This window comes from Erithacus rubecula, assembly GCF_903797595.1.
Source record: "Erithacus rubecula genome assembly, chromosome: 18".
NCBI lineage: Eukaryota > Metazoa > Chordata > Aves > Passeriformes > Muscicapidae > Erithacus > Erithacus rubecula.
Genome location: NC_136670.1, coordinates 7,906,543 through 8,045,786, shown reverse-complemented (window position 1 = coordinate 8,045,786; position 139,244 = coordinate 7,906,543). Strand labels below are relative to the sequence as shown.

At 48.2% G+C, this 139,244-nt stretch overlaps 6 protein-coding genes across 15 annotated transcripts; 3 read left to right on the top strand and 3 right to left on the bottom strand.

Annotated features, from left to right (window-relative positions):
* Positions 1-9,814: 9,814 nt before the first annotated feature.
* Positions 9,815-16,061, bottom strand: TNFRSF6B (TNF receptor superfamily member 6b). Its single transcript, XM_079321660.1, has 5 exons — positions 15,879-16,061; positions 15,333-15,409; positions 14,462-14,840; positions 12,198-12,392; positions 9,815-10,731 (listed from the first exon to the last, which is right to left on the bottom strand). Exons 1-5 carry the CDS (start codon positions 15,988-15,990, stop codon positions 10,457-10,459), a joined length of 1,038 nt encoding a protein of 345 aa, XP_079177786.1. The 5' UTR covers positions 15,991-16,061; the 3' UTR covers positions 9,815-10,456.
* Positions 16,062-21,389: 5,328 nt separating this feature from the next.
* On the bottom strand, positions 21,390-65,242 carry RTEL1 (regulator of telomere elongation helicase 1). The gene is made up of 36 exons (XM_079321659.1): positions 65,121-65,242; positions 63,503-63,623; positions 62,097-62,295; positions 61,638-61,731; positions 60,653-60,734; positions 60,006-60,066; positions 59,694-59,769; positions 59,438-59,522; positions 58,260-58,325; positions 56,638-56,791; positions 56,274-56,312; positions 55,556-55,634; positions 54,819-54,916; positions 53,737-53,792; positions 51,544-51,621; positions 50,660-50,741; positions 47,127-47,259; positions 46,708-46,821; positions 45,323-45,363; positions 44,484-44,569; positions 44,104-44,181; positions 43,317-43,394; positions 42,020-42,163; positions 41,178-41,293; positions 40,215-40,338; positions 38,899-39,052; positions 37,163-37,317; positions 35,485-35,586; positions 34,219-34,414; positions 32,862-32,999; positions 32,073-32,189; positions 30,078-30,320; positions 28,482-28,652; positions 27,452-27,637; positions 26,850-26,953; positions 21,390-21,504 (listed from the first exon to the last, which is right to left on the bottom strand). Exons 2-36 carry the CDS (start codon positions 63,602-63,604, stop codon positions 21,430-21,432), a joined length of 3,906 nt encoding a protein of 1,301 aa, XP_079177785.1. The 5' UTR covers positions 63,605-63,623; positions 65,121-65,242; the 3' UTR covers positions 21,390-21,429.
* Positions 65,198-85,338, top strand: STMN3 (stathmin 3). Of its 3 annotated transcripts, XM_079321658.1 has the most exons (7): positions 65,198-65,227; positions 65,856-65,965; positions 69,074-69,222; positions 79,169-79,264; positions 79,606-79,781; positions 80,254-80,445; positions 80,893-85,338. In XM_079321658.1, exons 3-7 carry the CDS (start codon positions 69,204-69,206, stop codon positions 80,950-80,952), a joined length of 543 nt encoding a protein of 180 aa, XP_079177784.1. In that variant the 5' UTR covers positions 65,198-65,227; positions 65,856-65,965; positions 69,074-69,203; the 3' UTR covers positions 80,953-85,338. The 3 variants fall into 3 exon arrangements, with proteins under 3 accessions (XP_079177784.1, XP_079177783.1, XP_079177782.1); XM_079321657.1 differs by lacking the exon at positions 65,198-65,227 and having other exon boundaries at positions 65,674-65,965; XM_079321656.1 differs by lacking the exons at positions 65,198-65,227; positions 65,856-65,965 and having other exon boundaries at positions 68,840-69,222.
* A 6,193-nt stretch (positions 85,339-91,531) lies between these two features.
* GMEB2 (glucocorticoid modulatory element binding protein 2) lies at positions 91,532-104,480 on the top strand. Of its 4 annotated transcripts, none has more exons than XM_079322052.1 (9): positions 91,532-91,696; positions 96,251-96,348; positions 97,046-97,173; positions 98,560-98,663; positions 99,782-99,939; positions 101,139-101,210; positions 101,749-101,886; positions 102,373-102,495; positions 102,669-104,480. In XM_079322052.1, the coding sequence occupies exons 1-9, from the start codon at positions 91,569-91,571 to the stop codon at positions 103,313-103,315; spliced, it is 1,596 nt and encodes a 531-aa protein (XP_079178178.1). In that variant the 5' UTR covers positions 91,532-91,568; the 3' UTR covers positions 103,316-104,480. The 4 variants fall into 4 exon arrangements, with proteins under 4 accessions (XP_079178178.1, XP_079178179.1, XP_079178181.1 ...); XM_079322053.1 differs by having other exon boundaries at positions 97,043-97,173; positions 102,397-102,495; XM_079322055.1 differs by having other exon boundaries at positions 91,533-91,696; positions 97,043-97,173.
* A 454-nt stretch (positions 104,481-104,934) lies between these two features.
* Positions 104,935-134,424, top strand: HELZ2 (helicase with zinc finger 2). 4 transcript variants are annotated; one of them, XM_079322050.1, is made up of 20 exons: positions 104,935-105,006; positions 114,019-115,152; positions 115,256-115,439; positions 115,826-115,933; positions 116,441-116,964; positions 117,293-117,925; positions 119,011-119,794; positions 120,185-120,260; positions 121,546-125,056; positions 125,883-125,968; positions 126,331-126,462; positions 126,655-126,822; positions 127,042-127,183; positions 127,659-127,775; positions 128,190-128,382; positions 129,173-129,307; positions 129,542-129,760; positions 130,010-130,166; positions 130,671-130,838; positions 131,299-134,424. In XM_079322050.1, the coding sequence occupies exons 2-20, from the start codon at positions 114,146-114,148 to the stop codon at positions 131,421-131,423; spliced, it is 8,469 nt and encodes a 2,822-aa protein (XP_079178176.1). In that variant the 5' UTR covers positions 104,935-105,006; positions 114,019-114,145; the 3' UTR covers positions 131,424-134,424. The 4 variants fall into 4 exon arrangements, 3 of the variants coding, with proteins under 3 accessions (XP_079178176.1, XP_079178175.1, XP_079178177.1); XM_079322049.1 differs by lacking the exon at positions 104,935-105,006 and adding an exon at positions 109,247-109,371; XR_013776357.1 differs by lacking the exons at positions 104,935-105,006; positions 127,042-127,183; positions 129,173-129,307; ... (2 more) ...; positions 130,671-130,838; positions 131,299-134,424 and having other exon boundaries at positions 128,190-128,221.
* A 617-nt stretch (positions 134,425-135,041) lies between these two features.
* Positions 135,042-138,667, bottom strand: FNDC11 (fibronectin type III domain containing 11). Of its 2 annotated transcripts, none has more exons than XM_079322057.1 (2): positions 138,455-138,667; positions 135,042-136,094 (listed from the first exon to the last, which is right to left on the bottom strand). In XM_079322057.1, the coding sequence occupies exon 2, from the start codon at positions 136,074-136,076 to the stop codon at positions 135,108-135,110; it is 969 nt and encodes a 322-aa protein (XP_079178183.1). In that variant the 5' UTR covers positions 136,077-136,094; positions 138,455-138,667; the 3' UTR covers positions 135,042-135,107. The 2 variants fall into 2 exon arrangements, with proteins under 2 accessions (XP_079178183.1, XP_079178182.1); XM_079322056.1 differs by lacking the exon at positions 138,455-138,667 and adding an exon at positions 137,015-137,560.
* Positions 138,668-139,244: the final 577 nt, after the last annotated feature.

Here is a 139,244-nt window from a genome sequence, read left to right as displayed (position 1 = left end):
CTGCTGAGGTCAGAGCTCAGCCCACTTCCCACAACATTCTGTCCCACAGAAGCCTGGAAAATGCCAGGACAAATCAGACCCAGATTCAGAGTAAGTCCAGCATCTTAGTCCAGTCTCTGGCTGCTAACATCTGTCTCAGAAAGTGGAGCAGAGACTCTAGAGTCTGTGTCCCCAGCCATGCTTCCTACTCTGCTGAACTGAAATCAAGCCATCATCATGGAGTGGACTTAGGATCCAGTGCTGTAGGATGGTTTTATTACCAACTGAGCTATTTTTAGTCTTTTCTTCCTTACTGTCCTGCTTGTGTACTGCTGACACATCCAGCAAATCAGCAGTTTGTTTAGGGAAAGAATCTGCTGTTATAACACAAATCACAATCTTGAATGAGTCTCTTCAGCAGTGATGTTTTAGCTGTGTATAAGATTGTGGAGTTAGTCATGATTTCCAGAAGTGTTCTTGATTAACTGACTCTGACCTACTAGTACAGATTTGGAAATGTAGGGCTCAGCTAGAAACCTGCCTTAAAGTTCTTCTGGAGGGTTCTGAATTGATCTAGGCATTTCACTGGATTTTTAACAGTATCCTGGGGTGTCTCTTCTGGTAAATGGTGTCAAGGAGAGAACTTCCAGAGAAAGACAGAGTGGTACTGTCACTGCACTTGACAAATATCTCTTTAAATAAAAAAAAAACTGATTAATGTGAATGGTAATTCCTGGCAGCCACAGCCAGCAGTGTCCACACATGGACAGCAGATTCTGCCTCCATGTCCAAATCTGCTTCAGCTCCTCAGCTTTTACCCAAAGCAGCACCACAGGTTCAGTTTGCCTTCAGCTTTGGGGCTGTTTTCAGACTCCTGAGTATTGGTCTATAGATTTCCCAAAACCAGTTTGAACAATTAAGGAAGACAGGCTGAATTGCCTGCCCTGCAGACAATTCTTAGCTGGGTGACCTCTCAAAATTCCCTCCTGGAACAGTTTTCTACTCAAATTTACCTGAAATTTCTCTCCTGAGAGATAAGGGGCAGTGGTAAGGTCCAAGAGCCTTTCCCCTCTGATGAGCTCTTACAATCAATGCTAGAAAAACTTGAGCAGGTGCTTTTTACAGTGGAATTTAATAGCATTTGGAAATCCCATGTGAAACATTCCTGGTGGATAACAGCAGTTACTGTTGACTTGACCTTGGGCATTTCCTGCAACTTTACCCTTGGGTTTTGTTCTTTGTGCTTCTGCAATCCCTAAGAGAGTTATTTCTCTGCTCCTCTGGTAAAACCAGCTTCCATGGCAACTCCTGGGGGCTTTCCATTCATTTCTTTACACACAGTCAAACTTATTTTATTCCCAGACTGCATTCATACGGGTCTAGTCCCAGCTCTCAGCAGTGTCTGCTCTCAAATAACTTCATCTCCACAACTTCCATCTGATCACAAGCCTTCACCCATTACATCAGAAGGGAGTGATGCTTAAAATTCCTGGTAAAGCAAGACTAGTACTAAAAAGAATCAGGCCTCATGGAAAATGACACAGATCTGGTGCAGAAAACATGGGCAGCACAGTATGCAATAGCACCAGGGGAAAAATTATCTAAAGGCTTTTCATAAATGAGCTGCTTGTCAGCTGGAAGCAAGGAGAGGAGGAGCATTGGCAGTTAACTACACAGGGCTGGAATTCTGCCTGACATTCTTTTAAACACAAAACTGGGAGGCAGGAATCTCCTCATTCCATCTTGGTTGCACTTCTTCCTTAAAGCTGCTGATGTCAAATGAGTTTCAAAATTTCCGTATTTTCGTGAGTGCCCTCTTGAATACCACAATCCTGACATCTTTCTTGAGGATGTCTGTGCAGTCCCACTTTTCCCATGTGTTACCCAAGGTAGCAGTGAAGGTGAGGCATGGATACATTCATTTGAACACACAGGGTCCTTTCCTTGAAACAAAACCCTTGCTGGACCAATATGTAGTGTTCTCACTAATACTGCTAATTCATGAGTAGTAACTTCTTTTTGTGCTTGGCCTGTCTTGTCTAGGCTATGCTTTTACCAAGGAAGGTTGGACTAGATGGTCCTTGAGGTCATTCCCAACCTGGAATTCTGGGATTCTATGATTCTCTATCATTTGAAGAGTATATCCTTCAACTGAATGCATTTCATGCTAAACATTTGGAGGAACTAACCCAAGCCTCTGACCCCATCTAACTTTAAGTCATCTGTATTCAGCACATACCAGAAGCACTTCTCTGAGGGCAAATTAAATCCATTGTAAAATTAAGTGTATTCTTAAGTGTTTTCCTGAAACAGAAACCTCTGGAATTGTTTCTGCAGTTCATAGCCAGGAACTCCTCTGCCAGTTCTCAGAAGTCAGAGAACCTAATACCATTTCATTGGAGATTTTAATTAGATTTCTTTTTTGAGTCAGGCTTCAACAAAGAATAAAATCATTCTTTAAGGCAGTCATAAGGAGGAATAAGTAATTTACTGTTCCCAGAAGCTGGTGTTAGGCACAGCACCTCCTCACTGCCTGTAAGAGTAACAGGAAAAGGAATGTATGGGCAGCTCAGAGATTTAATGATTCCAGAGAATCATTAAATATCCTGAGTTGGGCTCAGCCAACAAAGATCATCAAGTTCAACTCCATGCTGAGCTTTTGATGGGTTTTGTGACCAAGGGCTTTCAGATGGGCTCTTCTGCCTGGGGAACAAGAGGACCTGAGGGATACTGAGGTGTATCCTGCCCTGTTGAAAGATTTTATTCCACCAATACAAACAAGGCTTATTTCTAACTGAGATATTGGCAATGAAACCCCCAGTACTGACCACCAGCAGGGCTTTGCTCTGCAGGGACAGCACTGGGGGAAAAGGCAGCTCTGGCCTTCTGGGAAAGGACAACTGAACCAAAACCAACCAATCCCACGTGGCAAACATTAAACTCCCCCAGGGCTGTACCCACATCCTCAGCATGGTGGAAATTTTGACAGCTCATTTCCATGCCATGAGAAGAGGCAGGATCATGGGATAGCCCACACCACAAGCTGTGAAAGACTAGTAAGTACCCTGTGAGTACATGTGGTGTGTCAAAGGGCAGGGGATCTCTGCAGACAAAAGGTGCTGAATCACAGGCAAAGTTGTTCCTCCATGACATGACAGCACACAATGCATGAAACTGGGTGAAAGGAGAACTTGGGGTTGATATTTTCAGAGCTGATTTTTCCTTTCAGGTTCAGAGTCATGGAGAGGGAAATGTACACTCCTATTCTTATCTCCCAAGTTTCCCAGCTAAAGAGCTCTAATCTTAGCTTCTGGGAAGATCAAAAGAAGTCCAATAAATCACCTGCCAAGATGCAGTATCACAGAAGGAAGTAGAGAGAGACAGGAATAGAAACCAGCAGCAGGGAATCTGTGTGATCTGACCAAGGCTGGGCAAGCACACTGGATCAAGTCCCTGAAGCCAATCTGGACTGTTTATCTGGTGCCTTACACTTCCCACTCCAAACCACTCTGAAATCCACATGCCTGAGGCTCAGCAGAACTGACCACCTAACACACATCCTTGCTGAGCTCGTGTCCTCATAGTGATAGCTGGGAAGTTGTCATTCCTTCTGTTTCCATAGGAAAATGGTCAAGTCTCCCAGCTCCACTCCCATGTTACAGCTAAGTCACCACACTGCTGGAGCTCCCCAGTTGAGACCCTGGGTGGCCCAGGGTGATGCTTGTGTGAGCAGTGACAAAGGACACCACAAGAGAGACCTTGATTCTCCCACACCCACATGGCACTGTGAGGTCTGGGATCCCCAATACTGCTTAGTTACTTAGACACATCAGCTTTTCTGCACTCTTTCCCTAAACATTGAGTAATTATGATTGTTTTTCAAGGGTAAACAAAGAGTTGCTGAGGGAAGACTCCTGTTAACTCAGACAACACCACATCAAGGGCTCATGGCTCTAAGCAGGGGGAGTGTTGTGTATGGATATTGCAGTTGAGGCCATGGCTTTGTTACTGGGAAAACTCTTTTAAGTTAAAGGGCACTGGAAGGTTTACTAATGTATTCTAATTTTATTCAGCTAAGAGGAGGCAGTGCCCAAATCTGATGATTAGAACCCCAAGTACATTGTGAGCAAAGTGAGGGGAGCCAAACAATGTCTGACCAAACAGAATCACAGAATATCCTGAGTTGGAAGGGACCCACAAAGATCATTGAGTCCAACTCCCAGCCCCACACAGGACATACCAAAACCCCACCATGAGCCTGACAGCATTGTCCAAATGGTCTTTGAGCTCTGGTTCAGGCTTGGGGCAGTGACCACTGCCCTGGGGAGCCTGTTCTAATGCCCAGCCACCCTCTGGGAGAAAGATCTTTTCCTAACATCCAACCTAAACCTCCCTTCACACAGCTCCAGCTGTTCCCTCAGGTCCTGTCACTGGTCACCAGAGAGCAAAGGCCAGTGCTGCCCCTGAAAGTGACCCTTTAAACATCTCAGGGCAGGACCAAGCTATCCTGTGAAGGACAAGTGGTGTCCCAACACTTGCTTGGAAGCAAACTCTAGGAAGAAGTGAAAACTACAGCACTGCGCTCTGTAACTACCACAAGAAACCAAATCCAAGATTTTGTTAAAAAAGAGAATTTCATGTTAGTATTTCTTTAGCTGCCTTTTAAATGGTTGACTCAGCACTACAGTACTGTTTGAACAAGTCTGTTGAGCACTAAATATTCTTGAATAGTTGAATTTATTTCAGGAGATGGTGATAAAAGGTACTGTCATCTCTTTTCAACTTACTCAGCAGCAGGCAGCAATGATTTGCTTTTTTTTTGGAAGGAAATACATCCCAACACCTTTGGAATGTGGAACCTGGAAAGATCATCCAATTTCACTGAATCACAGAACAGTTTGAGCTGGAAGATAATTGAGTTCCAACTCTGTCATTTTACAAGGGGGACAGAAAGGCCCTTTGGGGGCCAACCCAGGCAGATGGACAGTGAGGTGAGGGCAGGGAGTGACCCCCCACCCAATCCCTCCTGCACCTCGAGGCCAGACACAGCTCCAGCAATGCTTATAGGGTCATCAGGCCACCAAAATGTATTTGAGCTTCTTTAATAAGACCAATAGGACTGTATTGACAAACCAAACTGTTTCCTTTTATTGATGTTTTTCATGGAGGTTTTTAAAGTTTCCTTGGAAGGATTTATCAGTCAGATTCTGGGTTTAGTCAGTGGGAGGCAAAAATTCTCTTTTCATCAAAAAATATATGGTGTGTGCTCAGGAGGCAGAGATTCACCCAGCTCTGGATGCAGATCCATGGTATGAGCCCCACTCAGCCCAAGAGCACCTGATCCTTCTCCTCACCTGGCCAAAGTGACACCAGCTCATCATGGGGCTCTCTGCTCCTCACTCCTCAGTTCCCCTGTGTCCTCCTGGCCCTATCTGGGACAGGTCACCTGCTGTGCCTTCTTTTGCTCACTTTTGGAGACTTCCCACTCCTAGGAAGAAGGGCAGGGAATCAGGTGAGACCTCCCAACATTCACATTCTCTGCCCCAAGGCTGGACTGCCCTGCACATCTCAGCCCTCTCTGCTCCTGCTCTAGCACAGGATTGACTTCCTCAGGCTCACTCATCTCTGCTTCTCCAACAGGGAGAACTGTCCCCCTCCAGCCCTGGCACCAGGAAATTTGGTCCCACTGTTGAGTGACTGCTGTGAGGGATGAATCCCAGCAGGGACAGCCTGGACATATTACACAGGATTACAGCCAGAAGGGAAGATTCTACTATCAGGAGAAAAATAGAAGTGTGCTTCAAATTAAGATAAAATTGCCACCTCTGGAATGGTGACGGGCAAATGCAAACAATTTTGGTGTGTGTTAGCACTCCCTGAGTCCTCTCCCACAGAGCATGGAGGACTCAACCCACTGTCAGCTGCTGAGCAACTGGGGAGGGTGGCAAAATCTGCAGGCAGGAGAGTGAATTTACCTGTCTTGTGTGTGACAAGGTGGCAGCCTCAGGGCCAAGAGGGCTGCAGGCTGTTTCGACAAGATGAATTATGTGTTTTAACTGGTTTCATCCCCTCTGCATCTCTCTGCACATCTCAAAAATTCCCCCTCTTGGTTTCCTCTATAATTCTTGGCTCTCCTTGGAGGTCAAGGCATGAGCCAGCTATGTGTGACCTCACTAGAAAAACTCCCTGTGACTCTTTCACTCACGTTAGTTATTCCCTGAGCCAATTCCAAGCTTTGCAGCTGGGCCAGCACTCACAGTGCTGTCCTTGGATGAAAAGGGACATGTCCCAACTGCTCCTGCAATGAGCAGGTTGGGAGCACGTCAGCTCCTGCTGCCAGTGCTCCAGGGTTTGAGGCACCACCACCAGCCTGAGTCACTGCCACACCTGGTTGTGGTAACAGGTGGCCAAGGAGCCCATGGCACCAACCTAACCCACCTCAGCACTTTAAGCCAACCAGTGGTTTTGTAGGATTTTGTCTGGATTTAAGCATTTAATAGCAGGGAGAAGCCTGACATGAACAGTGTGGGCTTGGCCTTTTACATAGTGCTTGTAGCATTTGGAAATTATCTTCTGTGTACTAAATATCTGAGTCATCCTGGAATAGCACTGCATCTACTTTTAGATGCTGCCATGTGCTCTGCCCTCTGCCACAGCTTATGAGGAAAGACTCTTCTAAATCATCAGGAAAAAGCTCAGGCTGCCAACTCTTCCTCTTCTCTCTCTCTCTGGGCTTTGGAAACTTCAGGGGAAACCAACAGGGGGTTTTATCCTCTTAATGTCAAATAGCTGAAAAGGTGAAACACCTCGTGATGGAGCCACAGGTGGTTTGAGAGTGTTTGTTGTGGTTCGGGTTCCAGGCAGTGGAAGCGGAGGTGGGGAATGCTGGGGCTGGCACCAGACACTGCTCATCCCAGCTTTTCCAGCAAAGCCCATTTCCTGGAAGCCCAGCAGGACTCATGTACCAGGCTGTTTGGCCACCCTTATAAAGGTTAATATTTACCAGAAAGGTCCTCCTCATTACCCTATGAGCCCACATAAGAAAATTCCCTGCGCAGCAATTCCAGCTAACTTGGCAATGAGGGTTCCAGGGTTGGGGAGACACCTGAGGAGAGGCTCCAAATCCCCAGAACAGAACATGATAACAACACGTGGGTGCTCAGGAGATTCCCTGGCAGAGCAAGTCAGGTTGGTGGCACTAAGCTGGGGAGCTGCTGGTGGCACAGGGCATCATCCCCTGCCAGCCCCTCGCTGCTGCAGTGGCCAGTGGCAGGGAAAGCCTGGCAGTGAGTGCAGAGCTCTGACACAGGCTGGCCTATCTCATTACTTAATCCTCCTCTCCAGCTTCATCAAGCTGAGCTGTGGTCCCCACTGCAACCTGCCAAAGCACAAGGGTTCCAGACATGGTTGGAAGGAGGGTTGGACATGGTGGACCCTCATTCAGTGCTGGCAGGGCCACAGGGATCAGCAAGGCATTCCTGACAGGATGGGGAGGAGCTGCTGGCTCTCCTCACTCTGCTACATCTGCACATGGCTAGTGACCCTCAGAGTCACAGCAGTGGGACATAAACACTGGCAAACCTCTGTGTAAGAGCAAGCCTGTCAAAATATCTGCTGCAACCACTCTGTCTGAAGGGACAAAGGATCTCTGCTGACTGGTGTCCAGGTGGGATGGAGCACTCAGGTTATTAAATAAAAACCCCCCAAATAATAAAAAGGACCCCAAACTTCCCTCCTCTGCATCAGCATTCAGCAGAAAGTCTGTTCCCTGAACTGTCCTACAGACCAGGGCAGCCCAGGGGGAGGCTGGTGCTGGGAGAAGCAGGATCACTGCACAGCCTGTGTTTATCAGCTGCTGGGCTCTGGCACTGCTCAGTGGGCACAGCACTGAGCACAGCTGGACTACAACTGCTCTGCTTCCACTTCTGCCAGCACCTGGTTGAACCTGCATCTTCACTGGGCCCCTGACCATGAGACATCACCAGAACACCCAGGGAACAGTGCTGACTCCTTGGGTCTCACTGCACAATGCTGGAGGCCTCCAGCAGACACCCCAGGTTTCTTCTCCCTGGTTAGAAGGGCAGGAAGCTCCAGGGAAAACATGAAGTGTCCCAAGGACCCTGAGCTCAGCCACCAGGCCCCACAGGGACTTCCACCTCAGCACTGAAGTCCTTTATCACCAGCAAGAAATACACAGAAAAAACACCTTTTTCTCTGGAAAAGTCACCCAACTAAACTACTAAATCAGCATCCAGCTTCTTGCCAATAATATTCCTGTTTTCCCTCCCTCTCAGCCTCTGTGGTAAATATATATTTAAAGAAGCCAGGATGGTGTGGGAGGCAGTTCCTGCACTAACAGCTCTCTATTCCTGTTCCCCTTCAAACCAAGGACTCCAAATCCTTTGTGCTGAGTCAGGATAACTGCAATGCAGCAGGATGGGAATCCCTCAAGGAGCTGCAGCCAACACCAGAGACTCCGGCTGCTCCAGCCTTCAACACATCAGCACTTGTGTCCTGCCTTGCACTCTGCCTTGGAGCAAAGTGCTGCAGCTGTGCTTCAGTTCACAGTGCTCTGATGGAAACCCTTCTCATCCCCTGCCCCAGCTGCTCTTGGACCTGCCAGCAGCGCTTGGCTCCTGCCAAGGGACTCGCAGTAAGTGATGCTCAGGGACTGAGCTGCATCCCACTGGGATAAAGTAGCTTGGGAGGGCAGAGATCAGGCATGGTAAAAACTGACCATTGGGAAAGGGAGTTCTGGACCCCTGTGAAGCTCCTTGGCAGGATTTCAAGGACAGGCTTGACAAAGCTTGAAGGAGATTGCCAGGACTGAGGATTCCCAGGATCACCCCAGGCTCAATGCAGAGGGGTGAGTGCTCCCCTTAGCTGTTTTTCAGCAACTTGCTTCTCTTCTTTCCTGGCTGAACTGACCCAGGACAATGCCAGGGTTGCTGAGCTGCTTCATCCTCAGAGCCCCAAACTGGGGTGAGGTGTTGCAAGCCTGGGATCCTCAGTTCAAGCCTGTGGTGCCAGGCAGGTGTGAGCAGGCATCCAGGGACTCCTGAGCTCTGGAGCAGTGAAGAGGCAAGCACTACCCCTTGGGATCATCCCTTGTCATCCAGACTGCCAAGGATTGCCACTGCAGCAGGAAGAGCCCAGGATGTGTCTGTGGGCAGTGAGGGGAGGGAAAATTTCCCTTCTCTCCCCACAAATTCCTTGCACAGGAGAAGTGGTGGAGCACTTTCACACAGCACTCGCTTCAGAGAGCTTGAACAGCTCTGAGCTGGGGGAAAACATTGTCTTCTGGACCACAAACTTTTCCTGGCATCTGTTCCACTATAAAAGAGCTATAAAAAGTCAAACTCATTCACAGCATAAAATGTAGCATTATCATTGCTACAGGGTGGAAAATGCTACGGGGGGTCATTCTTGTTGACTTTCCTAAGCAACATCTGTTTAAAATAAACCTCCTGCAGTCAGCACAGCTGCCCCAAGCCCAGCTCTTGGCTGACTGAGCACACAGTCAGGTTTGGGAACATGGTTGGGCTGACCCAGGAGATATGAGTGTGTTTGGCCATAAATCCCAGTGCAAACTGTCTGCATCCCGCTGGCACACAGCCCCGCCGTGGCTCACAGGGGCTGGCTGGGGTGTGTGATCACAGAATCCCTGAATGATCTTCCAGATCATCTTGTTCCAATGCCCTGCCATGGGCAGGGATGCCAACGTGTGGAAAAGCACATGGGAAAAACAGACAAGGGTGAGCAGGATCAGATATGAGTCTGGGACTCCCAACACCACCTCCGAGTGAGACTAGGAAAAGACTCTGGTGACAGAGAGTTGTAAGATAAAATAACTTCTTTGGTTTCTTTCTTTAGAAAATATCTTTCACACATGGTATAAAAACAGGTAGTTAAGAAATAAATTTCAAGCCAGCTGTACCAGTGAGTTTGGGGTATCCTCCCCCTTCCTGTGCCTCAGCAGCAAACTCTTCTCAAACAGAAGCATGACAAAGAAATGCAAGCAAATCCTCTGTGGGAAATACTGTTAAATGACTAAAACTCCCAACAAACCCAAATTTACACAGTTTAAAACAAAGTCAAACTGTTTTCTATAAAGGGGACCATGTTCTTCCCCAGAAATAATGACCCTGGATGCAGGTTTTTCTTCTGATAAAATATTGACCCTTGCTGAGAGCTGGAAAATCAGTGGCCAGCACCTGGCGAGCTCCCAGGAGCTGCCACGGCTGCTAGCAAGGGAATGCTGCTGCTCACACATTCCATCCCATCCCATCCCATCCCATCCCATCCCATCCCATCCCATCCCATCCCATCCCATCAGCAGTGACACAGCAGCCATGGCACAGTGCCACTCCATCTCTCATGCTGCTTTTCAAGTTATGTTTGGAAAGATGAATAAATTAAAGGAGCCTCAGAAGATAAAAACCAAAACAAAGAGCACCCAAAAAGTCCAGTTCATCTCTCAGGGCAGCTGGAAGCGCTTGCGGACCTTCTCCTCAATGGAGTGGAGCTTGACCAGGCGCAGAGCATCCAGCAGCTCCTTGGTGACCTCAGAGTCCTCCTCCTTCTTGTGGGTGAGGAAAGCCCGGAATTTCTCCTGGATGGCTGCCCTGGTCCATGGTGCCTGCTTCTTTGGTGAGTGCTCCAGGATCTGCTGCAGCCGCTTCAGCTTCTTGACGGGGATGTTCTGATACACCACAAAGTCTATCATGGCTTGTTCGCAGTCTTCATCTTCAGCTGGTGGGGAAAAGAGCCCGGAGGTTAAAGGGATGTGGGAGAGCAGGGCTCAGCCCTGCCAAGGCTCTCTGTGGGATATCTGCCCAGGGAGGTGGTGAATGCCCCAGGCCTGGAAGTGTTCAAGGCCAGGTTGGATGGGCCCTGGAACAACCTGATCTAGTGGAAGGCTGAACTTCCCATCAGTGACACACTCTACATGGGGCAGTTGGAAAACAAGGTGTGAAATTCAGAGGAAAGCCAATGCATCTATTCCATGCTACTCCCCATCAGGGAATACCGGAAAAGCCCAGACAAATCTGAAGTAATTGCAGTAAGTATTTACACATTCTTTTGCCTGAAAGTTTCTGTTTTCCCATGCAGATCTGTAAATCTTGTAACAGGACCAGCCCTAAGGCAGTCCCAAGGGCACTGGGATGGAACAGATCCGGTCCCAGCTGGTGGAAGCTGCTGGAGTGCATCCAGCATAAGGAATGAAAACAGAAAGAATTTTCAAGAGGCCAAGGCCAAAGGATTACTCAATCAGGGAGAAATTAGCCCAGTTTCATGTCATTGCAAACTGGGAACAGTTTCACTGGTTATAGTGGAGTGGGTTGAGCTCCACTGCTCAGGCTCTGCCTCTCCAGCAGGCTCGGGTTGACAATGAGCAGGTCCCTTGTGCCTCCTGAGAGGAATCATAATAAACTGGAGTTCAAAAAGCCCTTTAGCTCCCTTTTCTGGGGCCTCCTCTCTCTATAAATATCTGCAAAGGGCTGGTCTGGCTGCAGGGGCCGGTGCCTGACGCACGTGCTGCTGACGCTGCTATGACCTGGCCACCCCCCACCCCGGGACTGCATTCCACTGGTGACAGAGCTTTCCAGTCTGGGTGTCAGGATCACACTCCTGGCAGGGAACTCATGGTGTGAGTCAGGCTTTGTAAGGAGAAATTTGTGCTGGTGGTGCCAGGAGAGGATGGAAAGGAGAGAGCTGGTGGGGGAGAGCCTCTACATTCCTCATCACAAATGAAAAATCTTTTAGAGTCATATGGGATCAATATCCACCCCACTCTCAGCTCCAATGAACCTTGGGCTCTGCTCTGCTTAACCTGCACAAGACCAGGCTGTGGCTGCCATAAAAGCTTCCGGAAAACAGGTGAAGCCAGGAAAAGGGAGTGCAGGAGCCAAGCTGGGTGCCTCATCTGCCAAAAATATCCCATCCCAGCACTCCAGTTGGGATTTCACTGTCAGCTCTTCATTCTCACTGTGCAGTGGCTGCTGCTTAAGCCAGCACCCTGTCCCTGCTCTATGGGACTAACACTGGTAAAAGATGGAGGGAGACAGACTATTTTATCCATAATTATTATTAATTATGGATCAGTCCATGCTTTTACAAGCTATTTCACCACTTTGCATCTAAATAGGAGAAAGTCACAAGGAAGTTTGCCCTCACCCTGGCAGCATCAGTCCTGGCACACTGTGCCTGTGGCTCACCTGATCCCTGTGTGCTGTTGCCTCTCCCCAGCCTGCAGGATGTGCAGAGGGTGTCGTGGTACTTGTTGCCCTGCACGTTGGTCACCTTCCCCTGCTGCTCACAGTCCTGGTGTGGCTGGCATGGGTTGGTGCTGTAGTTGGAGGAGAAGAAGCCGTGGGGGCAGTCATGGCACTGGGTGTCCTCAAAGGGGGTACCTGTGCATGGGGAGACAACAGGAGCATCAGGTGACAAGTCTGCACAGCAGCTGGGGATGATGCCAGACACCATTTGAACATGAGGGTGGTGTTTGGGAAATGATCACTGCTGGTATCTCCCCTGGGAATTGTACATCCTCACGTAGGGCAAACAGCAGTGCTTCCCCCAGCCTTCTCCCAAGCCTGTGCTGATAAATTGTCAGAGCCCACAGACATGAGAGGACAACAAGAGGACATCTCATCTACTTTCAAAAGGTCACCTCCCAGACAGGAGCCAGCAGCCAGGCAGTGGCTGAGCTGCCACACCAGCCCTTCAGTTCTCAGAGCCAGAGGCTCCCGACCAAGTGAAAGTAAAAGTCTCTGTGGAGGTGAAAGCTCAGCTGTCCTTGGCTGCGCTGTCACTGCTCCCCCTGGCTCTGGGCCAGCACTTCTGTTGTCTCACAGAGATGATGCCACACAGGCAGGATTGCACCAGGCAACATTCCTGTTCCTTGGGAACAGAGGGAAGGGCTCTGGGGGCAGGAATTTCCCACCCCTTTCACCTCCTCTTCACAAATCAAATCCCAAGCGTTCCTACTCTGTGATTCTAAGGCTCAGCCATAACCCCCAGCATCTGAGTCACTATTTGCAAATGGGAAATCCCAAAGAAGTTTGTTTGCCCAGGGGGATTGTACAGGCATCAAAGCCCTCATCCAACCCAAACAACAGCAAATTCTGCCTATGGCCCCCAGCCCACACCTTCCCCATCCAGACACCAGCACTGACCAGGTCCAGGGCTCTGCCCACCACACTGGACACTCAGTCCTTGCTGTGGGGTTCAGGTGGTTTGGCTGGGGTGCAATCCTCCCCACAAAAAAAGCCTTAGCAAAAAATACATAATAATAACAACAAAAAACCAGCTTCTCCTCAAATACCCAGCTTGCTTGCATGACTCCTCAGTCCTAGAGCCAACTCTCCACACAAATTTCGTGTTTAATTTCAAAGTGCTTCACTGCAATGCTTGAAGATCTTCCCCCTTTCTGCATTTTGTTACTGGATTTTGTCATGTCCTATAGAAAATTCAATCCCAAATCTCAATCATAAACATCAGCTGAAGACAACAGGTATTTTCCCTCTGGCTGGTGAGCCTGGAGCTCTTCCATGCCACACATGAAAGGACTTCAAAAGACTCCATGCTTCAAAAGCCTTCATATTTCAAAATTCTCCCCACTTCAAAGTGTGAAGTAAGATGCTGCTGGGTTTGCTGGTGCTGCCCACACTGGTTTGCTGTCCCCTGCTGTGGTTTCCAGGCAGAGCCTGGTCCTCAGTGACTGATGAGTTTCCACACATTCAGAGCAACTAAAGGACCAGAGAAATCTGTACTAGGGAAACAACAGAAAAATAAATCCCCTTAAATATTTTGGGACTTGGATCACACAAGGAGGTGGAGTCTCAGACTCAGGAGTCAAAACAAAGCTGGTTTTGTGGTTTTGGAACTTGGCTGTGTGTCCATTGTGTGTTTTCAACACAGCCTATCCAAATTGCTCAGTGAAAAAACACAAAACCTGGCCCCGGAGTTACAGACATTCACCACCTCTGCCCTTACATTATCAGTTACCTTTTTCAGCCCAGATAGTCAGCATTCCCAGCTCCTGGGTTGCTTTATGTAAGGAGAAGGGAGCTGATGAAGGATCAGGAGCAGCTTGGACTTTCCCACCTGCCTGTGGAACAGGGCCAGTGGCTGCTCCAGGGATGGCCAAGTCACAGCCTGGCTCTGCCTGTTGTGGCAGGTGAGGCAGGTAACTGGGATTGACACATCCCATCAAAGTGTGCTGCTGGGGATTTCAAAAGCTTCCAAAGTGATAGCTGGGGAAAACCCAACCAAATTCCTCCTTGAAAAAGAAGCAGCAGCACGCTGGCAAGGGTGGCACTGTGCCAGTACCAGAGCTGAAAGGAAGTCAGCCAGGCTATGGGCAAGCATTGGCTGCTGTATTTGGCTGCTGTATTCATCCTTGATTTCTATCTCCAGCGGAGATTTTGGGGCGTGGCAAGAGCCTTGTGAGGGTGCCCAGTTCCCACCTGGTACTCACCCGGCTGCACGACCCCAGAGCCCGGCGGGCACTCGGAGTGCCTGATGCAGAACTCCATGCTGGAGTAGTAGCCCTGCTGGCACTGGCAGGCGCGGTTGTGCGTGGCATTGCACTGCTGCACCTCCACCTGCTTCTCCCCGCAGATGACGTTGCAGTAGCGGCACTTCTCCAGGTAGTTCCAGTACTGAGTGTAGTGCAAATCCGGGCAGGGCTTGCAGTCCGTGGATTTGTCCTTGGAGCAGTGCTGTGACACGTAGGTGCCGGGAGGGCACTGCTCGCATGTGATCCTCTCCTTCGTCTCAGGGTCCTTCCACTGGTACGTGGGGTGGGCAGCGCAGGCCAGCTCAACCAGCAAAAGGAGGAGAGGGGGAAACATCCACTAGGGCAAAGACAGCGCAAAGAGTCCTTAGCTCATCCTCAGGCAGAGGCGGGAGCAGCAAACGCGGCTGCTGCTGTTACAGAACTTGTTATTGTTGCAGATACAAGAAATTGCTCTCCCTCCCTTATGCTGTTCCCAGCCCAAGGACCAGCTGCTGCTCTCCTTTGCCATCCCAGGTGACAGAGCATCCTTCCCAAACCCATTTGTGATGCTTTCAGAACCCAGTTTCCCTCATCCAAAACTTGAAGCAGCTCCAGCACATTCCCCTCTTTCACCCGGGTCAGTTCCCCACCATTTGCAGTAAGAGACACCTTTGCAAACCAAGAAGCAGGAGGGAAGTTTTCCAAACTAGCAGATAAAAGCACACTCCCTAGGACCTTTAACAGTTTTTGGAAACTCAGATGTTCAGGATAGGACTGAATCCCAGACCTTGTTTATCGTCCCTTTGCTTTTCAAAGCCCACGTGCCCAGCCTGACAAGCAAAATCTTTACCTTGGAGGGATGCCTCACACTCGGCACGTGGCAGGATGGCATCGCACCGAGAGCTTCCGAGAGCCGGGACCGGGAACCTGGGGAGACACAGAGAGATCTTCAGAGGCGGCTGCTGCTGCCTGGGCCAGAGCTCCTCTCTGCGGCAGGAGGTTCGACCCAACCGGGCAGCGTTAAAACAGAGGGAGGTGGGGAAGGGCTGGTAGGTAAAGGCTGATAGGGAAGGGCTGCTGGGAAAGACTGGGTTTCCTCGCCTGCTTTCCTGAGTCAGCCCTTCCTCGGAGGGAGATGCCGGCTCTCCCCAGCGCAGGGGCGCAGCGGAGCCTTATAGCGGCTGCGGGTGGGAGGCTCTGAGCGCTCCCGAGCACGCGGCGCCAGACACGTGGAATCGCCGGGGGCGGGAAGCCACCCCCAGCCCACCGCAGCCGAGAAGGGAGCAGGAACTGGTGGGGAAGCAGCCAAGGTCTCCCTTTCCTCCCTTTCCTCCCTTTCCCTCTCACCCCCATCCATCCCCATCCCATCCTGCGGGACTGGCTCCGCTCACCGCACCTCCGCCTCGCACCTCCGCACCGCGCCGCTCCCCGCGGCCGGCAGCGCCTTTATAGACCGGCTCGTGGGGAAGACCCCCCTTGGGCAAGGGGAGGTGACATCGCTGCTCCATCCCGGCCCCTCGACCCCCCTCCCGGCCCCCGAGCCTTTCCCGGTCCCGGTGAGGCGGCAGCGGCTCCGCCTTCGGGTCCCGGCGCCCTCTCTCAGCCGAGCGCAGCTTTCGCTCTCGTTTCTGTTTGTCTCTCTAGAAGTGAAGTGTTCACAGTGAAAGTTTTCACAATGAAGTTCGTCTATCTGTGTTGAGGAAGGAAGAGAGTGGGGTTCGCACAGTTTTTCAAAGCTCTCTAAATTTTACAGGGGATTGGTGAAGAATTTTCTGGCGAGGGGAAAGGCAGGGAAATTCCCCTGAGAACGTTCTGCTCCCTGGCTGTAAACGCCGAAAAACTTCCCAGTAAGAGCAGCTGGCTGTGGCTGTGAGGGCACGGTTTTTGTCCAAGGCAGCCCCGAGGTGCCGATCCTGGCCGTGGCTGCGGGCAGTGCAGCCGGCGCTGTGGGGAGCATCCCTCCGGCTCTGCTCAGGGATGAGACCCCATCCCAGTGCCTGCCCCCTCCCCGAGGGCACTGACCCTGCCAAAACAGCCCCGATCGTCAGTGCTTGGGCACTGCATTCCTAAAGCCGGCTCTGAGCTTCAACCCTCTTCTTTCAGGAGCATTGAGAATGACACCAACTCCAACAGTAACACTAAACACCGGTACCTTTTGTGGCACAACAACATCCAGGAGCTAAGGAGGTCAGCACTTAAATCCCTTACAGGTGACAGTGCCATAAGTCTTGGACCCCAAGGATCCAAATGAAAACTGGATTTAGCCTTGCAGGTATAGCCTTGGCACAATGCACTGTTCCAGTGCCCGCTTCAAGACCCGGGACTGCTGCATTTTGCCTTGCTCTGTCTCACCAGATTCCCTCTGAACAGACATTGGTGAACAGGAAAAACCACAGCAAATGCAAATCTCTGCAAGGATGAGAGAACCACAGTGAGGACCTGAGAGAATGTGGAGGTTTTTCTCCTTGTGAGTCAAGCAGCCAGCTCCTCCTGCAGATCACTGCAGACAATTAACAATTCTGCATCTGCCTTCTGCCTCTCGCCTCCAGCTCTCAGCCACTGGGGCTGTGGATGGAGAATCTCATGGACTTTATTCTGAACTCTCAAAGATCAGACCTAAAAGAGCCAAACATGCCATTCACCAAGAAAATCAAACCCAGTTCTCCACTATCCATAAGGAGAAAGAAACCCCAATGGTCAGGAGGAATCCAAAGCTCCTTTCACTAAGATCAGTTTCTACCCACCTTGGTTAAAGGAAATCCTCTGACTCCAGCAGGAGCCAAGGGGGGTCAGTGCTATGGTCCAACAGCAGGGGCTGGGTTGTGTTTATTTGCACTTTACACGGAACCAGGTGAAGGGCTGATTTTCACAGGCAACTCTTAGAGTGTTTTTTGATTCTACTGTTTGTCCAAAGTCAACCTGATGATTTGTAATTCATTTCGACATAATTCCTGAGCAAGGACTTTGCTTCATCAATGTGCATCAGCTCAGTAATTGATCAGCTAATCTTCCAGCCCTGCCCTGGCAGTGAGGCACAGCTCCTTGATGATTTTTGGGTGAAACTCACCCCTAGAGCCCTGCTCTGGGCCCACCCAGCTAGAGAGTTTCAGTGGCATCCCTTTACCTGCAGCTTGACCACCCAGGAGCCACAGCATGTTTCCTTCTCCACAGGCAGAAACATAATTTCAGTTTTCTGTCCCTGGATTTCACATGGAGCCCACAAGGTGTGTTAAACTATAAGATGTGGTTCCATCCTGAATGGCACCTGCTGGCAGCCCCTGTGTCCCAGCCATGCCCCTGCTGGGATGGACACAATGTACGAGGAGACGCTGAGTCTGAAGCTCCTCGCTGCACTGCAATACCTCATCAACAATTTTTGTTGTGAACTTGATAACAACAAAAAAGTGTCAGATGGATGCTCCTAGAGAGCAAAACATCACATAAATAGGACAGCAGGGGCTTTTCCAGACAACTTGCCTAGACTCCAACAGTCTGGTGGAGCAGTGACCTTCGATTAAACTTTTTCTGTCTGTTCTTATATTGATCCAACAAACCTCCCAGAATGGGTTTATGGGTCACTGCCTGATTACCAGAAAGCAACAACACAACTCACTAATGACTGTGAAAGTGCAGTTAGCATAGAAAAGGAGCTCAGTATCATATTATCATGGCTCTGACTTCACTTCCCCAAACTGGAGTCTCACACTCCAGGGTGTCCAGCAGCACCACCTTCCGAAACTGCTCTTGCAAAATAAGGTTTCTTGTTATATTCATAGAAAATTCTGTAAGGCAAAGAAATCCCTTGCTTCCCATCAGTAACCACTTTGTCAGCCAAAGACAGAGCTTATCTCTTTCCAGACTAAACATTCTGCTTTGCTGGTTTTGGTCTCTTTTGTGAGTCTTTTCAGCTTTTTTGGGGAGAAAAAAAAACAGCAGGAAAGGTTTGTTCAATGACACACCACTAAAATTTCAGACAATGTTCCAGGTCTAGTCATAGCACTGCAAGGCAGTGGCAATCAAAAAATTAGTATCTACTTCCTTCATGATCAGTAAGCCATGTGTCATTTGCATGTGAAATTTTGCAAGGAGTGCCCAGGGTAGGTTTTTGTCCCCCACGAGCCTTAAGTAATTTGCATCAGTTCCTCTAAGCACCTAAAGTAATTCAGATTTTTTCACTTTCTGTTCTTTGTAAGTAATTAACTGTCTGTGTCTTTCCTTCTTGTAAATTCAACAAGTTTCCAGATGACAGAACAGTCCTGACTGCTGGGGACCCTCTTCTTCAAGGTCTCATGGAGTCACAGAATGGTTTGGGTTGAGAGGGACCCAAAACTCATCCAGTGTTCCCATCTCCAGTACCTGTTAGCATCCATGTCCTGCCCCAGCCACCAGCAGCAGGGATGAGTTCCAGATCCACTGCAGTGCCATTCCCACTGCACCAGAAACCAGCACCAAACCCAAACCCACCCCAAACAATCCCATCTGCACTGGCAGATCTGCTGGAGGGACACTGGGGTGTTTCAGAGCTTGTCTGGTGGGTTCAGCTAGCAAAGGGCAGGGACTGTAAACCTCTCCAGCAAGATGATCCCTCTGCTGAAGAGTCAGAGATGAGGAGAAGGAGCTGCCTGGACAAAGGGGTAGAATGTCCTGGATGAAGGGATTAAAGTACTCTCAGCAAGTTTTGCCCTCAGTATAAGAAAGACAAGGAGTTACTGGAGAGGATCCAGAGGAGGCCACAGAGAAGGGCCTGGAGCATCTCTGGGGAGGAGACACTGCAGGAGCTGAGCCTGACAGGGCTGGAGAAGGCTGAGGGGATCTCCTCAATGCACATAAATATCTCCAGGGGTGCCAGACTCTTTATGGTGCTCAGAAACAGGACAAGGAGCAGCAGCCATAAACTAAAACTCAGGAAATTTCACCTCAAGATGGGGAAGAGCTTTCCATGGAGGGTGGCAGAGCACTGGAACAGCTGCCCAGGGAGGTGTGGAGTCTCCTGCTCAGCACACTCCAAACCCCCCTGGGTGCATTTCCATGTCCCCTGCTCCAGCTGACCCTGCCTTGGCAGGAGGGGTGGACTGGGTGTTCTCCAGAGCTGCCTCCCAGCCCCAACCACTCTGTGAATCTCTTGAATCTGGAGATCTTAGCATTGCTTCTCTGCCCTGCTTCAGAACAGAGCATCCCCTGGTTGCAACAGTCTTCAGAATAAAACAACTCCAGGGAAAAGCACAGCTTTAAAACTACTTTAGCTGAGGGGAAAGAACAGCATCATGGTATCTGTGACCCTTTCCAAGCACATGGGGAGATTCTTCTCCCCACAATACTTCTCAAGTATTTCCTTCTGTCTTGCTGGATCTGGCAGCACTGTTGCAGCCCACAGCAGGTAATTTCCATCAGCACACCCCAGCAGAGCTGTGGTGTCACTGCTCATGGCTGTGCTGTGGTTTCCCTCCAGTGGCACAAGCACTCAGCTGCAGCTTTCCTGGGAGAGACCTTCCCAGCAGACCTGGCACTGAACTACCCACCAATAAATGACATTTCACTGCTACCAGCCTCACTCCAAACATTTTTCTGTTCATTTTTACAACACACCTATATTTACATAACATTTTTCTGTCATTTCTCCCACTTGTATCTGAAACATCCAGGGCTTTATCTGCATTATTTATTCTTGTTTTGCTGCACTGAATAGATACATGGGTAGAAGGTAATATTCATCCACAAACTTTAACATGATAGAATATATAATAGCCCAGAAATACATGAATTTCTGCCTAAGCCTTTGTTATTTTAATAGTTAATGAAGTACAAAAGTTCCCATTTCACTGCCAGCAACTCTGAGATTTGAAGCAACACTGAGTTTGAATCCTACAACCAGGGGAAACAGAAACCTTGCTAAAATGCAGCTCACTTTTCAATTTTATTAAGAATAACATTTTATTAACATAGAATTTTCTAAATTCCATTGATATGAAAATCACCTATAAGGTACAGGCTTTCCACTTGCTCCCACCAGGGCCATTAGGGACTCAATATCCAATGTTTTTAGACCTGGTTATTTTTTTAAGTTCCTTTTTTTAAACCTAACTAAACCAAATTTAAACAAAATGGTTTTATTTTGCAGTCTAATTTACAACAGCTGCAGAAGATTTAAAATTGATACAATTTTTTAGGTTAACCACTTATACCCACTACTCACAGAGAGTGGGAGTATTAAGGAATTATTTTTTTACCCATCTAACTTGATTAATTTAAAAGTTTTAAATCATTTAGTTCCTTCTTTTTCTTGGAAAGTAAATCAGGTAACACAGGCATAAGGAAATACCAGCACTGAGTGGTACAGAATAAGAATAAAAGCTTTAGAAGGATGCTCCAGAAAACCCCACCATGGTGGGTGATGGAATCAGGCTTGGGGTGCACAGCAGATGAGAGGGAGCTTCTGCTCATCTTCCACCAGTGGAATTTGTCTGTAAAAAAGATCCTTTCAGTATCTTCTGCTGTTGGAGACAGTGGTTGCAGCCAAACCCCAAACAGTGACTGCAAATCACCTCTTCCAGGAACACAGTGGGGTAGGGATGGGGAGTGTGGCCTCCTCAGCCAGCTCAGTTCCATTGTGGGAGCATTCCTGGGCTTTTTCCATAACCTGGTATTACCTGAAGGGCCAATAAATGGCAGCTGCCCCCAGGAAAGGAAATTTCAGCCTAAGAGTAGCCACAGGAAAATTCAAAGAATAAAATAAGTAAAAAATTGGCTTAGTTCTAACAGAGGACAATGTTCTGCTTTTTCCCCTTCACTGAGACCTTTCAGGCTTGATCACCTTTGTTGGAAAATAATCTGTGCTGGTGCTCAGCTTGTCCTCCAGAGCCAAGGATCAGAGGGATTTAAAGGAGCCTCCATCCTGCTCCTGCCCAGCCTTCTGCTGGCAAACAGGGCTCCCTGCCCCTTCTGTGGGATCAGGACCAGAAGAAAACTTGGATTAATCTCTTCCTCTTCACATCACTGTGGCACTTGGGGCACTTCTTCAGCACCTGTAGAAACCAATGAACAAAACACACAGAGAATGTATTTATTGTGGAGGAGTCATAAATGGAGGGAGCTTTCATGTAGGCAAAGAGTGACAGGGTAAGGGGCAATGGCTTTAAACTGAAATAGGCAAGCATTAGATTAAATTTTAGGAATAAATTCTTTACTCAGAGTGCTGAGAGGCTCTGGCACAGGTCTCCCAGAGAAGCTGTGGCTGTTCCAGCCCTGGAAGTGTTCAGGGCCAGGTGGGATGGAGCTTGGGGCAGCCTGGCCTAGTGGAAGGTGTCCCTGCTCATGGCAGGGGGTGGGACAAGATAAACTTTAATGTCCCTTCCAACCCAAACCAGTCTGTGAATCTCTGATATTAAATATCTCTACCACATTTTGTCTGACATGAAGTACAAGCCACAACAGGCAGCTGCCAGTCCCCAAGACTGTATCTGCTGTTTGCAACCTCTGTTACCATGCAGTCAAGTATTTATTTGGCAGTAACAAAAAGGAGAGGAGGCTTTGGGGCACCATGCAAAGTAACACCAGAATTTACAGCACTTGTCCCATGTGAAAGACTGAAATACAGGAACAAGGAAAGAGCAAGAGCTCTTGTGAAGTACAGCTGCACTTGTGAATAAAATCCTGCCAAATGCCTGATGAGTTCCCTGAATTCCTGCTTCCTCTTGCACAGATGACAAGGAAACATCTCCTGGGCACAGCCAGACATGGATGACACACGTAATCATTATCAAGAGTTTTTTAGGGAACCAAATGCATTTATTTCTTCATAGCATCCCACACCTTTCTCATTAGCAGCACGAGACACACAGGCACGTGAGCCATCATTTCTCCATTCAGGTTTCAGTTTGCTTCTTCACTAATCATCAGTTTTAAAGTCATTTGACTTGCAGATGCATCCCAACTGGTCTTCTCATAGCTTGCAAACTACTGGTAAAACTGAATTGGTCTGTTTATTTCAAAAGGGAGATGGTAAAGTGTTTGCTAAAATAAAATGGTGTTTGGGAAAAGACTGCCAGCTCAGGAGGCCTAAAAAGGTGGTCAGCTACATCAGTGGCACTGCACAGACCTCCCTGCAGTGTGGAAGTTCATCATTAGAATCACAGAGTGGTTTAGGGTGGAAGGCACAGTAAAGCTCATCTCATTCCAAACCCCTGCAATGAGCAGGGGCATTTTCACTGTCCCAGGTTGTTTCAAGTGCAATCCAGCCTGGCCTTGGACACTTCCAGGGATCCAGGGGCAGCCACAGCTTCTCTGGCACCCTGTGCCTCACCACCCTCACAGGGAAGAATTCCTTCCCAATATCCCATCTAACCTCTGGCAGTGGGGAGCCATTGCAAGAAAAGGTGCAGACAGCAAAGTAGGCTCAGATAGCAGGATTTTGGTTCTGGAGATATGAATTGAAATATCATAAATGGGAGAGGAAAAGTCACTTTATCTCCCAACAGCCAGTGCTTTGCTAAAGGCAATTTTAATTGTAACATTTAATTGAGAAATCATTGATTATTTGCCCATACTACAGATAGTCTAAATGAGAATAACTCAGTCTTCCTGGAAGAACTGCATGAATAAATGATACATTTAAACACTGGAAAGCAGCAAGAGAACTTCTGGAGAGAAAACCACACCCCAAAGCAGCACATCCTGGTCCAATCTCTGTGTGTCTTTCCCTAACACACTGAATCACCAGCTCCAGTGCTAATCCCCCTAATCTTCCCCTTGCTCCAGGGAATTACAGCTACTCTGCTCCTCCAAAAGCTTCTAAAATCTTCCAAAATTATTCACCATCTCTCCCAACCACTCTTTCGCTAAAGTAACAAATTGGATAAGATCAATTTTGCAAATCCCGTGCTGTGAATGTTGCTCTGAGTCACTTCCTTGGTGGGACAATATGCACCAAAGGGCTTTTGAGCTGAAAAACAGTGAGTAAGTTATTAGGAAAGAAAAACAGGAGTTTTAAATTCAACCCCATCAGAGGTGACAAAGCCAATCCCATCTGATGAGAGTTCAGAGCTTGGATTTGGTTGCTCATTTCCTGCTGGTAAAGGCGCCTCTATCCCAAACACACGGGTAGGGTTGACTCTCCAACCTCCCCAGCATGAGTGGGAATGGGGATGGATGTGGTAGGACATGGCTCCTCTGGGATTGGTTTCAGAGAAACTCAGGATAATCTTCCTGTTTGCAATCCTGTGCTTCCCTCTCTCAGCTGCATGACCAACACAGCTCTGCCTCGTCACTGGACAAGTATCTCTGCATCAGCCCAAGTCATATCCTAAACTGCAAGGGGAGAGGGGAGGTTTGGACAATAGGAAGAATTTCTCTATGGAGGGGGTAGTAAAGCACTGGAACAGGCTGCCCAGGGCAGTGGTGGAGTCACCATCCCTGGGAGTGCTCAAAAGCACGTGGCTATGGCACCTGGGGACGTGGAGAACATGGTGGGGGTGCTGGGCTGATGGCTGGACCTGATGGTCTTTGAGGTCTCTTCCAACATTAATAATTCTATTATATCTATGACTCTGTATTTGACTTTTCATTAACCAAACAACCCCTGAATCACATCATGAGCAGCTTAACATTCCCGTATACCGAGAACATTAATCACTACACAGTGATTGTGCTTGTCAGAAGTAAGATTATTCAGGTAGGCAGCAAATATGGAAATCATTCCTAGCAAATGACCCATGACTCATTTCCTCAAGCATGGCTTTGCACAGGATGCTGAAATAGAAGAGAAAGAGCATTTCCAGTTGGAAGGGACCTACAGTGATCCCCTAATCCACATGCTTGACCTCTTCAGGGCTGAATAGAAGTTATGGCATTGTAATATTAAAGAGCACTAGGAAGCCTCTTCCAGTGTTTGTCCACTCTCTTGGTATAGAAATGTCTCCTAATATCCAGTCTGAACCTCACTGATAGAAGCTTTGGACAGCTCCCATGAATTCTGACATCAAATTCCAGGGAGAAGAGCTCAGCACCTCCCTGTGTCCCCTCCTCAGGAAGCTGCAGAAATCCACTAGCTCAGCCCTCAGCCTCCTTTCTCTGAACCAGACAAGCTCAGAATCCTCAGCCACCCCTCCTAGGAGGTGCATCCAGCCCTTACCCTCCTCTGGACAGTTTCAAGTACCTGAATCTGAAACACAATCTAATCTGGAAGGCCAGACTGTTTTGATTTCTGGTATGAGAAAATGTGGTATGCACGATCAGATAAAGGAGCGATTAACAAGAATTAGGCTGACCAAGTTCATTATCTATGACTTATGAAAACACTTTACTTGAGGACTAAGAAGAAATCCAGACTGTAAAATGATCAATTTTAAGACAAAAAACAGAACATGGCAGTACAATTGCTCAATATACAACAGTTATAATTTTGTTGATTGTTAAACTGGTGAAACAAGTTCCATCTTACTGGTAAAAGGAGTAAATTTTTCCCCCTTTATAAGGTCAATATTTATTAGCTGACATAATACAACCATGCTGTGGGTTGCTGAAATGCTTTCCTAACCTAAAAAAATTCTCCAGGGACGTCATTCTGTCCTTAATGAACTCAAGTCTCAAATGGCAAAGATTATGAACACATGCTTGTAAAATTCCTGTCATGACTTTGTGGGAGCCCTTTCTGCAGTGGAGGATGCTGCCTGTTAGGTATTTATCCCCTTTACAATCCAGCACAAAGGGAAAAATGACATTTTTCACAGTAAATTTAACTGCCCCATCTGCAGCAAACATGAGATGCCTTTCTTTGACTTTCTTGTACTTTCTTACATATGTTCTTTATAATCCAATACTTTTGGATTTTAACATTTTAAAAGAAATATGACAGAACAGACTGAGAAGGGAATTTAGTTGAGCAGCTATTCTGAATTCCCTCTAGGAGATGTGCCTGAGACATCAGTCTGGACATTATGAATTAATCCAGAGGAGGTTATTGGGTTAATCATAGAGCTGGAGCAGCTCTGCTCTGGAGCCAGGCTGAAAGAGCTGGGGGTGTTCAGCCTGGAGAAGAGAAGACTGTGGGGAGACCTTAGAGCCCCTTCCAGTGCCTAAAGGGACTCAGAGAGATGAGAGGGTGTTTGGACAAAGGGGAACAGCCTTAAAGGAGGGCAGGATTAGATTGGATATTGGGAAACAGTTCTTCCCTATGAGGGTGGTGAGGCCCTGGCACAGAGTGCCCAGAGAAGCTGTGGCTGCTCCTGGATCCCTGGAAGTGTTCATGGGCCTGGAGCACCCTGGGACAGTAGAAGGTGTCCCTGTCCATGGCAGGGGTTTGGAACAAGATGAGCTTTAAGGTCCCTTCCATCCCAAACCATCCTGCTCCTATGATTATTGTATTTTCTCTCTGTCTTGGCTGTTATATTTTATTTGGATATCAGTCCAAATTTTTTTTTTTAATGTTTAGCTGACAATTCAATGTTTTCTTCCTGAGACAAAGACCTTTCCCTGGAACTTGGAATAACTGATTATTTTGTACTTGCCTAGATTGGCAAGCTGAAGATGTTTCTTTTCTTTCTGTATTGTTTTTGGATATTCCTGAGCTCCATTGACCAGCAGCCTTCTCATCACATATGAATGTTTAGAAACCCCTCAACTCTTGAATTATTCTGATTAAGACCTGGCTGCTGAATCAAATGTTGGCTTTCCCAACCCAGGCACCCTGGGACCAGCTGCATCCTCTTACCTAAAGAATTTCAACCACCAATTTACTCAGCTGGGAAAACCAACAAGCAGGATGACACAGGAGGTCTTTGAGCAGGAATTCAGAATCACAGAATCATTTGGTTGAGAAAGACCCTAAAGGCCACAGACTCCAATGGTTGACCCAGCACTGCCAAGTCCACCTCTCTACTATGTCCTTAAGTGCCACATCTACACATCAGAAATCCATCCAAAGGTGACTCAACCACTTCCCTGGGCAGCCTGTTCCTTGTTTGCCTCGTTCTCAGGACAGAGCTTTACAATAGGATTTTGATGGGGAAAATTACAAAACTGAGAAAGAAAAAAAAGTTAAAATAAAGATTAAAATATTAAAAAAAAAAACCCAGGAGTTTTTCATGTTGACTCCACAGCTTGTTGCCTTTGTGGTTTTAGATCAGAAAACACGTGGAGGCAGCTCAGAAAGATGCAAAGGTGTAAAAACCCCATCTCAGGGCAGAGATCTGCCTCCAACCATATTGCAAACCATGGGAAACAATGGATCAAGTGGTAAATCTTCCATCAGCATCTGAGTGTTCTTTCTGGAAACGGAGCAATTCCGATTCCAGGCTCGTTCACGTCATTCTCCTGAAAAGCACAAAAATTCCCCAGCAGTTTTGGGAACAACTAAACCAATAAACAGGAGAACCTTTAAGAACTGCTTCCAGCACGTTTTGCAGCAAGTGAAGTCACATAATGGGCATTTAAAAGGCACATCATCCTCGGATTTGCAGTTAGAGCAGTGGAATCTTCCTAGAACAGAAGGGAGGGTGAGGAGAGGGGAAGAGAGAAAGAGAGGGAGGAAATGACTAAATTCCTGTAATCACCTGCAAAATTTTCATGTATCCACACTTCCAGTGCAGTCCAGAAAACAATGATCATGAGTGTAATGAACTACCTCAACAGAGCCCTGCCACCTTATTTCTTTCAAGTGACCTCACAGTCTCTTGGTGCTTCAGATCCCAGTAGGAACTCGAGTTACATCCTTCCTTTACAAGGAAGTCGTCGAGAAAAAAATCCCTAAAGTTCTCAGGAAACTACTACAGCATTGTGACAAAGACAATAAAGCACTTTAAGAGCACATGCAAGGTACAGGAAAGCACAGATTCTACTCAGCAAACCACACCAATCACATCTGAATAAATACAGGAACCGGTGGCTTCGTACACCATCAGTCTCAGTCTCATTTCTGTGATTTATCTTTATTCCCAAGCATTAGAAAATGACATCCCAAACCTCCCCTGTACCTACCATACTCTGGTTCCATCTCTAGGGGACAGATGGGTACAACTCCAGACTCTGTGGGTGCTCTCACATTACTGGTTTCTTTGGACACTTCAGTCTTTGGCAACTCAAGTTCACTTTTCTGACTAAAGCAGAAGGAGGAAATCTTACTCTGAATTTTTTCTGGTGCCCCACTCTTAGAAGGGGCTGTGTCTGGGAAGAAAAGGAGAAAAAAGTGTATATACCTGTATCATGCAGAACAAACACTAACACTCTGCAAAACACAGTCAACAATAAATTCACCCAATTGTCATTGTATAAGAAGAATAAATTTGAAGAACTAGTTTTTATGCCATACTGGCACCAGATGTTGTTGATAGATACTAACACATTCAATATTGCTGAAAGAAACCTTTTATTTTTAATAGTTCTATGGAAATTCTTCCTACAGAATGGGCTTTGATCCACTTCTGCTCCCATCTCACTTAGATGTCAAAATTCTGCCTTCATCCTTAACACACTTCACAGTTTAAACATAGCAGAACTATAACAGATTTCTTTCTTATTTCCTTGCACTTCCCCATCTCGTGTTACCTTTTATCTCACTCCTGTTTGAGTGTGGTTTTCTTAACCCACTGTAGAGATAACCAGTGGCTTTGATTCTCCTTGACAGACCTCAGACAGGGGGGCCCCAACCCAGAGCAGTGGTGACTGATAGGACAAGGGCAAATGGCCTCAAACTAAAGGAGAGCAGGTTTAGATAAGAGATTAGGGAGAAATTCTTCCTTGTGAGTGTGGTGAGGTCCTGGCACAGCTTGTCCAGAGAAGCTGTGGCTGCCCCATCCATGGAAGTGTCCGAGGACAGGTTGAACAGGGCTTGGAGCAACTTGATCTGTGCAAGATGTTCCTGCCCATGGCAGGGGTGGAACTGGAGGAGCTTTAAAGGTCCCTTTCCAACTCAAGCCAGCCTGTGATTCTATGACTCTAAGGCTGTTGAGCCCTACCCATCATAATAATAAATAAGGTTCTAAACTTCTGACAACTGTTCATTCCCCACCTTGTATGTGGCTGATTCCTTTTGTGCAGCTCTCCAAGCTCTGGGGTTTCACTTCACTTTGCTCCAGTTGCTGCAGCTGCTTCTCTCCATCACCACAGACCATTCCAGTCAAATCCTTACACAGCTCTCTGAACTGCTCTTTGTGGTGAGGACGCACAAACATATAAAACCCTGCACAAAAGAAAACAGTGTCAAGTGCATAGGAAACTCATTACCTGGCCATGGAAGACTCCCCTCCTTTGGAGGGCAGAAATTCTTTGGAAGTTGAGCAATATCAGTCAGATTCCTCAGAGTATCTTCAGCTCGGTGGAACACTTAATGCTTTTGTGATTTTTGTAATTACAAAGTCTTCCTTGCCAGAAGGCAGATAAGTATTTAGTATTGAAAATAATCTCAATTTATCTTGAAATTCTTCTTCTCTCTACAGCTCAGAATGAACACCCACCCCAGTGCTTCACCTGACGAGTGATCAAAGAACATCAGGTATGCACAAAAAATCCAGAGAGGCTCCCAGGAAGGAAATTTCTTGTTACTGTTTGGTTGACAAGGATTCACAACACAATACAGAAATTCTAAAAAACCCCAATTCTGACTTACTGCCAAGCACAGACAATTCTGCCTCAAAGTCCTCTGAGGTCAAAACATCTGCTCAGTAGAGACAGTGACTGAAAGAGTGCTCAGGGGGAGGTTATGACTCACTGAGTCACAGCTCATCTTCCTCCCACTCTCCACTTTGCCAAGACTAATCTAACTAGTTAACACACCACAAAAGGGGGATTCTCTCATTAACAGCAGACTGTGGTAACCATTCAAGGACAGTGGAATACCTATTGTTATCTGCTAAAGATAACAAACAAAATTCCATCAGTGTTTCCCAGCAGACACAGAATGCATCATTTCCAGCAGAACAGTCAACCCAGAGACCATGGGAGAAGGTAGAACTGATGCATCACATCACACCACACAAGATATCACCATTGAGGCAGTCTGGATCAGCATATAATACCTCCTCTTACTTTTCTTCTTTTAAACAATTAAGTCCAATTTCAAATTTTAAAAATCTGTAGCTCCCTAAGCCCCTCCATCACTAAACCCATGAGAGGAAAATAAAACAAAACAAACCACTTTAGAGAGAATAAATTAGGACCCAGCTCCAGAAATCTTTTCAGCTGAAGCTATGTAGAAGAATAGTAAATCAAAAGCTTATCCTGAAACCTGGAAGTGATCTAAGAACTTAGCACCAGTATAGCAATCATTGGGCATAGGAATAAAATTGGGTCATTTCAATAGTCAGTGTTGTCCTTTCTAAAGAGCAATTGTAGTAATTGAGGAAAAAAAACCCAGTCATGGATGCATCTGATTGGTTAGCTGGGATGAAGGTTAGGACTGGAATTACTGAGATCTTGTGTTTTTAATGGACAATTTCCACCTGAACAGAGATAACATTTTATAACCTTGACAGGGCTTGCTCTCTGAGTGGCATTCATTGTTCCTGCTGCTCCACTGATCTGGGTAGCTAACCAGACCTCACAAGAGATCACAGCACCCACATTTCCCTTTCAAATAAATAAGAGCTATTTTAAAACAAAGCCTTACTCTGCAGGAGATGAAAGTCCTGTGGCCTCTCTGTGGTGAGGGCTGCTATCACTGACACCATGGCATCATAATTATCTGTCTTCTTGTAAGCCAGCAGAGCCTCATAGAACTGGCTGTAGCTGTTTTTGTCCAAAGCCCTCTGCACATCACTGAGATAGGCAGTCCTGAGGACCTGGTGATGCTCTCTCCTGGAGTCTGGAGCCTTTTCAGCCTCTTTCCTTGGAGCTGCACTGGCATTCTGCCCTGAGAGACAAAGAACACGTGAGCAGGGCTTGAGGAACAGAGACAAACAGGTCACTCCATCATATCCACTTCTCACTCCATTTGAAGGGAATTCCTGAACTAGTTTGAAGTGGTAAAGCCAACCCCACCTGCCCAGCCAAACACCTCCCTGTGGCATGGCCAGACTGGCTCCTGGAAATGGCAACAGAGCAAAAACATCCTGGGGATCACTTCTAGCATCTCCTGGAACTCCCTGATCATTTATAATGCAGAAATGTGTCAGAAGGTCACTAGGGAATGAGGAAAAGAGGCATGGAGGTCAGCAGTAAATCAGGTTTTGTGGTCCACTGAAGGAGCAAAAGCATCTTAAACAGATGGGTTAACCACTCTGCTGGCCTGAAATAGGCAATTTTAAAGTACAGATTTCTCACCCCTTAACAGTAAGAACAGACAAGGGGTGGGGGGTGTGTTTCCCAACAGGAAAACAATGTTCAAAAATACTATCTAACCTGAAACAACACAAGAGCAATGTAGGAAGTCTGCAATAGGTAGGAGCAGCTCAAAATATCCTGCTAAATGCCAGTGAACTTTATTGACAATATAATTCTCTGATTTCTGGTATGTTTTAGAGAAAAAAAGTTACAGTTTGCATTATCACAGGCATGCAAATACGAATGCAGAATGTGATAAGAAACTGATTTAAATTAACCTGCCATATCTCTTGATATCTGGGTCTTTAATAGTAATTTATTGGATGATAAGGATAATTAGGTTTCAAAACACAGGCTCCATTCAATTTGCTGGACGAGGAAAAAACTTGGGTGTGAATTTTATAATCAGAATTTATTGTATATCATAGAGCTTTCTTTTATTTCCACAGAAGCATTCTCTTCTTAAGGAGTCAGGCACAGAAATAACACATCCATTAACTCCTATTATTTTCTCAATTACTTTTATGGAAACAAGTTTCTGAGAAACCACTCTGATGGTTTCAGGACAAGACAATTACTAAAGACTCTGTTTTATTCAAACTTTCTCAAAATACAAAAGACAATGGGAAACAAATAAAAAGAAACAATATGGTTTCACGCATGAAAAAGCTTTAAAGCTTTCCAGGAAATTGGCTTGTTTTTTAAAATAACAGATTAGCATTTGACTATTCTTTGTCCTCTAAAGAAAGAATTTTAAGCTGTCCAATGATCCTACTCATTTCCTCATGAGAAACACAAAAAAATCCCAGTTGTTCTCTGGAAAACCCAGAATTAATAAATGAGCCCATGAGTTTGAAGATAAATACTGGACAGAGTGAGATTAGAGGGATGCACACAGAGATTACATTTACTACTCTCTGTTTCTGCAGAAAAAAACACGCTGTTCACAAAGGGAGTGTACACATGATATCAAGAACAAAATGGAACAGTTTCTTCATACCTGAATTCATACTGATGTAATCTTAACTCACACTCCTTAACAGGCTTCCTTTCATGGACCCTGAAGAAACAGGAAGCCCAGCAGACCTGTGCTCAGCCCCCACTTTTCCCAGCTCCAGTACAAACGTCTGGCTAGAGCAGGATCCACCTGCATTTAATTTATTGACTTTCGTGTTTTGTTTTGCACAATCCTTGCTGAAAATTCTGAATTACCATCCCTCCCACCTACAGAGAGTGATGTGCAAGGTAAACATGAAGAACATTAGAATGCCTCAGTCAGAACTTCCAGTCAGTGATGAAATAAAAGAGAATAGACTAGGTTTATATTAAACATGGAGGGTACCTGCAGAATTCAGTCCTGTTGCCAAGTGGGATCCTCCTTGGTTCAGGTGGAGCCCAGGGTTCAGCTGAGAACATGAAGCCTTGGAGAATGTACTTTTCTGCTGGCTTTGTTTTTCTTCTGTTAAATGAAACCAGTTCATTAGCAGTGAGTTTAGGGAAGAATGAACATGGAATGATGCATTTCAAAGTGTGCCATCCTGTGCTGAAAACATCTGAGCAACTCAGAGAAGCTGTGGCTGCCTCATCTCTGGAAGTGTCCAAGGTCAGGTTGGACAGGGCTTGGAGCAGCCTGGGACAGTGGAAGGTGTCCCTGCCCATGGCAGGGGGTTGGAACTGGATGAATTTTAAGGTCCCCTTCAGCCCAAACCAGTCTGGGATTCCACACAGATTTATGTATCTGACGATGAGATAACATCCCATTTTTTCAGAACTTTACTGCTCCAGGATTTCACAGATTTCTCAAGTTCTGTGAGGACAAAAATCACCCTCTGTTGACAATTCTGGTGGCATTTTGTGGGCAGCAAAGAAGACACACACAAGGTTGTTTAATTTAAGGAGATCAGTAAAATCCCCTTTTGAAACAAAATGACATCATTATCAACTCTGCAGTAACCAATGCTCAGGCATCTGCATAGCTCAAGGGAAGGTTCAAGAGGTTCATGGAGAGCAGAGACTTAGCTCAGCATTGATTAAATTGAATTTCCTTGCATTTCTACATATCAGACACATCCTGCTCCATGACTGGGTGAACATTTGTCCTTCAAATGACACAACTGAACCATCTCCTCACCCATTCTCTTGGCCAGGATCTCCCTCTCCTCCCGGGGGAGGCTGTGCTCAGGTTTGTAGCCACAGCCCACTCCAGTCAGATTGCAGCAAGCTTCATCAAACTGCTTTTTGTGCTGGGGTCGAACAAACTGGTAAAAATCTTGCATCAGAGAGAGAGGAAAAAGAGTGGAAAAAATAAACAAAGAAAAAAAAACAATCCACAATTGATTTAATAAATAATATATTCTATTATATTCAGTGGCAATAAATGCTACCGAAATCTACAACAGCGGAACTTCAAGGTTAGACAGAAAGGTGGAACTAAATAAATTAAAATCTAAATGGTTTTATCTAATATGTGTACAATAAGCACATTTAGAAATTACACAAATGCAAACACTGAGCAATATTATCACCAGTAGATAAAAACTCATTTTTTCAGTGTAAATATAAAGTAACTCACCTCTCAGGGAGACAGCCCTTGAGGTGCCTCACAAACCATGAGATCCAAGTAACTGCCAGGCTGATACTTTAAACAACTGATGAACTGTTAACTTTACACCTCATGTTACTTCCTCACCACAAAATGCTGGCCAACCAGAACTCTAAATATCAAATCAACTTTAGGTTTCAGGAACCTGGTAGTTTTAATAAATCTACTTAGACCTTGATTGGATGACCAAATAGTTTCTTATTTATGTAGATCATAGCAAATTGGGAAAACAAGTGATTGAGCTTTCCATTCTTTAACCTCAGAATTTCCCTGAAGCAATTTACAAAATGTGTAACTACACATTTATTATTTCAGTTGATGAAAAAGCCACAGAAAAATCTGTCCATTTGTTCACAAGCTGAGAGGGAAATGAAAAATTACACAGAAAATACTGTTAAACTAGAAGAAATCTTGGTGGGAATTCAGTTCCTGTCAGCACAGTTGTTAAAAGGCAATTAGAAACCAGCTAATACCAGCCATGTTTGCCCAGATCCTTTGTTTTATACTAACAATTATTTAAACAGAAAAATTCTCTGTATATTCTGAATATTTACTGCTTTAGCACTGAACCCTTATGAAGGCATCTCTCCAACTCGCACAGCCACGCTCTTGATCTCCTAAATTACCAGAAATAAGTCACTGCACTTTTAGACAAGGTTTAAAATAACACAAACTTCCATGGAATATCATTTTCTTCGAATCAAGATGTGAGCTAACACATTTAGATTTATGAGATTATTCTGTGTTTTCTGGGGATGTAAAGTGGTGAATCATCCTATCTGAGCAGCACTTCACATCTAAAACACTTTTAAACAGGCTTGGGTACTGCAGAAGATGAAAGTCGCTCCTACAAATACACCAGGGATACACAAACACTCCGATGTACCTCGCAGCAAGACGTGCTTTCTTTCATCCTCTAAGAAGAGGGAGCTCATTTGGGTCAGCATGGCATGGAAGTCATCTGTCTTCTTGTACTGCTGCAGGGCCTTGGAGAAGAGCTCATAGTTCTGCTGGCTCAGGGTGCCCTTCACCGTGGCGATGTAGAACGTGGCTCGCGCCTTCCTGGGCTCCGCTCGCTGCTCCTGCAGGCAGGAAAGGCTCTCAGCAAAAAGCACCACTTGAGGAGTTCTTTCAGCTACAATTCCAACAGCACATGGGATAGTGAAAGGATTCCTAGAACTGCTGGGGTTGGAAAATTCCTCTAAGATCATCCAGCCCAATGGCCCAGCCAGCAGCACCACTGTGCTCACCACTAAACCATGAATATTTTCACTTAGCAGGTTGTGGTTATAGCAGTCACCCCTGTAATCCACATACCATTCACCTTCCCCACTGGTAAAACAGGCAGCTTCAGGGAAAATTCCTAGAGAAGGCAGCCAAGTATCATTGCACAATTCTATTCTTAGGAGAATTTACTCCAAAACTGGAGGCTGAGCTGACTCATCATGACATCAGATAGCAACAAACTGCAAACACAACCACCTCCATGAACCTGTTCTCCTCCTTTCTTCTCGAGGATATTATCAGCTTCAGGATCAGTTTTGTTTGCCAGGTGCTTGGCAGATTGACAGACAGGGATCATCCAGTTAGGACAGCACCTCGGACAACTACTGGCACTCATCACCCAGGGAATTCTCCTGAATTTATTGTGACTTAAGCAATTAGCTGCATAATGAGTTAACTGGGTTTGGAGATAGGACACAGCAATAATGCACACCTGCAGAGCTAACTAACACACAACCATGACTCACCTCAGAGGGGTGATGTGATCCCTATACCCCAAACTGGTCAGTTCAACCATCTGAAGCTCTATCAGAACTCATCATTGTAGGTCCCTGCAACTGAACTAGTTCATTTTTATTTAAAAAAAAAAAATGAAACCACTCACCACTCTGGTCAAATTGTTCACAAAGCAACCAGTGTCAGAAAACAATTCTTTTCCCCTACTATCCCTATGTGAACCTGTGCTTAATTTGGTCTGAGATGTCTAGATTTGGAAAAGAGCATGACAAATAGCTTTCAGATGTACACTGAAAAATATTAACAATTTGGAGAAAAAACACACTGGTTCTGGCATCAGTCATCTGTCTGCCTGGAAATTTCCAATTCAAATTAAAGCAATCTACAGATCAAAGGGATGGCACAGGGAAACACATACTGTATTGCTGACTAGCTTTATTTTCTTCCTTCCTCCTTTCTGCTCATCTGTTAATCTCTTCTCATACTGAAGAGAAAGTGTGGACAGATGATGTGCCTGTGAAAATTAAAAGAAAGTAAGTAAGGTACAAAAAAATGCTTTTCAGAGTTATTCCCCATTTAATTTAGGTATTTCCAGCACTAAAACTTGGTAACCCAGCTTGTTACAATGATTTAGGTTGACTTGTTTTAGTTCCTTCAATGGTGTCATAGAGCCTGGGCACATACCTGCTTCTAGAGGATAGAAATTTACTGGCCAATTCATAGAGACCAAACCAGAAGAAATTAAATACAAAGTTGGTCTTGAGGGTGCAAAGTCCTGACTAAGCAAAGCTGGAGTCACAGCAGACTGTTGCAGGGCAGTCTGAGAGTGAACATAGACATGTGTGTAACTGGTGGTTCAAAATCCCCTTCACTTTCCTGCCTGAACTCCCTGTACTTCAGGGAATGAAGAATTGGAATATAAAGCAAATATAAGACAAATATTTATGATACATGCAGTGAGTCAGAGAAATTATCAAAACCATCTTCTTAATCCTGTGCTATGTAAAGGCAGCACCTTGAAAAGCACGATTCAGCAGAAATAAGCCTTCCTAGCCACAAGCTGCAGTTTCCTAGTAACTCCCAAGGGAATCTGATTACAGGGAACAGTTATTATTTAAATAGATTGAGAAATTAATACTTGCATTGTGAACTTTTGAGGTGACAAAGCAAATTCTTTCAGAATGAGAGCAGCTAAACTTTCATGTTTTAGGGAACAAAAATACAGCGTAACTTTGATAAAAGGAAAAATTTAATGTAGACACTATGCTGGATGGTGAAGATAAAAAATGACACCAACCCCATCCTCAGTCCAAATGCAGTGCTCAGTGCTGGCCTCAGAGTGAAAGCTGGCTGCCTGAGAGCCACTGCCTGTCTCAGGATTACACTCACCAGACTGCTGGGGCCAGGTCACCAATTTGGGAGCAGCACAGGATGACCCCAGAGCTCTCCACCAGGAGCAATGCCAAATACGCAGATGGGAAATGGACCTGAGTGACTGCCAAGGCATTGGTCTATCAGCTCATCTGACTCCAGGAAATGCTGAGCTCTGCCAAAAGCACTCCAGCTGTGTTAGGAATATTCTGTAGCTGAGTTACCAAGTCCCTGGAAATGTGCCAGGCTTTCCAAAGAATAAGTTTTGGTGTCTAAGTCATGGCTACCCAATGGGTGACAGAGACCATTTCCCACTTGGCTACACACAAGTTAAATATTTGCTGCCCTTTGTACATTCCCTGTTTTGTAAATGTCTCCATTCATGTCCTTGGGCCTACTCAGATATTCCCCAGATACTCCTACATTTACATATTTTACCTCAGGCATTCTTCCCCTAAGGGAAGGGTTTAGGAATGCTGCAATAGGCATTGCTAAAGTCCATAAATGGGTCTGCAAGTAGCAGTAAAATATTCCAGCCAGGTAAGGGAGTCACCCCTTCAGCTACTGCAAACAGGGATTTGGGGAAAGCAAGAACACAGCCCAAACACTGGTGTATCAAAAATACCAATCCAAGAGGAGAGAAAGCTGGTTTTCTTGACATCAAAACAATTTTGCTTTAGAGCCTGCAATTTTTACTTATAGAAGGATTTTGCCATTACCTGTTCCTCTCCAGGCAAATCAGTTTCCTCCTCTGCATCTTCACTGCTCTTCTCACTGCGCTCCAAGGCATCCAAGAGCCCAACACATTTTCTTCGGGGTGAGACAAACTCTTGTTCATATTCCACACATAAGCTGGCTGCTCCATCAACATTTACTGCCATCACAGCAGAACACAGCAAATTAACATCCCACATTCTCTCCTGAATTTTCTTTAATTTAGTGATAGCTCCCCGTCTTAGGAAGGAATCCATAAATATGTGTTGGTGAATCGAATGATCTTCCACCTCTTGCAAAAGTTCATTATATAAGAAGACTGCTTTTATATATAAATTCCAAAATTGCTCAAGTATTTGTTACCACAATCTGGCAGATTGCTCTCAAACTTTTCCTTAAGTGATGGTGACATATAACCCCAAAATGGCTTAGGATCAATGGGGAAAAGTCTTACTGTAGTAGCTGTCTCAATTATTTTAGATTTATGGATTTCCCAAAATCCAAGTTGCAGAGTTTTTTAAGAGATTTTGGTACAAAACATGATTTATTATTTTTTAACAGAGCAAGTTTTCTTAAAGTCTACAATTCTTACAGTATCAATACCCATAAGACAAAGTCATCAAGGTCCCAAATTACATATTTTCACTAATCAGAATCCAGGTTTCAAATATAAGAATTCTGACCTGTAAGTAGGGTTAAATTAGTATCAGCTTGATATTTCTGTAAGACATTACCTTCAAAATGTATTTCTACTACTTGGAAATTACTCCAACAGTCAGTTACTAAGGAAAGTCATTATTTTGAGAAGAATGGGAGTGTATTATGATCACTATGACTACAGGGGAGTTTGATGTTACAGCTGACGCAATGAAACTGAAAATGGCTATTAAACAGGAAATGCAGCTTCTCCCCTTCACCTCCAGTCACACATTCCAGCCCATCCTTTGAGATGGATCTACAGTGTATGGAAGGTAAATAAACTGGTTGAGCAAAGCCCAGCTGCTCACTCTGCAACTGCATGAAAGATGGACTCAAATCAAAGGAAGAAGCAAAAAGCACAAAGTTGGAACTGAGTGGAGGGAAAAAAATGTGGCCAAAGTAATCCCTTTTAACAATAACCAGCATTCACACTGGCTGTTACCAATAGGTAAGGCTTTATAAAACTTTATAAAGCCTTACCTATCAGTAACAACTGGCTTAAATGTAATGTGAACTCACCCTCACACTCATAACTGATTAGGAACCACAGCTTTAAACAAACTTCACTGTTCCAAACCAGCAAGCAGTCTAGAGTGCTGAAAGAATATCTGACAAGAGAAATGCTTTATTCTTTGGCACTAGCTACCCACAAGATTTTAAATATTGTTTTGTTCCCATGTCCTTTTTGTTTTCTCAGCTAGATTACTAATCAAGAGTTATCTATACAACAGGATGGAAGGAGGACATATGGAAGCCAGTGCTAGGCAGAGACTTCCAGTTCTTATCTTCCAAACTATCTGTGATACTCCACCAAAAACTCCTCTCCTCTGTGGGACACTTTTGTCAGCCCTGTGTCTTTTCTCTGCAATTGCAACTGTTTCCCCCCTTTTCTAATGCTTAACTATGTCCCTTCTGACCAGACTTTTACATCAGTCTGAGTTCTCCATGTTTTCTCTCCCATTTCAGTTTCTAGTCTCTTGATCCTCCTTTTCATGGTTCACCTTAAAACAAAAGGGTGTATCTGTGAGGACCCAAACATTACCTTTCCTTTTCCTCTTCAAACTTGGAACATGGTCATCCAGGTTTTTAGCTTTTTGCAGAGAGAGGATTTGCTCAGATGAAGTAGATGGTGTTGCATTGCTTTCACTTAGGGAACCAGTATGTCCAGGAGGGCACTGAAGCAGGGGTGGGGGCATCTGCAAGCAGTTTACAAAACGTTACAATAGGCAAAAGCCATTTTTCCACTCCATCTGTGACCAAAAAATCTCAGCAACAATCCAAAGACATCTCCTTTTCCCCAAATAACCTTTGGTAGCAAGAATGTTACTCACACTGGGTTTATGGGCTCTTGAAAAAATGACCACACAGCTCATAAGTGACAGAGCTGAAGTGCAGTAAGCAGGCTTAGCTCTAAGTGACGTGGTACCAGAAGGAGGATCATGACCTGCTGAAGAACAATCACTTCCTACTGCTATCCCTGCAACAAAATGTTATCCCCTGACAAAGCACGTTGGGTTGTGGTTTTGATTTACCATTAAACTCTCACTCATGATCAGAAAAGATCATCAAGCCTGCAGCATCATCCATCTGTAACTAATTAGCCTGAACAACTTGTATTTGGCTAAAGCATCTTCCAGGAAGTTGTCCAAGTCTGTATATGAAATTTTAAGTAGTTATTTTAATATTAACCTCCATTTTGTTGAAACCAAAGAATTTTCCATTCTGGCTTCCAGCCCATTTCTTGCTATGACTTTCTCCAGAGAATCAGGAAGCCTTTTTACAATATTACTTTTTAAATTAAGGAACTACTACAGACAACATCAGCTTCCTAATGCTAATAGAGAAACTGTTTTAGGCAAGATGACCCAGTGATGAACAGCAATAACAACTGATGGTTTCTATTACTTTTTATTACTAATCAGCTGCAATTTAAATTTTGGAGTATGATTCTTCTCCACATATAATCTCTCCCTGAGACAGAAAGCTTCTGGATGCCAATATCAGTTCCAGGATTTGCAAACCAGCCAAAAAATACATATTTATCTAGGAGGAACTGGAAGAGGAAGTTATTTTTGTGATCTAACCTAATGAGCTGCCCAGCCTAAGAACAACATCCTGTCCCAGATCACTCTTGGAGAAAGATGAGGAATAACCTCCTTTCCAGTAAATCTTCCAGTGTCTAGAAATGACAAGTGTCTCTTGGGCAGGTTTGTGAGGAGCAGTGAGCTGGACTCAGTGATCCTTAGGTGTCCCTTCCAGTCTGAGATCATCTGCAATTCTCTCACACCTCTCACCTAGCTTAGCATTCCCAGTTTCCAACACTATCCAGGAAAGTGGGGGTTTTTTAAGGACACTTACAATTTCTTGAGCAACACGGAAGAAGAGGGAGACGCTTCTGACCGCGTGCCCAAAGTTGTCAAAAACGTTCACGTAGGGACGGACCCATGAGGGCAGCTTGCCTCTGACATCACAAGTTGTGAACCTGGGCAGGATGGGAAAACCAGAAAATTGTCTGCCAGGTTAGGCTAAATTAATTAAACAAACCCTAGGTCACTATCCAAAAGGATAAGAGGAGCAGCAACACAAAGACATAACAGTGCAGTAAATATAATGGGGTGATGCCTTCACTCAGGAGAAAAGGGCTTTGCTGATTCCATGTACTATCAATTAAACTCCTGTTGCCTATAATATTCACATCCTACTAATTAGCATTACATAATTGGATATTAATGCTGTATAACATTAATATAGGATATGATTATAAATAGTATTGTTTCAGTAATATAATCTGCCCTCATTTCCATTCTTCTTCTCTCAAAACACTGCAGTGCTGCTGACTGACATCTCAAACGAAAGATGGACAAAATGCAAGACCATAAGTAGTCACATAATTTCCTGTGGTATTACAAACATTAATTCCAAAAATTGGTTTATTTTCCATTAAAATCATTAGCCTCTTTCTGCAGCTGCAAGACCACACAGCTGGGGGAGAAGAAGATAACAATCCAGTTACTTTCTTGAAGGAGGGCAATATTTATGTAATTTGTTATATAAATTAATTTTATTATTATGAACTGTAGCCTTTTCCAAACACCAACATCAGCACATTCATATTCAAAATAACAACACCTTTGTTGGTACATAAAGCTGTTGATGTTGTTGACGCCCCATCCCTGCAAGTGCTCAAGGCCAGGTTGGACGGGGCTTGGAGCAACCTGCTGTGGTGGAAGGTTGGAAGGCAGGGGATTGAGATTTGAGATTGGAGATGAGCTTTAAGGTTCCCTCCAAGCCCAAGCAGCGTGGTTCCTGAGGCAGGCTCACCTGTGGTCACACAGGAAGATGGCCCCGTAGTCCTGGCGGTGCCGGATGACGCGGCCGATGGCCTGGTTGACAGCCCGGGACGCCTGCTGGCTGTACCACTCACGCCCAGACAGGCACTGCCAGAGCCAGGGGGAAGAAGTGACACCATTTACCAGCTGAAATGGATTCTCTGTGCCACACAGGCACTATTTCTTTACAGTCACGGAATAGGTGTTGGATAGTATCAACCAGATGTACTGATAAATGTCTAAGAGCTGAGGAAACCAAACACAGGTGGACTCAAAAGTCACACCTGATCTACAGAGCACAGAAAACTCAAGTAGCAATGTCCAGCTGGAGAGGCTATTTCCTATATGGTGCACTCAGTACAACACACTCAGCATATTCTTTAAGACCTGCAGAACAGACTAAATTGCAACATCATTCATTCTTGTGCCTGAAGCAACAGGATGCCAAACCCAAACACCCCTACACACACAACTACACTTCCAAAACAATTCCCAAACCAGCACAGGCCGTTCTTCTTGCCCACACTCTCTCTGGATGAAATACAACCCTCAGAAAGAGGGATGGATAACAAGCATACCAAGATTTTGACTTAAAATTTAATTACATCCATTTTTGGGGCCTATATCTAAGACTCTGCCAGAATTTGGACCCCTCAAGGCTACTAAAAAAATGTGGCTCTATTTGTGACAAATTCCCAAGGCTGTTTGAATTTTTGATATTTGTGGTCCCACAAGGCTGAGAAGACAACAAAATTTAAAACCCACAGGGACAAGAGGGAGAACCAAGGACACAAACATGCAAACAGCCAAGAGAGAGAAGCTGCCCAGTCTTACCTGTGCACCTGCACCACTTCTTCTCATCTCATCCAGGAATTGCATCTTTAAAATGACTCTGGGCTCCATACGAGGGGGAAATGGAAGCCCAGTAATGATGACTCCTCGTCCATTTATGTCTGCAAAGTCCAAGCCTTCACTGGCCTGCAGGGACAGAGTTTTCCTTCATCAACAGGGTTTGAAGTGATATTTCAGTAGCTGCTGGCCTTTTTCTCCATTCAATTAATTCCTTGGCCAAGTGCAGTTTATCAATAGTTTCAATGAACAGTTTCAACTCGAGGGTTTTTTTTTCTTTTATTACCAGGAGTTTAAACTTGGCTTTTTCCTCTGCCAAAGAACAGCTCAGCCAACCCTCTTAATGGCTGTCTTGTTCCTGGATAAGAACAGCTGCATTGAGAACTTGTCAACACCTTTGTTTAAACCTTCCAAAATCCTGAGTTGTTGACAAGACATAACACATTTTCTGACAATAAAAATTAACAGAATCATTTCAAAGCAACAACAGAAAGCCATCAGATCCACCAGACCATAGTGCCATGTCCAGCAGCTGTGCTGTTGACATCCCATCAAGTATTTGTCACTCATGTCCCCTGTACACACTCACTGTGCTGGCAAATCACTTTGTGAAACTAATGAAGTTGAACAGATTGAAAAAAAATTAAGGGAAAAAAAAAAAGCTCTTCTGTTTTTCAGCTGAATCAGTTTTCCAAATCTCAGTAATGAAACTTGACAGAGCTATGTCTTTTCTTCATTCCAACAGCCTCTTTGGAGACTGGGACCAAACTTTCAAAAGAAGTTGGATCTTCTCCTGGTAGACAGTAAACAGCAGCAAAAAGGCTCTTAGAGTAATTTCACAAATATTTCCACTGACATAAGTCAATTTACCAGCACTGGAGGACACAAAGGAGAGGCCATCAAATGTATCCAGAGAATATGAAATTAATAAAACAAGAGTTTTAAAGCTTAGCATTGTTTGATTTGTAGCAGTATTGTTTTAACTTGTTTCATTACAGTTCTCCATCTAATGGGTTACGTTTTCATAAAGCAGCCAACATAAAATACAAGTGTAATGTCCATCCACTTCAGAGAAATCAAAATGTGTTGTCCTTTTAACAAAAACAGGAGTGAATCATACAGAAATGTTACCTAATTTTGAAAAAGCTTCAAAGCATCTTGTTTCTTTCCCAGATATAATTACAGTCAAATAACAGAAATTAATTGAAATCCAAAATGAAGGGTCTTTTTCTATCAATTAGATAATCTGATCTCAGATGAAACAAATTCTCAGTTATATTACCTTGCCTCGACACACTGCCAAAAATGCAGCTCCATTGGACTTGGGACAGGTGACTTTATCATAGTAGGCATCAATAACCTAAAATACCAACAAGTTGAAGAGGAAGAATGGTATTATCCTGTACAAATTAAATTTGACCTGTACATTAAGATCTAAACTGTGATTAATTTAGCTTAGTATAATTGTCTTTACTTTTTGCTAATTGCAAATGTGAGAAGCCATTTTCTCAGCAAAATCCTTATATCACTCTGATATCCAGAACACATCTGGGTAAGCATAAAAAAATTCAGATACTTCTGATGAGAAGATGGACCATCAGGCATTTCTACAGATTTTTAAGTAAAACACAAAACAGGAAAGCAAATCTCAGATATTAATTATACTAAGAAGCAAATAAAATGGATGTCATAAATTTATAAATAAACAGGATGGCACTACGTAATTCTTTAACATCCAAAGCAGGATAAGCTGGGAGGAAAAGTCCTGCAGAACATTCACAAATGCTGACTACTGAAGTGACAGCTTTCTACCAAGTGATTACTCACCACTTGTGTATGTTAGCTGCTGTTTCATCACCAGATTTAAATGAAGACTAAACCCTGCATGGCCAGACAAGAGAGGAAAGGAAGGATGCACAGGAAAACTACACTTCAAAGAAGTACTCAGTTTTACTTCCACCCTAGGCCAAAAACTGGGATGTTTCACACCCAAACACACCTTAGAGCAGACCATTAAACACAGAAACAGTTTCTGAAAATGACAGAGGTATGTAATACAAATAATCAACCTCTGAAAAGCTTCCTTTGTTCCTGGGTTCCACAAACATCGGCTTCACTTCTTCTATTCTTCTGGCAAAATCATGCTCCTGTTAGAAAGACAAGTCAGAAATGCCAAGTGAGCTCACACCACAAGAACAGAAATGCTCAGAAAAGGTCACTACACTTCCCCAGCACAGCCTGTTCCTCTCTTGCCAAACACAGCAAGAGATGGAAGCAGAAGCATGCAGCCCCCTAAGAGCACTGACAGTGAGGACTTGCAGCTGGTGCACCCCAGAGCAGTGACATCTTCCACTAGAAGGTCTTTAATTAACATGGTTAAATGGAATAACTACAGGCTGCCTGATCCATGTATCCAAACTACCTAATGAAGGCAGAGTAATGAACATACTCTCCAATATTCCAGGCTCTTATCCATGACAGGATAGGATGGGAAGAACACCAACAGCCCATGTGGCACAACTCGCACCAGGTTACCTGTGGGAATAAGACAAGTGTGGAGCTGAGAGCATTTTCATCCTGGCATGGAGAACATGGACTGAGGAAAAACAACAGCTACTTTGAAGATTTTCTACTTTCTTGATGTGAGTGATTGTGTATTAGAAGTTGTTTACTTTCTTAAAATCACTTGATAATCTTGGCAAGGTGTAAGCTTTAACACAGAAGCCAAACCAGCTTTCATTTCCTCTTCAAGCATTTCTAGATTTAACAGATTCTTTGCAATCATGTTAGCCAGCTATACAAATGCTCTTCTTTTATTCTGTCCTTATGTGTTATGACCTTGTAATTCTATTATACTTTTAGAACATTACCAAACCAATAAATGCTGACTTCAGACAGGCTTGACATAGTTTAAAATTTCACCAAGAAAATTGCACTGATTTCCTGTGATCCTCAATTGCTCTGCTCAGCTTTGGCTGCTATTGATTTCCTAGTTTGAGCCACTTTCTGACTGTGCTTAGGAACCACATTTTTGACCCAAACACAAACTCCTGACAAAAAAAAATTAAGTTCAGACTTGGAAATATGAAGCCAGGGACTCAATTTTGTGTGCTATTACAGCAGTCAGCTGCCTTGAGCAAGCAGAAACACAGAAAAAACAGACAGCAGCAAGATATGCACTGCAATCCTTCTCCTTTCTCTTACTGCAACTTCTTCAGCATTGCCCTTTCCAGATTTCCAAAAATCCTGGGCATTAATCCATTTTTGAAACCCACACACTTCACTTACCAATTGTTTTTCCCAGAGAAGATAAATAATCCTCTGAAAACCTACAAAGAAGAAAAAACAAATAACATCATTGCATTTCCTTTTCTATGCTGTTTATCCACACTATCCATATTCATTTAAAATAGCATCTCCAGACTCCCACTTGTTCTCCCTCCTGTGACAAGCACACACCAAGGGCAGGAAATAATAATACCTTGACTACATTTTACTGATACTATGAAATATTCTTATTAATAGCTCTGAAGGTGATCTAAGCTTCAATACTTCAAAATGTAGGTAGAAATGGGCAACCATGTGAGTAACAACACACATGTGAGAGTTCTGCCAGAAAAGTCTGCCAAGCCTGATGAATTAGGTGTGGTGCTGCTGCAGGGCAAAAAGGGTGAGTTCTGTTACTATGGTTATTATTTAGTAAATCACTTTCTTTGGCTGAAGAAGTCCTGCTCTCCAATGAGCCATATTTATGTTCTTCCACACCTGACTGAAAATTCCCCTGTTCTCTCATACCTTTATGTTCCTTTCTTTTTAGTGCCCTGTAGTTTTGTGTACAGTTTTCCCAGAAAATTTATATATGCAGGGAAAAAACCTAACATATATACTTTATATGACCTACAAATACCAGTATCAGCACAGATGTTGTTTAAACACAGTGAATCCCTTTTCTTCAAAAAAAATCCCCGTGTTCTAAAGCCTTGGAGGGGTGGAATCCCCAACCCTCCTTCTTTAAAAGATAGTATCTTCAACAGAAATACACTGAAATGGCACATTAAAACTACTGAAAATGAGAAATCCAGTCTGAGGGTTTTCCAGTTACAACTTTTCTGTAAAAACCCATTACAATTGCTGAGTCCCTTTCCAGTTCTATGGAATATTTGGCCTTTGCTGGCAGCAGAAGCACTGCCAACTCTGAACAATAGATAGACAAAGACCACATGAGCAAGAAAAATTATGAAGAAAAGCTTGAGAAACATTTGGACATGTTTTCCTGAAGTAGACAACCCAGAAGTGAAAGAGAGGCTGGGGACAGTGAGAAGCTTTAAATATAAAAATAGTTATTGCAAAGGCCACTCATGTTTCAAGTCAATTAAGCCTTCAGAAAAAAAAAATTGGATGGGGTTTAGTGCAGCTCCTGGGGGATGGCTGTGGCTGCAGGTCCCAGCTGAGGCTGGTCAGGGCCATCAAGGACTATCAGTGCCTTGGTACCTGATCCCTTCCAGACCTCCAGTGCTAAATTTTCAGTAGGAGTGGTTAAAGGGTGTTGTTATTCAGCATTTATCCAAGAAAACCACTAGAGATCCCTTACTTAACTAGCATACTCCTGTTAACAGGACCCAAAACTTGGAACCCAAAACTTCAAAGCAGGATTGCACATGGAATTTCATTACCTTCTTTCATAGGTGGAAGTAAGCACAGTTCCATCAGGCCCCTTTGGAATGATCCCAACCCAGAGCTGGTGTTTATCAATAACATGAGGATTCTCCAGGCAAACAGGAAAAGGGCTGGAGAAAAAAAAAAGGAAGATCACAGTCATACTCAGTATATGATTCCCTACCAGTTCCAGAACCACAGAATGGTTTGGCTGGAAGGAACCTTTAATCTCATTTCATTCCACACTTCTGCCATGGGCAGGGACACCTTCCACTATCCCAGGGTGCTCCAAACCCCATCCAGCCTGGCCTTCCAAGGATGGGGCAGCCACAGCTTCTCTGGGCAAGCAGAACACTTTAAAATGCTGAGACAATATCTAAATCCATGAGAGCAGTATGTTCACTTCAGGAATGTGTTCCCACATCCAGGTACTCACATCTGCATTTCCATGGTAAATGAAGAGAGGGGGGAGAGTGTCCCACTGGTGAGGATGATTGTCCTGACTCCCTGTCGAACGAGCTCGTGCATGCTGTACCCAGGGCTGAAACACCAATAGCTTAAAGTCTTCCCTGCATTTAATAAAGAGAAAACACTAAGAAGTCAGTCAAAATGGAAAAACTAAACTATGACCAGAATTTGGCACATTGCACCCAAACTTCTGAGAATAAACCAGACAGCATCCAAAGTTAAAATTCCAGATGTATGCTTTGGTTCTTCCCAGATTTAATGACTGTTAATTAAAACATCATTCCTCCCTCATCATCTAATAAGAAAGTATGTCCACTTTCACTTGCTTGAAAAAAAGGACTCCTTGTCTATGAGGAATTTCCTATTTATCTCTATAGGTTATCAAACTTTCACCTAAACTTCCCACTTTCCCCAGAGTCAACTCTCAGATATTTCAATTTCTGCTCAAATCTTTTGTGGGATGTGGTGACATATAATACATACAGAGTTATGTATTTTAGTGCATGACTGAAAATACAAAATTTATCAACAGAATGTTAAGAACCATAAATAAATTGCATCAGTCATTTTTCCATTGCTCAGCTCAAGTGTGTTGAAAACTGCATCAGCTTCTCAGACACACAGGCACAAAGGAATGAAAACAATACCCACGTCAAGAACAAGAGCAGCCAAATGAAACAGCACCTTTTGTTTCTCTTTCTGATTCTGCTTTACGTGATTAGTTTCAGTCATGAAAATAAATACCTCTCATCTAAGTATCATGTGCATTTTTTTTAATTTACACATCTCAATCAATGCCTTCATTTCTGAAAGAAAAAACTGACGTTTTCAGGAAATCCCCATTAATATTTGCCCAGTGAGTCACTTACTGCTTTAAATGATGAGTGAACATTTGCTCTTAACTAAAATTTTACCCTTCCATCTCATTGAGACAAACACATCCAAACAATGCCCAAATTCTAGAAGACTCACATTCCAAAATTCAGCAAATTCTGTATCTTTCTAACTCACACCAACAATTGGTGCAAATTAGTTTGAATCTGTGTATGGACAGGCCAGTGAGAATCTACAGACTAGAACCAAGTCACTCAGCCAGGAACCCAAGAAATTCCAGAACAAAACCAAACTGGGCTGATATGGGATGGGCTGGAAAAGGACACCAACCCCTCATGTCTGCTCCTCCAGTGCTCAGCAGGAAACACATTTCCACACAATTCAGCATTAAAACTGCCAGGGACCAGTTCCCAGCTCCTGGACAAGCTGGGACTGCTGCACATTTTTAGCCTGGTGTGCTGCAATTATGTCTTTAAGCTTAACAACAATAAATCCATTTTCAAGGTCCCATTCACCAGCAGGAAGTGTTGGATGTTAAACAAAGCTGATCTCTGCAGCAGCTTTTTCTATTCCTTTGCTGGTACAAAGGACAGCTAATGCAAGAAGAAAAGGCTTGCTAATAGTTTACATGATGATTTAAAGCAAACCATTAATAAAAGCATTTTAACTAAATGCTAAACTACAACAGTCCAATATTGTTGACATAAACAGCATCTGTTCCCAGATGACTCAGGCAGGAATCTCATCAGCTGTCCCAAGCTATGCCCCTTCTCAACACCAATTACTTTGCAGAGAATGATGTTTGACTGGATAAATTCCAAAAAATCCCTGGAAAACTGCTGTTCTTAAATGCTTGAATTATTTCTATACCATTTGCTGTATCACTACAGGAAACCAGAGACTCAATCTATCATGTTTGGCCTCTGCTAGGCTTACATAAAACACAAGTCTTAGCATACTCAAGTGCATTACACAGGTACTTGCAAATACTCTTTTTATTTGAAAAACAAATATATCAGAAAACCCATCTACGGAATCACAAAATTCTCTCACTGCTTTGTATTTCTGTGTATAAATCCTCCAAGCAGAGCAATTAACCTGAAAGTGTTTGCATTAGCCTCTTCCTGCACCCATCTTTAACCAAATCTACTCAGAATTATTTCCTGTATCTCAAAATTCCAATTAAGCAATGTCTCAGGAAAATAACATTTGCAGATTACAAAACAGCACTAACTTCGTGGAAATGTTTAAGGAGATATTATGTGCAAATCCAGTAAATTCTTGGAAATTCATTCTTTGAAAACTTTTACTTTTGTTCTTAAAAGAAGAACTTCCATGAAACAGATACATATTCATGAGCACTTAATGGAGTAATTAAGTAGATACTTATGAGGCAAAGTATTTACAAAAATCCCTGAAGAGTGCTGTGTTAAGAAGGCTTAGGTAAAGGGATCTGCATCTGTCTTTTCTAATTGAAAATGTTTTGTTTTCAACCTGATTATTTAAAAAATAAATTTTAAAAAATCAGAAAAAATGAAAGCTGCAGTCCAACAAAGCCAAGCTTGGTGCTGCTTTATAGGAGCATTAGCACAAGCCTTAGATTCAGAAGCCAAGTTTCTTTTCTTCTAAAAATATAGTTTTGAAGAATGGATATACTGAGGTAATTCCAGATCCTGGGTTCTGCAGAGCATAATGAACAAAACAGGTGGGAGGAGAGAGACAAGGACAGCATGAATCCCCAGCTGAACTGGGAAGAATAGGTGAAGCTGAAACTATCAAGAACTGGCAACACACGCTGAAGAATTCAGCAAGTTGCTCCAAGCAGGAAGTTTGGCAAAGCAGGTCATCCCAGAGGAGGTAAACATGCCCCACAGCATTTTCTGCCTAAGACTCACATGATCTGGACCCGACCTCTTGCACAGCACATGAACCTTCCCTACAGAGCCCAAATGAGCTGTAACAAACTGCAACACCTCCACAGCCTGAACCATTCAACAATGAGAACTTCCATGGAATTTACCCTTATAGAACCTTTGACAAGTATTTTTCCCATCATAACTGTACCTGAATCCCCTTCTTGTTAAAGGCAGTTACAGCCTTATTTATATCAATTCTGTGTTTAACTCACAGACATACAGAGAAATCCAGCTGGTAGGAGGAGAACAGAACATGTCATGAACATTGGTATCAACCTGAGGGTTGGAGAAGAATTTCCCATTCCTGGCTGCTCTGAACATTTTCTCTACACTGATACAAACAACAACCTCATAATGGAGAAGATCTTCTTTCACCAGAATCATTGCCCTAAAAGAACTCCAGCAGTGCACAAAACAACAATGGTACAAAAAATTTTATATTGACATAGCAAGTGTCACCTCCCCTTCAGAAATAACCATAAAAGTGAAAAGCTTGTCCCCAGCTGTCTAAGGCTGCAATGCAAGATGAAAGCAGCAGTATGGATTCTATCACCACCTGCTGAAACCAGGTGGAGCAGTGTTCCTCAGCTCTTCCAAGAGCCATCCCTCATTACTCTGGGGGGACATCCTCTGCTAATGGGCCAGCTGTTAAAGCCAGGGACAGTTTTCTTTATCTCTTCCACTAACCCACCCTTCCTGAGGAGTTTTCAATCCAGCTTTTGCATGAACCTCCCCAAGAGAAGTCCTGTACCTTGTCTTTTTGAAGATGATGAATTCCAGAGATCTGTCCTTTGTTTCTTTTTCTGATTACTATTATCCAAATGAATATGAACCTGAAGGAAAGCAACAAACATTTCTAGCAATGGCTGCAGAGAGAAACTTCATCCCTCAAAACAACCTGGCCCACATTAAGAGTAATTAATGCAATTAGTGTCACTTTTAAAGTGTTACTAAAGTTCTATAATTTCCCATCTCTTTTCTATTTTGCTTCCAATATTTCATAACAAAGAAGCAAAAAAGTGCATCACCATCCAACCAGCCATTTTTGAGTCAGATGATGGAAGCAGCTTTTCATGGGCTGACCTGAGCAGAGACCAAGAGCCCAATTATTTGGGTATTTCCACCAGCATAAACCACACAGATTAAATGTAGAACACTATTGTGGTGGAAAGATTTGAGTCATTTGGCAACAAAAATAGTACCAAGTATTAATATGATATGTAGAAAAAGATCTGGTCCTAAAATTCATTGGAATGACATATCCCATAATTCCAAACTTCAGACAAATGAAAATAATTTCAGAGAGGAGCTTTAGTGGTTCAGCACTGGGCTAAACTAAAAACACATTATTGGAAGAACACGTTAATTCTTGCTTAATATCCAATATAAAAATTTTTCAGAAATTCCCATTTGCTGCACTTTGATAATTTAATTTACAAGTTCCTTTAAAAATTGTGTTTCTCTTCAGAATATAAATTAAATACAGCTCCTTTTTTTTGGTTGCTGTGTCTTCCTTTTTTCTCCCTGTAATCAACATCACTTGCAATACTACCCACACCCTTCCAAGTCTCAGACACACAAAGCACAGACATTAAATGCTGTGAGGAAAAGTGCAGCACACAAAGCCTCCCCTACCTTGTAGTATTTAGATACTGCCTGACGTGGCAGGTACCCTGTTGTGACTCCTTCTGGGGGATCAATGCTGAACACTGTCTGGAAAATGGAGGGAAACAGAACCACAGAATTATTTAGGTTGGAAATGACCTCCAAGTCCAAAGTGTGACTGCTCCCCACCTTGTCCCCAGCCCAGAGCACTGAGTGCCATGTCCAGGCATTCCTTGAACACCCCCAGGGATGGGAACTCCACCACCTTTTGCTTCCAGTAAATCCCTAATGTATCTTTGCATTGAGAAGAATCTCTACTAAAGTCACTGCTGCAATAACCTTCAATTTATTTCCTTATTCTTGTAATCAAATAAGAAGAGAACCTTGAATAAATATGGTTCTTTGGGGTGATTCCTGCTACCCATGTGGTGCTCTCATTGTTCCAAAAACTACAAGTCAGTATCTAAATATACTCAAACTGGACAAATGACAATGTTATTATTCACACTTTCATGACTCTGGTTGTGGATAAACAAACACTCTTGTGAGAACAGTTACAACCAAGCATAGAAGAACTTTTTGAGTTCCTTCTGTTTAAAATTTCATCTGTGGGCCCTCTGCCAATAACACTCTGCTTAGAAAAACAACCAAGTAGCAATCGTATCTAATTATCTATATATTAAATTAAACTTTTCCCCCTTTCCTGTATGTGATGTCTCATGACTACAGATGATGCTCTTGCAAACATAACACATCCCAGTGAAACTTCAGTGAAAACAGCTGTGGTTCTCAAATATTTACAACTCTGTCAATTTTTCTAAACAAAATTTGTCCAGACATTGATAGGAATTACCCAAGCTCATAAGAGTATCAGCTAGTTACAAGATGTTCCCCAGCAACTAAAAACAAAAAAAGTACAATTCCTGGAAATATTTACTTCTGAAAAATAGCCAAAGATAGGGTGTACAAAAGAGATTTTGTTAAATGTTCTTTGAAAAGAAAAAAAAATTACTATTAATTAAAACAAGCTGGTGATAAATTAATACTTAAAGGCAAGAAGCAAACATTGTTTACCCAACAAAAGCTCTGTCCTAGTCACACCCATCCCAAGACAGCAAACTATCCCCCTTTGCAGTCTCTGTCCACGTGCATGTCCCCAGCAGCAGAAAAGGGATCTGAGCTTTCTCCTCCAAACTCAAATCTCCTTTTATCTACCCACAGCCCAAAAGAGCACACACAATTATTCCCAATCTTGAACAACAGTCCTCTGGGATCAGGGGATTTGGCTGCTACTTCTGAATTTTCTCATCTCTCAGCTTTGAAACCCTGAGAAACTAATTTAAATTAGGCTCACCTGACCTTCCCTCAGAACAGCAATATCTCCCAGTACAAACCATTTGCTGCCAGTGTACACAAATCCCTGCTATTGTACTGGAACACACATGAAGGCTTTATTTAACTACTGCTAGAAAAATGAAATCCCCTGTGAATGCAAACCCTCACAAACACCCATTCATTCAGAGTTCAGTGTTGCAAACCTGCCAGGATAATTCAGAACACACCCAGGAAACTTGTCTTTATCACACAGATCTGCAAGCTTTGAATGTATTTTTCATCTTTAGTTTTAAATGGGGTGTTAATCTCTGGTGCCTTTTTGCACACATATATTGGACAGACCACTGCACCTCTGAATTTTATGGGGCTTGGGATTTTCCTAATCAAAGTTTTGGAAGTGCCCAAGAGGGAGATGACTGACAGCATTATGTGGATATCCACAAGTATCACATTCAGTTCCTATGGAACTGAAAAGATTTTTGTTTTAGACATCTCATAAGTTAATAACTAAATGAAAAAATACTGTTAAATTATGGGTTTTTTTGTTTTTTTTCCTTAGCCTCTCTTGTTATTTCGTGAGAAGATCTCCTATTCCCAAACACTGCTGCAAATAAGTTCAATGACCCAGCTCCACCTGGTGGATGCTAAGCCCAGCCAAAAATTCAGCATCTCCAAAAAGGGAGACCAGAACTACAAAAGAACAACCTGGGTAAAAATCAGATTAATCCATCCCATCAGGCAGCAGCTTTCTCCTCAAAAATTACAAACTTGCACCACTGCACAAGTGTACATCCCAACATGAATAAAACTGATCCAATATCTTTCCACATCTTTTAAACCAACTCTTCTATCCTTCAGACATTTATAGAGGAAGCATTAAATATTTACCTGGATAATATCTGAGACCTTATGCAATCCAGATGTATTGATAAATATTCCAGTACCTGGAGAGAGCAACCCAAGATAACTCTTAAAACACAAATATACATCCTCTTGTGTATAGCCACACCTTATCTGAACAGCTCAGCACTCTGAATACAACTTGAAAATATTTTCTGAAACAAATACTTTATTTCAGGTTTTTCATTATTATTCAAGATGCAAAAAGAAATATAAAACTGTCATTCCTTGTCTGACACACTGGGAAGCTGTCACCCCAGAAAATTTCTGCAATAAAAATAGGAAAGGAGCTAATCAAAGCAGCAAGTAGAGAAGCAGTTAAAAGAACATACGAAATACACTGATGGTGGGGATTTTGCAGCAGAAATGATCAACAGATGCACTTATCAGTCCAGAATGTAAATGGCTAAAAGGAGAAAGGTGCTGGGCAAAGAAAAAATGGAATGGTGGATGTGTCATCCAAGGATGCCCTTGCAGAACTGACAGTCTGTATTCTACTCCCTTCAATGTTTTTTTTCTCAAGAGTCTGCTGGTAAGAGCTAAATAATCTTCTTAACACATGTAGAACTTGAAAAATTTTCATTATAGAAAGCAATTTAAGAACAAGATGCTGACAAAAATTAGAACAGAAGCTTGTTAAGGAAAAAAAAAACCAATCCCATATCATATGATTCTCTGCATTCCTGTTTTTTAACTTCAGGATCAAGGGAAAACTCAAGACACTAGAAGTACCATCAGCAAAATGTCAGCAAGGTTCACACCACAATCCAAGTGGTTTTGGATGTGGTCTGTGCAAAAATCCTCAGTGGATGGACCCACACATGGGCACACACTCATGTCTGGACACAAGGTGGTTCCCAGCATTACTTCAGTTATATGACCAGACATAAAATATGTTTCCCAGCAGAGGACTCTGCAAGTCTTAATAAAGAGATACAAGTCTTTAAGGTCAGATTTTAGCTTATAGAAAACTTTACCATTTGATTGTCTCCCCTAACAACACAAATTTCTAGTTACTTCCACTAAAGAGGAAAGTTGGAGTAAAACAGCAAAAAAGTTCATGCACTTACGGCCTGTAAGAAATTGTAAAATCTGCTCCAGTGACTCCAAGAGGGAGGATTTGGTCTGCAATGTTATTTGAGCCTCTGCAAACAGATCAAAGATGTAGCTGCAATTTCCAAAGAAAAAACAGAAATGGGTAAACACTGTAAGGAATCAAACAGGCACAAATAATGTTACTTTTTCAGAATAATTTCACCAAAGGGTAGAAAAACATGTTTCTGTGTCCATGAGAATGAAAAATTTACAAGAATAAAAGTAACTGCTTACAGTACACAATACTGCCATGACAGAAAGTACACAGACCATTCTCTTTTTTCCATCATTCCTCTTCAACATACAACCCATTACTAATTTAGAAGCAGACTGGCATGCAATTTCCATGATTTTTTTTACCATGTACAAGAGGCACCAGTTTAGAAATGGGATTCCAGAGCTCAGAGGTACCTCAGACACATCACTGCAGCACTGGTACCTCTGCTTGAACCATGACACAAAATTGAAAAAAGCAGTGAGGAGCTTCTTCCAGCTCAAGAAACCCAAGCAGAGGATTTTCCACCCTTGAAACACTAAAAAAGGAAGTTCCTCCAAAAACAGTGATTATACAAATAGGGGATTTAAGGAAAACCAAAACCTTGAATAAATACTATTCCCAGAAACTAGAATAGAGCTATAACCCCAACAGCTGACCCACCTCAAATCTGCTGTACTTTTAAACATTTCAACACATTAATGAGAAGAAATTTACCTTCCCTCTTTGGTGACTCCACTTCCATTTGCTGGCAGCTCCACTGCATCAATAGCACTCTCAAGCTGAAGAAGAATTTCTTTAGGAAAATTAAAAGGAAAAACATTAAAATGCACAGAAAGTCACGTCTGGGACACACCTAAGTAACTTTTTCAAATGTACTTTATTACAAAGGCTGTTACAAAAGAGAGTAGCCCAGCTGTCCTGTCAACTCTGTAAACAAACCCAAATTATTAAAGACAGTTTCCTGGATATCAACTTTAAATATTCAGATTCAACTCTAAGACCTTCCATGACCTCAAGTGCTAGATGAAACTGAAGTCAACAATTAATAGTCAAACTCTTCTTTGCAGACAAGGAAAGTTGTTCTTGGAAATGTTTGTATATATGAGATGTCTCAAGCTTTTGCTGTTAACTTCAGGTTCTAACAGCAGAATCATGCAACTGATGCAATTTCAGCACAGCAAAAAGATTAGAAAACATGGGAACTTCTAACAAAGAAGGAAAAGACACTTTAATCTGCCAAATCTCTCTTCTTGGGAAAAAACTAACTAAACATTCCCAAAAGTTCTTGGGAAAAGCCAAACAACTTAAGCCTCTATGAATGTCTCAGTTATAAGTAATGTATATGGCAAAGCTACATTAATTTGATTAATAATTGCTGACCTTTTGAAACTGTTTCAACAACAATTTTTAACAACACAAAAAATAAACTTACTCTTGATCTTTGCTATATCTTCCAGTTCCATGTTCAGTCCTGTTGAAAACAGTAAAGATCTCAGGTTGTTTCACCCCTATTTCATTCCCAGTTTCTTTATGTCTTTCTAGAAATTATGGCTATGAAGGTTAGAATTGTGTGCATGGAAAGGTATTTTTTGAGCTCCCCTCACTGCTCTCTTTCATAACCCCATATGTCACATTGGTTTGATCAAATCTTCCAGTGTCTGGCAACAATTACTAATTAACAACAATTTATTTACTAACGAGAGAGTAAATTTCCCAGAAACTTTCCATAAAGTTATTTTCTAGTTCTTGGTAGTTTATAATCCCAGGGAAACAATGATGTGTCACTATCAACACACCTGAACTGGCCAACTCCATGTTAAATTCAGCATTGATTTCATTCTGTTGAACCACTTTGGCTTGTTCCTCCAGGACAACATTTATTGCATCCACTGCTGAAGCCAAATCATAGGGAGTCAAATCAAAAGAAGAGGACTCTTCACACAACTTCTCCTAAAATATAAGGAATAGAAGAATTATTCTGACCACTCTGTGTGCTGTTTGTTCAGGCAGCTTCAGACATGAAGGAGTGCAGATGACCAGGCTTGACTTCATTTTTCATCTCCAGCTCAGGCCAGAGGATATTTTATAAACACCTGAAGATTCTGACTGTTAGTAAGCACCATTATTTCTGAAATGTAGACCAGATTTTGCCCCTTCCACATTATGAGCATTCTAGAGAGTACAGACAGTAATTTTGATGTTCAAACAGGAATTTTTTTTACTTAGAGAATTGGTTTGTTCTTCAAAAAAACTATTTCTATACTTTCTATTTTAAAAGTAGCAATGGTTTAAACACTCAAGATTAGTAAGAACGACAAAACTTTCTCTGACTTTGAAAATTAAATCACATATTGCTTTGCCATAAGTTTTCATTCACAAAAAAGGATCATTTCCCCTGAGGAATGACACTAAATAATAAGGCCTGACCTACACAATTATTTGACTGTAATAGCTATGAAGAAATGAGTTATAAAGAAAAAAAAAAAAAAAAAAAAAAAAAAAAAAGCTGAGCGAGCTACATGTATAAACAATCTGATCAGAAAGAAATTAATTTTATTTCAGTGCAATCACTAAATTTCCACATATTAACCTGGAAGAGACAGCACCATCAGATAGCTATTGCAAAACAAGAAGCTGTTCTGGCTAATTTCTGCATGCAGGCATCTATTAGTACTTCCTGCACACTACAAAGGGAAAAACAAATCCAAACCCAAACAACTGCAACAGGATTTCCACACATTTTTTCAATGGAAAGAGAGATATTCTGATGAAAGGAGCAAATCCTGGATGCAGCTATGCAAGTGTCTCTAGTGGAGCAGAACAGACATGGGTGGCTGTTTACTGAAAGGACACCAGACACTCAGACAACAAACCACAGCTGTTCAGCAGAAATCCCACTGGAAGACTGTGGCTTCGTGTGGCAGAGAAAGGGACATATTTCAAATGTTCCTTTGCATTTCATCATTTAGGATAAGAGCTGCAGTTTCAAGCCTGCTAAAAGGAAGAACTCATAAGGCAGCAGTTGTTATTTTTTTCTTGTTATCCTCTGTGAGTGAGGACTTGGAATATTACAAGTCCTGTTTTCTATCTACTGCACCTGGGAGAGCTGATGCAGCTGAGCTTCAAGAATGGGTCTTTCATGATTTTTTACACAAGAAAGGAAACACCTCATAAATCTGGAGATGTAGCCTTTAGAAAGAAACCATCACTTTGTAAAAAAAAAAAAAGTCAGTAGTGTCAATGGGCTGTTAATTAAACTACAAAAATTTAACAGTCAAAGAAACAAGAAATGTTCATGATAATGGACATCAGCAACACACATCTGAGTAGAGATTTTACAGGCTGTTTGTAATGGGTCAGGGTCTGTTTTACACTTTGGATGCAGATTGAAAAATGGTAACAGATCAGAACAACTCACCACATTGTGAGCTTCATCAAGTATCACCACAGTCCCCTTCAGGTCCAAGTTGTGTGATTTCCTGCTCTAAAGACAAAAGCAGAACAAGGAAATGAACAAAAAGGCCACTGAGAAATATGGATTTGATTGGCTGAGAAAGTGGATGACGAGATACTTCTGGATTTTCATGTATTTTGAAGTTGAGCTGATTTTTTCCTTTGAGAAAACAGCAAGTGATGGCTGTGGCTGCCCACTACAGAAGCCACAGAATCAGTTTCTCTGGAAATGAAGGTGCTAAAATGTATCATGTAAATGCTTACAGAAGCTACAATTTGTAATTATTTTTTTAAAACCCAGGCATCCCATATTGGGATTAGTTAAACTAATTGGAGAAAGTTTAACTATTAATTAGAGTAACTTTGAGTCCTTTTTGGCAATAGAGATCTGGGAGAAGTGGGGTGTAAAGCATAGGATTTGCCTTGTATTTACAATTTTATGCTTGTGTTGTCTTTGCAAGTGGATATTCTAGAAACACCCCCTCCAGTACCACATCACTTCTTTTTGGCGATAAAGGGATTTTTTAAATTTCTTTTTAAATTGATTAAACTTTCAGTCTTCCTGCAACAGTGGAGTGAAATCTGGCTTTTACTATAATTCATGAATTATCTCCAAGTTGCATGAAGATATCATCACCTTTGTTTCCTCAACAGAGTTTTCAAAGGTTTCATTTTCTACCCATGAAATATAGACAGCTTATTACAACTGTTTGTACACAAAGCCAGAAATTATTTCCAAGGGATATATCCAATCTCTACTGAAAATCTCCTTATTTTGATAATCACACAGTAGCTGCAGAAACAAAAATGCCTCAGATTGCAAAAATACTGCAAAGTGTGTGACTGAAGATTTATGTCCAGGAGGTGAACATCACCTAAAAATGGCACCACATTCTGCAAAGCTAATTCTACAAATATAGAAAAATCTCAAACATTATTTTTTTAAATCATAGGAAAGAATTTACAGAGAAAAGCCTCAAATTGCATCCTCTATAATCCTGAATTTGAACTGGGATTTGGTCAGTTTTGAATCATACATAATGCATTCACTTGCCAGGCATCACTCTTCACTGTTTATCCACTAAAAGCCAACATAAGACAAACAGAAGAACAACTATATTTAAAAGCAAAGTTACATGTTACCTTTGAGTCTAGTAAATAGTTGTAAGGCATAAAAATAATGTCTGCTTGCTGCTTCAGGCTTCGAGAGAGATAATAAGGACAAGCTCTGTTTAAATAAAAACAAACAAACAGTACAGACTATAATGCTTGCAGAAATATTAAGAAAGCATTCAACATCCATGCACATGATACACAAATGGATTAAAAAAAGTGAACAGAGAAACAATTTTCATTATTTGCAAAGTCAGGGGAAGGAAGGTCAGAGGGAATTACTCACCTGTGCTTGTTTCCATTTTTAACCAAGTCTTCAATATCCATGATTGATTCAATCAGTTCTTTCTCTGTACTCTTTTCTGTAAAAGATTACATTAAAACCACCAGCTTAGGCAAAGGTATGACACCAAGATTTATTGTTACCCTGATCAAACTCATCCACTAATATTTCATTCTTGAAAGCCAGTAACAGAGAAAAACACACACAGCTGAATTCTGCCAACTCTTCCAAACCTCTCCAGCTGCCCAGCAAATCCCTCCCTCTCCAATAATCAGGGCTTAGCTTCCAGGGGAAGTTAAGGTGAGCCACACTCACCTTCCACATTGTTATAGAAATGACAAGCACGAGCCATCACTTTCATTCGGCACATGTAGATCTGGAAAACAAAACCTCTTTCAGCCCAGAGCAGCACAGCCTGTCAGGCACTGAAAGCAGCTCAAGGAGTGAAATCAGTTCCAGCACTAGCTAAGGAATAAATGCTAATCACAGGTCTTCAGCTATAAAACCACTGCTCACCTTGCAAGTCAGGCTCTTTTTTTGCAGCATGGAACACTCACATGCTCAGAGAAAAGTGCATTATGTTTTACCATTAATAATTTTCAAAGCAGTAATCTTTGATATTGTAAAAATAACAGCTAAATCAATAACTGAAGGAATGTTTTGAAATTGTTATTGCTCTCATCAAGCACATAAATAGTAGATCAGAAACTAAACTACAAATTATTAGCTGTCATGTTCTACACAGTGACATAATTCTCTGGATAGAAAATGTCACCAGAGACTCAGAATTACATTTTGCACTCACAAAACTAGAAACTAAACATTCCTAAAAACACATTTACAACTACTGTGTTTCCCTGCAGCCTCCTGTAGTTTAACAATGCCAGAGTGAAGAATGGCACAGAAATGACACAAAAGCCTCCATGTCCTCCCTGAACATCCTCTCCAGGCTCTGATCTCACCTGCATGTGGTTGCCCTCCTGTCGCTTCACTTCAGGATTGATGCAGAGCTGCTCCCTGGATCCCAGCACACAAATCTTTGGCCTGGGTACACAAAACTGGCATTTAAAATAAGGCAAAAAACAACAGAGTTGTACATGCTTAGATTCAATATATCAAAAGTGAAAGATTTGGGAGAAACAGGCGAGCCCAAAGCAAGGGTCAGAGCCAGAACAAGTCAATTAGTCTGTCTGTAACTGATGTGTGTGTTCTTGGACTCTGAGGCACTGCATCTCTACTGGCAGCAGTGGGTGCTAATAAGCAGCAGCAGCTCACAGCAAGAAGTCACAAGCAGCAATTTACACCATCCACCACAAAATCTGGGTTCTGTTATGACAGCTCAGCCCAGGCAGCTGGGGCCTGTCATCCACTACAAGCTTTGCCCAGCTGGTTGTGATGGTCAGATCAAGGTTAGGACAGAACTGATTCACTACAAACATTTACCATGATTTAGGATTTTTTGCTTATTAAAAGGTTGTATCTTTTCAATAGCTACATAAACAAATGACTATGCCAGTCCAAAGAGCTCAGCTGAAAACTGGACTGGCACTGGTATAACAAAACCACAAAGTTCTTCATAGGTTTACATAAGCCTGAGGAATTCAACTTGGTAATGGCTTCCTACTGCCACAAAAATGCCCCCAGAAAAATATAGAGGGAAAATTAAGAAAGGTAATTTTGTAAGTTAATGTGTCAAGTAAAAAACCAAAACCAGACTAAATGCAGAAAATTCTATGACTGAAGGAGAGAAGAGAAGCTGTGAAGCATTAAAATAAACCAAACCCATCAACAAAGAAAAAGAGGTTCTAAACATGCACATTAAAGGAACTACCTTTCTCTGAACATCATCTTTTATGCATTGATCCACAGAAGTTCAAACAATAACTACACCAGAGGGGTTTCTCTACCTTTTCTTTGAACAAGGACACTACCCTAAATCATACTCACCTGTACACTGTGTTCTTTAGCTCATTAATGACTTGTGTAAGCTGGGAGTGAGTCCTGGAGGCATAAATTATTTTTGGAATGTCAGTGTAATAAGCTGCCAAATAGAAGAGAAAAAAAGCAGAAAGACATTATAAGCATAGAAAGGAGAACTAGGGATATTCTTAGCCTCCTTCCCAGCTGGTACTATGGTAACAGTTTGCCTTGCAGAGACAGCAGGAAATGCTGTCATCTAACTATTCACATACCTAAAATGAGCTAAATGAGTTTCTAAGAAACTAAAGAACTAAATGAACTCCAAGAAAAATTCAAACTCTGTAAAACACCTTGAAAATGCATAAAACGGTGAAACTGTGCTTCAGCAACAGCTCCGAAACGATTACAGTTGTATATTTATTACAAAAGACAGATAAAAAGCACGTGTTGACTGCCATGCCTGAGTGCAGAGGTGGTGGTACTCACTTGGCACATCTCCATCTGTGGCAGCAGTGCCCCAGGAGGACACAGGTCTGTCAGGAAAGAGCTCCACCCCGTTCATGCGCTGCGCGATTTTCCGGGCGGAGATGGTGTCCTTGAAGTGCTCCCGCCAGGCCAGGGTGGAACACAGCAGGCAGAGGGTCTTCCCTGTGCCTGTGGGGCTCTCCAAAATGCCATTCACCTTCTTTGTTGCAGAGAAAGAAAAGAGGGATTTAGGGGTTCAGTAGGACAGGTCTTGGTGCAGCACTGGAAGTTATCGAAAAACCAGCCCAGAAAGTGATAACAAGAGTGCTGGTTTCCTTTAGGATTAAAGTTTTATCCCATGTTATCAGTTTAGGCAGAGAACTTTGTCAGCACTTGGAATACCTATGGGATGTTACAATTTTTAAGTGTATGGATATACTAAAAACTAGAAAAAAGCAGCAGCTGAGCTCAAGTGTATGAAAGGAATTTATCTCATAAGCTCACAACACTTGGAGTTCAATGAGAGGAGGCACCAAGCAGACACTGTGAAATAGAGCAATGCAGAGCCTGGTGGAAAGTCAAAGTTTACACAATAACCTTGCTTGGTCCCTCAGGAGAACATGGACCATAAAGGTGTGTCCAGAAAAAAAAGATAACTACTGTGAAAAAACCCCCATTTTATTATTTTGACATTCATTATCCGCTCACACAGCAAACAGAATATTATACAACTAGTCCAAATATTAACAAGACCAAACCCCTCCTATAAGGAAGGGCTGATACAATTTGGATTGTTCAGCCTGAAGAACAGAAGACTTCAGAGTAACCTAACTGGGGCCTTCCAGTTTCTGAAGAGGGCTACAAGAAACATGGAAAAGGACTTTTTACAAGGACCCGTAGTAACAGGACAAGGAAAAATAGATTCCTACTGATAGAGAGAATCTTTATATTGGAGATTAGAAAGAAATTCTTCCCTGTGAGGGTGCTGAGGCCCTGACACAGAGAAGCTGTGGCTGCCCCATCTTTGAAAATGTCCAAGCCAGGTTGGATGGAGCTTGGAGCAACCTGGGATAGTGCAAGATGTTCCTGCCCATGGAAAGGGGTGGAACAAGGTGAGCTTTAATGTCCCTTCCAACCCAAACCATATAGTCATCAGACCCACCCAGCCAAGGACAGATTGCATGAATACAAGCACTACTTTCACTGTCTTTCTTCCTTTTCCCAATTTAGGCATCTATATTTCTACTGACTGCCACCTGCCAGCCACGATTTTAATTAAGACAGAGTAAAATAAAAAATGCAAGTAAAAAGTCAGAGAAGATTTGGAAAGGCAGCAAACACAGCACATAAAGAAAATTTGAATTGTGACAACCTCTTCTTAGAGAAATCATTCTATACATTTAGAAATGACACAGTTAGACACACACCTTTTGCAGGCACTCCAGCACCTTGGCCATGTAGGCTTCCTGGCACGGGTAGGGCTGGAAGGGGAAATCCACTGTGATTCCATTCAGAGTGATCCTGGGCATGGCTCCTTCCCTGAGGTGCCTGCAAGGAAGGGCAGACCACGATGTCATGGTGATATCACACCATGATAGGGCTGGAAGAGACCTGGAAGTTCACCTCATTCAACCCTTCCCATGGGCAAGGACAGCTGCCATAGACCAGCTGCTCCAAGCCCCAAACAACCCTGTGCCCAAGGTTCCCATGTCCCAGATCTCTGTGTCCCAGGGTTCCCATGTCCCTGATCCCTGTGCCCCAGGGTTCCCATGTCCCAAATCCCTGTGTCCCAGGGTTCCCATGTCCCTGATCCCTGTGCCCAGGGTTCCCATGTCCCAGATCCCTGTGTCCCAGGGTTCCCATGTCCCAGATCCCTGTGCCCCAGGGTTCCCATGTCCCAGATCCCTGTGTCCCAGGGTTCCCATGTCCCCACAGTCCCTGACCCCTGTGTCCCAGGGTTCCCATGTCCCTGATCCCTGTGCTCCAGGGTTCCCGTATCCCTGATCCCTGTGCCCCAGGGTTCCCATGTCCCAGATCCCTGTGTCCCAGGGTTCCCGTGTCCCTGATCCCTGTGCTCCAGGGTTCCCGTATCCCTGATCCCTGTGCCCCAGGGTTCCCGTGTCCCTGATCCCTGTGTCCCAGGGTTCCCGTATCCCAGATCCCTGTGTCCCAGGGTTCCCGTGTCCCTGCAGTCCCAGATCCCTGTGTCCCAGGGTTCCCGTGTCCCTGATCCCTGTGCCCAGGGTTCCCATGTCCCAGATCCCTGTGTCCCAGGGTTCCCGTGTCCCAGATCCCTGTGTCCCAGGGTTCCCATGTCCCCACAGTCCCTGATCCCTGTGTCCCAGGGTTCCCGTGTCCCAGATCCCTGTGTCCCAAGGTTCCCATGTCCCTGATCCCTGTGTCCCAGGGTTCCCGTATCCCAGATCCCTGTGTCCCAGGGTTCCCGTGTCCCTGCAGTCCCAGATCCCTGTGTCCCAGGGTTCCCGTGTCCCTGATCCCTGTGCCCAGGGTTCCCATGTCCCAGATCCCTGTGTCCCAGGGTTCCCGTGTCCCAGATCCCTGTGTCCCAGGGTTCCCATGTCCCCACAGTCCCTGATCCCTGTGTCCCAGGGTTCCCGTGTCCCAGATCCCTGTGTCCCAAGGTTCCCATGTCCCTGATCCCTGTGTCCCAGGGTTCCCATGTCCCCACAGTCCCTGATCCCTGTGTCCCAGGGTTCCCGTATCCCAGATCCCTGTGTCCCAGGGTTCCCGTGTCCCAGATCCCTGTGTCCCAGGGTTCCCGTGTCCCTGCAGTCCCAGATCCCTGTGTCCCAGGGTTCCCGTGTCCCTGATCCCTGTGTCCCAGGGTTCCCGTGTACCAGATCCCTGTGTCCCAGGGTTCCCATGTCCCTGCTCCCGGTGCCCCAGGGTTCCCGTGTCCCAAATCCCTGTGTCCCAGGGTTCCCGTGTCCCAGATCCCTGTGTCCCAGGGTTCCCGTGTCCCTGCAGTCCCTGATCCCTGTGTCCCAGGGTTCCCGTGTCCCCGCGGTCCCGCCGGTCCCGCACCTCCCCTGGCGCCGTTCGGAATCCCCGCGCCGCTGTCACGTGCCCACGCCACCACGTTGAGCGTCACTTCCTGCGCGCGCGCTCGCGAGAGCGGCGGCGTTGCCCCGGTAACGGGCCGGGCAGGCGGCGGCCATGGCGGGCCGGGCCGGGCCGTGTGTCGGGGAGTGACCGGGGCTGCGGGCTGGTGGCGTCTCACGAGGGGCCCGGGGCAGGAGCGCCGCAAGCCCGGGGTGGCTGAGCGCTGCCGGGTCTGAGGGAATTGGTTCAGCTCCCCAGACAGGCCCTGGGCGGTTCAGCCAGAGGCTTCCGCCGCTTCCCCCGGGGCGGAGACCCAGCTTCGGCCCCGAAGAGGCGAAGTATCGGCTGTTCGCTCGAAAAGCTGCATTTCCAACGCCCTGTAGCGATCCCTGGCGCCGGGGCTGCCCGGGACTGGCGTTTCTGGCCTCCTGAACAGCTCGGGAGCTGTGCTAAGCGGTGCCCTCGGCAGAATTGTCCGCAGCCGCCGCTGTGCTTTGTGCGGGGTGTCCACCCTTGGGCGGTGCTGCCTGCGGAGCACGGCGGGGTTCTTGGTGAAACCCCCGACCTTTGAGCTGGGAGGGTTCTGTGGCTTTCTGTTGAGCCTGGCAGCTCCTGCGTTAGGAGCGGGAATGAATTCTGACGGGTCTCTTTTGTTAGGGGTGAATGTGCCGCTCCTTTGTTCCCGGCTTTTCTTAGCACGGTGCTCCCACCCTTCAGTCGCCTGCCAGAGTATCCAGGCACATCCAGGAACGGCTTTGTCGGCATTCCAGGTGCTCAGGCCGTGTGATTGTGGTGTACTGCTCTGGATTGATGGATTACCCAGTTTTGTAAGAATTAGTTTTTAATAAATGCATAGACAGAGTTACTTGTATCTCCACATTTTGTAAAACTATGTTTTATGCAGCTATATGAGAGAGAAGGCAGGAAGAAAATACTTTGTGCTCATCTCTGTGGTTTATTGCTGTATCTCATGCTCTCAGTGCATAGAGGTAGAACAGGATGTGGCTTCTTTTATTGTAGCTTTAAAATACTCCTAGCCAGCTGCAGAGCTTGTGTGTAGAACAGTTCTGATATTAAAAGGAACAGATCTTAAACTATGTAAGTTAAATATTGTGTGATCTGTTCTGTTCCCAAACTCATTGTACATCCTGTGTCATTGTGGGTCAAGGCTCCCTCATGGGTGTTTCTCTTTTGGTTGCCAGCCTTTAAATTCCTTGAGCTGAACTTCCCTGGATCATAAACTGTTTCTAATTGCAGGGAGTGGGCTGGAGAACACTTGAGTTATTCCTGTGCATCTTTGTGTGCTCCACACAAATTTAACAGCTGGTTTTGCTCATGTTTCTGACTATGAACTGTTTAACGTGATACCAGCCACGCACGATTAAGCTGCAAAAGAAATTAGTTTGCAAAACTCTTCATAAATACATGGAATACCCTGTTGTTGTTATTTCCTGTAAATACATCTTTCCTACATGGAAAAACAACATCAATAGTGTATCAGAGGAGATTATTTTGCCTTATTTCAGTGCTGTTGATAGAAGCAGTGTCACCTGCTGAGAGGGACAGCCCGAGGCAGGGCTGTGAGTCAGCAGGTGCCCGTGTCCAGCAGCAAACATGAGTCAGCTCCTGGAGGCTGCTCCTCTGCACCACTGACCTCACCTGACCAGAGCTGCAGGCTGCCTCCAGCATTGCTGGCCCTCTAAAAACAGAACAGAGGAAATGGGTTGTAAGTTTAGAGGGGGAAAAGTGTTCCTTGTTGTGGAGGTTTAGTGAAGCTGCAGCATCTGTTGGGATAAAGACACGATAAATAAAGGTGTTGGTCTCACACTGTGTTGTCATCTTGGTGTTTGTCTGCCTAGGATAAACCCTGAGTGCTCACAAAGCTGGAGAGGGAGAGATTTCAGAACTCTGAGCAGTACAGAAAGTTGTGTGACAGCCCCTCACCAGCCTGTCCCTGCCAGCCCAGCCTGGAGGAACCAGCCCATCTCCACTTCTCACTCATTCCTGGGTTTAAGATCTTGGATAAACTATTTCTCATTTTCAAGAAAGAAAAAATCCAATGTACAAAATAAAAACCTTGTGAAAGATGATCCTTAACCTCTGTGGGGAAGTGGCTGAACCACAGCAGAGACCCCAGCAAGGGGAACACTGGTGCTGTGCAGAAATGCAAAGTGAATAATGTCCATGTTTGCTCAGAGGCTGCCCAGGCAGGATCTCCCTTCCCAGATGAGATCCAGATGCTGCCAGAGGAGCAGGAATCTTTAGGAGTGGGACAAAAGAGCCATGAGACCCAGCTGTAAAATTCCTGTGGTTGGCCTGAAGGTTATTTTCCCCTTTTCAGATAGGGGAAGGTTGAGTTGCCATTTGTTGTCTTTCTGAGTCTTTTGTTTGTCCCCCAAATTATTTGATTTGTTTTAATCCTGATAGTCCAGAGCCTTTCAGTCCATTTACTGTTGGGAAATAACGACACAGCTTTCCACCTTGACCCTCCAAATCCTTTCCTCCCCATTTCTCACGCAGTTATTCCAGTGGGACACGTGGCCATGGCACCTTGAAATCTCCACATCCTTTCTTCAATAAAATGAATAAAATGTGTGCTGGATTGATGCCAAAAGATCCAGAATGTTGCAAGAGGTAGCCAGACCCTCTTGGGACTGCTGGGAATATCAAAGGCAGAGTTCATCCTGAACAGAAGGGGGAAATCATTCCAGCAGTCAGATGCCTGGGATGGCTGCCTTCCTTTGGTCATGGCAAAGGAGCTTTTGAAACACACACAAGATAACCTGTCAAGTCCTGGAGATTCAATCCAAGGAGAAAGTAGAGAGAGTTGGAACTACCAAACTAGGCTTGTACAGAACAGGGAGCAGTTAAAGATCATAAAAAAACCCTCGTGTTGCAAACATTGAAAATGTGTGGACAGTGCTAATTTTATTATGACTTAGACATTTTCTTTCTTTTCTTCCATGACGGTGTTAGAATAGGACACTGCGAGATTGGGGGGAAAATTAGGAAAAAATAGAAATCTCTGTCTTTCTAATTGAATTTAATAGGCAGTGTCTGTGGCTTCTTCTCCTGAGCAAGCCAGAGCCCTGGCAGGTATTCCAACAACCTGTGGTTCTCTGCAGCAGCTGGAATTGTTTGGGAGTGTCTGCATTGCAGCGTGCCAGGAGATGTGTGGGTTTGGGAGGATTCCTTGCTCCCTCCCAAGTGTGTGCTCTAAAAACAGAGAAGCATTAGCCCCTGGCAATAGCCACGAATAGAAATTATAGAAATTACAAAAAACAGTCAGAAAATTATTTAAAAAAAAGAGGTTCTAATGCCTAGGGAGGGGGAGAAACCCAGAGAATTTTCGCTGAAATTGAAAGGCTCCATTCTGCTCTTTCTCCTCTACTTTTACAGCAGTTTCCTCCCCAAACTGCAGCTCCTTTAGTGCCTCAGTGATGGTGCAAAAAAAAAAAAAAAAAAAAAAAAAAAGAACTAATGCCATGCCTAAAAAACCTACTGGGATCCCTCCTCCCCTTGCAAGGTTTGAGGTTTGGGTTTCACACCTCAGCCCAGTCAAGCCAGACCCCCGACCTGGCCCTGCAGGTGAGGCTGCCTTGGAATGTCTGGTTTAAAAAAAAAAAAAAAAAGAATAAATCAATCAATTATTTTGCTTGACTCTGCTTTCAGCAAGGGAAAAAACAGTTTAGCCCATCTCGAGCAGACAAGAAAGGGAGGAAGAGGAGGAAAAAAAAAAAATCCTCTTTTGCCAGCGCCCGGCTGGGTGTGTCTCGCCCCCCCGCCGTGGGGCTGTGTTGCTGGCAGGCAGGCTTGCCTGGGAGGGATCTGCCTTCAAAGCCACCCAGGAAAGGAGGCCTGATACGCTCATTAATATTCTGAACTAGTGACCCTTCTTTTTCTTTCCACCCCTCGCCTTTCTCTGGGCGCTCCAGCCTCTCCCCGCCGCGGATGGCTGCAGCCCCCTCCAGCTGAGTCAGTCCTCCCTCCCCGCAGCATTGCAGCACCTCCGCAGCTCCTGCGCTCCCTCCTGCTCCTGCAGCACCGCTCCGCTCCCGCCGCAGCATGGCCAGCACCGTCTCAGGTAGGACAGGCGGCTTCTCGGGGGCTTCACACCAATGCACTTCTAAATCCGTCAAGTTTTATGTGTTTTTTTTATTATTATTCTGAAGGTTTTGTTGATTTTTTTATTTTATTTTTTCTTTTCCTCCCCCGTGGGTTTCGGGGGAGTTCTGTGCTGAGGAGGCAGCTGGTATGGCAGCATTGTTCCCCTTCCTCCCCCATACACACACACACCCCTCTGATGCAAGATAGCAGGTGGGCTTTTTATTTTAATATGAATACACGTGTGATAAACTTGCCAATTTAAAGTATTGCTGCCATTTCATTGTGCTATCAGAAGATGCTGCTACCTGCCAATTAAATATTATTTTTGTAACATCGTAGAGCTTTTTTTTTTTCCTAAGAAAAAAAAATTGCACGTGGTGCAGCTGGATGTCAGGAAACCAGAAATTGCATTTTGTTTTGTGAAGATCATGTAATACCTAAATGGGTAATGGAGAGGAAGACATAGGCAAGAGTCAGTAATGCCCTAAAAATCCCCCAAAGCCAACCAGAAGAACCTGAATGTGGTTTTGTGTATTCTCCAGGCTTCGCAGCCCCAAATTTCTTGCACAGCTCTCGTTTTTGGCTGGAAGATGCTACAGGGGAGCGGTCCTCTGATGGCGTTGGGTGAAATGAGATGCTGCAAGGGAAGCCCTTGCTCCCTCCTGCAGCAGTACCGGGAAGCACAGCGCGGCTTCCCGGGAGCCTGCTCGGGTTGGGCTTCAGGATGGCAGCCCGAAGATGCTGTGCTGCTTCGGTCCAGCTTCCTAAAGACCCCTTTGACAGGGAAAAACGGATTAAAGTGGCTGAAACTGGGAGTGTGGGTGAGGGAGAAGAAAAGCTTGAAATGGCACAATGAACGGTGGGTGGGTTTAGAGTCTTTTTCTTTTAGAAAACCGATTTTTTTCTTGGAATGACTCTGAATTCTGCAGCTCACAAAGAGGGACTTGGGAGGGGGAAGCGAGATTCTGGAGGGCTGAGCAGGATCGACAGACAAAAAGGAAGAGCAGGCAGTGCTTTGTGCCCCCCAGGCAGGGAACCAGCCCCCAGCAGACCAGGCAACACTTCTTGCTTCTTTCACTGCCCTTTGCCGAGGTTTCCTGCCATGCATTTTATATTCCTTGATGCTTTTAAAAGACCAGTAGATGCGGGGGGGTAGAAGGACAGAGACATGGAGGGGTGTGTATATGGGGGAAAATAAGGGCGCAGCTGATCCCGAGTGGGCTTTGCATGCATTTAAAGGTATTAAGCAGCATTGTAAAAAATGTGTTTATGACAGAAATCCTCCAGCTATTGTATATATTCCCGCGAGTATCCCTGTGTCAATGAACGTCTGCAGCAGTGCACTCTTGGGAGGTGCCACCCATCTCCTGCCTTCCCTAGCGAGCAGAATTGGACCTCGTTTGCAGAGTGGGGGTGGGAGGGAAAGCTCGGGTTTACCAGCCCTCTAAACCAAGGTTGCATCGAACTTGAGATGGACGAGGTGGTGGATGAAACACACGTAGGCAGAACATGCGATTTCCAGTTGGTGCATTCTCACCCTCCCAACCCGCTGCATGCCCGTAGCACATTTCGTCCTCCCAAAGAAGCAGTTTCACTGTCAAAGAGACTTAAGATCGTGAAGAAGCGTGAAATGGGGCTTTCTTGTGACTCAGATCAAGCAGAGAAGGAATTTCAAGGAGTAGGAAGTGATGGGAAGCAGTGCTGTGGCAGGAGGGAAGAGAATAGGGCGCTGTGTGCCAAGGGAGGGTCGGGGCTGAGCCTCGCCCAGCTCCCCTTCTCCCCATCGCCTGCAGCTCGTTCAGCAGCATGGAGAGTAGCCTGGAAAGGCAGGGGGGAAAAACAGGAATCCTTCAATTAAGGAATGAATCTCGTTTGTTTTCTTCGTTATTTCCTCCTTTATTCTCAGCAAAAGCCCATCCGTGCTGAGGGGAGGGCAGCTGCAGTCGTCTGCGGCTGATGCCCGGGGGCTTATCCCCCTCGGGAAGATTCGCTTGGTTTGTTTAAACAAACAACCGGATCCTTGGGATGAAAAGAAACAGGGCTCGCTCCCCCGAGGCTGGCTGTCCCCTCGCTGTCCCCTCGCTGTCCCCTGGGGGCTGTGGCGGTGCGGGAGCCGCGGGATGGGCGCACATGCTCAGTGCCGGCCGGGCTGCGGTGCCGGGCAGGGCAGAGCCCTCGCCTCCTCCCCGGGAGCAGCGTCTGCACAGGGCTTTGTGCCTCCGGGCTCCTGCCGGGGCTCTGCGGAGCTCCCTGCGCCCTTTGGGGCAGCTGGCTTCGATGGAGAGAGCCGAGATTATGAAATGATGTAGAAGGTGACATCCCCACCGGTTTTCTCCAGCGCTGGCGTGTCTGAGAAGGTGGAGCCAAGAGGAAACACCAGGTTGCCATTCCTGGCCTCATGACTGGGCATGGTAAACGGGCCTTGGCAGAGCCCAAGGTTTCCTAAGATTCCCCTGAAATGTGAGAGCTGAGGGACTTCATGTAGCTCTGGGCTATTCCCTGATCCCTTTTCTGGGTGCCACTGAAGGACACCATATGGTGTTGCCCTGTCCTGCCATTTCTACTGCCCATGCTGGAGAGTCAGAGCCCTCTCTATCAAGCTCTCCCTCTCTCTGTGTTCTCAAGAAATGACTACTGTCTTTTTCTTTGGCTGTTGAAGAAGTCTATGTGGCCTTAAAAAATGATGGTTCTTTTATTGGGAATTCAGTTTTACATGCCAAAAGAGTCTATCATTGTAGGCATTTACATTTTTTTTTTTTTCACCAGTGTATCCAAACAAGGGATCTAAATAATTAGTAAATGCTTGGTATTTCTAAAATATAAATAATATCTTGTTTAATGGCACCATGTAGACTGTGGGAAGATGCTTCAGAGGTCTCAAAGGAGCCTTTTCTTGGAATCTGTCACTATTGGTTCAGATCTGGGGAAGGCACTGTTTTATCAGATAAACACATTTTCCTTCTTTTGAGTTAAATCTGAGATTCAGTAGTCTGATGTGGCAACCAGAAGGCTGCAGACAAGCCCATTATGACAGCAGTGTGGGCAGCAGAAGGGTGAATGGCCCCAGTGATTCTTCATGACAATCTTTGGAGGGACCTGAAGTTCACTCAAACTTCTATACCCCAAAATTAACTAGAAAAACATGCCTGGATAATCCCTCCCAGTTGTCCTACTGACATGGGCTTTACTCCTCCAGATGTGAGTTATCTTTTAAAAATTCAAGTCTCCCCTCCAGAGGGGAGTTAATGGCTATGATTTAGAAAATACAAAAGAGCCAGAGACCAACCAAAGACCATGTGCATGGCACCATCCATGGCACCTCCCAAATGGTGAAGAGATGCTCAGCATATTTCCAAATAATACTTTTATTCTTTCAAGGTACCTCTATATGATTATTGCCCTATTAGAGAATCTTATCCCCTCTGAATTTGTTTATACATATAGTACACATGTAATGGGGAAATGCAGTAATCCTCAGTTAATGGAAAGGAAACCAAGATCCAAGGAGACCAAATGCCTGACTGTGGTCACACAGCACATCTGTACCTGACACATCACTGGGCTCTGTCTCTGTCTCATGAACTTCTGCCTCATCAGCTCCACAGCTCTTTGTCACCCAAACCTGACTGTGAAACCTGTGTTTGCCTCAAATCCACAAACACTCTGGGTCAGCTGCTTCCTTGGTTCCTTCCTCTGCTTTATCAAGCAACACAGGCCACACTCCTCTCCTTCCAAGAGTGACCCCCAGCCAGGGCTGTGCTGCACAGTTTGGGCCCTTCCCTGTTGCTGAGCCCATACAAGAGGAGATTTCCCTGGTTATTTTCCTGGGAGCAGCCCACATGTTCCAGTGCTACAGCTCAAGTGATTTGCTGATGCATTGGCTGTGCACAGCATGAGTTGTTGTGACATTCATGAGCTGCCAATAAAACCTGGGGGGAAGGAGGTGGGTGATTGGAAACCATTCCTGGGCAATGGTTTAGCAGATGTCTGACAGAAGGCAGGGTAAACCTCACATCTGCCTGTTCTCATGGATGATTCCACGTGAGCCCATGGTAACTTCTGGGGCTGGATCTCATGGTGTCCCTATACCATCAGTGTGGGCTACAACAAAAAAAAACAACAAAAAAAACAACAACAAAAAAAATTAAAAAAAAATAAAAAAAAGAAAACCAAAACCAGACCAAAAAAAAAAAAAAAAAAAAAAAAAAAACCAACAAAAAAAAAAACCCAAACAAAAACCCTAGAAATGTTTTCTGGTTCTGCAAGATCTGCTGCTGACTTGTTTGTGGAAGCTGGGGACCAAGAAGGTGAAAGTGGATTAGACCAAAGGTCTGGCCAATATTTTTATTACAGGATTCATAGCAGAGGAGAAAATCTAGAGCCTGCTGTACTCTCAAGGCTTATTGAGGAGTCTGGTTGCTTTTGATGTGTGTGTGGCATTGCAGTCTGTGCTTGAGGTCTCAGTTCTCTGTCATCTGTACCTTCTGTTTAAGCTTTGACTGCATTTATAATTGGCCTGTTCTTATTTTTTTATGAGATAATATTCATTATGGAAGCAATTCTTACTTCTCTGAACTTATCTTCACAAACCAAATTATTTTCTTGTAATAACCTTCCTCTGACCTTGCTATCAGACAGAGCACATCCAGTCTCATCCATTTAAATTTCACATAAATTAGCCTTGCTCTGCCTCTGGTTCACTGTGACTGATGCCATGTCAGTGTTGTGCTGAGATTGCCTCTCTCTGTTTTGCTGGATGCCATTAAATACCACCCCAAAACCTGGCTGCAGTTTAGTTTTATGTATTTAGGAAACAGAAAACAAAACATTTCAATGAATAATAGGTTTCAAGCCCCACCATCCAGGCACATCATGAGCAGGAAAATGAATCCCATTGCTCCTGCACCACCCCATTCCCAGCTGTTCCTCCATCTCTGGCACCACCAGCACTTGGGGAGCAGCTGGATAATGTCTCCAGGGATTGACTTGGAGATAAACACTTTACATGGATCGATGGTGTGCTCAGCACTCCTGCAAAGCAGTGGGGATATGGAAATGCAGGATGTTCCCTACAGCACTAGAGGGAGCACAGGAAAGGAGTCACTAGAGAGAGCTGGGAGCACCCTGAGCCCCCTGGTGCCCTGGTGAAGGCTCAGGACATCTCCCTTCTGCTCTTTGCAACACGGATAAAGTGATTTTTCCAAGGCAATATATTCTATTGTATTATAATAATAATACACAGAGAAAAGTAAGATTAAAAATTCTAATGAAGATTGATTGTTTCGTGGGGTGTGGGGTGGAATAAACCAAACCAGAATCAGCCTGTGCTGATTGCAGGACATAAATATTCAGAAAGGTTGAGGAATTGACTGCACCTCTATGGATTGTAGCTTAACCACTGCTCAAATTCCTTTAAAGCCAACAAAACATGAGTTCACTCCACTTTACAGGGTGGGACATTGATGTATTTTCTCTAACTTCTACAGTTTATTCACTTCTTGGTTTACACAACTCAGTTACTTGTAATATTTCACCCCAGTTCTGATATGACAGCAGTGAAATGTTATGACACAGTGATGAAGACCATATCAGAGTGAATGAATTTGCTGCTGATCCTAATCCTCTGCCCACAAGCAAGGCAGAGTTCTTGCTGCACCTCTGAGACTCAAGGAATGCTTTGGTATCAAGTCCCTGAAGACCTGAGTCAGATTAATTTATATAGAAATGAAATATTTGCTCATTTCCAGCTGAATTTATTTTTTTACTAAGTTAACAGAAGTAAAAATGCTAATAGATGCTCAAGTAAAAAGTTCAGTATTCCCTAATTGTTCTTAAAAGATATAAATTTGTGCACTAGATCCATCCTTTCTGGGCAGGAGCTCCTTGATCATGTCATATCCTGGCCAGCCACGGGTCTTTTCCTGGTTCAAAGGTTTTGTCCACTGGCATAAATATGTCCTCAAAACCTAAAATCTATTGCAGATGGGAGTGCAGATACTTCAGAAATAAATTCTGGGGCTGAGGTTGGTAATCTTTTACCCTTAAGTTTTAAGCAGCTGTGGTTGAGTCAAAGTCTTGCTTCAGGAGATCTCAGGTTTGGTCTTCACTGACACAGGTTCCTAAATAGCGACCCAGAGGTTATGGGTCTTCCTTGTAGTTACTGAATCACATCTTAGCCTGATGAAGCAATTATTTGTCATGGAATGATGAGCACAAGGCCATCACTGTGATTGCTCTGTGTCCCACAAAAGCTGTCTCTGGAACACAGGGATTTCAGGGGTCCATGGAGTTCTCTGGGCATGGGTGAGGGGCTCCTCAGGACATCAATGACATTGAGGGGTTGGACTGATCAGAGAAGGGAACAGAGCTGGGGAAGGGTCTGGAGCACCAGGAGTGTCTGAGGGAGCTGGGAAGGCTCAGCCTGGAGGAAGGAAGGCTCAGATGGAACCTTCTCAACCCCTACAACAGGAGGGTGCAGCCAGGTGGGGCTCAGCCTCCTCTCCCAACTAAGAAGTGGCGGGACAAGAGGACGTGGCTCTTGTCGTGGGGTGCAGGGAAGGTTTAGATTGGACACTGGGAAAATGTTTTCACCGAAATGGCTGTCAAGCCCTGGCACAGGCTGCCCAGGGAACAGGTGGAGTCTCCATCCCTAGATGGATTTGGAAGCCATGTAGATGGACACCTGGGGACATGGCTCACTGGTGAGCTTGGCTGTGCTGGGGGAACACTCGGACCTGATCTCGGAGAGCTTTTCCAGCCCGAACAAACCTGTGACGATTCTGTGCTCCTATGACTCTACAATCTCTTCAGGAGTCCGTCCTTGTCCCTCTTCGTGCCCGGCCCCCGCGGAGGTGCTGAAGGGACAGCTCCGGCCGGGGTCCGGCGAGGGGCCGGTCCTGAAGGGACAGCTCCGGCCGGGGCGGCGCACCCGCGGCTCCGGGGCTGCGGGGGGCTCCACTGTCCTTCCCGCGGCTCCGGGGGTGCGGGGGGCTCTGCTACCCCTTCCCGCAGCTCTGGGGGTGCCGGGGGGCTCCACTGCCCCTTCCCGCAGCTCTGGGGGTGCGGGGGGCTCCGCTGACCCTTCCCGCAGCTCTGGGGGTGCGGGGGCTCCACTGCCCCTTCCCGCGGCTCCCGGGGTGCCGGGGGGCTCCGCTGTCCCTTTCCGCAGCTTCGGGGGTTGCCGGGGGGCTCCGCTGACCCTTCTCACAGCTCTGGGGGTGCCGGGGGACTCCACTGCCCCTTCCCGCAGCTCCGGGGGTGCGGGGGGCTCCGCTGACCTTCCTGCGGCTCCCGGGGTGTCGGGGGCTCCACTGCCCCTTCCCGCAGCTCTGGGGGTGCCGGGGGACTCCACTGCCCCTTCCCGCAGCTCTGGGGGTGCCGGGGGGCTCCGCTGCCCCTTCCCGCAGCTCTGGGGGTGCCGGGGGGCTCCGCTGCCCCTTCCCGCAGCTCTGGGGGTGTCGGGGGGGGGGCTCCGCTGCTCCTTCCCGCTGCTCCCCCCGCAGAGGGGGGTGCCCTGCAGCGGGGGCTGCTCGGAGCATCCCCCGCCGGTCCCCGGGGCCGCGGCAGCTCCAGCCCCGCTGCCGGGCCCGGGTGCCGCTAATTGCGGCTGGCGGCTGGCGCCGGGGAGCAGCTGCGGGGCGGGGGAGGGACACAGAGCGCTCCCAGCGCCCGCCACGGCCCAGGGGCTTTTGTCCTCTTGCTCCTCTTCGTTTTAATTGACGGAGAAGGACGGTGGGTTTGCTGTGCAGAAGGGAAAGCAGGACAGGGGGGATCCCGATGGAATGGGCGCAGCTGTGGAATCACCACGGCAAACCTGGAAGGCAGGAATGCAGCATGGAACCGTCTGCACACAGTGCCACTACCGAAGCCCAAGTCATGAAATACAAAGCACTGTGCTCTGTAACAAGTGCTGTCAGGCAATTAAATTGAATTAAATGAGGAGGCCAGGGGTGTGGCACATCTGCCTCATGCCTTGGTTTCACCCAGGACCAGACATAATGGTGGAACAACGAACTTGTTGACTGGTTGGTTTGTATTAAATGATAACGTCTAAATGATAATAAATGATAATGTCTCTCATCTATTCCCAGGGATCCTCCTCAGGGCTCTTGGCAGCACACTGGGAGATGCATTAGCTTCCTGCTCCATGCCACGACTTTGGGCCTCTCAGAGGCTCTCCAGAGGTTTTTTTTCATTAAGAGCAAAATCAAAAATGTCCAGCTGCCACTGCTGGTGTAAACTATTTCTATTTGGTTTACATTCAACAGCAGGACTGGGCAGGAGGTTCAATCAGAATGGGGAGCAAGCTAAAAAAATGTTCAGTCAAGATCTGAGCTTTAGGGATGGTGCTTTAACAAAAGAAGAGTGCCAATTTAGGGTGAAGTTTTGTACCTAGGAGGAAAAGTAAGTGCAAGGCTGGAGCAGGCATAGGTTTTCCCACTCAATTAACTGTGGGAAGACAGAGGAAAATACCTTTAAGATGTTCCTAAGGGCACGTGATACACATGATGTTCCTTTTTTCAGAATTGTTCTGTGTCTAATGCCTCTTCAGATCACAAAGCTCTGGGGATTTCCCTGCCCTGGCCCAGGGGAGGGTCTTGCTCTGAAGGTGGCATTGTAAGCTGGGTTGCAGAGGGGACAAATCAAGGCCAGAAGCGCCAGGATATGTGGGAAATCCAGAGGCAGAGCCAAGGCAGGACAGCAGAATGCCTGTGCCTGTGGCAGAGGCAGGAGGAAGGGCAGCACAAAGACACTCAGGGCAGGTTTGTCAGGACATGCAGCCATGAACACACTGTCCCCACCAGCCTGGGTGTCACCCAATGAGCCAGCCCACATCCTCACAGGACCCATGAGGCAGCAGCACCCACTGCTGAGTCCCAGCTGCTGACCTGCCACACAGGAGTGATGCTGTGAGGGTTTCACTGTTGTGATAAAGAATGTGACAGCCAGACAGAGCACTTCACTGACTTAACTCCTTCTATTCTGAGATTCTTTGTCAGCAATGTGCAAACAATTCACTGTCTTAAATGTGCTGAACTCCAATACAGGAGAAGATTGCCCCAGAAGCAGATGGCTGCCATCTGCATTGGGGCAGGACTTGTGATCACCGAGGATGCTGTGGTGCATCCTCCAGTCACAGGAACAATGAGCATGAGCAAACTGGGACTCACAGCAGCAGAGCTCAAAAGGATTGTGTGTTTCCTCTCCTTTACAGGAGGACGGTTACTGTGGTCACAGACTGTGCCAACCTTCTCCCTTCTGCAGAGGCAGAATCCACTCACATCCTTCCTGTTCTGCTGCTGCAGGGTGGGGGGTACCTTGTGGAGTTGGGGTCCAGCTCTTCCCCTGGTACGGGAGCCCCTGAATGATTTCACCACTCAAATGCCCCTTTGTTCTCCACATTGCTGACCTCCTGTTGCCTCTTCACTCTCACCTCACAAATGCTGAATTGTGAAACAATTCCAGCTCACCAGGGCTTGAGCAATGTTTCCAGGTGTCAGTGGGCATTGGTTATCTCAGAGACTGGAAATTCCACTTACAGTGGAGAAGGGTGGGGCAACTGTCCCAACACGTTTAACTAAATGGGTGCAGCGTCCCAGCTCCTTTGGAGGGAGAACCCTGCACAGAAACTTACACCCCTAGATGTGTAAAATCCCTACTCTGTGTGTTCCCATAACATTTGCCACACTTGCAGCTAATTTAGGCTGCTCTAGATCAAAGACTCCTTGGGGGCCTTTTGGCAAGCTAGGGCAGCAAGGAAACATCTCCCCAGAGTCTGGGAGCTGCAAATGGGATTTCCTGGCAGCATGGAAAAGCCTCCATAGAGTCTGATAGCTGCAAATGGGATACTTGCTTAATTTCTCCATGAAAAAGAGATGCTGTTGCCATTAGAATCTCTCTCATTGTTATTCCATATTTTTCAGCCTACAAGGAGAAAATGAAGGAGCTGTCTCTGCTCTCCCTCATCTGTTCCTGTTTCCACACCCAGCCCCATCCCAACACCATCTACCAGTATGGAGGTAGGTAATCTGCTCCCACAGGAGCTCCAGCAGTGTTTGGATTATTCTCCCACAGGCAATGTGGGAGCTTGCCAGAGTCAGTCTCTCTGCTTCATGCTGGGATGATATACAAGGTTTTAACAGCAATGTGACCTTTCTGCAATTGTGCCATGACTTTGAATTAATTGCATTTGCATGGAGGGGATGAAGGTGTTTGCTAATCAAGAAATTCTGGAGATAAAACAAAATCACCCAGATCAGGACATGGGAAAATCCTAATTCCTGTGTGAGGAGCTTGATGACCTCAGGTCACTCTCCTGAATGGTACAGTTTTACAGAGTCACTGTTTTTTCCCCTCAAAGATATGGAGGTGAAGCAGCTGGATAAGAGGGCATCAGGCCAGAGCTTTGAAGTGATCCTGAAGTCCCCTTCAGATTTATCTCCTGAGAGCCCAATCCTTTCCTCCCCTCCCAAGAAGAAGGACCTGTCCCTGGAGGAGCTTCAGAGGAGGCTGGAGGCTGCAGAAGAGAGGAGGAAGGTAAGATGATCAGTAGAAGCAGTGACTTTTCTGGTACTAATTGCACCAAACCCTAAAACTCAGCAGGAGTAATCTAAAACAGCTGGGAAGTGTCCTGACACTCATTATTCCACTCTAAATTGTCAGGTCAGACATAGGAATCGTAGAGTGAGATTCTGCAGCGTGATTTAGGCAGGGAATTCAACTCCATCAGCATCATCATCATCATCGTGTAGATGTGGCATGGGGATGTAGATGGGGACATGGGTTATGGTGGGCTGGGGGAGCTGTTGGACTCGATGATCTCAGAGGGCTTTTCCAACCTAGACAATTCCACGGTAGCAGGAAAAAAGCATCAAAAGCACCTTCCAAGCAAGAAGGTCGTGTTATGGGGTGGAGGGGGTGGTTCGAGCACGGGAGGGAGTCAGACAGCCCCTGTGGGGAGGTGGAGGCTGGCAGAGCTCTGCAGTGGCCTCAGCCCCGTGCCCTGCAGACCCAGGAGGCGCAGGTGCTGAAGCAGCTGGCGGAGAAGCGGGAGCACGAGCGGGAGGTGCTGCACAAGGCGCTGGAGGAGAACAACAACTTCAGCCGCCTGGCCGAGGAGAAGCTCAACTACAAGATGGAGCTGAGCAGGGAGATCCGTGAGGCACACCTGGCTGCCTTGAGGGAGCGGCTCCGCGAGAAGGCGAGTGGCACCCCCGGGGCAGGGCGGGGAAAGCGGGGTCTGCTCCCGGTGGGATGGGTGAAGGACAGGGCGTTTCCTTGGTGGTGGCTGCTCCAGAGCAGCGTGAGGAGGCGGGTTATGTCCTTCAAGGTCAATAGAGAACATAGCCTGTGTAATTTTGGTAAGTGCAAGCCCAAAGCCACAGCATCAGGCCCACTGAGGGCTGCGTGGCTGAAGGGTTTTGCAGGAGAGAGGAGCCAGGAGTGTGTTCACTGGAGGTTCCAGCACTTCCAGGTTCCCACAGATGATGCTTCACTCCTTGCAGGTGCAGCCCCCTGCCCTCGGGGTGTTTTGGATAGGAAACTGGTCTGTTTTTTAATGTCTGATGCAAATCCTGTGTGGAGGAGGAAAATATTGATCACAGGACCAGGGTGTGTTAGCCTGGTGTCATTTCTCCCGTCTTTGCAGGAACTGCACGCAGCCGAAGTCCGCAGGAACAAGGAACAGCGGGAGGAGATCTCTGGATAAAGGGCTTTTCTACACATCCAGCACCTGATTCCTGTTAACAAACCAACCAGTCGACCAACCAACACATTTTATTTTGTTTGTCTAGATGCAACATTCGGTTCTCCATCCCCTCTCCCTGGTGTTTGTCCCCCAGCTACACGCTTCTCTCTGCATCCCTAATCGTCAGTGCTTGTGGGGATTCACAGATCATAGGGACCTCTAAGCAGAATAGCAACTAGTTCACATCAAATAGAGAATCAATCAGTCAATCAAACAGCTTCTTTGGAGGGTTTTGTCCTTTTTTTTTTTTTTTTTTTTTTAAATATTTCTTAAACTGATGTATAGAAAAAAAGCCAAAAGAAGATATTAATAAATTCAACCAGCAGTGTCACAGAGATACGGATTTCTTATCAGGGGCTTTTCCTCCTCTTGGTGTTTGCTCTGAGCCAAATATCAGTTTCAGAAAAAGGAGAAATAAGTGATAATTTCTGTATGTGAGGTAAAATAGGAAGCAGCCCCCTGTTTGACCTTGGTAGGAGAGAGGAAGGAGAGGGATGGATGGCTCAGGAGTTGCAGTGTGCAGAGCCCCCACCTTTTGGCTGCCTCCAGAGCCAGCCCAGGTAGGCACTGACCACAGTCCTCACCTTGGGATGGCTTTTGAGAACCTGTGTGGAAGCAGCCAAGGGGGTCACCCAAAGCTTGGTGCCAGGTGCCACACCACAGCAAGTCCCTGTCAGGATGGGCACTGCCTGATGCCCTGGTTGGCCACTGAGCCACCCTCTCCCTGGCTGAGTGGGGACTGAGAGGTCTTGGCTGCTCTGCCTGGAAGAGCTGTGGGTGGTGATTGCATTTCCAGCTCCTGGAAGCTCTGAGAGAGACCCTCAGTCCTCTGTGGGCTCCCCAGTGCTCCCACAACATAGGATATTCCACTCTGTTAGGAAAGCAAATCCAACAGAGATGGTGCATGGTTGTGAAACAGCCTTTTAGTGAACAGAAGAATCCTTCCCTCTTTCCAGTGATGGATGTGGCTCTTTGGGGCCACCACAGGGCAGATTGCTGGACACCAAATCCTGAGGCTCTTTTCTGATCTCCACAGAACTCACAGCTGCATGTGGGAGGGATCCCTCCATGGCCATGGCTTGATGTCAGGGGACTCTGCTCCTAAAAGGAAGGGCTACCTTACTCCCAAACCCCTCCTCCTGGGCTGGGGGGAGGACAGGGCTGTTAGAAAGCTCCTGTGCTGTCAGTGACAAAAGAGAATTAGATTTAGGGCAAAGAAGGAAACTGAGGGTTGAATTTCTTAACAGTAGCTAATGATCAGTTTATAGTAGCAGCTGTCTTAGATAAGCATCTGTGTAGAGCGCGGCATCACCGCCAGCATCACCTCATCCATATAGTGACGAGAAATTTTAAAAAGTTTAAAAAAAAAGTTTAAAAAGTAATTTAAATGAAATGTTTGTGTGTAAGAAATGGTTGAAACTGTCAAATGTCTGTGTCCCACGTTGGTGGGATCTGAGAAGGTATCTGCGAGATATTAACCCTGTCCTACTCTCTGTGGTGCTGAGTGTTTGCTTGGTGTGTAATTCTGACCTGGAGCTTGTTGTAAATACTGTTTTTAGTACTATGATTATTATGATTATTATTATCAGAAATAATGTACTCATGAGCAGGAGTTGAAAACAAGAGAAATGGCCATTTTCACTCTCTCCTGGGGGCTCAGAAGGAGTCAGAGGCTGGGCCAGGTGAAGGCAGGGTGCCAATGGGATGCTGGACCAGAGAGCAGCTGGAAAATGATGGAATTGGGAGCTGGAGGCAGCCGAGTCCTGCGGGCAGGGCAGTGAGAGCGGGGACGGCTGCTCCTCGTGCTGGGAGGAAGAATAGAGGTGATGCTTCAATTCTGGTACATATAATTTAGTATTGATCTAAACCTCCCTGTGTGGAAGCTCCAGGTGGTTCCCTGCAACCCTGTGGAAGCTGGAGGACCTGTCAGGTTTAGCATGTGCTGGAAGAGAGCTGTAACAGGTTGTGTCAGTCAGAGCCGTCCTCCCAAACAGCTCCTGGGTCTCCAGGCTCAATTCCTGCCTGGATCTTCCCTCTCAGTCACTTGTGCTGCCCTGTGCCCTTCTCTTCCCCCTCCCTGGAGCCCAGATGGGTCTCAGGTGGGGACTTATTCTTGCAATAGCTTTTCCTGGCAAAAATTCCCATGGCAAGTGCAGAATGGCCTGGCAGATGGTGCTCATGCAGGTGTGAGCACTGGGAAACCGATTTTTCTCCCCTCCATCAGGTTGGTGCAGTGAGGGACGGTGGATATGGCTGGAAAATGTGTTACTGCAGGAGAAGCTCCTGCACCAGAGGAGCAGGGACATGCAGGGAGAGTGTACATTGTTAATGTCAGGGAGCTGCTGCCAAGACACGTTGTGCCAAGGAAACAGCCTCACCTGTGGGGCCAGAGGCTTTACGTGTGTCCTGGAGCAGATGGACAGAGTAGGGATGTTCAGGAGCTTGTCCAGTGCCACTGGGCACTATCAGGGAAATGTGTGACTGTTTTGGCTGCTCAGTGTTGGCTGGATGAGGGATGTCCACCCACTGCTCCAAATCCATCGTGGCCAGGAGCTCATGCAGCACTGTGCCCAGCCTGCAGCACGTGGCACAGGCCAGGATCATGGTTGTTCCATATCCCTTCATGCTATTGCTATGTGCAGCTGCATACTTCATGCCTCAAATGAGACTGATTAAGTATCCTCATTAGCATTCTTCCTGCCCCAGCCTCTGTCATTCCTGGAGCATTCCCATGTACCATGGATGTGGACACAGCATGCAACCCCCCCAGTTCTCGGGGTCACCTTCTTTATTGTGGGGCTTGAGGTCTCCATTGATCCCTGAAAGTGGTTATGAATCAAGTTCCAAACCAACAGTTTTCAGCCCCATTTTTGCAGCAGCATATGGACATGGGAATGTGCCTTGTAGGGGGAGCATCCTCAGGGCACCCACAGCATCCCTGCCCAGACCTCAAGTGTGGCAGCAGTGTGAGGGAGGAAAGTCAGGAGGGTGACATCATGATGTGCATGTGTAGGCCTTCCAAGAGCCCTCCTGGAGAAGAGCCTTTGGTTGGAGCTGAAGCTAAATGAGCTCCCAACCAGCACCAACAGACGGGTGATGGGTGAAGCTGTAGGAAAGCAGGGGACCCGACCTCACAGCCCAAATTACAGCTCTGTGCCCACCTTATTCCATACACAGAGCTCAGCTCTGCCTGTAAATAGGCACTTCCAAGGATGCTGGCCCCTCCAACTGCTTCTGGACTGAGCCTATTTCTTGTTTTATTATTTTGGAGTCATTAAAAAGCCTTGCTCTAATCCAATTGTGGGGTTCCCTTTGAGCTGACCTTCCAGGGCCGGTGGGAGTTGAGGAGTTGGATGCATCCTACCTCAGGGGTAGGTCAGTATTGCTGCTCCCTTTCAAATGTAAACTTCAGCTTGCTTGCTTTGGCTCAGCCCTGCGTGCCTCTCTGGCCCTGGCTCTGCAGTCCTGTCTGGTGGGGTTTGTGTTTTCCCTCCCATGGCGTTGCTGTCCTCCTCGCAGTGCTGCGCACAGAAACGCGCCCGTGGAAACCATATATGCACATACACTCTGATACCACTTGAAACGAGTCAGGGAATGGCTGATCACGGTGCTAGAGACTTCTTACCTTCCATGCTAGGGATGAGATGACATAGTAAGACCAATAAATCCACCTTTGTAGTCAGTTGTCTTTAAGTGAAGCAGCAGAGGGGCACTGGCCCATGCCTAAGGGTGGGTGTCCCGTGGTGCCCGGGGTGCAGGGGACAGCTGGGCACCCCTGCCCTGTGCCTCAGTTTCCCACACCCTTTGAGAAGGGGACATAGATGCTCCCTCCCCACAGGGACCGCAGGAGAGCCGATGCCTCCACATCTCTAAAGTGCTCTGAAATGGAAAGTACCAAAGCATGGAGTCAGGATATGCAGCCCTGGCCCGTGGCTGCAGGAGAGGGTTGGAAGATGGCTGTGTGGGCACAGGGCTGAGCTGTCACCCCAGGGCTCAACACCCCAGCTGCCCTGCAGGCAGGATGTGCTCCTCCTGCCACAGCTGGGCTCCATCCCTTGGGCTGGGTGGGGAGCTGGAGCAGTGTCATGGAAAGACTTTCCATCCCTAACAGAGCCTTGTCCGGTTCCCTTTGGTCTGCCACGTGCATTTCATTGTCAACTTGAGGTTGTTGTTGTGCAAAAGAAGTGATCATGAAAAAAAAATAAAGGAAAAAAAAAGAAATAAAGTTGGTATGAAACTGTATGTGTCTGTCTCTCTCCAGAAATCGGTTGTTTTAGTTCTAAGGCTTCTCTTTGTATTGTGAGAATACCAATAAACAGCATTAAACAGAAGATTGACCTAAAGATTTAACAAAATAGACCCTAATCCTCTGAATGCTCAGTGACTGCTTTTTCACACAACATAAAAGAGGCAGAAATTGACAGTTTATCACCATTCTCAGAGGGACAAAGCAATAAATGCTTGAATGAGGGTCCTGCTGCCTCCCCTGTGGCTGGGAGTGAGGGTGTGCAAAGTCTTTACACAGGAAGATGGAAAAAGCTGTAAAACAGTTATAAATACAACAAATGCAGTTCTAGAAACCACACGAGCTTCTTTATTAAAAACTCCAATGCTTCCTTCATGAACTTTTCCTGAGAAAGGATCCAGCCTGGGCTGGACAGAGTGGGAGGGAGCAGGGCTGTGGTCCTCAGGGAGATGGGACCCCAACCCATGAGACCCTGCATGGCCAACACTCCCAATCCCATCCCTGGAACCAGGTACACAAAAATGTCCAAAAGCTGCAGCTGAAAACAGGGAAGTTTGTAATCCACAAGGACATGTGGGGGAGGATTCCTGGCTGCTTTTCCCACTGCTGGGGAAAGCTTCCCCCACTCACCTTTTGGGGAGGGCTTTTGCCACCACAATGCCTCTGGCCACCATCCTCCCTGTCCTTGAGGGGATGTTGAAATAGCAGCATCCTCCTGGGCTGTCCCACATCTTGTGATCCCACCAAAATAACCAGTGTGGGAGACTCTCCACAGAGCTCAGCAGCACCCAGTGCACAAGGAGACAAACCCAAGGGAAGGCAGGGGGGATAAATTTTCATTCCCAGGGCAGTGTTCTGTAAGGGCAGAGAGGACAGTGCCAGGACAGTGCTGGGCCATCATGGTGGTGGCAGTGGCAAGCAGCCCGTGCCTGATGCTTTCCCCACGTGTCCTCAGGACGCTGCTGCCTGCACAAACAGGAATTCTATTTTTGCAGCTTGACCTTCCTGATCCTGGAGATAAAGACCTGACTGCAAACGCAGCATTGCTCACTTTTCCTCTGAGATTTGACACAGTCCACAAGCCCAGGCTCTTCTAAAGCATGGGTTTAGTAAAATAAACCCCTGCATTTGTCTTAGGAAAACAGGCACAGTCCTTGGTGCCAGCCAATTTGAGATATATCGATGAGGCCAAGCACAGTCACCTCCTAGTTAGTTAATTCAAGATATATCCCTCACCCTTTTCTGATGTGAAGGAGAAAACCACAGAGGCAGGAGATGTGCTGGGGCAGGCTGGGGCGGGAGGAGCAGAAGGAATTGTGGAGAGGCTCCCACCTCCTCCAGCCCGCCCATGTGCAGCCCTGCAGGGCTGAGTGCTGGAGACAGCACTGAGTATTGAACCACCCTCCAGCACACACAAAATCACAGAATCAAGGAGTGGTTTGGTCCCAACCCCCTGCCATGGGCAGGGACATCTTGCACCATCCCAGGTTGTTCCAAGCCCTGTCCAGCCCGGCCTTGGGCACTTCCAGGGATCCAGGGGCAGCCACAGCTTCTCTGGCACCCTCTGCCAGGGGCTCCTCATCCTCACAGGGAACAATTCCTTCCCAATATCCAATCTAACCCTGCCCTCTGTCAGTGCCCCTTGTCCTGTCACTCCATGCCATGTCAAGATTTCCTTGTGCATAAAATCAAAACCAAGTCAAGAAAGCAAAATACCTGGGTAATTCTTGAAGGGATCCCCACAAAGTGTTTGAGCTGTGCCTGAGCAAGGGAAGGGATCAGAGACTCTGCCAAGGTAAATGCAAAGGCTCACCTGGGCAGGCAAAGCACAGAAATTTTGCAGAGTGATTTGGTTTGAAAAATACCAGCTCACCCTGTTTGAGCAGCCTCACTGGCACCACGGCTGGAGTGAGTCTGATAAAGGGGCAGAGCAGGGAGCAGAGTAGGTGCCAGGAGGTGAAACCATCCCACTCTCTGTGCTAGGAGGAGCCCAGGGACCTTCCTGTGGCCTGGGATCTGACTGCAAAAGCCAGGTTTTGCTTTCCAAGAGGCCACTGACTGCTGGGAAAGCTGAAGCAGGGCAGCATTACTGAGGGTTTCCTGCTTTCTTACCACCTCGATAAGGCCTCCGTTTTTGGGCACTGTAGGGAGATGGTTTTAGTGGAAAAGGGGACCTTTTATCTGTCCTGTCCATCCTCACTGGGCTCCTGAGGATGCAGCTGCCAGGGAAGACACCAGCAGTGGCACTGGCAGAGAGACAGACATGCTTCCATGGAAAAAGGAGCATGAAATTACCCATTTCCAGTGGCTAATTTCACCTTGCTGGTTATCTTGGAGAAGGAAATAAATACAATTCCTTGTGGAATATCACTTTAATGATATTAGCTTGGGTCAGCTGGTGAGGGGAATCATGAGAAAAATAGAGGTGGCAGCTGCTTATCAGGCAGGGTTGGTTTGCATGAGGACTAAAGAAAAAAAAAAAGAAAAAAAGGAAGAGCCTTGGGAGGGAAAAAAAAGCATTAAATAAACCACCACAAATGTATCAGACAGGATCATTAGAAATTTGTGAAAAAAATCCTAAACAGACCAAACGCCACCTGAACACCTGTCAGGAAAAGCCACCCACCCAGTAGCTGTGAAAAGCTGACAGAATGGAAACACAGAGTGTTTCCAAAAGGGATTCATGACTTTCTCTGGCCTCGCTCATCCCTTCCCAGAACATGTTAACCACCTACTCACAGAAGTGCAATGTGGTAAAATCATGCAAAAAGTCCTCTGTGAGAAATTCTTAAGTGCCTCTCAAACCCGAGCTTCACAGACACAGAAACAGCAGAAATTAACCAAAACCTGTGACAGCTTGTGGTGGCTGGGGAAACACAGAGAGCAGAGTCACTCAAGACTTGGTGCTGATAAGGACCAGCAGCACCTTGGGGATGGCTCAAACATGAAAACAGACCCTGAATCAAACTTTTTAAATGCTGGAAATGGCCCTGGGGAAACCTTAGACCTGTGCCTAAAGGGGTTCCAAGAGAGATGGAGAGAGACTTTGGACAAGGGTATGGAGTGGCAGAGCAAGGGAATGGCTTCACACTGACTGAGGGCAGAGTTAGATGGACATTGGGAAGAAATTCTTCCCTGTGAGAGTGGTGAGGCTGTGGCACAGGGTGCCCAGAGAAGCTGTGGCTGCCCCTGGATCCCTGAAGTGTTCAAAGAAGTGCTCAGCCATGAACAGCTGAGGGCCTTCACAAAACGCTGGGGAGCCAGAGAGAGACACAGGGCTTGAGGGACACACACAGGGGACATAGAGGGGGCATAGGGGGATGCAGAACCCGGGAAAAGGATACACAGGGAGGACATGGAAGGCATGCAGGACCTGGAGAAAGGACATGCAAGGGACACGGGAGCATGCAGGATTGGGGAAAGGGACATGCAGGAGAAAAGGTGCCATGCAGGACCCCAGATGGGGACACGCAGGAGACATGGTCGGGAGACATGCATGGGGAACACAGCCCGGGGGGGACAGGCAGGGGACACGGGGGGGCGTGCAGAACCCTGGAGGGGGACAGGCAGGGGACATAGAGAACCCTGGAGAGGGACAGAGAGGGCATGGAGAACCCTGGAGGGGGACACGGGGGTAATGCAGAACCCTGGAGGGGACACGGGGGGCATGCAGGACGCCAAAGTGAGAGGCAGGGTGCACGGTGCGGGGGCAGAGAGGAGATATGGGGGAGTGTGGGGGGCACAGGGGACACAGCAGGGGACCGGGGGCAGCAGGAACCAGGAGGGGGACACGGGTCGGGGACACAAGGCGGGGGGGACACAATGGGGGGATTCCCCCGCAGGACCCCGCGCGCGGGGACCCCCCGGCGGCGCGCGCCGCGCCCCCTCCCACCCCCGCGCGGCGGCGGCGCAGGCGCAGAGCGCCCGCCCGGTCCCTATTTCACGGGGAGCGCGGGCCGCGGCGCCCGCGCCAAATAAGTCTCGGTAGCCGGTGCGGGCCGTGCGCCTGCGCGGGGCCCGAGAGCCGCGCGGCGGAGCCCCGCTCCCCCCCCGGGCCCGCTGCCGCCCTGCCCGCGCCCACCGCCGCCCAACCGGCCCCAGCGCCCGCCGCCGCCGCAGCCCGAGCGGGGCCCGCGGCACCCGGCCCGAGGTAAGCGCCGGGCGCGGCCTCGCCCGCCGCGGGGCCTCCGCCGCACGCGCCGCCCGGGTCCCTGCGGAGCGTCAGGACGTTACGGCGGCGGCGGCAGCGCCCGGCCGCCCGCCCGCCCCGCGGCCCCCCCGCCTCCTCCTCCTCCTCTTCCTCCTCCTCCTCCTCCTCCCTGCCAGCGGGAGCGCGCCCACGCGCCCCTCTGGCCCCCGCAGCCCCCCGTCCTGCGCGCCGCCCCGCAGCGGGGCCGAGGGGGGACAGCGGGGACGCCGTGACGGCACTCGGGGCACCCCCTGCCCGCCCGGGGCCCCCCGAGACCCTCCCCGGCCGCCTCCACGTGCAGCGCCCTCCACCCCCGTGCGCCCCACTCTGCGAACCGCCCCCCTTCCTGCCGTGCAGCCGCAGCCCCCCGGGCACCCCCTCTCTGTGCTCCCCCGTGCTGCGCTCTGCCTTCTTCCCCCTTTCCTCGGGGCCGCTCTCCATCGTCTTGCAGCTTCTCTGCCGGGCAGCCCCCCACCCATGCAGCCCCCAGCATGTGCGCCCCCACCCCCGTGCAGCTCAGCCCCCCCTGCACCCCGCTTTTCGTGTAGCCCCCCACCCGTGCTGTCTCCATCTCCTCTCTCCATGTGACCCTGTGCACCCTCTCGCACCCCCTGGCCCCCACCCTGTGCACCTCTGTTTAACCCCTCCCGTGCATCCCTTCTCTCTGAGACCTCTCTGCATCCCCACTCTGTGCATGCCTTTGCTGGCTGCCCACAGTGTCATCTCCCTGGTCTCTGCCCTCCTGATGCTGCACCCCAAACATCTCTTTCCTCTCCCAGCTGTGCTATGCTTTTTTTTTCCCCTTTTATATTTTTTTCCTCGCTTCACCCCAAGTCTTTCACACACTCTCAGCACCCTGCAAGCTGCACCAGGAGGGACATGCATGGGCACCCTGAGTCCTGCTAGAGCTGGGGTGCCCCTCATCCCTCTCCACAGCCCCATTGCTGGTGCTTTTTTAGCCACTTTTTAGATTACTTTTGTTGTCAGCTTGCTTTTTCTCCATTCAGTGCTGGTTCCTGCCCAGAGGCATCTGAGCAGCACTCATGGGGTTCAATCCCGTGATGCTGGGCAGGATGTCTGGAGCATCCTGAGACTGGGTCCCAGCTCAGGGCGGTTGTGAGTGATGCTACTACTGTGGGGAGGGGTTTTACCCCAAAATGAATTTCTGTGATACTGCTTGGAGTGCTCCATGGGGGTCTGAGCCTGGAACAGCCAGACCTGGACCAGGTGTTCCCTTACCTGTCTCTGTGTGCTGTAGGTGCTGTAGGAGATGCTTTGTAGGCACTGATTTCTCCATACCTGGGCATGGGCTGTTCCCCAGCATTGTGGGCAGCAGGGCAAGGGAGGGGATCCTCACCCTCTGCTCTCCTCAGGTGAGACCACACCTGCAGTGCTGCATCCAGCTCTGGTCCCCCCAGCATCAGAAGGATGTGAAGCTGCTGGAGTGAGTCCAGAGGAGGTCATGGAGATGCTCTGAGGGCTGGAGCACTGCTGCTGTGCAGATAGGCTGAGAGGGCTGGAGAAAAAAAGACACTGAGGAGACCCAAGAGTCCCTTTCAGTTCCTAAAGGGGCTCCAAGAGAGCTGGAGAAGGAGTGATGTCTTACATCTATTGCTGATTTATTAGAAATGCACACTTTGAAATAGTTTCCAGATGTCACTGTTTCTGCAGGCTTGACGTGCTTTTTTTTAATTTGATTTTTTGTGTGTGTGTGACTTTGGAGGAGGGAAGAATCCCTGTTTTAATGTGGAGGAGACAGTGACAAGCTCCTCCAACAGTGTGAAATCGTGAGATAGTTTGAAATACATTTGGAAACGTACCTTCAAACTGAGTATCTTCATAGAGTTTATGGTGGGTGCCAGGAATTTTTTTTTTTTTTTGGACCTCTTTCACACTCTGCTCTTCACCTCCTGCACCCCAGTCCCACCCATGCCCATCATTTTCACCCAGCCTGCAGATCGTGTTGAGCTTCCCTCATCCTTCCTCCTGAGACAGAGCACTTGGGGATTTGCTCATCCCCTTCTCCCTAGGACTGCGGGGTCCCTGCAGCCCCTTCTCTCCTTGCTCCCACCACATCCAGTTCACTGTGGCTTTCTCATATTTCTCCACGAGCAGCTGGTGACCGAGGGCCCAGGCGCGGCGATGGCCACGCCGGACGTCAGTGTCCACATGGAGGAGGTGGTGGTGGTGACCACGCCGGACGGCGCCGTGGACGGCGGCATGGAGGAGGTGAAGACAGTGCTGGTCACCACCAACCTGTCCCAGCACGGGTAAGAGATGGGGGTGGTGCATGCTGAGGGGGTGGAAGCACATGTAGGTTGGGATTTGATCCCCCACTGCTCCCTCCTGCTCGCTGTGGGGATCTCAGTGGTGGCCATGGAGCATCCAGTTCCTTGATAATGCTTCCCATACCCAGGGCTCTGCAGCTCTGTGCAGAACAGGCTCCACTCTTTCCCTCTTTTGGGGGGGGAAAAAAACCAGACCAACCCCAAATACCTTTTTCTGTGTGGATTTGGGTGTGGGAGTTGACGCAGTTGGAACAGGCCACCATTGGCTAAATCAGTCGTTTTCTGCTATTTATTTCATGATGGCTGTGCTGAGCTCTGAACTCAGAGACAAATCTGTCCTCACCAGGTGAGGGTGGTGCCACTGAGCTCCCCTTCCCTGAAGGTTGAGGAGTTTTGGGTTGGCTGGTTTTGGGCTGAGCTCTGCAGGAGCCTCCACTGTCAGCAATAGGAATAAGAGAGGTATCCTTGAAACAGTGTTCTGAATGGAGAGGCACTGCTCAAAAAACCAGACCCGTTATGGGTTGATTGTTAAAGTGATGTTGTTTTGCCCAATTTCTGCCTGTTCTGTTGGCGTTTTATATTCAGTGCTGCTGTTTGTTCAGGTCTAGTCTGTTCATTGGCAGGTTGGTCACGGCCAAAGAGCCTGCCTGGTACCTTGAAGGCCCACATAGCAATGGACTCTTTGCTTTGTTTCTCTATGGTATTTTGGCTGGGACAGAGCCCAGAGACTGTTTTGTGCTTTGTTCTTTCACTGGGCAAAAAGTCCAAGTTCACACCTGGAGCTGCATCCAGGCAGGCTTGTCTGAAGTACGTGGGTGTTGAATGGCTGTTTATTGCTCTCCACAAGATGTTTGTCTTCTTTTCTAAAGCGTGTCTTTGTGTCAGTGCCTGGGGCTTTGGGCAGGGCAGTGACAGCGTTTGTTCCAGTCCAGGTGCCTCCTCTTGTGCTGCTCCAACTGAGATAAAGCCCATTAATAGAGTTTTTGGTAAATAATGGGCAGGGACAGGCAGAGGTAAGAGCTGTTGGTGCTGGGATGGGCAGGATCTGCCCTGCTCTGCCTCCACTCCCTGGGTGTGTGAGCGTTCCCAAGACCTTTTCAATTCCCAGAAATGCTGTGATGATGGGGAAGAAGGGCTCTACTCCTCTTGTTTTGTGTCCCGTGGAGACTCCTTTGTCTCTCTCAGTGGAGAAGCAGCCAGATGTGGCTAGAGAATGGTTCCTGGTTGTAATGTGGCTCTGAGCCTCTACAGACCCATGTGCAGCATTGTGGTGTTGTCTGGGAAAATGGATGATGGCAAAGGCTGGCTCAATCAGTTGGTTTCCTTTCACTCTAGTTCCCTTCCCGTTTTTCTTTGGAAGCCTTTTCTCACCCTGCCAATGTCCCCTGGATGGTCAGGAACAGAACAGCTCTACACAGCAGAGAGAGGAGCACTTTCATTTAATCACAGCTATGAGCAGAGATGTCTTGGCATGTATGAAGAGATTCCCTGAGGGTTTTCCATGTGTCTCTCTGGAGAAGAGCCTCTGGACAGGCTCTTTGCTTCCCCATTCTTGGGGGTGGTAGTGGGTTAATGGAAAGGATGTGAATTTTGGGGTCACTGGGTAAAACCTGCCTGACCCCTCATTAAGCAGAGCAGTGGGGCTGGTGGTGGGTGAACCCATGGTGTCTCTGTGGCCTTGGACCGTGACCCCCACTAGGCTCTGCTCCTTTTGGGGCAGTGCCACAGTGGTGCTGGCTCCTCCCTTTCCCTCTGGTTTCCCTCTCCAGCCCAGCTGGTGTCAGGAGAGCAGCTGCAGGCACAGGCTGGGACCTCTTGGTGTTGGCTCTGAGGAGCTTTCAGTTTGCCTTGTGTGACACTTAAACCAAACTCAGCTTGGGGGTTGGTGTCTTTTTCTAGTGCTCATCTGGGTGTGGGTTTGCTATTAAAAAAACCCTCTTACAACCTATTGTTAAGAGCTTAATTAGCTCATGTGTTCTTAAGGAAAAGGCTGAGGGAAATGGGAAAATAATAATGAGCTGTTCTCTTTGGTCTGTGAGAGGAGGGGATCTGTGCTTGGAGCTCTGAGGTTCTTGTATTTCTGATCAGCACAGGATTCTGGGGGAGACTTTTCACTCTCAAATTTCCAGGCAAGGCAGGAGCAGAAAAGGAGGCGCCAGCCCGCTGAGTTATCTGCACATGCTTCTTCTCTTCCTCCCATCTGGTTTATGGATCCTCCTGGGGAGGAAGATGAGAACCATCCTCCCCTGCCTTCGTCATGGCAACTGGCAAAGGCAGGACCAGCTGGGGGGCTGCACTGCTGGGACTTGGAAGGTGTTTGTGTTTTCTCTTGCATCTGCCTCAGTCTGTTTCCCTGGAATGGCATGGGAGAAACAGCGTGGAGACACTCGCCTTTTTTGTGGTTTTCTTTCCCCCACATGTCCACAGCAGATGCAGACTTCAGTTGCCTGAATTTTTCATACAAGCTGGGAGTTGGTTTGATTGTTTTCCTCTGGAGGTTCGAGGCGTGGTGTTGGGTTATTCCTCCCCTTCCAGTTGTGCCTTTTGGTCATTTTTCGGAGCGGTGCAAATGTGGTGGAGTCCTGGAGGAAGCTCTGAAAGGTGCTGGCTTTTCTGCTGGGGGGTTTCTTCTGGGTAAGTTGGTGGAGGTTCTTGATCTGGAGGCAGGTCAGGGCTGTGGGTTGCTGGGCTTTGCATGCCAGAGGGGGCTGCTTCCTCTAGCACCCTGCTGAAGTGCCACTGCTGGTCTTTCACCTGGAGAAATTCAAGAACCCAGCAGCAAACTGATGAAGAACCCCAGGTTAGAATTCTTCTGTTCTTCTGTCAGACTGCCACTTGTGTAATAATCACCTGTGTGCAAATGCCTTAGCTCAGAGTTTATTTTTTTTTACTCCTTTCACATTATCCTCCCCATGCTCTGCCAGGGCTCTGGGCTGGTGGTTGCTGTGAGCTGCAGAGGCAGAGTTGTGTCCTTTGTCACAGCAGGGGCTGTCTCCCCTCTGGAGCAGCATCTCTGAGCCTGGTGAGGCTGAGCTGCCACCCACACCATTCCTTATCTCTGTGCTGCTCCCCACAGGTACCTGCCCTGCAGCTGCTGAGGGGAGGGATGCTTTGAAGCTACAGTTCCACCCTGGAGCTCTGTGTTAGGAGCCCAGAATGGAAAAACCAGTTGCTCTTGAATTTCCTTGTCCCCGTGGCACTGCGGGTGAGAAATGTGGTTGCCAGTGAGTCACTAGGACTGTCTTTTAATTTCATCAATGGTACCAAACTGAGGGAGGTTTCAGGTTTATTTTCTTTGTGGAGTCTTCCTAGGGAGTTTATATGCCAAAGCACATGAAAAGCTAATTGTATTCCTCCCCCTGCCCCTGCAGGTCAAGCTTTCTGCAGCAATTAGTCAGCTTCAGTAACACTACCAAACATATTTCTTGAAAGGAGGGTAGACTTAGATTAGATATTAGGAAGAAATTGTTTCCTGTGAGGGTGGTGAGGCCCTGGCACAGGCTGTCCAGAGAAGCTGTGTCTGCCTGATCCCTGGAATTGTTCAAGGCCAGCTTGGGTGGGGCTTGGAGCAGCCTGGGATAGTGGAAGGTGTCCCGGCCCATGGGAGGGGCTTGGAACAAGATGAGTTTGAAGGGCCCTTTCAATCCCCGAGTGCTGGCTGTGATGTACAGGTGGGATCCATAAGGGCACCAGTGTGGGCTCCCATCCTTTGGGACCTCACCTCCAAAGCCAAGGGGCTGAGGAGCATGTCCCACATCCCAGCCAGAAGTGTCTGTTCCCTCTGAGTGTGGGCAGCTCCTTGGAGGGGCCTGGGGCTCTGTATTGAGCTGGCAGAGCTGGGATGGGAGAGCAGCAAGGGAGAGGGTGCTGTGCAGGACTCACTGTGTGACTCCGTGGGCAAAGCACCCAGAGAAGATGGAGATCTCAGTGTGGGGACAATGGGAGCAGTTGGATAACCAGCTATTAATGAATGTCATAGATATATCAAGTTTTAAGAGGCTCAGAGATTGTATTGCAAGCGTCTATAGCTCATGTTATGTTATCTCTGCTCACAGATCTGCTCTTGGGGTTTGTCCAACTCCTTTATAGTGTCTCTGTGGCTCACTGAGGTCCTGTTCCCTGGAGCATCCTGCATACCAGAGGACTCAGCCAGTCCATTGCCCAGACAGCAGCAGCATGTTTCACACATGTTTTTCCTGGGGAAATCTCAGGCAAAGCTTCCAAAGGCTGGCAGTGACTTCTGAGCAAGGGGCTGTGCTGACAGCATCTCTCCATGCCAGCTCTCCAGCATGGGCTGGGCTGGAGGCAGATCCACAGGGCTGGGATTAAAGGGGAGGCAAGAGAGAGCTGGCCAGGCTGCTGACAGGGGGTACTTCATCTCCACATGGAAAAATGGAGCTGAACCTCCCAAACCCAGAGCTTGACTCTTAGCTCTTGTGGGAGAATGTGATTTGAGGGACTTTGAGGCAGCGTCTCCACAGGGCATCGGTGTGGGGGTGGCACATGGCTGAGGAATGTCTCTGCCTCTCTTCCCAGTGGTGACATCAACGAAGACACTCTGGAGACTGAAAATGCAGCTGCTGCAGCTGCTGCTGCCTTCACAGCCTCCACAGACCTGAAGGAAGCAGTTCTAGGTAGGTCAGCTCTTTCCATAGCCCCTTGTGCCAGCTCCACCAGCCCAGTGTGCCACAGCCCTGTGCTGCTGTCAGACAGGACAGTCCAAGCACTGCTGTGCACAGCTGCTGGGCTCCAGGGCTGTTCTCTTGAGGGCCTTGGGATGCTGTCCCAGCAGCCAGGGTGACCAGCAGGGAGCTGGCAGTGGCTGGCTGGGCTGCTGCTGCCCTCTCCTGGTCTGGGATGAGTCCCTGTGTCCAGCCTCCCTGGCTCCTGCCATTCCAGCTTGCCACGGGGCTGAGAGTTTTGCAGTTTTGAAAGTGAGTTTAGGGAGCAAAGGCTGATCAGCTGGGCTGGAGTTGACTTAAAACCAGTTTTACTTTAAAACCAAGAGTGGCTCCACCCAGATAACATCATTCTTTTTTATCAGGAAAGGATGACTTCTCATATTCCCTGTGCTCAACTGCAGCTGGATTGGCATAAATCTGCCTGGGCTGTTTTGCCTGAGAAATTTGGGGTTTTGGATGCTTTTGTAGCAAAGTGCAAGTGAGTGGTGGCCACAAATCCTAGCACTCCCCACCATGCATCATGTATTTTTTTTTTTTTTAATTTCTGAGTTTCAAAACTGTTGTTGCATGTGTGGCTCAGGCATGTGAATCGGGAGCTGTGGCTCATGTTTCTTTTTGATCTGTCCCTTCCTCTGATCCCTGTGAGAAGTGAAGATGGCTGAAGATGAGGACAGTTTGGAAGCAGAGATTGTCTACCCCATCACCTGCGGGGACAGCAAAGCCAACCTCATCTGGAGGAAGTTTGTGTGCCCTGGGATCAATGTGAAGTGTGTGCAGGTGAGAACAGAGAGCCCAGCATTTGGTTTATGCTTTCCCCATGCCCACATTGTAAGATCACCTGGCTTGTCCTGGTTATGATGAGCTTTGATCAGCTGCTTTGCATCACAACCATGTCATGGTAGGAAATGATGACATTTTCCTGGTGCTTGGTACCTGATACTTGTCCTGACTGAATTGTGTAGTTGTGGCTGGAGAAATGGAGCCTCAATTTAATATTGAAAATTTGAGAAATTTGGGCGCTTCCAGTCTCTTCTGCTGAGTTGGGAAGTTGATAGTTTGGGGAATGTATTGGTTGAGGACCTACTGAAGAGTTGCTGCTGTGTCCTGGATAACTCATGGTTAAAATTTACATGAATTCAGGAACATGCCACAAGTGAGTCATTGCTGGCATTTGTACACAGCCTAAACAATGCCCTGCTGAGGGAGAGTCTCCTTGGGCTCCCAAAGGATAGTCCTTGCCCTTCCCAGCAGAGATGGTCTCCTCTGTCCATGAGGCAGAGGATAGATGCTGCTGTCCTCTAAAATCTGTCCTCTCTGCACTGAAGCCCTTGTCCTTGTTCAGAGATGCAGTTTCTCATGCAGTAACAGAGTTGCTCTATGTTGCCCAACATGGCCATGGAAAAGAGGAGGCCTGGATTTGGGAAATCCTTTGAGATGGGCTGTAAGGCAGCTTTTAAGAGGACTGCTGGGTCATGGTTGGACTGGAGGGTCTTGATCACCCTGAGTGATTCTATAATTCTGTGATCGTGCAGTTGCTGTCAGGTCAGTGTGTGGGTTCAGGCACGGCTGGGTGTGTAGGGCAATAAAAGAAAGGGACAAGTTGGCACGGTGTGTGCCAGCTCCCTGAGGCTGGTTTGCAGGAGCAGTGGGTGTGCACTGCCAGAGAGGCCAGAGGTTCCCTGATACCAATGGTTGGGCTCTGGAGCAGGAGGTCAAAGACCAAATGGGCTTCTTCTCTCTCTCTCTCCTATGGGGCGTAACATGCCCCTGGACCCAAATGTTAGCAGTGCAGCCCAGCTTTCACTGACTCCATTGTTAGTGGGAGTGTGCTCCCTGCTGTTAATGATGCTTTGCACAGTCTATGGGTATTTTCTCAGCTGTCCTGTCTGAGCTGGGCAAACTCACATACCCTGAACCCTTGGCTTGGAACAGCTGTTAACTACCCATCCATGACAGCAATGTTTGGCTTTAATCTTTCTGACTTGGGCAGTTTCTCTGTGCTGGGGAGTGCCTGGCAGCTATCTGCTTTGGTGGTGTTCAGTGGCACACAGAGGCTGCCGGGCACTGGGAGACACTGCCAGGCTCCAGCTGAACCCTGCTCACAGGGCACCCTTGGCTTGTTTATGGCTTGTGGCACTGATGTTGCACCCCTGGCTTTTGCAGTTTCATGATCACCTAATCAGCCCCAAGGAGTTTGTCCACCTGGCAGGCAAGTCGACCTTGAAGGATTGGAAGCGGGCGATCCGGATGAACGGGATCATGCTCCGGTTAGTCCCTGCCTTTATCTCTGGACACTTCTCTCTGGGGAATTGTGGTGGGCTGGGACAGAACCTTTGATATGACAGCTTTGCTGCTGAGGGAGAAAATGAACCACTAAACATTTATCTTAATTGACAGCCTGGTCCCAAATGTGGTCGGTCCGATGGTTTTGTTCTGCCCTTGTGCCTAGGGAATAATTTGGGGCAAGAAATATTTCTCTAGTCTTTTCAGGGTTTGGACCACACTGAGTTTCCAGTGTAGGGACACTAGAAATTTTACTGGCTGTTGATGGTTGGGCCATGCTGTCTGTGGATTCTCAGCATAACCCACCAAATGAAATAATGTCTGGTCATCACCAGTGCTCTGGTTGCAGCACTCCTGCTTGACGTCACTTCTAAATAAGTCCTGGCAAAGAAAAAAAAATTTCTTTATTACAAGCATTTCTCTTCTCTAGTATTAACTACAGTAATTCAATTCCTCTATGTTCCTCCTGAACACCAGCCTGAGACTGTGATTTAATTAAAGTCTTTTTCTGCCTTTGGGCAGGATAAAAAAGAATCACCTCTTTCCCCAGGAATTGTCACTGGTTTTGTGCTCTTTTCACAGGGTGACATTGCCTTTCCCTGCATTCTTCTGCTTCAATGCAGGCATCTCTTGTATTCCTTTTAAGCAGCTTTTGCTCCACATAAATTTTGCATAATAGGTTTAGGCTTTGTCAAGGCAGAGCTTTGAGAGAGGGGGAAAAAAACTTCAGGGGAATGTCTGAATGCCACCCCCTTTAAATGAGATGAGAGACCTGATTTTGATTTATAAACAGGGTTATGTCCTGTCTCCTTTTGAGCTGTGGGGTCAAAAAGGCAAGAAAGAAGCTCCTTCTGGTCTCACCCTGACTCCAGCTGACCCTTTGGTTGAGGGAATGTGCTGGTGGTACCAGACAGGGGGCTCTCTCTTCTTCCTTCCTCAATAAAGGAGTTAATCAGTCCTGGTAAGGGCTCCTGTTGGCTGTGCCAGCTCTCCTGGTATTTTGGGACTCAGAAGTTTGGGGTGAAGGCTGCCAGGAGCTGCATCTCAGAGCTCTTAGCTGTTGCTGATGTACCTGTCCTTGTGCTTGCTCCTTGTCTTTCAGGAAGATTATGGACTCAGGAGAGCTGGATTTCTACCAGCACACAAAGGTCTGTTCCAACACCTGCCGGAGCACCAAAATTGACCTGACTGGAGCCAGGGTGTCCCTGACCAGCCAGACATCAACAGAGTACATCCCTCTGACTCCTGCCTCTGCTGATGGTATGTGCAGCCATTCCTCACCCTCAGCAGGGGCTTTGACACATCAAAGCACATGAATGCCACATGACCAAGGTCCCTGTGGCTGCCCCTCTCTGGAAGGGTCCAAGGCCAGGTTGGACAGCACTGGAAGCAATCTGGTCTAGTGGAAGGTGTCCCTGACCATTGCAGGGGGTTGGAATGAGATGAGCTTTGAGGTCCCTTCCAACCCAAACCATTCTGTGATTTTATGAATTTGACTTATAATTGCTGGCAACTGTTTCATTGGAAAGCATTCTAATTTTGAAATACTTCTATACTTAACTCCTTTTGCCACTGAGCAGCCCTCAAACAAAACAGCAGCCCCCCACACCTCAAGCACACCTGGTGGTGCCTCTGGGACAGGGCCCCTCTGTGGCTCTGCAGAGCACCCATCCACCACATCCTGGTGTTGTGGTGAGGAAGCTGATGCACAGCACACTCCAAGTTCCCCTGTTAAACATGAGCTCACCAATGAGAGATGTTTGCCAGCTGCTGGGCTGTGCTGAAATAACCAGAGATCTGAAAGCTGCAGAGTAAAGGAGCAGAGGGACTGGATTTAATGGCTGCAACTGAGCATTCCAAAGGCTCTGCACAGCTCTGTGGGGCTCTGGCCAGATTCCCATCCATCCTGCCTCCTGCACACAGCGTGAATGACGCCTGTTCCCCGGCTCTATGGTAACAAAACTGCTGAGATTTGGCAGAGCTGGAGGGAAGGAGGGATCCCCCCTGCATCCCTGTGCAGTGGGGGCTGCTCTTCCCTTTGAGGCTTTAGAAACCCTCCAGACAAACGGTGGCTGGGTAAAAAGGACTGCCAAAAAAAAAAAAAAAATCAGGCTCTAAATCTGTTTGACTTTTGCCCTGAGCAGTGCTGATGTGTTGGCAGGGGGGAATGGGAGAGAAGTGCTTCTCTCAAGCATGTGTTCTTGTGCTGCAAAGGTTGCAGGAGCTATCCCTGGGGATTGCACTCTAATGGAAAATAAGCACAGCTGGCACAGCAACCACTTAAGTGTCTGTGCTCAGCATTGAGATCTGCATTCAAACAGATGTGATCCTGTGCAATATGAAGGAGAAGTCACAGAAATGCAGCAAGGGAGTGCTTCCCTTGGAAACAGCCTGTGAAAATACAGGGAAAGATCAGGACCTGGGAATTTTTTTCTCTTCTTTTTCGCTATTGGTTGCAGTGAACGGATCCCCAGCTACAATAACCATAGAAACATGTGAGGATGCCAGTGATTGGAGCACCAGCATTGGAGGTATGGCTTGGCATCCCACAGGGCCCACTGGGTGGGGGAGATGTGGGGAAAAAGGGGAACAGCAGGGTAAGGAGCAGGAAGGACCCTCTTAGCAGAGCAGCCTTGCATGAGCCTCCAGTGGGATTATTCCTTGGCTGCTTATGGAATAGCACTGTGTTACATTCCATGTGTTACACTGTGTGTGGGCTGGATGCACAGCCTTGGCATGAAGTTGTTTCCAAGCGCCAGCATATCAAAGCCAGGGCCAAATGTGGCTCTTAAGGGACAAAATTCTTGTCAGAGGAATCATGAAATCATTCTCCTTGGTGCTACTGGCTGTAGTAAAGTGTCCTGTTGGTGTGGGACAGGGGTGGGGAGGGCATATCCTCCTTTGGGTCCATGCTCTGGGTGGGCTTTGCCCCAGCCCTGTGAGCCCAGGGGTCTCTCCCAGCCTGACAGGACTGCACCCCTGCAGGGGTGTCCACAGGGAATCCATATTAGATTGCCATTAAACCCTGCTGAGGATTTTGAGGTTCTTCCTTGCTTCCTCTTTCTCCAGATGACACCTTTGCTTTTTGGCAAGGTCTGAAGGACAGTGGTCTCCTGGAAGAAGTGATCCATGAGTTCCACCAGGAGCTGGTGGAGACCATGAAGGGCTTGCAGCAGCGAGCACAGGATCCCCCACTGCAGCTTGGGGGTAAGGACCTGGAAATCCTTATTATTATCCTTAGGGATATCTGAATGGCACAATAGGGACATAGTTCATCATAAAAAAAAAAATCTCATTTCTGACTGGTGAGGTTGCACTTGGGTATAATTCAGGTGATCTCAGTTCTGCAATTCCCTGTGCCTGGAGCTTCCTCTTTGCTGGCTCTGGGTCTGGACAAATGCTTGGCTTGGGACCTGAGGTAGAATTGAGGCCATTGGAATAACGATGCAGCAAGCAGCTACTGTGCCAGCAGATTTCTTATCACTCCTGCTAGGCAGGAGAGGACTGTTTACATGCCAGTGACCTCTTGCCCTTTCTCATGGCTTCTGCCTTCTCGTCTTCCCCAGCCTCTTGCATTACCCTCCCTCAGATTTTGGCTGCCTCTGCTGGAGGTATTTGTTGTCTTTTGCCAAACCACAAATAGCTTGCGCAGGGAGTTTTGCTTCCTCAAAGATTCTGTGTCTTGTTTTTAAGATGCTGTTTTACTCAACAACATAGTCCAGAACTTTGGGATGCTGGATCTGGTCAAGAAGGTCCTGGCCAGCCACAAGTGCCAGATGGATCGCTCGAGGGAGCAGTACACACGGGATTTGGCAGGTATGCCCTGCGCACGCCGGGGTGGCACCGGGCGTCGCTGCCAGCGCCTTTTCTTTTGGGCTGAGAAAGTGGGGGTTGTGTTAAAGCTGGTGGCTTTAAACCAGCCACACCAGGTATTGCTTCTGGGAGGCTTGTCCAGGATCCAAGCTGAGCCAAACCTCTTCTCTCTCCAGCTCTGGAGCAGCAGTGTGACGAGCACCGCAAGCGAGCGAAGGAGCTGAAGCACAAATCTCAACATCTCAACAATGTCCTGATGACCCTGACGCCCGTCTCTGTTCCCACGCCTCTGAAACGCCCCAGGCTGACCAGGGCCACCTCCGGACCAGCTGCCATCACCTCCCAAGTCCTGTCCCAGCCAGCGCAGCTCGCTGTCACCCCCGGCGTGCCGGTGTCCCAGATTGCCAATCTCCCTCTCGGCAAAGTGGTCTCAGCCCTCCCTCCTTCGGTGCTTGGAAAGAGCCCAGCCCAGCCCCCTGCTGTGAGCTCCCCAGCCTCCCCTCTGCTGGGGGGGTACACCGTGCTGGCCTCTGCTGGCTCCACCTTCCCCAGCACGGTGGAAATCCACCCGGACGCTTCCAACCTGACGGTGCTGAGCACGGCTGCAGTCCAGGACGGCAGCACGGTGGTGAAGGTGGTGAGCCCCTTCCAGCTCCTGACACTTCCAGGACTTGGCACGACCATCCAGAACGTGACACAAATAGCTCCCAGTGGGAGCACGGTCGTGACTGTGCCATCCGGCGCCACCGAGGCGGCCGGGGACGAGCACGCCGCCGCCGCCATCGAGGTGACCGCGGTGGCTGATGAGGCGGAGCAGAAGTGAGAGGGGGGACTTGCCTGGAGGGACGCTGGCCGTGCCACTCTGGGGGGAACTGCCTCTTCTCTGGCTGCGCTGTGGGAAGAGGAGCGGTGTCATGAGGGGCACGGGCTAACAAGACTCAGAGCAGCTCGTGTTGGGAGCCAGGAGGTTCAGGTCAGAGGGAAGGAGGGGGGAGGAAGGATGCCTGGAGAAGGGAAAGGCAGAAATGCTCTGCCTTGTTTGGAGAAGGGAAGGAAAAAAGAGCGTATTTTTTTATAGAGCTTTCTTCCCCTGTTCTCTTGGAATAGCTTTCCTGCTCTGGGTCATCAGCCCAGCCTCGCTGGCAGGCACACCTGGAGCAGCGTCCATTGGGAGGAGTGGACAGGAGCAGGGAGAAGGCAGTAGCAAAAGGAAGCTGCCGAGGGGTCTGGTGTGCAGGAAACTGGCTGCCCCACCATCCCTAATGGCTGCAGGAGTGGAGAGGGATGCCAAGACAGGAATTCCATGGCTCTGTACAATCACTGACACCAGGAAGGGCTCTGGCAGCATTGGCACAGGCCCTGGGAGGTTGGGTTTTGTGTGTGACACCGGCTTTGGGTGGCAGGAACAAGTATTGAGTCAGTGGGCATGGTGGTTACCTCGGTCTGCTGGGGAAGGAGCAGGAAGGGAGGAACCCAGAGGGCTGAGAAGAGCTGTGACTTCTGAGGATTTAGGGTCTTTTTCTAGTTTTCTCAAAAAGAAAAAGAAAAAAATCCATTCTTGGGATTTTTTTTTAAGCCAATGGCGATTTTTAAGCAAAGCCCTGGTTGGGAAGCTCGTTCTGCATGGCAGAGCCGTGCTGCAGAACGTGCAGAGCTGAGCCCCGTGGCCGTGCTCCAAAGAGCTCACACTTCCTCACGAGGGGGGACCCTGCTGTCCCCAGCATCCCAGGGGAGCTGGATGCTGCCATTCCTCCCTGCTGGGTTCAAGCAGCTGTTCTGTAACAGGGTGCTCAACCCCCCCAGTTCTCCTTTAGCCACCCCACTCGCTGTGACTCTCACCAGGTCCCATCCCAGGGCCTGTGTGTCTCATGCTGTCTCTGGCTGGAAGGAGTGGGGTGCTTGGAGTGTTGGGGTTTCTCCAAACTTGATCCGGCAACAGCAGCAACGACAGGTCACTTTATTGAGTAATAAATATTTTTTTGAAAGAATGCTTCTGGTTTATTATGTTTTCTTTGTCCAGGTGTGACAACTGGGATTGTGAAATGGGGCTAAGGCAGGACAAGAACACACTTTATTAAGTATAAATGTACATGTCCTCTGTGTTCTCTCTGGCTGTGGGTGTGCAAGGAGCCTGAAACGTGGCTCCAAAGTCTGGTTGTCCACGGCACGGCTGGCACAGCCTGGCTGCACCCAGAGCTGATAATCACTGGTGCCCAACCAGTGTTTAGGAGAGTTCTGACACGTAATCAGGAAGGAAAGTGATCTATTCTTCTGAAGCATTAGATTTTGTTTCGGTTTTGGCTGAGACTCAGCTGAGGCCACAGTTGATGAGGAGGAGTCCTGCCTTATCAGAGTTTTTTCCCTCCCAGCTGGCTGCTGCTAAGATATCACCGTCATATCTCTGTACTTGGGACAGCAGCAGTGTGTCACACCGAGGACATATAAAGGGTTGTGATCACCCTGAGCTGCCTTTTGCCTCTCCAGCGTGAGCAGCAGTGCTGAGCCACACCTGAGGTGTGTTTCCTGCCCGAATTCTCCCCTTCCTGTCCTGCAAGGGTGAGTGAACGTCCCTCTGCCACACAGGGACACCTTTTCCCCAGCAGTGCCAGAGCTGAAACACTGTGGTGCCTTTGCCCAGCTCTGGAGAGCTGTGGGCTGAGCATACTACTCCAGCCATCTCTGCTTTGGCCAAACTTGTCCGGGTTATCCAGGGGCTGTGGGAGAGGGAATGTTCAGCTGGAAAGGGACAGCTGCAGAGACCTCCTGGCTCTTCTTTAAAGGTGTCTGAGAGGTGATATCAGAGTGTGGGGTGGGTCAGGATTTGTGTCAGCTCTGTGTTGGTGTGGTGCTGCAGTGGGCAGCAAGGGCTGGGGCAGAGCAGAACAAGCAGGAGGCAGCAGCTCTTCTCTGGCTCTGTGCACCTTTACCTGCCCTGGAGACTATAGATCACCTCACCAGCAAAGCATTCCCAGTGTGGGTGTACTTTACCCTGCAAAGCAGCTCTTCCTTGGGATGTAAACAGCTCCCCAAGCAATAAAAGCTCAGCCAGCAGATTTGGGCTGGTGCGATTCAGGGCAGCCAGCCAGGGAGGTGTCGGTGGGGCAGCCCTGCCTCCCTTGAGAGACCCCCTGGGGCTGTGCTGCACTCCTGGGGGGCAGCTGGGGGCTTGCAGAGTCAGCAGCTCGGGGTAGGATAAGGGCTGAGAAGGAAAAGCAAAGAAGGGAAGTTATCTGCAGTGAGATGTAGGCAGAGATTATCTGTCTGGATGAGTGGCCTTGGGCTGGATGTGGCCGTGGGCGGTTGGGTAACATTCCCTGGCTGGGGGGAAGTCCCGTGTGAGTGAGGCAGCAGATCCTGGGCTTGCAGCCCTGGTTTCAGCAGGGGTGGTGAGGCATTGCTCATGGACAGCACGTCCCACCTGTGGATCAGCTCTCCCTTCCCATGGGAGAGCCTAGGGTTCTGCCAGGGGAGAGCTGCACCCATCACTGTGGGCTCCCAGGGCTGCAGTGGGTGGCTGGCTGGCTGTGGATCCCAGTGTCCTGCTCTGTGAGCCTGGGGTCCCTGGGCAGGGCTGGCGCTCTCAGCACCCATTCTACCAGCCTGGTGCTGCTGGCACTGCCTTTCTGGGGTTCCTTGGGTGTTCAGGCTGAGATCTGCTCCCCTTTCCTCCCGTGGGGAGCCCAGGGCTGCTCTGCTCACAGCCAGGTGTAGAGGACGTGCACCCAGAGACAAAATTACGTAAGGGCTGCAGATGACTCATGTCAAGTCCCTATTTTCCCCTGGATTATGTGATGATGGAGACTCAGCCACTTGTATTTTCTCCTCCCGGTATCCACGGGAGTAGTCTGCAGTGTTTGGGGAAGAGCAGAGGCTCCCACTTTCCTGCAGCACTACGAGCAGAGCCTTGCCACGGTCCTGCCTGGCAGCTGCCCGTGGGGTGCCAGGGACTGGGGGCTGTGAGAAATCACAAATTCCTCACTCTCTGCGTCTCTCTGGGCAGGTTGGGGCTGTTACCGGGACAGAGATGCTCCTGCATCCTTGCGGGAATGCTGTCCCAGCTCAGACAAGCGTGAGGTGCGCAGCACACAAAGGGCAGCGTGTCTGGCGCTGGGGCGGGGAACAGCAGCGATGATTTCCTGGGGAAACCGCTCCGTGCCTGTCGGCCGTGTCGCTGCAGGAATGGAAACCGAAACTCGGGGCTTTCGGCTCGGTGTTTGTTTGTCTAAAATCGGCAGATCCTGGCTTTCGACTCTCCCCCGCCCTAACGCTGTGGATGGGTGACGCAGCTTTGCCTCCTCCCTGCTCCAGCAGTGGCTTCCTGCGCTCTGGCGCCAGCGATGGAGGGACGGCAGAGCCGGCTGCTCCCGGGGTGCTCCGCTGCTCCTTGTGTGTTGAGCAGGCCCAGGAGATTTATAAAATACAGTGAAAGTTGTTTGCTTCTAGGTAGAAAATATCCCGCCTGTAAAATCAATGAAACCTCCAGATATCCTACCTGTAAAACCAGAGTGAAGCCTCAGTGCCAAGACTGCTTCACCTGGGTGAGCAGGGCACTGCCCGTCCTGGCTCGGGCACCTCAGGGGAGTGGTGCCAGGTATTTTGTTTGTTTTACACTGCTGTCTGATGCTGGTCACAGAGACCTTTGATGTGGTTTAGAGTCAGGGCTGCAGAGAGGATGGTTCCTGCCCCAGGCAGTAGCAAATGGGGATGGACTCTGTCACTATGGACCACTCTGATACCAGGGTTGGGCTTTGCTTGGTCGCTCCTTCCCAGGCAGGGATGGGGCCCTGGTGCTGCACAAACTGTAACAGTTCCCATGGCAGCTGCAAGGACAAAGCTGGGGAGCCCTTTCCCATCCAGGGAACACTGAGCATGGGGGCTTCATGGGGTCAGATTCTGCTGTGAGGCTGAGCCATCCACTGCTCCTCGCTGACAGAGCAGAGTGCAGCAGAGCCTGGCAGCCCTGTGCAGGTGGCCATCGTGCCACGGGTCCAGCAGTGACCAGGGTGTTTGTTGCACAGAGTTGCTGGCTTTGCTGCCCAGGAACGCCTGGTTTCCACAGCCACCCAGTGCTCTGCTGGGATCCATCCAGTGCCCTCTGCTTCTGTGGGGTCCATTCAGCACCCACAGGCCTGGGCTGCCCTATTCCTCTCCTTGGTGGGAAAACCCTTTTCTTGGCTCCCCAGGGTGCTGCTGGATGGGAGCCAGGTGAGAGTTCCCTCTGAGGGCAGCTCAGACTGCACGAAGCACAAAGGTCAAAAACATCGTTTCTCTTCCTCCTTCCACTGTTTTGACAAACGTGCCAGAAATCGGTCTCTGCCCCTCCTTCCTCCGTACTCCAGTGCCGGCGTGCCCCACAGGGTGGCTCTGCGTTTCCTCCTCCCATTTGCTTTCAGGAAAAACTTTTCTTTTGTTGCTAAGGCTGGCTTTGTGTTGAGGTGGCGCAACCAAGCACGACGTGCCCGTCCATCGATGAGCAGCGTCCCTGTCAGCAGGGACAGTTTGTCTCTGGTGCCTGAGACTTTTTACAGTCGCTTGTAGCTGGAGGTGTGTTAGTTTTCCCTAGTTGTTTCCAGGTCTTGCAGCTGGCTTCTGGCATGAAGATAATTCCATTAAGACGGAATGCTGGGGCTTGACCACAATGGATACAGCACCTGTTTTACAGGTCAGGGCTTTCTGAAGCCTTGTGTCCAGGCTGGTGAGATGTGGCTGCTGGTGGGTTCCTGGGGCTGGGGCTGTTAGAGGAACTTCCTGGGATTTTGCTTGGGTGTGTGTATTTTGGGGTCATGTCAGGTTGGAGGGTTTGTTGGTTCTGTGTGCAATACCCGCAAATCTGCCCCATCACCAAACAGCACGGAGGGAGGGCACTGCCTCGTGCTGGGATGAGGTGCTGAGCTGTTGTGGGATGGGTTTGGTGAGGTGCAAAGGGCCTGAGAAGGGGCTCCACAGCCCGAGTGCTGAGGATGTCCCACTCCTCGGGCGCTGAGCATCAGCTGATGGTGCTGCTGTGGTAACACGTGCCCACAAACTGGAGTGCAGGCTCTTGCCCCCCGGCTGCCGGTGCTGCCCCACGAAACACGATGCAAATGAGCCTCGGCTGCAGCCGGGAGTGGATTTGGGGTTTGAGTTTGTTTTTAGCTCGAGGTTGAGCTCTGCAGCGGGTGCATCGTGCCAGGCAGGGAAGCGAACAGAAAACGAAAGTGGTGATGAACAGAAAGGAGGGCAGCTACCCTCCACCCCCGCCCTTCCGAGCCCCGTTAAAAAGGAGGCTGCCGGGGGTACCGAGCTGAGTACCGGGGCTGCCGTTCAATATTCACTTAAAACTCCGGTGCCGCTGCTCCGAGCTCTGGACCGAATCTGACCACGGAGAATCCCGACCTGCTGCGGGTGAGCGGCGCCCCGGGAGAGACACCTCTGCACTTGGGGGGGACACGAGCGGGGGCAGACTCGGTCCCCGATGCGCGGGGATGCGGGGCTGGGACGGGACCGGGGTGTGAGGCTGGTACCCCCAGGAACGCCCGTCCTGTTCGCTGCGCGATGCGGGTGGTGCTGTCCCGCCGGTGCCTCTGCCGGTACCGGCACCGGCTCCTGCTGCCCTGGATGCCGGTGCTCGCTCCCCTTGGTGCCCCTTCCCTCTGGTGCCGGTCCCGCCCTGTTCGCCTGTCCCTCATGTCCGGTGCCGGCTCCCCCCTCCCGGTGGCGGTCCCGGTGCCGGTTGGGGCTCCCGCCGGTGCCGGCGGGCGGGGCGGGGCGGGGCCGCCGTGATGCAATTTCCGCGAAGTCCGGCCCCGGTTTGAATGCAGGGAGGCCCGAGAAGCGAAACTGCCGCCGGCGGCGAGTCCCCGGGTCCCCGCGGGTCCCCCCTCCCCGGCGGCGGCGGCGGTGAGAGCGGCGGGGAGCGTTCCGGGAGTGGGGGAGCTGCGGGGATGGGCGGTCAGCCGAGCGCCCGGGGGGCTGCAGGAGCGAGGGTGCCCCCGGCAGCCCCGCAGCGAGCACGGGGGTGCTGCAGGGCGTGCGGGATGCTGCAGGGAATGCGGGGTGCGCATCCCGCTCAGCGCCCGCCCCGGCTCGCAGCGTCCCTACCCGGGCTAGGATGCGCTCGGGAGAGGAGGGTCATAGCCAGGGTGCAGGTTTTGAGGTGCAAAACCCTGTTTGGAGCGTGGGGAGAACCCCGGGGGTGCACGGTGCTGCTTTCGGTGAGCGATCCCCGACAGCGATATTCTAACCCTGCTGCCGGCTCTGAACTTCGGGAATGGCATCTGGGAGCTCCCGGTGAACTTCTTACAGTCGGATAAAAGCAGATGCAGCATCTGGGGGTCCACGTGTCTCGGGGCTCTACACAAACTGGAGGGTCTCTGCCTGCACATGCTCGGGCAGTGGTGTAGCGGCCGTCCCTGCAGCAGCCAGGCTGGTAGTGCCGGCTCTTGGGTGGGATGTGGAGAGAGCTGTGTGGTTGAAAAAGGCTGGGAAAGAGGGGCGCCAAGAACTTTGGAGGTTGTTTTTGCAATGGAGGGAGATTCCAGAGGGCTGCGGTTTCGGTACAGCCAGGACGACTGCGGGTGGTGGGGTGGCACTGGCCAGCATCTGCCGGGCAGCTCCTCTTCCACCGTTCCCAAACCCTCCCGGCCAGCCCGGCTGCAGTGATCGCTGGAGGGATGCTGGAGATGCTGGGAAGGTCTTGCACTGTTGCTTTGAGTGCTGTTGCCTGTAGCTGTAGAAAAATTTCCGAGGGCCAGTGCTTGGCTGGGTCCTGTAACCGGGATGTGGGGCTGCAGCCCTCGGAGGCACATGGTCCCCTGTCCCCATCCCTCTCCCAACACTCTTATTCACGTCACTTGCTGTGATCGAGGGGCACTTGGCTTACTCCAGCGTAGCGCGTTGCCTAATATTCTGTCAATAATTAACAAAGCCAAGAGCGCAGAGAAGGGCTGCGTTCCTCCAGGTGGGATAGGATGGGTGCGGAGCATCAGGAGGCAGGAGCAGGATGAGCGTTTCTCTGCCACAGCCATGCTTCCCCTCGCCATTTCCAGGGAAATGTGATTATCTGTGGCCGCAGGGCTGCCCTGCAAGGCGCCTGCCAGCGACGGTGCTTGGACACAGCGTGGCCCGGCCCTGACCCAAAGCGTCTTCCTGAGCGGGGAGGAAATGCCATCAGCGAGGCCATGGTGTGCTCTGTTTGGGTTTGGTTTGTGGCAAGGCTGGACCACAGCTGGGCACACAGTGCATGGGAGCTGTGTTGGTGCCTGGCAGAGAGGCAGAACTCGCCCAAATGGGGCTGGGGGTACAATAAAACAGCCTCTGTCTGTCATGGTGACTTGTCACCCATCAGCAGGATGTAAGTGGCTTTAAATGCCAGGCTGAGCTTTTCAGGATCAGTGTAAAAAAGGTGGTTTCTTTTCTTGAAATATGCAAAATTGTAAATCATGGTCTGTGGTTTGCTGGTAAATACCGCTCCCCATCCGCTCTTACCTTCCCTGAAGCATTTGGATTTTGCACTGTTGACATCAGTTTTATTCGCAGTGGGACAGCTGTCTTGGGACACACCTCCTGGAGCTTCCTCGTGCTTGCGTCTTCCCTCCACCCGAGCTTGGATTGCAAAAGTTGCCTTAGATTTATTTTTTTCCCCTTTCTAGTATAAGAGTGCTGTAGAGAGGAAAAAAAAGCTTTAATTTGGCATCAGCACTAGTGCTGTACAGAGACTTTGAGCGGGGTTTGCACTTCCTCTTCCCTCCCACCTCCAGACCCAGAGCATGTTCTGGCAGTTTGCTCAAAATCAAACGCCTTCTTAAAAAAAATAAACAGCAGAGGATTTGACCCCTTTAAAGGTGGAATATTCCCTCTTAGCTTTTTCCAGCTGGGATGCCCTGCCTGGCATGGATCGCGGTGGCACCCTGGCTGTCCTGCTCGGTCGTTATGGGCAGTTCTTAGGCGTTTAAGCGGGTGGGTCGGTGCCGGCGGTGCTGCAGGACCGCGTCTCCCGTGCCGTGAGCTCTGGACGTGCCGGGTCCGGCAGGTTCGGCTCCCTCTGCACGGAGCCGAGTGCCAGCATCAGGTGTCTTCCTCTCCCGTGTGTACAACTGGAGTTTTCACCGGTTACAGCGTTGCATGGTTGTCGCACACACCCTGAGCTCCAGAGCCTTTCCCAGGAGGGCTCGGCCGGAGGCGGGGATTTCCTGAGGAAGGAAGGTGGAATGCTATCGGAGGGATACCAAAGCGTTCCCGAAACTGCAGATGTCAGTTCCACTGGGAACGTGCTGCCCTCTCCAGCTTCAAAGGAGCTGAAAGGCTCTGGGCGGCTGAACGTGACCCGTGTCCCGCTCCGGGCGTTCCCGCTGCGGTTCGGGAACAGCCTGGCCCTGCGCTGCCACCGCCGCCCTCCGTGTCCCCCTGCCCCGTGCCGAGCTCCCTGCGGTGCGAGGGACACTCCCTGTGCCCCGAGATCCCGCTGAGCTCCAGTGCATCCCCGAAGGAGTGCTCCTTTCCAGCGAACAGGCTCCCCAGGCTCAAGCAGGAGGGATTTTGTTCCCCACAAGGCGCAGGGTTTTTCCTTCCCGCAGTCCTGCTCTCGGAGCAGGCTGTGTCTCCCCAAATTTCTGCCTGATTCCCAGTGTCCGGGGGTTTCTCTGGTACTCACAGCTTGGAGCAGTTTGACAGGAGCAGCTTCAGGGGTCTGCAGCCCCCACCAGCATCGTGCTGCCTTTGCTGTGTTGCTGGGAATCAGAGGAGCATCCCTTGATGCCCTTGGGCATGACACAGATTATTCCATGCCCCTCCTCTCCTTATAGGTGCTTATTTTCAAATTGATCCAAGTTATTTCATTTTGGTGCAAAGCGTTTTATCTGTATCAGTCAGCACCAGAATCTCAGCTGTGGCTCCAATTTTTCTTTTTTTTTGGTAGAACCAGAATAAACAAAGAGCTCCTGACCCCTGGACTACAGAAAGTTTTATTCCAATAACCATGACCTTGTTACAGCCAGAGGATAGGAATACTCTGCTCTCTGCTGACCCCAGCCAGCTTGGGGTCACTGCTCTTCTTTCACTGCCAGCCTGCACTGTGCTTCAAGTAAAGGTTTGGAAGTGAAGACACCGAGCTGAGTGTGGGTGATTTAGCTCTGGATGCAGAGCTCGTGGCATGGCACAGTGCCGTGGCACAGTGACCCCAATCAAACCAGCACTGGTGTGGGAGTTTGCCACGGAATCCCACAGCTTCCCAAAACAGAAACCTGCAGCTCTGCCCAGGGCCAGGCTTGCTGCCAGGCCTTGAGAGATAAACCGAGCGGGTGTTTATGCTCCAAGCACGTGTCTGACCTGATGCACACAGAGAAGTAGGATTAGATGACTCCTTCATGGCTCAGCAGCAATGACACTGCTGTGACACTGGGATGGGAGGTGAGGAGCTCTCTAAGGGTATGAGAATGTGGGTGATGCTTCAGCCACTTCCAGCTCAGTGTTTGTTGTCTAGAGCTCCATTTGGAGCAGCAGCCTCAGCACTCCCTGCCCACTTTGCACAGCACCGTGTTTATCCCAGAAGAGAGGAAAAGATTCTTAATTAAAAGTGCAGAAGCAATGCAAGGTTTGCCTTCCTAGTCCATTGTCCACTGGACCTCAGCTGTAAATCCTGCTCTTCCCTGGCATTGCCAGAGAACCAGTCTGTGGTGGCTGCTGGCCAGGAGCCCGAATTGGGTGCTCGGCACGAGGCTGGTGGCTTTTCTTGGCAGCACACCCTGCCCACAGATGTGCCCCAGCATGTTCCCTTTGCCCTGACCACATGGCCCAGCCACAAAACCCTGAAGCATCATTCCCAGGGATGCTCCTGGCCTCTGGTTACCCAGGAAACTGATGGCAAATGCCAGAGCTGGTGGCTGGAGAGGGCAGTGAGCCATGAGTTGCCTTCCTTGCCACCAGGGCCGAGCTCTCCCAGCTGGATGTTTACTTAGCTGTCAGCTGGAGAGATGCCAGCAGGCCCCTATTCCAGCATGCCCATCTCCCAGCCTTGGGTGCTGTATCCCAGGAGAAAAGAGGGCAGTTGCTTAATTAATTAATTAATTCAAATTAAGCTTTTGTGCTATGGGGCAGATGGGCTGAGGGGCTGGAGCTGGGTTCTTGCCCCCTTGGTGTGGGGCTGCTTGGCCAACTCAGGGAAGAAAACAGGATAAAGAAAGAGAAAGTGGGTAGGAGGGACACAAGGTGGGGCAGGTACTGGCAGCAGAAAGAGGAAGTTGGATCATGTGTCCATGGTCTGAGGCAGATCAGTGGCTGCTGTGGGGGATCGTGCTGGGCCCTCTGGAGCAGTTACTGCTTTACCTCTTTGGATACTAAATGCTGATGGCTGAGCACTGCTGGGAGCCAGCATTGCTTGGCAGTCTGATGCCTGTGCAAAACACTCCCCTAGGACCCAGGCTGGTGGGGGAACAGAGCTGGGGAGAGGGTGCTGAGGCTGAGGTTGCCTGGGTGAGGTTCCTGTGTGTGCCCAGCCAGGGATTGGCTGATGTTTCCTGCTAAGTCACTTGTTCCTTATTCCTTTGTCAGGCTTCATGATCTCGCACCGATGGCCGGCAGGTATGCAGTGAGCTCGGACAAGGCACCTCCTCCCCACAGCATCACCTTCTAAGATCTTCCTGACATTAATTCTGCTACACACAAGCTGCTGCCAAAGATGCCAACAGCCAACGGCCCAAAGGTGCCACTGGGCAGCCTCCAGCAGCAGCTGGAGCTGCTCCTGGTCTGCTCCAAATGCAGTGTGAAGGAGAACGAGATCACCTACCACCCGCAGGAGGTGGAGCACAGGTGCATGTACGAGATCCTGCTGGCGCGCTGCCGCGGCCGCAGGGGCAAGAGCACGGCGTGGAGGAAGGTGTCCCGGCGGCCCGGCTTCCCCAACCCCGCACGCTACGCTGTCTGCAGGTACTACGTGATGGGGGTGGGCTGCAGCAGGCACAAGAACCAGTGCACCTTCGCCTGGAGCGCGGAGGAGGCCATGGTGTGGAACTTTGAGAGGGAGCACCAGCTGGAGCGGCGCTGGCTGAAGGCGGCGGTGCTGCAGGCGCAGCTGGGGGCCCACCCTGCTGCCACCCCCCAGCTCCCTGCCAGCGCCGCCAGTGACATCACCAGCGAGTTCGGGGGGCACTTCCAGGAGATCTGCAAGCGCTGCTTTTTCGGCTGCCCCCAGCGCATCACCGTGGGCGGCTGCGGGTGGCTCTGCGAGACCCACCACAGCTGGGACCCGCTGCTGGTGCACGCGGTGCTGGACAGCCAGAAGAAGCAGCAGTACACGGCCATCCGGCCCTGCCCCGAGTTCATGGAGACGCTCAGCTACTGCCGGTTCGTGTCGCGGGGCCAGCCGTGCCGGCACGGCCCGCAGCGCTGCCAGTTCGCCCACAGCGACGTGGAGATGGCCGTGTGGGAGGCCGAGAGGGAGCGCGGGCTGCTGCGCTCCGACCTGCTGCCGGCCGCGGGCAGCGACAGAGCCAACGGCAAACCGGCCGCGCCCGCGCCCGTGCAGTTCTACTGCCACATCTGCCTGGTGACCTGCAGCTCGCAGGAGAGCTTTGAGAACCACTGCTCCTCCGTCGAGCACGTGCAGATGCTCTCGGCTGACAGCTCCGTGCAGTGGGTGCACCGCGCTCCACCCCTCGGGCTGACCAAGTTCTCACTGTGTAGCAGGTAAGATCCAACAGGGAGCAGGGCAGGGGCAGCAGGGAGCTGCCGGCTCCCTGAGGATCCCCAAGCCACTGGGCACCTCTCTGGAATACCTCTCTCCCGACAGAGCGGAGGTGTGTGAAATGGGGAACAGCTGCACCAAGGCTCATTCCAAAGAGGAGCTGCAGGAGTGGATCCAGAGGGTGAAGATTTCTGTGAAGAAAAAGAAGCAAGCCCTGAAGGATGGGCTCTTATCCTATCAGGATCGGCTCCTTGCTGAGTATCGGATGTGCTCCAACGAGGTGTTAATTGTGAGTGGGGGCACAGGGTGGGAGCGCTTTGGTCCAGCACTTCACAGGAATCCTCTGGTGTGAGAGCTTGGGAATGGAGCCCACTGCTCACCTTCCTAATGGGGATGCAAAATAGGATGTGGCATCCTCCTTCCTTCATCTCTTTGAAGACAAACTGAGAGCCTGCTTGGGGTACCCAGGCTATGCTGTGTATCCTCATGCTCCCCAAGGCTGCTGCGTGGGGACCCAGAGCAGCAGTGGGTGAGGATGGAATATGAGAACATACTCTTGATCCCTCTTGGGAGGATGTAGCGTAAAGGCAAAGATGAAGATGGCACTGTGGAGGGCTCTGAGGTGTGTCCCTGGGATGCTGCCTTCAGTCCCTCTCCTCTCATGACTCCCCACAGATGGCTGAGCACGTCGAGGGTGTCCAAGTTGTGTGTGAGCAGCCTCTGCATGTGCAGCTGGAGGACAGGAAGAGGAAATACCAATGGCGGTTCAAGGTCCACTCTCAGGTAAAGGAAGGTTTTGGAAGGTTTTTAGTTATTTCTGCAAGGGGCAGAAGGATGGGGATTTGTGCATGTTTAAATGAGGGCTAGTGTTGTGTGTTCAGGAGCTGCTCAGGTGGTGCCTGCACTGGGGCCATGTGCAAGGGGTGCAGACACTGTGTCTCCTGTGCAGTGGTGCTGTGGCAGACCTGGGTGCACTCAGCACTTCCCCTGTATCATCACAAATAACAATTCATCTGCTTTCCTGCCCAGGATTTTGTGAATGCTGGGGACAAAAGCCTGTCTTGTCCAAAGTAGATTTCCCATTTACTACATGCTGGTTGATATTAAACTGAAACCTGAGGTTCTCTGAGACCTTAAATGAATGGCTGCAGGATCGCATGAGGACTAAGTTGTGGTGGGACTGACACAGAGTTTGGTTCCTCTAGCAGCTTTTTCTAGGAAATGCTGCTGGAGCATCTCACCATCTGCTGGGCTGCCCTCACTGTGTCCCTGTCTTCCTTTCAATGGCAGATGCATCTGCAGCACGTGGCCCTGCTGAAGCGGGAGCCTGGAGTCAGCTTCTACTTCTCGGGGAACGGCCTTTCCCGGGGCCTGCAGTACCTCTGTGGGGAGCACGTGGCCACGGCGCCGTCCTCGCCCCGCACGGCGCTGGTGGAGGTCAGCGTGGAGTGCTGCATCCTGGGCGTCTTCGAGCAGTGGGTGGTGTTCGACTTTGGCAAGCGGCCCGTGCTGATGCAGAAGCTCAAGGTGAAGGTTGGCAGGCGGGAGATGCCCCAGCACGTCCCCAGCAGCAGGGAGAGCAGCCGCCCCGTCAACTTCGTGCGCTGGGACCGCGGCAACCGCATCATCGTCCCCAGCATGCCGAGGACCGGTGACGACATGGTTCTGCTGGCAAAGTACAAACCTCCTGCCCTGGCGCTGGATTACCAAAGTGGGAGCAGTGCAGTCATTCCCATCACCCGGATCAACTATCGGGAGAGGATGCACACCTTCCTCTTCCGTGAGGAAGAAGCTGAGCAGGCTCTGGTTGCCAAGTAAGTGAGCCCTTTTGGGGTTCCCCTTCACTGGGGACCACAGGCCTGTTGCTAATCCTTGGGGACATGCTGCTCCTGGGGTCTTCTGTCCATTCTGGGTTGGGTCTTGTGGTGCCTTCCCAGAAAACTGGAAACCTGCCAGCAAAGATGGCTTGCTGGGTTTCATCCTGTGGCTTTGGATTAGCTAGAGCATGGTTTCTGTCTGTATGTGCTTGGGGGGCTGGCAGACCCTCTCTGGGTGTAGGTGACTGTCCCCTCTCCATGGGGGAGGGTTCAGGACCTGTCAGATCCTTTCTCTGCTCTTCATTTGTGTGTTTCCTCCTTTCAGACTCAACCTGCGTGTGTTCATCTCGCTGACGTCCATGCTGCAGAGCCTGTCCATGGGGGCCAAGTTTGCTGTGTCTGGGGAGCTGTTTGCTGAAGTGCCTACCCCTTACAACCTCTCACCAGACACGGATGAGGGGTACCTGCTGAGCAGGTCTGTGCCCACTGCCTTCCTGGCGCTTGACCCACCTGTGGACAATCGGGTTTATGAAGTTTTTGTGGAGCATAAAGCCACCACAGAGAAGACCATCTGGCTACAGATACCAAGCAGGTGCTGTTCAGAGCTGAACTTCAAGGCAAACACGTCCCACAAGGTGGAGATCCAGTTCCAAATAGATCAGCTGCTGTTCCGGCAGTGGCACCAGGCTGTGGACAGCCTGTTGGATGAGAAGCTGGTCCTGCCAGATGTTGCCAGTTGCTCCATCCCCTACTCTCTTGGGTCCCCACAGAGAGGGAATAACAAGCAGAAACAAGCCATCTCCTTCATCACAGGCCAGCCCACCACCAGCCGGCAGGTCCCTCCTCTGCTCATCTATGGGCCCTTTGGCACAGGGAAGACTTTCACCTTGGCCATGGCCACCTTGGAGATCCTCAAGCAGCCCAACGCACGGGTGCTGATCTGCACTCACACTAACAGGTTAGCAGGGAAGAGGCAACAAGAACTGTGGATGGGGTGAAGGGGAGCCAGGGTGTATCAGACAGAGCCGAGCTGCCCTTTTCTCAGTGTGCACTTCAATTGCTTGTTTAAATAAGTTAGTTTTTATTGAAGTTGTCTTACACTGCTCTAGTTCCTGCTAGGAGGAAGCCTGGCATGGGTAGAAATCTTTGTGGAAGAGGTAACACAGGCTCATAGAATCCCTGAATGGTTTGGGTTGGAAAGGACATTTTAGCTTGTCTTGTTCCAAACCTTGGTTCCAAATCAATCCTTTCCCTAGACCAGCTCCAAACCCTGTACATCCTGGCCTTGAACAATTAAAATATTCCTGCCTCATCATAAAATGGGAATTTTACTGCCTTTACTGTGTCCTGTCAGAAGTAGAAAGCTGCTGCCTGACCAAGCTGGGATAATATTGTGCTCTAGTTGCCCTTGAAGACTGTTTAGCTCTGTGTACATGCCAATCTATTGACAGGAGGAGTTTGGGGAAGAGAAAGTGTAGATATGGTCTAAATGCCATTGGATCTACCTTCAGAGAAACCAGGGCAAGACTATTAAAATTAGAGGAGTTGCACTGAAAAGAGTGTCCACATCTGACCCTGCAGGCTGTTACTGCCTCAGTTTTTAATGCATAATAGATGGTGACTGCTAATCTTAGCCTGTTCCAGGCTGTTTGCTTGCACGGAAGACTCTCCTGTAGGTCTTGTCTCACCCAGGGATGGGGATGCTTTGCTGTCAGAGAAGAGCCCCTTGTCACTTGGCCCTGGACAGCATCAAGGCCCCAGGTTTTGTTGGGCACATCACATTTTTGCATAAGAGTGTCAAGAGATGTTGTAGTCTCAAATACCAATTCCTATTTTAAATCATACTATTGAAAGAGGCTGGGAGTTGGTGGCTGCGTAGGCGCTGGTTCCTTTGTGCAGTTGTGAATGTCTGCTGTGACAAGCGTGGTGTCACCAGAGCCAGGAGAGAAACTGGATGTGTGTCGCAGAGCGATGAGAGAGAACTTTGTGTCACAGAATTTAGGAACATCACCAACAACTCTTTTCCCTTTTGCACCCCTCCAGCGCTGCTGACATTTACATCCGTGAGTATTTTCACAACTACGTGACCATGGGGCACCCGTGGGCTGTTCCCCTGCGGATCATCTCCACCGACCGGCCCGTCAACCTGACGGACCCCATCACACAGATGTACTGCTGCCTCTCGCCAGACCAGCACTCCTTCCGCCTCCCCACGCGGGCCGAGATCGACAAGCACCACATCATTATCACCACCTCCATGCTGTCCAAGAACCTGAAGGTGCCCCGAGGTTACTTCACCCACATCATGATCGACGAGGCTGCGCAGATGCTGGAGTGCGAGGCTTTGGTTCCGCTCTCCTACGCCACTTCTGAGACCCGCATTGTGCTGGCTGGGGACCACATGCAGATAACCCCAAAGCTGTTCTCTGTTGAGAGTGGGCAATCTGCTGATCACACCCTCCTGAACAGGCTCTTTCAGTTCTACCAGAGGGAGAGGCATGAGGTGGCCATGAAGAGCAGGATCATCTTCAATGAGAATTATCGTTCCACTGCCGGCATTATTGAGTTCGTCTCCAAGCACTTCTACATCGGCAAGGGCAATGCTATCCAAGCCAGTGGGAACATCCCACCCCATCCCGAAATTTACCCCCTCGTGTTCTGCCATGTGTCTGGTGTGGCTGAAAGGGATATCTCCATGATTTCTTGGCAAAATATCTCCGAGATAATACAAGTGATTGAGAAAGTGAAGGAGATCTATCAGAGGTGGCCAGATGAGTGGGGTGTCCGGGATCTGAAGAAGATCTGTGTGGTCTCCCATGGGACACAGGTGTGTAAGGGAATCCTGCATTCCACCTGAGGGGGCTGACTAAACACTCCCTAAGAAAGACCTTTTGATCTATTTGCTATTATTTATGCTAGTAAAAATAGGAAATCTGGGGTCTTATGTGCCTTCAGTGTTTTTTTGAGGCACTATCCATTTAGGTAGCGTGTCCTGGGTGGTTGGAGCAGACATGGTGGGATGGCTTAGTTAAACACTTCTATCAGCATCTTCTAGGCAGGTTAATGACAGGGCAGTGGGAGCTCTGGCTGAAGTCAGCCCAGATGTGTGGCTGCTTCCAAGTAATTTGGGGAATCTGCAGCTGGACATGATAAGGGACCCTGGTGTTTGGTGGGTGGCATTTCCGGGCTGAGTTCAGTTGTGCCTCTTTTTTACCAGGTTTCTGCAATAAGACAAGAGCTGAGGAAAAAGCAGCTACAAGAGGTGGTGGTGGAAAACTATGAAAATTTGCCAGGTTTGTGTCTTGTGCAACAGTCAATCCCTCATGCCTGGCTACTTTTCGGGGTCTTTGTGTGAGTCGTGCACAGCTTTTGCTGGTGGACAGGAGGGTCCATAGCAACTACAGCCACTGTGAAACAAGCAGGGGGAAGAGACACCAGGATATTAGCAGAGGAGTTTACAAGATCTTTACATTTTCCTCCTTGTTAAAACACAAAATACTGGCTATTGTGGAAAAATCCCTGTCTGGGAGGTGCTTCCAGGCAGAGCTCCCCTGCCCTCTCGGTGTCTCTGCCACCACTGCAGTCCATAAAACACCCATTAGGAGGGAGTGCCTGGAACTCTTTTGGCTGATTTCCATCTCCTTTTGGTTGGTAGGTCTGTGATTTTATCTTTTCCTGAGTGAATTTCACAGTGAATTAAATCTGCACCCAACTGTCAACTCATTTCAAATATATGGATGTGGCTTTGTGGGAGGGTAGAAACCCTGTAAGTGCCATCCCAGAGACTTGAGTATGTGTAAATCATGTGAAGCCCTAAGTAACCAGTGAGGGAAGCAGTGACAGAAGGGAATTGAAACCAGTATGGGTTCCAATCACAGAGCAGCTCACTAGAGGAGGAGTCTCCTGCTGTGGATGACAAGAGAGGGATAAACTGGTTTTGTCCTCAAGGACTTAATTTATGACTCATCCATGTTTTCATTATCTTTTTTTTTTTTTTTCCATTGCACAGCTGGGGCTCCTGTGGTGAGAATAACTGACTCCAGGGGGTGTTTGTGATCTCCACACCCTTTCTCTGCAGCCTCTTCCCAGCTCTGGCATCACTAGGATGCCTCTTGTTGGTTGTTAATTGTTGTGTGATCAACAGAGCTCTTCCTGAGGGGAAGAGGGATCCTTGCAAATGATCACTGCTCTTGTTGCTGCAAGACCCTCAGTTCCTCAGGGAATTTGAGATTCTGTGTTTGCAAGGAGGGGTTGCTGGTGGCACTGGGCACACTGGGCTACTCTATGGGCGCTCATGGCTGCACTGGTCCAGTGCTCTGTCTTTGTCCCATCTCCAAGCTGTCCTTCCCTCCCTGGTGTGGGGTGGCAGTGCCTTGTGATGTCCATCCTGGTTCATGCACAAAGGATCTCACGATCCCCAAGAGCTGCTTTACTCACATCAGGTGACCCCCACGTTTCAGGCAAGCAGGGTAGCATCAGTCCATGGCCGTGTGACACAGTGTAGGCAGGTGTCAGCCAGGCAGGATCTTCTCTGTTGGGTCCTCGTGAATGATTTTTCCCTTGTCCCCTCTGGTGCAGGGCGTGAGTTTCGGGTGATAATCATCAGCACGGTGCACACCAGCGAGAGCCTGTGTGTCTCAGCCTCCCACCACCTCGAGTTCTTCAACGAGGCCAGAGTGCTCAACACCATCATGACCCGGGCTCAGTCCCTGGTGGTTGCAGTGGGGGATGCCGTGGCCCTGTGCTCCCATGGTCAGTGCAGCAAGGTGTGGAAACGGTTCATCCAGCAGTGCATTGATAAGGGGAGCATCTTCCCAGAGAACCTGACAATGGCTCAGATCAAACAGGCTGCCTGTGACAAGGAGAGCTGGAGCAGGAGCCTGGAGGAGGATGAGGAGGACAGCGACACAGACTCCTTGAGCTCTGAGGGTGAGAGCATGAATCCTGATGATCCCATCCTCCAGGAGCTCTTAGATGAGAGCAAGAACATGCTGGTGACAGTGTCTGATGAAGGACTGCTGAATGTGAAGCCTGAGGCTTCAAACCAGTGGGAAGACAAGCGGGAGTATTTCAGCTTCTCTTCTCAGACAATGCAGCAGTACCTGCACATGCACCCCCAAATGTACAAGAGGTGTGAGCTGGTCAAAGAGGCATTTGACAGAGCTTCTGCCTTCACCCTTAATGACTCCCCTGCCATGAACATCCAGATCAAAGGCAGAGTTAACTGTGGGACAGCCTTCACTGGGGACGAGGTACTGGTGGAAATCCTGCAGAACAGCTCAGGTGACAGCAGCAGCCACCGCCCACAGGGGAGGGTGGTGGGCATCCTGAAGCGTGCTGAGAGAGAACGGTCATTCATCTGCATGATGGATGAGTTTGATCCCCGTGTGATGATACCCATCGATCCCACTGTCACCAAAATATTCGTCCCGGGGCTGAAGGAGAAACCCAATGCCATTCCCATCCGCAAGCTTGTCAATGGGAAGTACGTGGTGGTCAGGTGTGAGAAGATCAGCCAGGAGACCAGGAGGAGCCAGTTCTTCTGTGTCCAGGTCATCTCCTGGCGGGAAGGGTTTTACTACCCTTTGGGGATAGTAACAGAGATCCTGCAGGCAGCATTGACTTTGGAAGAAGGCTTAAAGATCCTCACCTTGGAGTATGGTTTGGAGAACAAATACCCAGCTGCTGTCACCAGAGAGTTAGCCAAATACACCTCCAACAGCAACATAAACCCCACCAAGGAAACTCTGAAGGACTGTCGGAATTACATGACCTTCACTATTGACCCCGAAGGCGCCAGGGATTTGGACGATGCTATCAGCGTTAGGGATCTTGGGCGTCGCTATGAGATTGGGATCCACATTGCAGATGTGGCTGGCATAATTCCCAAAGGCAGTGCCTTGGACCTAGAAGCAAAGAAGCGGGGTGTCACCTACTATGCTCCCAAGCAGGAGCCTCTGTGCATGTTCCCACCCAAAATCAGCCAAGATGTCTGCAGCCTCCTGCCGCAGAAAGATCGACGGGTGATCTCCTTGTTTGTCACCATAGAGAAGGGGACTGATCAGATGTTAAAGGGAATCTTCACCATCTCTGTGATCCGCTCAGACAGGCAGCTGTCCTACGAAGAGGCAGAGCTCTGCATTAAGAACTGCTACAGGGGAGCAGCAGATGACCTTCGTTTCGATACCCTGGAGGACTGCATAGCTGTGGCTTACCACTTCTCCAGGATCCATCGGAAGTTTCGGCTACAGGAGGATTGTTTCTATGACCGGCTGGATGAGGAAAGCTCCCCAGGCAACAGGGGGTCCCATCAGATGATAGAGGAGTTAATGATCATGTTCAATAGTTTTGTGGCCGAGTTCCTCACCAACCAGGAGGTGACCAGAAATGTCACTCCTCTCCGGTGTCAGTGTGAGCCAAGTCTTGCACAGCTGTCACACATGAGAAACAAGTACAGTCACATCATTCCTTTGTCCATTCATCTCTTACATCACCTGGGAGAAATGCCTCCTGGTCAAGACTCCCCTAAAAATGTGGAGTTCAGTGTTCTGGGCCCCATTTGGGAGCACCTGCAGTCAGCTGCTAATAACCATGACTTCCAGAAGATGCTCGACCTCGTCGTCACTGATGACATCCACCCAAAGCTGGCCCCCGTGGCGCTGGAGTTCAGGAGACTGCTCAGCCGCTCCTACTTCTGTCGTTCCAACTCCACTGTCCAGTCGAAGGCAGGCCATTACTCCCTGCATGTGGACTCCTACACCTGGGCCTCCTCTCCCATCCGCCGGTACGTGGATGTCGTGGTCCAGCGGCACCTTCATTCTGTGCTCCGCAAGAAGCCCCTCATATATTCTGTGGATGACATTGAGTTTCTCTGTCACGACTTCAACAGGAAGAATAGCCAGGCAATGGCATATGAGAAGAGAGCCCGCTCCCTGCAGATGGCCAGCCAGCTGAAGGACCAAGTCCTGCAGAAGATTGCCTTTGTGGTGGATGTCGAAGAGATGAGCAGGTTTTTTAAAGCCCTGTTTCCCCTGAACAATGAGAGCCTTCCGGATCCGCAGCGAATTAGCTACAGGTCCCTCCAGCTGATAGAGCAGCCTATGTTCATCCAGCAGCGGAACAGCATCAGGCTGACCTGGAAGAGGAGGATGTACTCTGCAGAGACAAAGGAGCAGAGCCTGCGGGAAGGACCCCTCTGCGACAGGAGCGTCACCCTCTTTCGCACGCAGACGTGGCAGGACGTGCTGGCGGCCATCAGGAAGGAGGAGCTGGGCAGGGCCGCGTCCCTCCTGCAGCACAGCAGGGAGCTGTACCGGCGGCACCTCGGCTGGGTGCGCAAGAGCTCCTGCTCCCGCTACATGGAGCTGTCCCTGGAGCTGAGCGCCGGCGACGCGCTCTGGTTCCAGCTCACCACCGACGTCAGCCGCGGATTCCTGGTGCCCTTCGTGCAGCTGTGGTGTGTGACTCCGGGCTTTGACATCTGCCTGCAGCACATGGAGAAGCCGATCGACTGCTTCTCAGCCTACGCCACGCTGCAGTCCAAGGACAGGTACAAGAGCACGGCGGAGTACAACAAGGTGTGGACGCCCATGAGCGCCATGGAGTCTGCGTCCTGTGCCGTGGCCGAGAACGACTCGATTGTCCTCCATGATATTAAAATAAAGTGGGCAAAGCAAAGGACGAGCAAAGGACAGCTGCAAGGGAGCTTTGTGCTGAAGAAGAAGTGGTTGGAGGACTACTCCATTGAAGTGGATTTCATGCACTGTTACCTGTGCATTCGTTTAGGTGGGCTGAAGCTTCCCAAGAGCCCCCAGAGTGATGAGGAATGCCTTAGCCATGGCCTCCAGAGCCTGTCTTTGCTTGACAGTGGCAAATCAGAGAACAAACTTGTGGTTGATCCCGATACCTACACCTGGGTGGCTCACGGGGTCACAGAGGAGTTCAACGATGACAAGAAGTCGGACAGGTCTGGTCAGCAGACTATGAATTTTTACATCCACTATATGTCTATGGAGACCATCCCTGTGGATATCTCACAGAATTCTGCCAGGTTCACAGTGGAGCTCATTCCAAAGATGCCGCCAGACATGTAAGTGGGCTCAGCAGTGTGCTGTGGTTAACCTGGCTTCCCACGGGACCCCTCTGCTGCACCCCCATGGGCTTTCCTCACTGCTGTGGCAGATCCCCTCAAAAACCTGCCCTTATCCTTACTCTGACTGGCTGTGTTGGGCTGTGGGTCTTTGAGGGGTGTGGCAGCATTCCTTAGGTCTCTTCTCCAGAGGTCTCGTGCTCTTCTGGTTGTCCCTGAGAATGGGGAGATAGGGGAAGGTGCTGCAATTTCCCTGATCCCCTGCTTCTTATGTTACTGAGTTGCTGCAACTTGTGTTATAAAAGGCCAAGTGAAGCCCTGTAGTGGGGCTTGCTTAGTGGAAAAGCTCCCTGATTTCCAAATCATTCCCCTTTCTTGTTGCTGCAAAGCAAGTTCTGCTATTTTTAAATCAGAGCTGATATCTAGTTTGCCCTTCCTCATACACAGCACAGATTGTTATGCACACCAATGCTATAGCACTCTCAGGGCAGAATGTGCTTTCTTTTGCATCATAAATTTTAGGAAATATTGGAAACTAATCCAGTAAAAGGGGGTGGGCCATAACAAAACAGAGCTGGGACAGGAGTTGTGTTCCTTGCTCTCAACATCTTTGCAGGCTCAGCTCTTCAGTCAGTTGAGAAGTGGTGCCAGATAGAGAGGAACAGAATAAGTTTAAATTATTTGTGGTTTAAGTTCTTTATGGAAGGAGCTAATGCAACAACAAAGCAGAGAGAAAGAACAAGTAAGGCAGTTGTGCAAAGATGTATTACAACTTTTGCTGTTTTATGCTTCATTCCATTCATTCCTACTTTTCCCTGTCTGCCAGACGGAAAGAAAAAGCCCTTTGGAAGCTCAAGTATGCCTCTGACCTTGCTCAAAGCATCGCCCTTGGCCATGAACCTCCTCAAAACCGTAAGTGCAAATATAAACCTTTAATACCTTGCGGCTACTTGCTCCTGGCCAGGCAGGTTCCCTGGCAGTTTCTGTGGGTGATGCTCCTACACCAGGAGGTTCTCCTGACAAGGGGATGAGAGGAGCTGCTATGTAATTTGGGATGCCCTGCTGGTGGCTGGCATGGCTGAGATTGTCATCCCCAGGACTCACAGAGATGGTTGATGGGCAAAGTATCTTGGCATGCAACAAGGATTATTTCTAGGTGGTCTTGTAATGGACCACCATCACTAGGTACCTGCTGCACCCTCTTGCTGAATCACTTCTGTGCTGCCCTCAGTAACCTTCTTTAAATTTGTTTTCTTGGCTCTTTGCTGTAACAGGGACAAAATCCAGAATCCTGCAGCAAAGATCCTTTGATATCCCTGGCAGCAACCGGAAACTTAACAAGAGTCAGAACCAGGCTGTTCTGGATGCTCTAAAGAAATCCTTCATGCTCATCCAAGGCCCACCAGGTAAGGGGGGACAGCAGGTGAGCAAGGACAGCAAGGCAGGTGAGAGCTGACCTGTTGCTTTCCATAGGACCCTCAGTGAGCCAGGAGAGGGGAGTGTGGGTTGGCATCACCCACAGCTGTGCAAGGCAGTCCCCCCTTACTTGTGTTGTGTTGTGGTTAAAATATTCTCAGCATACTCCTTTCTTTTTCTAGGCACAGGCAAGACCGTTGTTGGAACTCACATTGTCTACTGGTTCCATAAACTGAATGAGGAGAGTGTTGAGAAGGACAAAACACCATGCTTGGAAGAAGAAAAGGACAAGAAGAGAAAGTGCATCTTGTACTGTGGCCCATCTAACAAGTCTGTTGATGTTGTTGCTGGTAACTATCACCTTTTAAGCCCCTGAAGTGGCTTGTACTGGTGGGAGGGGAGAACTCGTGGTGTGGAGGGGCAGAAAGTGGGGCTGGTCCTTACAGAAGACCCTGCACTGCAGGGTGAGCAGCAGTGCAGATGGGATGGTGAGTGAGGGGCAGGGAGAGACAGAACTGAGCATCACCAGTGCCTGGTGCTGTCTGAGCAGACCTGCCCTCCTTCTCCAGAGATGCTGCTGAAGATGAAGAACCTGAAACCACTGAGGGTTTATGGGGAGGCCATTGAGGCGATGGAGTTCCCGTACCCGGGGAGCAACCGGAACATCTCCCGTAAATCCCTGCGGGATGCAAAGCCAAAACGTGAGCTCAGGTAGGACAGCACGGCCCTGCAGGCTCCTAGGGTGTGGGGAGAGGTGGCTTCTGCATCAGTAACACTGAACAAACCAGAGCAAACAGTTTCTTTCCACTACTATTAAGCAGCACTATTACACTGCTTTCTAATTAATTTGTAATTAATTTTTTCAAGAGAATGTATACACTCTAATGTAGCACCTAGTCAGGAAATCCAGCTTGTTAAAAAGTCCCTAGATGTTTTCATCTGCTTTTGGAACAGCCATCAATGTCTCTGACTTCATTCCTGCTTGCAGCTGCTAAAGGAAGCAGTTGTATTTCATGTCCTCGAGGCTGAATTATTTGGTCTACAAAGATGGGAAAGTTTGACTATGAGTTTTTTAGCTACTGGGGTTTCTCCATGAAGGCAGGCAGTGTGGTCTGCTTCACTGTAGAAGAAATCACTCAGGTCCCAGTGTTGAGGGAAAATATTCATATATTGACTCTTTATTCAGTGAAATAATCCTGCACCATCGCATCCGGCGGGCACCCAGCCCCTTCTGGCAGGAGATCTGTAACTTCGACACTCGGGTGAGGAAAGGAGAGGAGATCACAGAAGAAGAAACAAAGGAGTGAGTAGGAAGAGACCCTGGTGAAAGATGGCTGACTTTGACTGTGTGCCTCCTCAGAAGCACAGATTAATAAACTCTGTGTTTAGAATAATGATAAAAAGTGATGAGCTCGAGGTTACAGGTACAGCACAGAGCCTCAGAATCACTTCTGCACTGATGCTGTTGCCTATCTGGACCAAAATTCCTGTTCTACCTGTGTGACCCTTGAATCCTTCACCCAGACTCCCTGCCCTGTTAATTCAGGACAAAGTGCATTTCCTAGAGTGTCCATCCCATTTTCTGGGAGCACCAGCTCATCCTGAGGAGGGAGGTGAAACCATAATCATTTGGGAAAGCACAGCCTCTGCCTGGTTTGTGAGGAATCTGAAGGTGTTTCCCTCATGCATAACCTAGTGTTTTCTGCATCAACACCAGGTACAAAGGTTGGTTGACACAAGGTCGCTCGTATCAGCTGGCGTGTCACGATGTCATCCTGTGCACCTGCTCTGTCTCATCTGCCAGCTCCCTGGAGCACCTCAATGTCAGGCAGATCATCATCGACGAGTGTGCCATGTCCACAGAGCCCGAGACCCTCATCCCCTTGGTCTGCCACCACGGTGCTGAGAAGGTATGTCCCTGCCAAAGATGTGTCTCTGGGACAGCTGTTCAGGGCTCTTGAACATTTTCCATTCTTTACCATGCTACTCTTACAAGACTTGTTAGGATTTTAAGGTTTGTGCTTTATGGAGTGGGTATCGCTGCCACCGAAGAAATATTTTGGCCCAGGTACAAAGTATTAATGTGACAAGAAGCATAGACACAGTTGGGGCTGTTCAGCCTGCAGAAGAGAAGGGTCCAGGGAGACATTTGGGCACCTTACAGTGCCTAAAGGGACTCCAAGAGCAATGGAGAGGGATTTTGAACAAGGGCATGGAATGACAGGACAAGGAGGAATGTCTTCACACTGACAGAGGGCAGAGTTACATTGGATATTAGGACAAAATTCTTCCCTGTGATGGTGGTGAGGCCCTGGCACAGGCTGCCCAGCAAAGGTGTGGCTGCACCATCCTTGGAAATGTTCAAGACCAGATTGGATGGGACTTGGGGCAACCTGCTTTAGTGGAAGGTGTCACTGCCAATGGCATGGGGTTGGAATGAGGTAAGCTTCAAGGTCCCTTCCAAGCCAAACCATTCTATGATTCTAGAATTCTGTGGTTCTTTGTTTTCCTCCCATCAGATGGAAACATTATCTAGGACAGGATCTTTATGTCATGTCCAATGTGGTCTTTGGCTGAGGTTGCTGTAAGCATAATGTAAATACGTAGCACTGAACGTCTGTGTAAAATCAGCCTTTGAAAGAGCTGATGGCCTTTGCAGTGCCACCACCTCCCATCTGAGGTGTGTGCTCTTGTTTCCAGGTAGTTTTGCTGGGGGATCACAAACAGCTGCGGCCGGTGGTTAACAATGATGTCTGCAAGACTCTGGGCATGGAGACGTCTCTGTTTGAGCGCTACCAGGGGCAGGCGTGGATGCTGGACACGCAGTACCGCATGGTGAGGCCCTCCCCTGCATTGTCTGCTCTCCATCACAGAAAAACCAGGCTTGCCTTAAGCCTCAGATAGTCTCCAGTAGTGCTTCCCCTTCCTAGACACAGGATAATATCTAGGAATATGCCAGTGCCAGCTCCAGCAGAATGGCATTGTGAGTGAAGCCTGCCCAGAAAGATGCTGCAGGCGGAGATGTTCCTTGGGTTTTGTTCACCTCAGTTTCCCCCTTTTCTCTGGCAGCACAAGAGCATTTGTGAGTTCCCATCCCAGGAGTTCTATGAAAGGAGGCTGAGAACGTGTCCTCAGCTTATTCGGAAACCCAGCATGCTCCACCACAGGGAAAACAACTGCTGCCCCATCATCTTCGGGCACGTGGAAGGGAAGGAGCACTCCCTCATGATTTCTACTGAGGAAGGAAATGAGAACTCCAAAGCTAACCTGGAGGAAGTGGCACAGGCGGTGAGCACGGTCCTGGGGAATTGCTGGGGATGCAGAAGGGAGGGCATTGTGCTGGAATTGTGGGGGGATGATAAAGATATAAAGATCAGCAGTGTCTGCCTGGTGCCTCCCAGGTCTGGAGGACACCAGGACGCCCCTGGGCAGAGGCAGGTGTAGGGCAACATGATCCCAAAGCATCGCTGGCCGGGGAGGGGTGCTGGGGGCTGGCCCTCGGTGACTCCCAGGTGAGCAGGACGCTGGTGTCCCCAGGTGAGGATAGCCAAGCAGCTGACACTAGATGGCACCATCCGGCCGGACAGCATCGCCATCCTGAGCCCCTACAGCGCCCAGGTGTCCGAGATCAACAAGAGCCTACAGAAGGAGGGCGTCCGGGGGGTGACCGTCTGCACCATCATGAAGAGTCAAGGTGAGGGGACAGGAGGGGAGGGTTGGGTCTGTGCCCTCCTGCCTTCCTGAGGAGCTGCTCACACATACAGTCTTTGAGCAAATCCTACCCCAGGGTCATTTCGGCCACGGAACACGAGATTTCTGGGTGATTTGTGATTATAATAAATCCTTTGGAAGTCTCTGGAGTGCTTGGGCAGGGTGAGGCTGTTGAAGGCAGGAAGGTGGAGGATCTCTAGTGGAAGATTTCTAGTGAAAGTATCCCTGCCCATGTCAGGGAAGTTGGATCACAGAATTTCCCTTCCAAACAAAACCATTCTGTGATTCTCTGCTTCTATATCTGAGAAAGGTGGTAGAGAACTGCCAGAAGACATTTGTTCTCTTTGGAATGCAATGACCAGGAGTCCAAAGGCCTCCAAAGCTGGAGAAACCCAGAGGGTGGCAGTAGAGAAATGAGTATCCTGTGGGGTAGAGAAATGGTCAGATGCTTCCTTCTAAGAAAATCTGGTTTGCTTCCACTTTCTAGGAAGTGAATGGAAATATGTGATCCTGTCAACTGTGCGCTCCTGCCCCCGGTTTGAGATCGATAGGAAGCCCACAAAGAGCTGGCAGAAGAAATACCTGGGGTTTATTACCGACCCAAACCAGGTCAATGTTGCCATCACAAGAGCTCAGGAAGGACTCTGCATCATAGGTTGGTATCCTTGGACTATGCACAAGCCTTCAGGGGAATAGGATTCTCGGATAAAGGGGTGGTCCAAACTAGTACAACCAGTGGTCTTGCTTTATTTTTCTGTCCTTTTGTCTGGGGTTTTGAAACTGGGCAATCAGGCCAAAGCAGAGCTCATTCACAGCTTGAGTACAAGTATACTTAGTTTTTCTCACCCTTTGTTTTAGCCCACGTTGGTTCTGTTGCTTTCATGCTAGAGCTCTGTCCTAACAAAAATCTGGCTGCTCATTTTGCTCCTAATCATGCAGGTGTAGGCTGTGATGTGTAGGGAAGCTGCTCACAGATATGCCAGCATGGAAAAGGGAACTGGGATTTCACAGATATGTCCCTGCAAGTGACCCAGCCCCCTTAGCTAGAGGTTCTAGACAAAAATGTTATGAGCCAAGCCACTTCTAGCCACTAACCTGCTGTCCCCATCCCACAGGGAACCGGTACCTCCTGGAGTGCAACCCTCTGTGGAGGAGACTGCTGCAGCATTACTTCCGCCACAACAGCTGCACTACAGCCCAGGAGATCCGTGTCAGGAGGACCCCAGCCCTGTCCCGGTGAGGATGGGCCTGACCTGCATGATGTGTGCCTTGGGAAGGACCAAATCTTTCCATTATTCAATGACCTAGGGAGCCAAATGCAGCGGGGGATCTGGGAGCTTCCCGCACCGTGACAACTCAGCTTCAGCATCCTGAGGTGTTTTTAATCAGTGCAATCTTGGGCAGGAACTTTCCATTCTAGCAAACCAAAAAGGCACCGGAGATAGATGATGGGCAAATGACTTTACTGATGATGATGCTATTTTTGTAACTGTTAAGTTGCTCAGCAGAACCCTCATCCTACCTGCCACTGCAGCTGCAATTTGGGGGGACCAAATATTTTCTCCAGCTGTCAGGGTTGCACTTTGGGGATCAAATGCTCAGTCCATTCATCAGGGTGGAGTGACTGGATGCAGTGAAGTGGTGCAGCAAGCTGCTGTTTGCCATGGAGGACCAAAGCTTCTGAGTACTGCCTCTCATTTTAAATCCAAGAACAGGAGATTTTTAAGACTTCTCATTTTTTACTTTTTTTCTTTTTTTAAATGAAGGAGGAAAGCAGCGAGAGATGCATGCACCACTCTTTGTCTAGCCAATATGTTGTTCTCTGAGCGTGTAAATATGGCAGCGGCAAGTCCAAGGTGATTTTGTAAATAGATTTATGTGTTCTTTATACAAAGGAGGTTGTCCTCACCAGCATAAAGGCAATGAAAAGCGGGGACCTCTCCTACCAGGAAACGTTGGGATTTGTCAGCCCATTTTAAACTGTTCAGAATTTTATTTGGTATCTCCTGTTGATTTCCCCCTCCCTTTCCTACCCCACTTTTTTTTTAAAGCTGCTTTTAATTTATTAACTTTTAACTCTGAATTTCACAGCCTTATGGCCTGAGCTTTTAAGAGCAGTGAAGGAGTGTATGTGTATAATGTATTTTTATATTTTCTGTAGCCAAACTGCTGTGAGCTGAAGCTGTGGTTCACCAGAGAGGCTGCTTTCACCCAGTGACATGTGGCTGGCAGAGATGTGCTGTGGTGAATGGTGCCCTCTGAGAATCATGGAGCTGCTTTTGGAAACATGACAGTTTTGAGGGAGGGTGTCTTTTATCTCATTTCAATTCTGAATGTATGAAGTGCCTGCCTTAGCTCTCTCCAAACCACATGCTTGGCTGTCCTTAGGTGTTCATGTGGGATGGAGCTGAGATGCAATCACACAAGTTTTCCTTGTGGTGTGGATCCCTGTGATGCCACAGTGATGTGGTAGGAGGAATTTTTTCCTGTTTGCAATTGAAATGCAGCATGGCTCTTTCCTGTGGGGAGGAATGGCAATAGGAAAGCATTGTGTCTGGAAAAGTCTCTATTTAATGCTGTGTTTCTTCTCATGACTCTGTGTTAGACTTGACTCCAGAACTTATGGGAAGGTTTTGTTGCTCTCTTCCTAATTTAAACTACCTTCCTGCAGTCTGCCTTTGGGGTACTTGAGCTGTATGCCAAAGACCACCCAGGCTTGCTCTTGTCTTACTGAAGTATAATAGTGGGCACATGGCTGGCAGTTCCATGGAGGATAAAAACCCATAGGAAGTATCTCCTGCTGGTTCTAAGGATGCTTGGTATAAGCTGGTAAGGTGTAAAATTCATTGTTCCTCTTTGAAGTCATCCAGTGTGGGATCTTAAAAGATTCTGCACCAGCCTGATTAGCAAATATTATTGCAATTCCAAAATAAGATTGTCTACAGATCATTCTGTGGACTACTGGAATGCAATCATCTAGCTCTGAGATGCTCTGGAGAATTGCAAAAAATGCTGGAATTGTTGGGATAACTACTTTAGCATGGTGCCAGCTTCATTTAACAAAGCCACCTTGGTTTCTTTAGATGAAGTGGGTCTCATTTTCATGATCTCCTGTAAGTAAAGAGTTTCTCTCCTAAGTTTTGTTCTGGTTATTTCATACATGTAACACAAACAAGGAGTCTCACCCCAGATGTTAGTCAGTGCTCTTTGAGGGGGTTTTGCCAAGAGAGTCCTCATAAAGCAACTCTCTTTGCCCTTAGTGGGAGAAAAGTATTTATTTCTACTCCATGGAGATAGAGTGAAATGTTTTGCTTGGCCACCTCTGTGTTGCAAGACAATATACATGTTATTTTTTCTTCTTCTGAGGATGTATTTTATAACTGGTGATTAGGAAATGCAGCCAAGCAGCAGTTACAGCCAGGCTGGGCCCTTGGGCTGCTGGTGCTGTCAGCAGGTTCCTGGAGAGCTGGTTATGCAATAATCAGGGATAGCAGAAAGTGCAATTAAACTTTTTATAGACTGTAGTGACAGCTGTGTATCATGTTCTTGTCCTTATGCTCACAGAGAGAATTGTAGAAATCAATAGAGGAAAAAAGTTCAAATTAGCCTGGTTTCATTTGTATGCAGAGTTTTGAATTCACTTTTGGAAGAATTTTATGTTCAAGCAATATTCTTAAAATACCAAACTTTTGGTAATCCCAGTAGGAACACCCTGGCAGCATGATGCCAGGGGCATCTGTCTGATCACAGGCTCTGTGTTCTCCACAGTCAAAGACAAAAGCACATGGCTGCAGGACACAAATGTCAGTTCATCCAACAGCATTAACTTAATTTCCTCAGCACTAGTTAGAGCTTGAGCACAAATTGAACAAGGGGAACCTGTGCAGGCAGCCAGTAGTGGGCCCAGCATCAGGCTGGCTGGACTGGTTTTGAGGATTTGGACAGATCTGTGTAGGACAATCAATTTACTGCAATAAATTGTTGGGGGTTTTAGAAATGAAATGTCAGGTGTTGTGAAGTCTGAATTAAGGAACTTGAAATGGGGCAGGTTTTTATCTTTTTTATGTCTGTGACTCGCAGCAAACCTCAAATGACCTTTTGGATACAAATATTTTTATCTGCTTTGACTGTTCATAAGAATGAATCTCAACATTCCTTTTTGATATTTAAGCCATAATTGTACAAATGATTTGAATTTATTTAAATAATAAATTTTATTACTAAAATTACTGTTTATTTGATGGCTTGACTAGAATCCGTCTGGGGACAGCTCTGCTTGGACTGAACCAAATGGTAAGAAAGAAAATTAACTCCAGATTTTTGGCAGAAAAGTAATTTTTTACATATCGATGTATTACCCTTCCCTGCTTGTTGGAAGGCTTGGGGTTTATTTATCGTTGAGTTTGGGTTGGTTTTTTTTTAAATTAAAGTGATCTTTTCATGCACTACAGAGGGGTGAAGTCATGCTTAGGTACCTATATGGCACAGGGTGTAGAGGGTGAGGGAAACCAGTGATGGACTAAGTCTGGGTGGGTGATTTGAAGAGCTTAAAAGTTCAGTTCAGGTATTTTGGAGGAAGGACAATAAAAACCCAAACCATCATTTGGAGAAGCTGACACTGAGCATCCTTCAGTGGATGGAAAGCACTGGGTGTTAGAAATGCTTCTGTCTCCTGTGCCCTGCTGCAAGATTTCCTGGTTCTGGCTGCTCCCACCTATTGCCTCTGACAGTGTGACAAAAGTGCTGAGCCCCGAACGCTGCCTAAATATTTTTTGTGAGAAATTTGGAATGGATTCCTGCTAACTTGGAAAGATTTTGGGAAGGCACTTGTACAACTGCTATTGAAAACAGAGATTGATTTTTAAGCAAACCGTTTAAACCAATTTATTTTTAATTATTCTTACTCATCTTTTTCATTAAACCATTAAAGTGAGGGAGTCGGTCTCGCGAGCCGCCTCATCAGGCTGCGGTTGGGAGCCTCCTTGGTGTCCTCAGCAGGGTGAGTTTTTGTCTTCAATACAATGCAGTCGTGCCACTGCGAGTAGACGAGCGTGTGAGTGTCGGATCTCCTCACTTTGAACTCGTACAACCTGCCAGGCAGCAGGTGGTTGATTACACACGGGTTGGAGATGACTTCCTGGGTCCGACCGTATCCCGGCTCTGTCTGACTGTCATCTGTCACCAGCTTGATCTCCAGCTGCCATCGTTCAAGGTGTGACTCCTGACTTTCAGTGAACCACTTGAGCTGGGCCCAGGTCTGGCATGCAAACGACTCCATCCGATCAAAAATCGGCGGCTTCTTCGTATAGAGAGAAAAAGTAATGGAAGGGTGTAGAGCACCTCCAAGATGTATCTGTGACACCAAACTGTGCTTGACGTGGAGCGTCCTTGGCTCTTCCAAGGAAATGAGCTTATTGAAAAACATGGAGAGCTTGAGCACTCTCTTTATATTCAAGTCCCACTGGGAGAGGAAGGTTTCCACGTCACAGATCTGTACGTAACGGCTCAGCTCCTCCCGACCTCGTTCCAATTGCTCCAACAGCTCAGTTAAAAGTGCCAGCTGGATTTCAGTCTGTTTTTTTCCCACCTTCTTGATCTTCTGGAGTTGGCAGGGGTTTGCTATTTGCAAGATGTCAGCAAAAATCATCATATTGTTCTGGTCTCTCACGCACATGTGTCTGGGCTCAAACTTCAAGTAGAAGTAACACTTCTTCAGAAGATGAACTTTGTTCCAGTGGTACTGGAGCTGGTGGGGGTTCAGTTCAGAGTGCAGGAAGTCCAGAACAAGGTTTTTGTTTCTCAGGTACTGCTCCATGCTGGCATTTTCGTCCTGTTCTTCTCCGGGTGCGGTACTGTCCGAAGGAGTTTCAGCTTCATGCAAAACCTCAGCCATGTTTCCAAAGCTTGGGGGCTGTGTAGGAAAGCAACAATAATAACATTAAGAACCAAAGGAAAAGCAGCTGTGAGGGAGTACAATCATGGCTGTGACTCTTCTCTCCTAATTAAAGCTTAGCTTATAAAGAACTGTCAGACTCGATGTAGTTCCAGAGGAATTTTCCTTTATACTTGTCTGGTTTCTAATGTTTGGTATCCCCTATTTATATGTGCTCCAACTGGTCTCCCTCTACCCACCCATGAGAGGTTCTACCTCTACTTAATAGATTCACTGACAGGAACTATTTTCTGATACACTCTGCCAAAATTTCTCCCTATCTTATTATCTTGTTTCATTCTAATTAGCTGTCTTTGTACTCCTGTAAGCAATTTCTTTCCATTCTTCTGCCTCTCTAGAGATGCCTGTTTTTCTCTCTTTGTAATCTGCCAGGCTGCTGAGGTTTGAGGCCCATCTTTTCAGCCAGTTCCTACAGCTACATAATCACGTTGGTGATTCAAATTAACCCTCTGCCCCCACATGAGCTGGAATGCAGCAGGCAGAACAACACAATCCACTGAGTGCCACCTCATGACAGCTTCCAAGAGGAATTGCAGTGTTTTCCTTGCTTCTACCTTCACCAGTGGATTGACAGTCATAACCTGACAGTGTTTTCTGTGATATGCTCCTTTCCCTTTCTCTGGGATTAGTTTGCATCATCTCAGATCATGAGGTCTGCTTGCTTTTCTGCAAGAGAATGCAGAAGAGAATGACACAAATGTAAAACACCTGTAAACAGGTGGCAGTTTGCTGTGGGGGTGTTTACACAGTGGTTCTTGCAGCACTTCTGCTGGTTTCATCTTAGCTGTTCATGGAGGCCTGGAATGAAAGGACAAGGGGAAATGGCCTCAAACTGACAGAGGGCAGGGGTATATTGTATATTAGGAACAAATTCTTACTTGTGAGGGTGGTGAAGCTCTGGCACAGATTGCCCAGAGAAGCTGTGGCTGCCCCATCCCTGGAGGTGTTCAAGGCCAGGTTGGATGGGGCTTGGAGCAACCTGGTGTAGTGGAAGGTGTCCCAGCCATGGCAGGGAATTGGAATGAAATGAGCTTCAAGGTCCTTTCCAACTCAAACCATTCTGGGATAATTTTATACTTCATTTACTGGCAAAGATGTGCCCTGGCTGACGGTGCCATCTGTGCCAAGGTGGAAGGTGTTTCTCTGTTGTGCTTCAGCTGAAGTGCCTGTGGCTCACACAGCTTATGTACCACAAACAGCAATTAGCTAAATAAATGCCTGTGTCCCTGTTGTCAGTGATACTGTAATGAGAACCCAGATGGATATTTAGGTGATTTTCACAAGCTGAATGCACTTGATTTGAAAACAAACTAAATACAGTATTCTGAAACTAAGATTTAATTGAGATATCTTAATTCTTACATGGCCTGTGGAAGCCAAATGGTGAAATTTACTTAACAAAGCCATTTTTCTTGGCTGCATTTTCCCTAAATTCATAACAAAGCTAATAACACTTCCTCATAGGAATTCCAAGCATTTGTAAACCTTTCAGCAGTCTGGCCCTGCACTGCACCACAGTTTATAGTAAGTCACTCATTTGCAACTTTATCTTCCAAGAGAGCTGTCAACCAAAAGAAAAACAAGCTGTATTTCCTTTTCACATTTTTCTTTCTACAAAAAAAAAAAAAAAAAAAAACCAAAAAAAAAAAAACCCGACCTAAACCAAAGCAGTGCCAGCTCCCGGCATGGCGCACGAAGCAGCAGGACCAGCACATGTGCCAGGTGACATTCCCCGCTCTGGGAGGGATTTGGCTCTGCCGAGCAATGTGTTTGCCCACAGACCGAGCTGTCATTGTGCTTGTTTTCCCTTGCTTTTCCCCATGTTTTTGCATCCCTTTTTTCCCTCCTGCCAGGGAGGGCTGGCTGTGCTCCCCGCAGCACTGCTCTGTTTGGAGCCGGGGGGCTGCAGCACCCAAGGAGGGGCTGTGTGTTCACCCAGGCCGCGCTGTGGAGGGGCCGCAGGGCCGCCCCCTCGGGCTCCGGCCCACCTTGGACACCCCGGCAGCGGCGTCCAGGCTCTCCTCAGACCCCGGGACGGTGCCCAGGGGCTCCTCAGAGCCCGGGAGCTGCGGTCCCGGCGCGGCCCGGCCGGATCCACCCGCGGCCCGGCCCGGCCCGGCCCCGCAGGACGCGGCCGTTGCCACGGCGACCCCTCAGCCCGGGGAGCTGCGGCCGAGCCGGGACAACGCCTGGCATGGTTCATATCCTCCTCTCCGCGATTCACAGAATCGTTTGTGTTGCAGAGACCTTAAGGCTCATCCTGTTCCACGCCCCAGTAAATGCCTGATATCTCCTTCCCAGCCCCGGGTCCCTCGTACCTCCGGGGGCTTCAGGCTCGGTGACACCGGCGTCGTGGGGAGAGCGAGTCTGCTCTGCCCGGGCAGCCAGACGTGTCTGTGGAGCGGTGACACCGCAGGGACACGGGGCAGCACCGCGGCGCTCCGAGCCCGCCGCTTTGTCACAATGGGATGGTGGAACCAGGGAAGGTGGATGTAGCACGATGGAACCGTGAAATCATAAGTTCACGGGATGGTTCGGGCTGGAAGGTCGCTTTGTTCCGTGCCCTGACATGGGCAGGGACACCTTCCTCTAGAGCAGGCTGCTCCAAGCCCTGTCCAACCTGGCCTTGGGCACTTCCATGGATGGGGCAGCCACAGCTTCCCTGTGCCAGGGCCTTAGCACCCTCACAGGGAAGAATTTCTTCCCAATATCTCAATCTTGGATAAAGGCCTCTGGCTTTATGGCATAGCTGCAAATGGGGGTTTATTTACTTCTTGCAAAGTCCATCTGAGGCCAGATACCAGCGCTTCACTCTCCACAGTGGGACTGAGGCTGTTGCACAGAGCTGTGTTGAAATAGGATAAAAAAAAAAAAAAGCTCCATTAAGTGCAGCAAACTTCCTTGTGGGAAGGAAAGGGTTTTCTCGCTCTGCTTTCCTGTGGGACCTGGCTGCCCATCAGCTGTCACTGTGGAGAGGAGAGTGGTTTGTCTGGTCCACAGTGGCAACCTCCATACCACAACTGGTGAACTCATCAGCAAACTGGTCAAGCTTCTGGGCTGAAGGTGCCTTCGTACTCCTGCTATTAAATCTTTGGGTCAGGGCTTAGC

Excerpts from the sequence above, each read along its gene's own strand:
- TNFRSF6B (XM_079321660.1), bottom strand. The coding sequence starts at position 15,990 with ATGGAGCAGCGATGTCACCTCCCCTTGCCCAAGGGGGGTCTTCCCCAC. Across the intron at positions 15,410-15,878 it reads TGCGGAGGTGCGAGGCGGAG|GTTCCCGGTCCCGGCTCTCG; the intron begins GTGCGGTGAGCG and ends GTGTCTCCCCAG. Across the intron at positions 10,732-12,197 it reads CAACAGCACACAGGGATCAG|CTGAAGATGAAGACTGCGAA; the intron begins GTGAGCCACAGG and ends TTTCCCCACCAG.
- RTEL1 (XM_079321659.1), bottom strand. The coding sequence starts at position 63,604 with ATGCCCAGGATCACTCTGAATGGAATCACAGTGGATTTCCCCTTCCAG. Across the intron at positions 39,053-40,214 it reads TCCGTGTTGCTCAAGAAATT|ATGCCCCCACCCCTGCTTCA; the intron begins GTAAGTGTCCTT and ends AACTGCTTGCAG. Across the intron at positions 35,587-37,162 it reads ATTTGCCTGGAGAGGAACAG|GCACATCATCTGTCCACACT; the intron begins GTAATGGCAAAA and ends TAATTTTCACAG.
- STMN3 (XM_079321658.1), top strand. Across the intron at positions 79,265-79,605 it reads CACCATCTACCAGTATGGAG|ATATGGAGGTGAAGCAGCTG; the intron begins GTAGGTAATCTG and ends TTCCCCTCAAAG. Across the intron at positions 79,782-80,253 it reads CTGCAGAAGAGAGGAGGAAG|ACCCAGGAGGCGCAGGTGCT; the intron begins GTAAGATGATCA and ends CGTGCCCTGCAG.
- GMEB2 (XM_079322055.1), top strand. The coding sequence starts at position 91,569 with ATGGCCACGCCGGACGTCAGTGTCCACATGGAGGAGGTGGTGGTGGTG. Across the intron at positions 91,697-96,250 it reads ACCAACCTGTCCCAGCACGG|TGGTGACATCAACGAAGACA; the intron begins GTAAGAGATGGG and ends CTCTCTTCCCAG. Across the intron at positions 98,664-99,781 it reads ATGAACGGGATCATGCTCCG|GAAGATTATGGACTCAGGAG; the intron begins GTTAGTCCCTGC and ends CTTGTCTTTCAG.
- HELZ2 (XM_079322050.1), top strand. The coding sequence starts at position 114,146 with ATGCCAACAGCCAACGGCCCAAAGGTGCCACTGGGCAGCCTCCAGCAG. Across the intron at positions 120,261-121,545 it reads AAACTATGAAAATTTGCCAG|GGCGTGAGTTTCGGGTGATA; the intron begins GTTTGTGTCTTG and ends CCTCTGGTGCAG. Across the intron at positions 127,184-127,658 it reads AAGCCAAAACGTGAGCTCAG|TGAAATAATCCTGCACCATC; the intron begins GTAGGACAGCAC and ends CTCTTTATTCAG.
- FNDC11 (XM_079322056.1), bottom strand. The coding sequence starts at position 137,071 with ATGGGGCAGCCACAGCTTCTCTGGGCAATCTGTGCCAGAGCTTCACCA. Across the intron at positions 136,095-137,014 it reads GAGCTTCACCACCCTCACAA|CCCCCAAGCTTTGGAAACAT; the intron begins GTAAGAATTTGT and ends TTTCCTACACAG.